The sequence below is a fragment of the Ahaetulla prasina genome, chromosome 1 (assembly GCF_028640845.1).
Source record: "Ahaetulla prasina isolate Xishuangbanna chromosome 1, ASM2864084v1, whole genome shotgun sequence".
NCBI classification, from domain to species: Eukaryota; Metazoa; Chordata; class Lepidosauria; order Squamata; family Colubridae; genus Ahaetulla; species Ahaetulla prasina.
Genome location: NC_080539.1, coordinates 66,189,531 through 66,305,654, shown reverse-complemented (window position 1 = coordinate 66,305,654; position 116,124 = coordinate 66,189,531). Strand labels below are relative to the sequence as shown.

Below are 116,124 nucleotides of genomic sequence, written 5' to 3'. Positions count from 1 at the left end.
GATTTGCAAAAGAGAATTGGTAAATGCTTCCTCCTGCCCTTGATTCTCTTCTAAAATAGTTCTTCATAAAATAAGTAAACAGAAAGATAGGATGAGGCACAGACACCCTATTCACCGACCCATTAACACTATATGAGAGAGAGCGAGAGAGCAGGGCTGTTGTAACGCATGGGCCTGATGGGCACTTGCCTGTGGGCCCCACGAGCATAGGGCCCCCATACTAATCTGTGTATGTTAACTCTCCAATGCACCTTGTATCATATAAATACAGCAACATGTTTATTAGATTTTACTGCATTTTTAAATTAATACTAACATGCAAATATGTGTTTAATTTTATCGACCATTTACATTTTTATCCCTGTAAGTAGTTGTTGCCTGGGGCCCATAATGCTGTTAAGAGGGGAGAGAGAGAGAAAAAAAGGGAGAGAGAGAGAGAGAGAGAGAGAGAGAGAGAAGAGGGGGGAAAAGGGAGGAGCATTTGTTTTATTTATTTATTTATTTATTAGTTTGTTATTCCACCTTTTGCTACCCTGCCTTGCAATTTCTAAACTTCTATTATTTACTTAAAAGGAATCCTGTACTGCTGCTTCATTCTCAGGATGCCTGAAAACATAGAACTGTTACAATCTGAAGCTTTCTTTTTGAAGAGGCATTATGAATCACAATCACACTTACCTAACACCCACTACAAAAGGATCAGTAAGTGTCAGGGCAGTTTAGTTGGCAAGAGTTGTGCAAAGGCTTAGGTTTCATCAGCCTCTGCTAGATTTATCCTGTTGACAGAGTGTGCCAGTTTCTACTCCAATTTTCTTGTTTAACCTTCACAAGGACATAGCAAGCAGCATTAGACATATATACACAGAGATGCATACTCACATGGGTATAAACACACAGATACATGCAGTTACACATAGTACAGAAGAGTGCAATTCAAGTCACACAGAGCACACAAGGATAATAATTCACAGTGTGGAAATGTAGAAATTTTTTTTTGGTTAGCCAGTTTTAGATTGTTTTGTTATTATGCTGCTACATCCCATTTTTTCTGAACAAGACAAAGAGCAATATATAAGAGCATAAATGTAATATTTTTCTTACAATGAATGTGTATTAAAACAGAATTGAAAATTTCAAACAGGGTTCTCAATTATTTGTTCCATTCCTATAGATTAATTTTGAATTGGCCTTTTAACTTTGAAATGGTACCTTGGACGATTTTGAGACAGTCAATATCTCTCACTCCAACCTATTTCAGAGGACTGTTACGAGGATAAAATAGAAAATCCCTCAAGATTACCTTGAGCCTTCAGTGGAAAGCAGATATAAAGGGAATAATAAAATGAATAATAATCAGGAGGAGGAAGGCTTGAAGAATAGGAAGAGAAACAAAATCATACCACACCTCATGCTGCTAATAGTAGCAGACAGCCCTTAATACTTGAAAGATCAAATAATGCTTGAAATATCAAATAAGCATATTGATAAGAATTCTTGGGCCTCAAATAAGCAATTTTTAACATTTTATATATTAAGGGAAAATACAATTTTTTAAATTGCATCCAAGAAATGCAATTTTTGAGGCACTTCTCTGTGAAAAAGTTACATTATTCAGAGCATTGAAACAGAGGTTCCAAGTCCATGTTCAAAATTTATGTACATGCAGTTTGTATATGCATAAAATATGTTAGGTGAGACTCTCATTTGGGGAAAAACAAATACTTTTTAAGGGGACAGATGACAAATGACTTGGGAGAGCTTTTCTGGAGATTGTGGAAATCATCTTGATATCAGAATAGTCCATATTGGGCTAGATAGAAAATGAGTCTGATTCTGTAGAGTTGACTTAGGAACCATGTTCTCTATTCTCCAAAGACATTCAGGCTATCCAAACTGAAATTTGAGACAACAAATTTGCAGGCAGTCTTAAATCTTGCCATGCCATTTGATACACAACTTCATGGAATGAAAATATCTACAATGGGAAGTTTTAAGAAGGAGATCTTAACTATTTCCATAGCATCCAATCCAGAGAACCCTGTAAAAATCCTGCTTAGTAGTTTTTAGAAAAGTGTTTGCATGTGTGTGGGTGAATATCAGGGGTGGGTACTACTTGCTTCCGCTACCAGTTCGCAATGGGAACGCATGCACATGCTTCTGCACAGGTGCAGATTGTCCATGATGATGCCTGGCCAGGTGGGCGGAGCCTCCCGCCGCCATTACTATCGGTTTGCAAGAACCAGACAGAACCGGGAGCAACCAGTTCAACAATATCAACACAGTTGAGCGTGTCCAAAGGTATTTTACGAGAAGAGTTCTCCACTCCTCCAAAATCAATAAAATACCTTATTCCACCAGACTTGATATCCTGGGTCTAGAAAACTTAGAACTTCGTCGCCTTCGGCAGGACCTGGGTTTAGCTCATAAAATCATCCGTTGTAATGTCCTTCCTGTCAATGACTTCTTTAGTTTCAATAACAATATCACAAGAACTACCAACAGATTTAAACTCAATGTCAACTGCTCCAGTTTAGATTGCAGAAAACACGATTTCTGTAACAGAATTATATATGCTTGGAATGCATTACCTGACTCTGTGGTTTCTTCTCATAACCCCAAAAGCTTTACTCAAAATCTATCCATGGTTGACCTCACCACTTTCCTAAGAGGACTCTAAGGGGCGTGCATAAGAGCACAAACGTGCCTACCGTTCCTGTCCTATTGTTTCTTCCCCTATATATATATATGTTTATAGTACCTTGTTTCTCCTCATATATATGTTTATATATTATATAATCCTTTATGCAATGCTTGTATATATTGTTACGACAAATAAATAAATAAATAAATAAATAAAATAAAAACCTTCCACTGGTGCATATATGAGGATAGAATTTCCAAATCAAGTCCTTTTTGGAGGTATAAATCCTCTTCAAAGCCAATCAGAATAAATCAATAAATGCAGACAATGATGGGAATTCAAGGGCAAGAGTCTAGAAAGGACAACTTTAAATGTAAAAATAACATGAGGAAAAGGGAATATTTTGTAAGATTTGATCCTTGGTCTCTTCAGTAAAGAGGTTTGACATTATGCAATCCAGCTTTGTTCCATTTTAGTTTGAGGAAGTTTTAATTAATGCACATACTCTACCTCTTTGAAAGGCTGGGTCTGCCTGCTTTGGATAAAAAACACCTTGGAATCATTTTTTCTCGCAATGCTAAGATAAAGCAAACCCACACAGATACCAAAAATTGCAAATCTACAAATGTACAGGGTCTTATGCTTCCTGATATTTCTAACCCTCCATAACCTGAGAAAAAGATTGAAACTTGTTTACATGTAGTTTGGAGATATTTAGTTTATGGCCTATGTTTTGTGTGGGCGATGCAACAAAGAGTTTTCTCTTGATTGTCTCTGAACCCTTCCCACCCTTCTGCCAAATTTCTTTATGAGCAATTGTTGTCCTGTCTTCATTCGTAGGCATGATAATTAAGTTGAGCAGTTAGCTTAAAGCCTCCTGCGTGTATGCATAAGAGAGAGAGAGAATAAAGAAATATTTTCCCTATTCAGAAATGCCAGTAGGATCTGCTTGGATGCTATTTTTAAGACCGAGATGAAAAATCAAATGTTGGAATCTGGATGAACACTGTATGGGTCTTATTAGTATTAGGGGCCAGATACAAAAGTGATCCCTCAAGTGTGGCTGACAGAGACGACCAAGAACAGAACGACAAATTCAGCAATCCCTGTAGGGCTGACTAAGCAGCTACCAGAGAAGGAGGCAGCTATAAATAGATTGGAACAATCCTTTCCCACCTGTTGCCGAACTTAGAGCTGCTCTTGGTTTAGAATCTGTATAGACAGAGAAGAAAAATATGTTTTCCACACCTGAAACAGTTGTGTAGGCAAGAACATTTTTAACCATTAGCCAGATATGGTATCTGCAAGCATGCTCTCCCCAAGGTCAAGCTGGAGAATATGTTCAGTGGCATCCAGTTTTCTTCATCAGTCTCTTCCCTTTAAAAAAATGTAATTGCAAGGGCTGCAAACTACAAGATAAGCTGGAAAACGGTAAGAATTTGGGAGGAGATAAATTTTTAATTCCTTTCTACCTCTTTCTTTTCTATTATTGAAGAAAACTATACAGATATATCAAATATTCCCTTGTAGAGTAAAGTGAAGGCAGAACTATGGTGCCATTTTTAATATTAAAAAAGAAAAAAATCAAAAGGGAGAAACAACTCAGTAGATCAGAAGATCTGCCTTCCATGGAAGATTTCTGTTGCAATGTGTCCCGAGGTACTCAGTTATTGTCCAAAACATGGGATTGCCTGGTCACCTTAATGTCATTAATTTTTTTATCTTGTAATCTTAAGTAAAATGTCACTATCATGATGGAAAAATATATTCATTTAAAGAAATTATACTTAAAGTAAGTATTCCTGAGAATACCATGGATAGTCAGATAAATAGAATTTAATTGGACTCAAATTATCATATTTTGGACACATTATGTGAAGATCTAGCTCCTTTAAAAATGCTACAGAAGGGAAGAGAAGAAGAGAATGATCAATAGCAGGGTGGATGGAGTCAGTTACTGTGGCATTGTGCACTTTTGGAAAATCTGAAAAAACTGAGTTGGGGAGGATTGTCCCGAAGAAAATCCATCTATGTGGTCACTAAATGTTAATACCAACTTGCACCTAATTAATCAATTCAAAATCAGGATGTTGAATTATATTGCATTATCTTAGGATCCTATTTAGGATCCCACTTTCTTGAACCATGGTTCTGGTCAGATGTAAAAAAAAGGTAGGGCTCCCATACCCTGAACTGATAGAAAATATAAACATTGTGGCTACTTATTTCTGATTTAGATCTCAGCACAGTGAATTTCATGTTGTCCAAGCTTCATGATTTAAACAAGGCATATATGACCTCTGTGGCCAAGAAAGCTATTGTACAGGTAAAGCTGTACAGAAAAAATGCTTTATGAAATCTTTATTTTGTGTCCTTGCCAACTGTTAGCTCCTGGCTGAGGAAGTGACACCCCATAAACTTTCATAAATGTATTGAAACATGATGAGAAGCCAAAGAACAGCCTCATTGTGTGTCAAGTTCCATGCTATAATACTGTCTATATGTCCATATTAAAGCAGTTAAATTTGCAAAGTGTTCCTGTTTATTGTGAAAATCAAATACACCTTTTGGCTAACAATAAAGCGGAAGACTTTCACTCCTGAACATTTTGGAAACAACAGTTAATAAAATGAACCAAATTGGGTTTTTTAGTTCTAGAATAAGAACAAGCATAAAATGATACTGAATGTTACTCATTCTTTGGAAAGTGGCTTTAATGTGTGGTAACTTTAGAGCTGTGCATATGTTTTATCCCAAATAAAGAAATGTATATTCCTATTTTAATTTAGATTTCATAAGTTAAAAATAAATCCACATTTTAAAAAAAAAGATCTTCATTCAAATCAATGTTGCTAGTTTGAACTTGGTGTTGCATAATACTGCTCCTTGGCAACTGGAGAAAACTTGAAGGAACTGCTTTAAGAAGTCAGTGATAAATTGGCTCTGAAAGTAACAGATATCTCCAATTTGATCTGAATTTCTACAATACCAGGAAATAATGATTGAGTTATAGTTAAAGTGCTTTGCTTACAATTTTTGTATAAATTTTGAGATTTGGTGGCAACCATAGGAATTTTATTGCTTTGCCTTATTCTGAAAATGAGCGTTTTTCAAACTCTACTTCATTTCAAAGATTGCATAGCATATACATAGATCCATCCCAAATGAGTTTAAAATTGCCAAAATCAGCATCTAAGATCAGTTTTATGGGGGAAGGTTAAGAGAAAGAAATCGGGAAAGCCTAACTGATTATGATACTTGCTTTTTACTTCCATTATAAATAATCTTTGAACCAGTTTATTTAGGGTTGTTTTTCTGAATGTCCAAAGGGAGGACATGAATGCATGTAAAATAATTTTTAAAAGGTGTGATTTCTGTATGTACAGCATTCTCAAGGAATTATCAAAAGATAAAATTTTCACATTTTTTAAAAAAAATCTCAAAAGATATTCTTAAAGAATAACAGAATAACAGAGTTGGAAGGTACCTTGGAGGTCTTCTAGTCCAACCCCCTGCTCAGGTAGAAAACCTATACCATTTCAGAGAAATGACTGTCCAATCTCTTCTTAAAAACTTACAGGTTGGAGCATTCACATTCTGGAGGCAAGTTGTTCCACTGATTAACTGTCAGGAAATTTCTCCTTAGTTCTAGATTATTTCTTTCCTTGATTAGTTTCCATCCATTGCTTCTTGTCCTGCCTTCAGGTGCTTTGGAGAATGGCTTGACTTCATGGAGAATAGAAGTATGTCTGCAGATTTCACATCTGTTGGACCCCAAATGGTAAAGTTATACATTCATCTCAGATCAAAATATGAAAGGTAGATGACCCCTTAATCATTAAAACCTGTTATTTTAAATCAAACCTAGACCAGCCATAACCTATTGGGCCATTGTTTACCTAAACAGAATGATCACAGGCAGGCAAAATAACAATTTCTTGTCAGCTTCCCCATTTCTGTGGAAAATTGGCAGTGAGCACTGGAAATTTTCCCTTCCCTTCCCTTCCCTTCTTTTCCCAGCCCAACCCGCAGAAGCCCAACAGCTTCTGCTATATGGAGGAGGGAGCAAGGAATTCATGGCTGGCTAGTTTAGGGCAAATACAGAAGGACTGTGCTTCTATGGGATGGATACACCATTTCTCTACTGACTCTTCCTGCAAGCTTCCCACCAGCAAAAACTTTGCTAGGAGGAAGGTGGCAAAGAGCTTCAGCAATCATATCAGTGCCTTCCAGGTTCCCTACAACTTGTGGGAAGCTCTGGGAATGTTGAAAATGAAGGAACAAATATGATCACATGACTGTAGGTGACTATGGCAGCACAGCAGTAGCACTGAACAGCAGGGAAAAAATGAAACAGCAAAAGAAGGTCCCAAATTTCAGTTCCTCTGGAGTAAAGGGTCATGGCATTCTGTAACTTAGCTGTCTGAAGTACCTTTGCTCGCAAAATTTTGTTCTAAAATCCAGTATTTCACCCAATTGAAGGTCACAAAGTATCAAAAAGAGAGTTTTAGTAGTGTATAGATCAGGGGTGTCAAACTCAATTTCATTGAGGGCTGCATCAGGGTTGTGTTTGACTTTGGGGGGCCAGGGTGGGTGTGGCCAGTTCAACGGCATTCGTGTTGGGGCGCCAGTGGTGGCCTGAGTACTCTGCCAGCAAAAATGGACTCCTGAGCTCTTTTTTTTGGCTGCAATGGCATCCTGCAACCCTCTGCCAACGAAAACGGAACTCAGGAGGGCTGCTTGCAGACCTCCTGAGCTTCGTTTTCATTGGCAGAGGCACCATGGGCCAATCCTTTGCTGTTTCTAGGGCAGCTCCATAGGCCAGATCTAAGCACCCTGTGGGCCAGATTCGGCCCCCGAGCCTTGAGTTTGACACCCCTGATATAGATGAATAATTTTCCTTGTCTGTAAAAGGGTACCCTAGATCATGTTGAAAACTGGTAGGCTAATTCTCCACAGGGTAGGCAAAACACACATTTTTCATTCCATTTTCAAATGCTGAAGATGTCAAACCATAGGCCCATTAAAAATAAAAGAAATTCCTAATTGCTTCCCAAATGAGTAGGCTGCAAAAGCTCATACTTTTCAGCTTTAAAATGCTAGCTATCCACAGGATGTGTGGATATTATATTGAAAAGGATAATTTTGAAAGATACATTAGTAATGGGAGTAATATAAAAAGAAAAAGATTGCAAATGTATTTTTAATCTAGAACATGAAAGAAAAAGAGAGAAAAGCCAATACCAACATTTTTTCCCCTTGTCTTTTGAGTTCTCAGTGAAATTCAGGAGTGGGTTAACCGTGCAAACTGGCAAAACAACAACAACCACCCCACACAAAAAACCAAAACCCAAAACCCATTTTATTACAATTGCAGAAGCAGTCTGGAGAATTTGGTATAAAATTTATTTCACAAATTTTTCAGTGAGTTCTGTAGTTTTCCTCTAAATTTTCCTTAGTTACTACTGTTTTCTCTGGTGGTTATTTCTTTCTTTTCTTCTTTCTGATCTTCTTCCATTGTTTATTCATCATTGTGCTGCCAAAATTGTCTTTTGCCTCATTGTACTGGGCTTATGCTGCCCTGACTTATATTGACTTCTTATCAACTCCTTCATCCAGCAAACATCTCTTTCTTCCCTGATATTCTATATCTCAGAACATGTCTGTTGATGAACATTCCTTATTTAGATCCATTAGTTTCCTTTTTCTATTCCCATCAACAATGCAATACTTTCTTGCTTTCCTGCTTCTCCTCTTATTTCTGGAACTGGGTAGCAAAACATATCCACAGTAGTACTTCTCTTATTTCCATGCCACAATTCTTCATTAGATTTGGAGATATGAATTTGTGGTAGATTTTTCTATACTTTTTTTTAAAGAATAGAATAGAATATTCTTTATTGGTCAAGTCTGATAGGACACACAAGGAATTTGTCTGCCGAGCATAAGCTCTCTCTGTATCTACAAGTAAAAAAGTGATAAATCATAAATCATAAGATACAACCAACAAAGTGAGAGTCATAAGATACCAATAGGAGTAGGTAATAGGAAAGATGAGAAGGATAATACTTCAGGCAAAAAGAGGCAGCACACAATTTAAAAGGACTCTGAAGAAATTGAGAAACACCGTCAGAAGGACAAACAGTTTTTGCAATAGTACTCTCGTGTTTTACTTCTTACATCCCTAATAAAAAACTAACAGGCAGGGACTGTCAAGAAGCTCACATGGCAGTGACAACCAGTAAAAAGATCCCCACTTGCAAAAGAGAACCTATGAGTAACCAAGGAGGAATGATATATAGAGCAAGAAAAAGTGTGAACGACGGCAAGGAATGAGTGAGTAATCAAGAAATACAAGCAAGGGAGCAAGAGACAGAACAGTGATGAAAAAATACAAGCCAGAAGTGAGAACAAGAGAGTCAGAGAAAGCACAAGGAACAGATTGAGTAAGCTAGATAGTGAGAGAATGACTGGGAGATAATTTACAGTTTATCTGCACAGTGAATGGAAGCTTCCCAGGAAGGTGGAGGAGGCAGAGGAACCCACCTCACCTGTAATTTTGTGTGTGTGTTTAAAACAGGGGTGTCTAACTTTAGCAATTTTAAGACTTGTGAACTCTGTTCCCAGAATTCCCTAGTCAGCATGGAGTTCTGGGGAATTCTGGGAGTTTAGGTCCACAAATCTTAATGTTGACAAGGTTGGACCCCTCTGATTTAAAGTTGCCTCCTCTCCTAGCCTCACTTCACTTGACAAAGAGTGATTAGTGAGCATGTCTTTGCTGGCAGGAAACACCTCAATCACCACACTTTATTTACCTGGCACTAAACTGTCAGGACAGCTTCATTTGCTGGTCTTGTTACCAAGGCAGAATAGAGATATGCTTTGATAATGGGGCAAATTATAGTGGCATACCTTTGTGTATCCTCCAGGCTGGAAGAAAACCTATTAAATAGACTTCTTGGATGTGCATTTAGTTGGAAAAGAAAAGGGGAATATCAGAATGATGAATTAAATAAATCTGCATATTTGAGTGGCTTCTTGGAATAATGTAATGAAAGGGTAGATAACCTGCAGACCTAAGCTCTTCCCAGTTCATTAGAAAATATTCAATTACGCTGGTAGGAAATGAGAGGAATAGGCTCATTAAGCTTCCAGTAGGAGTAACACATTTTTTAATATTAATTGTAAAAAATATACTAATTCCTTACTTTCCAAAAATTAATATTATGGCTCTTTCATTTCTGATTACATCATCATTGCCACACTATTGGAAAAAATGATCAAATGTTATATATAATTTAACTTCTCTTAAGCATATACGGCGCTCCCTGAAGATCTGAAGTTCCGGCGGCCAGCTGGCTTTTCGATCTGCTGGCTGGCCGGTCTGTCGATCTGCGGGCCCGTGGGCTTGCCGGCTCGCGGGGGATGGACGGCGGCGCTCGCTTCGGGGGGGTGTGGTCCGGCGCCCCCCGGTGGTGGACGGCCGGCCTTGCCGGCCCCGCTGGCTTGCGGGCCTGCCGGCCTGTTGGTTTTCGGCGTGGATGATTCGGGAGGCATGACTGGGCAGCGGCCGGCGGTGGCCATCTTGGGGGGTGCGGAACGGCGCTCCCTGAAGATTTGGCAGCCAGCTGGCTTTTCGATCTGCTGGCTGGCCGGACTGCTGACTTGCGGGCCTGTGGGCTTGCCGGCTTGCGGGAAAGGGACGGTGGCGCTCATTTTCGGGGGGGTGCGGTTTGGCGCTCCCCGGAGATGGACAGCCGGCCTTGCCGGCCCTGCTGACTTGCGGGCCTGCCGGCCTGTTGGTTTCCGGCCTGTCGGCCTCCTGGATTGCCGGATTGCCAGATTGTCGTTCTGCCGCAAGTTACCATCGGCGGCTGGAATTTTTCCGCTAGATTTAAGACCTAATACCATCGACCTGGTCATGAGCCTGGACATCGGCTCTGTCTTGAGCCTGGACATCGGCTTAGACATTGGCCCCAACATCGGCAGGGCTTGACGGCTTGGATGTTTTTTTCCGGCTCTCGGCGTTCACCTCACCGCGAAGGACATCAGCGGGAGTATCATTTGACTGTGAACGACTTTGGACGGCCTCTTACCATCCTAGGCTTTAAAGGCCTAGTTTTATGGCTGATTTTAAGTTAACGATAATGGCCGCTATTTCTGTCATCAGCGGCATTGCAGACATGATTGTTAACTGTCTGACGTAGTTAACTTTAAACATGGTCGTTCCTTATGGTGTTCGCCTGGCAGTGGTGTACCGGTCCGCTAATTCCATCAGCGGACTTCGGACAGTTTGATCCCCGTTTTACATCTTATACGGACAGGGGGTCGGTTTTACTACACCTGTAGTGAACTGCTGGCTCGGGATACCCTTTTCTTCCGTTGTTACCTGAACTTACTATGAGTTACTCGGCGCTTGAGCTCTTACGGCTGCGAGGTTCCCCCGCCTCGCAGGAGTGGCCCTCTGTTTTATTGAGGGCCTACCTTAATGAAGGGTCTTGGGACCCAGAGAGGTGGCATGCCTCGAAGAAGAATCTCTGGGGTTTTTTTAATAGGTTTTTTAATAAGGGGCTTTTAAAGGGGGGGAAGGGATTGAGGGGTAGGGGGAGTGACCCGTCGGGGAGGGTATGTCCAGTCCCAACGCGGGCTCACGACACTATTTCAGTTGGTCCGAAGACAGGGGGGGAGGGGATTGTACAGAGCGGAGAACATTATTCCATCTGTACGGTGAGTGGGAGGGGCAGATATGGCGGAGGCAGGGGGCCGTATCGCTCTTCGGGAGCACGTGTTCGATGTTTAAAAGCGATCACATGCTCCGGCCCCCCAGTCTTCACTCGTTCCCCGGATGGTCAAGACCCTCAGAGCTTGGGTCTTCGGCTGATGCTTTGCAATGCCCGGTCCGTGGTTAACAAGGCTCCCCTGATTTGTGACCTTATTCAGAGGGAGTCCGCGGACCTTATGGGCATTACGGAGACCTGGTTGGGCACAGAAGGGGGTGTACCCCTGGTCGAACTGTGCCCTCCGGGTTTCCATGCATTCCATCAGCCGAGGACCCAAGGTAGGGGTGGGGGGGTGGCGGTTGTGATTAAAGAAAGTCTGGAACCGAGGGAGTCCACTGTTCCTCAGATAGCTGGCTGTGAATCCCTCCTTGTGAAGTGGGGCCACCGGAATCAGCTGGGGCTGTTGATCACGTACCTGGCTCCTTGCTACGTGACTACAGCCCTACCTGAACTGCTAGAGGTGCTTGCTGGCGTGGCGGTTGAGATCCCCAGACTATTGGTCTTGGGGGATTTCAACCTGCCATCTGCCGGCTTGTCGTCGACGGTGGTTCAGGAGTTCCAGGCCTCCATGACGGCCTTGGACCTGATTCAAGTAACTGATGGCCCTACACACATTGGGGGAGGCGCGCTAGACTTGATTTTTATCTCTGGTCAGTGGGTAAATGATCTGGATTTAGGAGATTTAGTGAAAGAACCGGTGTCATGGTCAGATCATTTTCTTCTTCGCCTAGACTTTCAGACCGCCGCTCACCACCGCAGGGAGACGGAGCCAATGCGTTGGTTCCGTCCCAGGCGCCTTCTGGACCCGGAGAGGTTCCTGACGGAGCTTGGGCCGCTTCCTGAGGATCTTACCCACGGCACGACTGAAGAACTGGTTGCGGCCTGGGAACGGGCCGCGGCTGGGGCTTTGGACCGTGTCGCGCCTTTGCGGCCTCTGACCCGGTGCAGATCTCAATTGGCTCCCTGGTTTTCCGAGGAGCTGAGAGAGATGAAACGCCGGAGAAGACGCCTGGAGAGTATTTGGAGGTCTAGCCGTTCCGAGGCTGATCGGACACTAGTGAGGTCCTTTACTAGGACCTACCTAGTGGCAATGAGGGAGGCGAAGCGTTCCTATGTTTCCACCCTCATTGCATCGGCAGATAACCGCCCGGCCGCCCTGTTTCGGGTGACCCGTTCCCTCCTCCATCAAGAGGGACGGGATGACCCCTTACAGGGCCGAGCTGAGGAGTTTAACGGTTATCTATACGATAAAATCGTTCAGCTTCGGGATAGTTTGGACCAAGATTGCGATGATCCAGCTGAGACGACAGAGACACGTCTTGTTGAGGTTATCTGGGATGAGTTTGATTCTGTGGCTCCCGAGGACATGGACAGGTTGCTGGGGAGGTTACATGCAACTACATGTTTACTGGACCCGTGCCCTTCCTGGTTAGTGCTGGCTGCTCAGGAAGTGACACGAGGCTGGCTCCAGGGGATTATAAATGCTTCTTTGATGGAAGGGGTTTTCCCCGCCGCCTTGAAGGAGGCGGTGGTGAGACCTCTCCTCAAGAAGCCTTCCCTGGACCCAGCTATTTTGGGTAATTATCATCCAGTCTCCAACCTTCGCTTTGTGGCAAAGGTTGTAGAGAGTGTGGTTGCATGGCAGCTCCCCCGGCACCTGGAGGAAACTGTCTATCTGGACCCGTTCCAGTCCGGCTTCCGACCCGGTTATAGCACGGAGACGGCTTTGGTCACGTTGGTGGATGACCTCTGGAGGGCCAGGGACAGGGGTTGCTCCTCTGCCTTGGTCCTATTAGATCTCTCAGCGGCTTTCGATACCATCGACCATGGTATCCTGCTGCGCCGGTTGGAGGGATTGGGAGTGGGGGGCACCGTTTATCGGTGGTTCTCCTCCTATCTCTCTGACCGGTCGCAGACGGTGTTGACAGGGGGACAGAGGTCGTCCTCGAGGCGCCTCACTTGTGGGGTGCCTCAGGGGTCGATTCTCTCGCCTACCCTGTTCAACATCTATATGAAGCCGCTGGGTGAGGTCATCAGTGGTTTCGGGGTGAGTTATCATCTGTACGCTGATGATACTCAGCTGTACTTCTCCACCCCGGACCACCCCAACGGCGGTCAAGTGCTGTCCCGGTGCCTGGAAGCTGTACGGGTCTGGATGGGGAGAAACAGACTCAAGCTCAATCCTCCAAGACGGAGTGGCTGTGGATGCCGGCATCCCGGTACAGTCAGCTGCATCCGCAGCTGACTGTTGAAGCAGTTAGTGGCCCCAAAGGAGGTGGTTCGCAACTTGGGCGTCCTCCTGGATGGATGGCTGTCTTTGATGAACACCTGGCGGCCGTCGCCAGGAGGGCCTTTACCAGGTTCGCCTGGTTCGCCAGTTGCGTCCTTCCTTGATCGGGATGCCTTATGCACGGTCACCACGCCTGGTTACGTCTAGGCTGGATTATTGCAATGCTCTCTACATGGGGCTGCCCTTGAGGTGCACCCGGAGGCTGCAGTTAGTCCAGAATGTGGCTGCGCTGAGTAGTAACGGAGCCGCCAGGCTCCCACGTGACATCGCTGCTCCGTAGCTTGCACTGGCTTCCTGTGGTCTTTCGGGTGCGCTTCAAGATTTTGGTAACTATCTTTAAAGCGCTCCATGGCTTAGGACCCGGGTACTTACGAGACCGCCTGCTGTTACCCTTTGCCTCCCACCGACCCGTACGCTCGCACAGAGAGGGTCTCCTCAGGGTGCCGTCCGCCAAACAGTGTCGGGTGGCGGCCCCCAGGAGTAGGGCCTTCTCTGTGGGGGCAGTGACGCTCTGGAACGAACTTCCCCCCAGCCTGCGTCAAGTGCCTGATCTTCGGACCTTCCGTCGTGAGCTCAAAACATATTTATTCATTAAAGCGGGACTGGCATAATTGGTGATGTATTTTAATTGGGTTTTTTAATATTTTTAACTTCTTAATTTAAATTTTAATAATCAGCCTTTAAAATTTGCTCTTTTTAATTGTTGTTTTAAATTGTATACATCTTTGTTTTTATTTTGGCTGTACACCGCCCTGAGTCCTTCGGGAGAAGGGCGGTATAAAAATTTAATTAATAAATAAATAATTAATAATTAATAATTAATAAATAAAGCACTCAAAGCAGAGAGATACAGATGCTATAATATCTCATCACTGCATGTACTAGGTTTTACAGAACTTCCATTTCCCCCTCTTGAGGGAAGGGAAAATTCTCTGTTTTATATTCTGTGTGGTGTTTTTAGTTTCATTGACCAGAGTGACTGTTTTGGTCCTACTGGAACTTATCACATGCTATTCTAACTAAAAATACTATACTGGATAAACAGTATAAAAATAAAGAATTATTTCATATTCCAAAATGGCACTTATATTTTTGCAAATAAATAAATAAATAAATAAATGTTGAAACTATTTATTTTATGAAATTTATAGGCTGTCCCAATTTGTTACAACTCTACTATCTGTAGTCCACATGAACATATGTAATATTAACAGAAACAGGGTTACCAGCATTCCGGGTTGTAAGCCAAGTCAACTCACTGAGTTGAATGTGACTCCTGGTGACTTCATGAACTCATCCACGCAATTTTCTTGACAAAACAACAGGGGTACTTTTTCCATTGCCTTCTTGTAAATGTCCAAATTCCTTTGCTGTTTCCACAGCAAACAGCTGATATATTTGATAGCAAATTTTAAAAAAATCAATTGCAAAGAATAACAGAATAATAGAATTGGAAGGGACCTTGGAGGTCTTCTAGTCAAACCTGCTGCTCAGGCAGGAAACCCTGTACCATTTCAGACAAATGGCTGTCCAATCTCTTCTTAAAAACCTCTAGAATTGGAACACCCACAACTTGTGGAGGCAAATCATTCCACTGTTTAATTGTTCTGTTCTTTGAAATGTGAACTTAAGGAACCATAGTGTGGCATCCACACAGAAAGAAAGGGCACCAGTGTGACATTAATTCATACAATTTACTGTATAGGCTGCCTGAGCCATGACGAAGCATCAAGATGCAAGTCCAGCCCCTCTTCCTCATGCACCATGATGTTGTGTGCATGCACCAAAGGGGCTGTTGTGACCCAGGCTTCCTGAGTCATTAAAACACACAAATAGTCCCAAAAACCTCTTTTATTGCAACAGCTGTGAATTACATTCATTCACAGATTAGTCCCAATCAGTTGCAAAAAGTCCTTCGGGAGAAGTCCTTCGGGAGAATCACCAACCTTTCTCTCCCTTGACATGCTGCGAAAGACCTAATTGGCAAAGCCACACAGAGTCCAGAATCAAACAGAGATGCCGACTTGGGACAGAATTAACAACGTTGCTTCCTGCAAAAGGCCCATGCGCCTTTGTTTCTCTTTTAAGTCTTATGGGAGGGGCCAATCATCTCCAGGCCTTACTCCTGAGTTCTCCCTTTTGTTTTAGCTGTTCTTGCCTTCTGGCAGCTCTGCGCATGCGTGCACTAGGAACAGACTCTCTGATGTCCGACTCTGGAGGCTCTGGAGTCTGCAGAACTCCCAGATGGCTCTGGCCCTCTCTCTGCCTCCGACACAGAGCCCTCGTCCGAGCCTTCCCCATACTCCAGGACTGGCCCATGTTCCTCCCCAGTCTCCTCACTGTCCCACTCTGCTGCCAGTTCTGCAGGCTGCTGGTGGACCACAACTGGGGCTGACCTTGCAGTGCAATGTACTGTACAGCTTTTTTCTTCCTAAGAAAAGCAGTGAATGTTTTTGCATGCCTCTGAAGCTACAGTAAGTTCCACCCTGATGGCACGATTTTATTAGGTAAGATTTGAACATTTGCCTATACAACAGATCACACAAACATAGTCTAAAACACAAAGATTTAATTGTAAAAAAAAGAAATCCCTCCATTGCAAGGTTTCTTAAAGTAGATTTAAAAACAAAAAACAAATATATATTTAAAATAATTACCAAGTTATATTTATAGTTGATTTATTAAGTCATGTTCATAATCATATATATGTGGAGAAGACCTGTGGTGAAATTTACAAAAATATGCATAACTATAAAACAAAATTTTAAAATACTTTTACAGATTTTTTTTAGAAAACAGGTTAGTAACAAATGAGTGTGCTTATATACAGAAATTCTTCTTGAAAAAAATAAATCTACGGCTTTCATGTTTCACAACATAGACTATTTTCTGTTTTAAAGGAACCTTTCCAGGCTGATGCTCTCTAAATTTGTTTGATTTTATCCTGTTTTGGGATTACTGGAATTGAATAATCTACATGTCCAGATGTCCAATCCATCTGGTGTATGCTACATTGGGAAAGGATGCTTTAAATAATGATACCTGATTTAGTATCCCATCGAACAACTTCATCAACGTTACTAATGCAATGGGATTCTACTCTTTCTGCAATTCTACACTGTGAATCAAATCAAATTGAATGGAATATATAAGAAAGATTTGGTTTATTGTGCTTTCATCTCTTCAAATCCATATCTTAGAGCTGCTATAATTGTGTGACATTTTTTTTCTAAACAAGATGAAGCCTGAAACATGGAAGCAGTGATTATACAATGACTGAGGTTACTTCTGAAAAAACAGAGTTTTAAAGAAATTATTAATTACAAGTATTAAATTGATACTCTTGTATATCGGCTACTAAATTTTTATTCCCTTATATATTAATGATGGCACTGCAGAATAATACAAAACAAAGATGCATAGCTAATTAGAATACATGGATATACAGTCAAAAACTAGGTGATATATAACCTAGTTTTGCAGTATGTGTGGATTGGCCAAAGATGGCCAAAATCTCCTTTGGGGTTACTATTCCAATACATGGTTCATCCCAGTTATTTATACTATTATCATCTGCTTACTTCACTTACAGACAGAACTCAGTGCTTTTAGTAATAGATAGCATATCTATCTATCTATCTATCTATCTATCTATCTATCTATCTATCTATCTATCTATCTATCTATCTATCATCTCTATCATCTATCTTTGTCCAAGAAAGAGTTATGTGCACTATTGAATTGTGCTTCCAGATTTTTAATAGATATTGCTGCTTTTCAATTAAGCTTTTTGTAGTCCAGCAGAAGCTAATACTAGAAAGTGACCATGAGCATTAGTGTGGCTATGGACATCTCCTTGGTGTTAACTAGACTTCCAGAAACTCTTAATTTTTTACAGTTGTTCTTAATGTGTAAATAATGGACGGCAAGGAACAACCACTCTTTGTTGTCTAATAAAATAGTTGTTTGCAACTGGCTATGCCTTCTATGGCATCCTTTTGTTAAATAGGCATACCCACTTCCTATGGCAGTCTTTTTTCTTAGTTTAACAACAAACTTTCATAAAAATATAAGTGATAAAGGAGACTCCTACACCAGATGTTTTCATCGACTGCTTTCCCTTGTCATTCCCTAAACTATGTAGACTTTACTCCTTTATTAGAGTTATCTAAAATTAGGTTGTGTAGGAGATGACTGGCATTTTACTTGCTTTCTGTGGCTCACAACACTATTGATCTTTGCATATTTTAAATAGATACTCTTATTTTCTAAGCTGTGGGCTCTACAGCTTAGAATGCAATACAGATATATTTTAGAGCCTCACAGTGTTCAGCTGTCAAATTCTACGCAATAACTTGTCTTCTTGGATATAGATAGTAAAAGGAATGTAGGTTCCATAGGACAACATGTAGATATCCTGAGTCTGGGTTCTGACTTCTTCCAATCTTACTAATTTCACTTAGGCCTTCTGGAGTCCTTGACCCACAATGTAGAGTTCAGGATAAGAAGATGACTTGCCTATTCCTTTTCCCTCAGAGAAATACCTGCTTTTCCAAGAGTCTCCTTCCTTTAAAAGGCCATTTTCCATGCTGCGAAAGAAAAAAAAGCCTAATGAAATTTAATATTTCAAATAAAATAACAAGAGAAGGTATGTTAATCTAGGAAAGGAAGAAAATTATCAGTTCATTTTTAATTCCAATTTCTTTGAAGAAAACAATCAATAAAATTATCCCTGGAAGACAAGAATTCCCAGCGCAAACGTTTTGCTTTCCAAATATCATATTACAGTGACCTGCATAAAACATGCACACATTAAACACATATTCATAGAATGGATTTTTAAAATACAAAGTATTGTTTTTATGTAAAAAGCAGGAAAGTCTGAAAAGCACTGAAATTACCATTGTGTTAGAATTATTATTAATTGGCCAGCATAACATACCCATTGGTTTATGTTCCCAAATATTTAGAGACTTCTATGCATATGCAGTGTAGTAGATCAGGTGTTGGATTAGGTCTGGGAAGATCCAAGTTCAAGTTTATTTACAATCATGAAAGCTTATTGGTTGATTTTTGATCAATCAAACTTTCATCCCAGCCCATTTCATAGGGTTGTTGTGGAAAAAAATGGTAAGAGAAATGGCTATGTATGAACTTCTGGAGGAAACATGTGATCTACATTAACAGATTTTTTTTTCAAGCATTCTACCATAATTGGGAAGTTGAGATTATCAAGATGTTGAATTTTACATCTGTCATTCAATTTTCCTGAATTTTGGTAGAACCATAGGATACATAACAACATCCTACTTAAAACTGGCATACACGCTACCAACGAAGGAGAATACTTGCAGCTCAAGGTTAAAATGAGGAGTCCTTGGTGCTCTCTAAACTTGGTTGTTTTCTTGCAGACACATCTAGCATATATGTTTCTGTTAAAACTTTTTAGGGGCAATAAAAAAGGGAATTTATCACAATATCTTCAGTAAAAACTACAATGAGTTATGATGGTTGATGGAGAAAAATAAACCAAATCCATAGTTGAGTATTACCTTTATTAGAACCATAAAATTACAAAAGAATGTACTTCATTAAGGTGTACCACTTCATCCTCTTAACCACAACATGAACATACTCCAGGAACCACATTTTTATGCCAGTCCTTATGTTGTTGCTTTCCTCTCATCCTCAATACATACTTGAGGCAGCCTAAAATTGTCTCAAACATTCCATTTTAGAGTAACACATATCCTCTTCTTACACAACTTTCTGTCAATGCAACCAAACATGCTTTAACTATAATGAGATTATTAATACATTCAAGAGAAGGATTAGTCCAATTCCTGTTAACCACCTTAATTGCCGTGGACATGTCCCTTCCAGCTTTTGGGATCCATCTTCCATGTCTGTTTTGACAGGGGTACAGGATAGATCAGACATTAAAACAAAGCACCAAGTTTGGCCAGCTGCATTGCTGTTACCATTGGTTACATGATAGGCTTTTCCGGCCTGTACCATAAAAGATTCTTATGTGGCCATACTTTTAATTGTTTTTATTACTTTGATGGTGTGGGGGTGGGGAGGGGAGGGAGTGGTACTCTTGTTCCTACTCCATTCAATTCCCAAATGAGGATAGCCTTCAAATTAAATGGCTGTGGAATATTTTTTCCCCTTCAAGGGATAAACTAGGCAGAGAAACTATATGGAAAAAGCCAGCCACAGTTTCAAAACCTACATAGCCAGTTATCCAAAATGTAACCATAAAAAAGAAAAATTAGAGGGCTGATGGACAAAACCTGATGAAAAACCTGTAGAACCTGAATGGCTGCATCACAATATAAAATTCAGAGATAAATAATAATTTAGATACAAAACTCATGTCCTCCAATCAGAATTGCTTCTAGCATTTCCTCTTCCTGCAATTATGTATTATCACAATTACCCAATGTTTCTTTCTATGAATATACACTTCCTAAAAAATTGTCTTAAGTCCTTATCAACAAGGTAGGTTAATTTTATTAGGGAAAGTCTAATATTTTATACTATTTATACAGTAAAATGCCTATGTATGTTGATTCTAACATATAGTAAAATAAATCATAATAATATAGTTTGGACTATTGTAAAATATTGATAGGAAACTTTAAAAAATTGAATTATGTCAGAACAGTTTCTTAAACTCTAAAAATAAAGAGAAACTTAGTATGGACATATATCTATCTCCATGTTTTGTACATAAATTAAAATTTTATGCATTTTATTTACATCAATCTGTTTTATAATATGAGTGATTTTTACTGAGAGATTTAACCTTAAAATAATATTTTGTAATAACATAAGAGAGTTTTCCAGCATACTTTTATGATTTGTGATTTGGAAGCCTATTTCTGGAGTTTAAAGAATGGTTTCTTGAGAATTTGTAAGCAACATTGGCAGTAATTTACTATGTTTGGATATGATGCCTTAACATTAAGTGAAATATTTGATTAGCATCCCTTTTTAGCTCCCAGCCGAACCATTATACAAATGGAAGATTTTAATCTGGTATTCATTAGCTAAAATAAAAGCTTTCCCCACTCATTATACATGCTCAAATACTATATGGTTTTGTTTTTCATATTGTGTCTGATTTTAAGTAATGACCAAATGAAGAATAAAGTAATCTACCTCTTCTTTCCATACCATTACAGAGGTTTGCTAGCTCCCCTAGCTTCAAAGTCTGACAGTCTCTATTCCCTTGTTATTCAGGGAAAGGAAACTGTTAATGAACATTACTGTACTGTACAGTTCTAATTTGGGGCCATTGACACATTTCTTTGTTATACTGCAGAATCTGATGAGAGTATAAATGTTCCATAGAAAACTGCTACCCAGCTTGTTGATGTAATAATCTGTCAAACATTTTTTTCCTATTTATTTGCTTACAAGTTGTCAAGCTGAATCAAAGCTTGAAGATAGCTGATTAAAAACAAAACAAAACCCTAAGGCCTCTGTCCTCTTTCAAAAAAATAATAATAAATGGCCATAATAAAAGAAGCAGTAACTATAGGCTGGCCAAGTAGTCTTTCCCTAAGAGTTTAACTGGTTGTCACAGGATGAGCAGAGCCTCAATTATTAAAAATAATTTGTGCCTGTTTTGTCACATTCATTAACGTGATTGGCAAATAAAATGCATACAAACATATAATGTACAGGTTGGAAGAGGCTACTATACATCATTTAGTACAGCATTTCTCAATATCAGCAACTTTAAGGTATACAGACTTGAAATACCAGAATTTCCCAGCCAGTATCCTGGGGAATTTGGGGAATTGAAGTCCACACATCTTAAAGTTCTTGAGGTTGAGAAACACTGATCTAGTCCAGCCTTTTAATTCAGGATTTACTAAAATATCCACTACTTCACCTCCTGTTTGAAAGCCTCCAATTAAGAAAGAGGCCACCACAATTATTGATAGACTCTTCCATTGTCCAGCAATGATGGTTAGGAAATTCCTACTGTTGTTGAGCATAAATATATCTTTCTTTTATTTCAATCTGCTAGTCTTTATTTTCTCAGTTGCAACAGAGAATAATTTTGCTCTCTTCTGCAGGGGACAAACTTTAAGATATTCTGGGACAACTATCATATCCTCTTAGCTTTCTCCTTTGTAAGCTAGAGCTGCCCAAGTCCTTAACTATTCTGGTCATCATATTCTAAGTGTGGCCTAACCCCACGAAGAAAAACAGAACAGTTACCTGTCATAATCTGCATTTAATGCTTCTGCTGGTGTAGCCAAGAACTGTGCTGGTCTTTTTAGCAGCTGCATTACACTGTTTGCTCAATTTCAATTGGAAGTCTATTAGTATTCTTACATTTTTAAACATTGGAACATACTCTTCACATGAAGAGATTCCAGAACAATCCGCAATAATGATTGCTGATGAGTAAGGAAACAATAGGAAAACTCATCACACTGTATCAGCCATGCTAAAACAGTAACACTACCAAGAGGAATTTAGACTGTCAAATACTGTATATGTAAAACACCTAGGCCAGTAGAGAAAGCTTGACTAAAAGAAGAACATTCTCAAGTATTAAGCAAAATTTGTCCATCTTTGTTCACTTCTTTATTATATCAGCACACTACCTTTTCTTCAACAGGTTTCTTCAAGAGATTAGCTTCAGCATAACTTTGTGAAATGTAATTACCAGAAAAGGACTATAGCCAGCTAGTTAGTTTCAGAGATGAGAACATTTAAAATCCTTTCTCACAATAAGAAACCCGATAAGGAAGCAGCCTGGCTGATGCTAATGTTAGCCTGCCTGTGTTCTCAGACTATGTCAGAAATTAGGGCAGGATGATTATGTACTACTAAAACCAATGTGCAGATGTGCCACAAGGAAATGTGCCCCTTTTCTACAAGCCTTTACTCATGGAAATAATGGCTTGTCAGAAAAGAGCTATGGATTATAAACCATGCTGATCCTGACAATCAGGCTATACATCTAAAGGCAGTGAAAAGGTTTTGAAATTAAGGCTTCTTACCTCACTTGATTAAGCACAGAGTCGCTCTCTGCTGTAACAAAAACTGGCTGTGGAAGCTGGAATTCAGGCCTGTGATCAGAGAAGCTCCGTCTGAGGCAAGGCTGAGGACTAGCGGCACTGTTGATCATCCTCTGTTGACCCACAAGTTGCCTGAGCTGCATGCTATTTCTCCTTAGAGATGTTGAGGCTTCAGGGTGGGCCATAGCCCCTCCCATTGGGTTGATGTTTGATGACACCACTGGCTTGGCTTCAAATAAAGAAGAAGTAGCTGGGCAAAATATTGAGTGAGCATTGCTAACAAACTTTGGGGAGGCAGAATGTGGCTCGTCCTTGGAGTCCATATTGTTTTGTAAACATCTATGAAACTGAGATGGGGAAATAGGTGGAGTAGTTCCAAAAGGAGGTAAGTTTGCTTCTTGATCATGGGATGGTAGGCTGGACACCTTTTGATTCTGGGAACTTTGTTGTTTGCGTATTACTGGAGGATTAGAGAGATTTTGCTGGGGTGGTGGGGAAATCACTTTCCTCTGTACTGGGGGACTTGCTGACCTGGACTGAGTTGAGGGACTAGGTTGCTGATGTAGAATGGGAGAAGAAACTTGATGAATAGCTCTGTGATACAGTGGTGGACTTGGAAACCTCTTCTGATTAGGAGGTGAGGAAGGTGGTATTCTTACTGATGATACCCGGCTGATAAAACCTGGGGTTTTCTCATTTTTCTTTAATAAATCAGGAGAACTTTGCTTTTCAGGTAAAGGAGCTTCACTGTTAATCATGTTTCCTGGATTGCTCCCATTTGGTTCTGATGCTTCTTTAGGATTTGGAAGAGGTATTATTTTACAAGACTGTTTGTATAGATCGGCAACTTTTTCCATTTCATCATCCCTTTTGCGGCATTCAGACATATGAGTTGCACTCAACTCCAAGAGATATTTATTTGGTATAGTATCTACCTCATTATTTGGTGCTTTGTTGACAGCTGGGGAATTGCTGAGATTCTTATTTGGTAACAAATCAAGTGAATAGATAGAAAGTTTCTTCCGTGGAGAAATCTGAGTAATTTTCTTGGTGATGCACTGTTCATTTGCTCTGGTAGTCTTATCAACCACTTCCAAATAGTTTTCTTCCATCTTTATATCTCCTGAACATTCAGTTGATTCAAATAACATTTCCATTAACATTTCAGGTGGTGGAGGAGGTAGGTTTTCCATATCAATCTCACCAGAATCCTCATTTGTATCAAGGCTACTTGCAAATTCCATTGAACTATTGTCACTAAGAGTACAGTGTCTAGTTCTGAAGTTTTTGCAACTGGTATCTTCTAATGGTGAAACTTGATGTTTGTGATTTAAGGGCACAAATCCTTTGGGAAGTGGAAGGTTGGGAGAAATGCTTTGAAGTCCAAACTTTCTGACACATTTTATTGGGCCCAATGTTCTTAAGTTTGATTGTTTCACCAAACTTTCAGATGGGCTAAATGTTTCAATTAATTTTTTCACAGATTTACATGGTGGAGTGTTCAGTTTGGAGGTCCCAGAATAATTTTCTTTTCTAGATATCAGATCTTCTGAAGACGTGCCAGTTGCGGTCGATTTTTTACATTTTACATTTTCATTGTATCCACATGAAGAATCAGGCAGTATATTGAAATTTTTAGCAAGAGATGCTTTCAGTTTGTTAGTGGAAGTTCTGTGAGCAAGAGGCTCAAAATATTCTGAGTCAGGCAATTCTTTTGGATTCAATAGTTCCAATGTATCAATGACTTCCTCTTTTCCATTTAATTGATAAAATAATTTTAACCTTTTGTCAAGATCTTTTTGAGTCCTTTGAAGTTCCAAAAGAGTTGGGTCCTCAGCATTACTTTTGAGAGACACCTCAGACCTAGTCCGTTTCTGTTTATTCCGTGTCTTCTGGCCCCCAGAGGCTGTACTAGGTCTCAGAGATTCTTTTCCATTTTCATCTTCCATCCATGCCCTTTGCCGACATTTAGCTGGAACAAATTTTATCTTTTCACTAATGGCATCTTTCATTTTGAGAATTATCTCATTATCTGTGCTATCTATTTGTTTGGTGGAAGGCTTCTGTCTATTCTTTCGTGCTGCAGGAAAAGATATAGATCTTTTAGATAAAGCATTTTTTTCTTTTTCAAACAGACTTATAGAGTCACATTCTTCCTCAGATAAACTGTTGGCACTATTGTCTTCATTTGCGGAAGAAATGCTATCCAATTCACTCTGTTTGAAGCTATTGCTTTCATGGGTTATATCAGAGTGCTCAGAGTTAAAGGTTTTCAAGATATTTTGATGTTGGAGAAAAGTGGATCTACTTTTTGATACTACCTCAGATGATGATATTGAACTCCTTATCTGTGGAGCACAGCGTTGAGACATGCTTATACCATTCCTGGAGTTGCATGGACTTTTGTGAATGGCCTCACGATTTGTTTCCATTCCATGCCGATCAATAATATTCAAATCTTTCACCGATTCACTGTCAATGCCTATTCCACTGTCTTCAGAATAAAGAGTCATATCATCAAGGTAATGATTGGAAGATCCAACTGCAGATTCTTCAAGGTTCTTTATTATATTGACCAAGTGTTCATCAAGATGTTGCTTTGCTTTCATTTTTTCTTCTAAGCAGGTACTTGCAGACTGCAAAAAGCTGAAAGACTCCTGCAGGACATCAGAGGCTAAAGAGGCCACAGTTCCATTTAACAACTGCATTTTGTTGACAGTGTATTGCAGTAATTGCTGCAGAAGATCTGGCTGCTCTTTTGGATTTTCTTTGCCAGCTGGCCAAACCAGGTTCCCTCCCACTTCTTTCAGCAGGTCTTTTCCATCTTCAATAATTTCTTCTAAAAGGCGGTTGATTCCGTCAAACCGAAAAAGCAAAAAGTTCACCAACTGTTGCACAATTAATTGCGTTTCAGTAACCTGATCTGTCATGCATAAGATAGCCTCATATTTGGCAATATTAGGATTGAGATATGCATATGCATTTTGATGGGCCTTAACAAGAGCGTCTGGGAAATCTACCTTTTTTTCAGGCTGACATACAGAAGGATTGGATTTCTCTTTAATTTTGCAAGGCCGCCCTGATTTTCCCTGCCTGTTCCTTTGCTTCTTCCCATTTTTGTGTTTTTGATTTTTGTTGCTTTCACTTCTCTCTCCCATGGTAGCATCAGCCTTTTCTGATTCAGAACTTTTTTGCTTTTTAATCATAATTGCTTCTGCCATATGTTTGCCTTTGTTTAACTTCATCGATTCAGAAGCGGCTATCTCAGTCTTTGAGACGATCTTTTCAATTTCTTTCTCTTCCTGGTCCAGCTCAGACAGCAAAGGATCCTCAGATGAGGAATAGAAATTAACATCCTTCTCTTCACTTGATAAATTTTTGAAGAAGTGATCTTTAACTTGAGCCTCCTCCTCTCTTATTCCTTCAATATCACAAGAAGCGGAGTCTTTGATCAGCAAAGGAAATGAAAAACCTTCACCTTCTCGGTCAACTAATGTAATTCTTTTATCCATCAACTTTGTTTCAGGATTCTTAACAATATCACTACGTGAAGGAGTACAACCCATTGTGTTCTGCCTTCCTAAGCTTCTTCACTACTGAAAGATAGTCAATAGATGAAGCAAAGATGAAAAAAGAATGAAAACTTACAAGTTTAGCCGATGTTGGGAGCTGGCATTTTTTGAGGAAAGCTTCATCTTGAAGAACCACTGCTTTGCAGATTGCCTAGTTGTTAAGAAACCTTCAGTCCCAGCTTGGTCAGTGTATTCTCTCTCTTTTAACAATTTCCCGTATGAAAAATATCTGTCGCATTTTCGACTGAGCTAGGGGATTAAGAGGGCTTATGTATCTTGCTTCTGCCTTAACAGATGTCAACCAGAAAGAAGGATTTAAGCTAATTAGGATAAGAAGCCCACAGCTAGTTTATTGTACTTGTAACAGGACAATTCTTGTTACACACTGCATTTTACAAATTGGCTTTTGGTCCACTGCAATGGGTTCTCGTTGTATTTCATTTTTAAACTTTCTTTGGGCTCTGAAATTCCAAAGACAGATGCAGTTGTAAGTCAGTTCCAAGAACACTGTCTGCAAGGCAAAATACTACCGCATGGTCACCTAAAAGGACTGAACGTGACCTTGGATGACTAATGCCAATTAGGAAGAAACACAATCTACAAAGCCAAAGAAAACAGCATTAAAAAGCTTATTAATCCGTTCAGTCTTATCCGATCTCAAGATCAGCATGAGCAAGCATTCATTTCCTCGAGGACTTTCTCCAAGAATGCGTTGAATAGTTTTAGCTCTCCTCCCTTTTAACTTTCCAAAATGATAAAGCTGTTTTGCATAATTCTATTTTTCAGAATTAAATAATGATCCCAATTCAGCATGCACTTTTCCCCCCAGCTCTGCTTTGATTTCTTCAAGTGCAAGAGCACCTGCAGCAGTTCATGGGAGGCTATGAATTATTCACCAGAGTGATGTCTCTCAGCATCAAAAGAGTGCTCAGTAATCTTCTCTTGCCCAAAGGCTGGATTAACACAACCAGGTGCAGTTGATTAGTCTAATGAAAATGCCCTTTATATGATCTTGGAGGGGTTCCCAATCACTTTACAGCCAGTGCAAACAAGAGATGTTGTCAGTCTGAATACAGATCAGATTCTTGATCAAGAACGAGCTAGTGAAATACCTCACAGTCATGGTAGATCTATTCTAATGTAAATACTTTGATTATTATGGATAATCTTTATTTTTCCAGGGTCTTGATTGATTTACAGTTCTTACTTCACAGATCTGCTGTAGATTACATTAAACCCAGGGGTGGGTTCTACTTATCTTTACTACTGGTTCACAACGGGGCAGCGTGCATGTGCTCGCTTCACTCGTGCAGAAGTTTCTGCGCATGCGTAGAAGCTTCCTGATGACGTCCGGGTTGACAGGTGGAGCCTCCCGCTGGTTTTACTACCAGGGGCAAGCAACCACCGATTAAACCTCAGAAAGAGTTCAATACTGGGGATTTAATATTATTTCTAGAGCAATAAGCTTGAGCCAATCATGAAATGGAGAAAATAAAAGGAGAAGTTTGTCTCCCCTGTTGTAATGCTAGAACTCAGGTCATTGAATGAAACTCAGCATTGGAACATGTGGGTCATTGATAATGAATTTCTTCACATGCTTTATAATCTATGTCATGTGTAGTGTTAGCAAGAGACAGAGATAACTATGTACTTGGAAAGCTTTAAAAGAAGATATAAACATAATTGATGGAGTATTGTAGTATTAGTGACTATGTTAGCTATTTTTTCACGCCATTTCCTTGTTAAGAGATAAAAGTTGCAACAGGCTTCTGAGTCAGTCAATATACATCTTATTGTTACATTAATATTGCAAGAGATATGGTTTATCAAAGATACCCAAGAAATTGAAATGTATTTGAATATTAATAACATTTTCATGTTTCATAAGATGAATCCATCTGCATCTAAAACAACATTCTAAGTTCTCCACAATATACTGTTCTGAAATGGTATTCTACTTTCTTGAGATCACCACTAGAGATTTTGAAATACAATTTATTTTCTACTGATCTGTCTGTTCCTTGCTTGCTAAGATAATGAAAAATGCTAATAGAACTATTCCACTACCACTTTACAGGTACTTGAGTCTTACCTGCAGTGGAAACTGAAATTTGATGAAATTCAAGTATCTTGAATGGTCTATGGGAAAGAATATAATGAAGTGTGCTGAAAATAGTTGGATCCTCTTTCTGCATGTCAGTAATTGTCTGCAACACTAATTATATCACTTAGGTACTTAGGATTGGAAGACTTGGCAGTGCAAGGAAACAACAGCCAATGACTTAATAGCTGCTCATTAACATCTCAATCAACCAATAAGCCACACCCTATCAGGCACCACATAAATACGGTACCACACATGGAATAGTCCAAAGCACACATTCCCATAGAGAGAAGTTCCCTGAGGATGGGCTCCAATACAAATTCAAAAGCTCAGGAGATTAAACCTCTGGTCCCAGTTACTGACCTAGATTGGATCCTGCAATATAGTCTTTAACTACACAGAAATGAAGAAAACATACTAAAGTTAAGTTTATGTCACTGCACCGCGTACACTGAAATTAAATGCCATTTTCAGTGTACATTATAACTATAAAAATAAAACACAAACACTCATCCTTCACATTCTATACAACTGAATTGAACAGTGGGGATAGAGAATTAACTGATATAGAAAATTTCTGTCCCCAGCAATCGAAAACTAAAAGGGTTATCAGTGCATGTAACATAGATGTCTGTATGGGTAAGACTATCAACCATGCTATCAAGCAAAACCAAGCATTTAACAGTGAGTGCCGTACCATGTGCACTAAACCAACAGGTGGCAAGAAAGTAGGGGCAGTCAACACAGGTTATGTAGACAGTAAACACAAGATCAATCCAAATGGACTCAAATGTCTATACACCAATGCACAGAGTATGAGGAATAAACAGGGTGAATTAGAAATCCAAGTAAATGAGGGTAGATATGATATTGTTGCCATTACGGAAACTTGGTGGGATGAAACTGACAAATGGAACATACAGCTAGAGGGATATAAATTATTTAAAAGAAATAGACCAAATAAAAGAGGAGGTGGAGTTGCACTATATATAAGAAATAACTACATCTCTACAGAAATAGAGCACAACAATGATGAAAATCATCTTGAATGTATTTGGGTCAATATAAAAGGGTGAAAACGATATTGCCATAGGTCTATACTATAGGCCACCCAACCAAACAGAGGAAGTAGATGAACTTTTGCTAGTCAGCTAACTAAGGTATGTAGGAAGCACATCACAGTAGTAAGGGGGATTTTAAATACCCTGACGTCAACTGGGAAAGAAACACAGCAGCATGTGGAAGATCCAACAGCTTACTAACAAACTGACCAGACAACTTTGTTTACCAAAAAATAGAGAAGGCGACAAGGGATCAGCCATATTGGACTTAATTCTCACTAACAGAGATGAAATGATAGAAGGTGTTGAAGCTACAGGAACCTTGGGGCAAGTGACCACGCAATATTGGAAATCTATATTATGCAAATACAAGTAGTAGAACAAAGTCAAACTAGAGTCTTGGACTTTAAGAGAGCTAATTTCAATAAACTTAGAGAGAGCTTGAGAAGGATTCAATGGATGAGAATCCTCAGGGGGAAAACAACTCAAGAAGCTTGGGAAATTTTGAAAAGTGAGATTATAAAAGCACAGTCTAACACAATACCAATGAAGAAGAAAAATAGTAGATCTCAAAAGAAACCAGCATGGATGCATAAAGAACTATCTGACAAATTGAAAGACAAAAAGGACAAATATAAAAAGTGGAAAGAGGGCAAATAACTAAGGCAGAATATCAGCAACAGCCCGAGCCTGTAAAGATGAAGTGAGGAAAGCTAAGGCTCACAATGAACAAAGGCTAGCGACAAAAGTAAAAATAACAAACAACGCTTCTACCAACATGTTAAAAACAAGAAAAAAGTCAAGGAAACAATTGGCCCATTGCTGGGAGAAAGTGGCAAGAAGATGACAAGCAACAGGGAGAAAGCAGATCTACTTAACTCATTTTTTGCATCTGTCTTTACACAAAAGGAAAAACAATCCAACCTATCAAAACAGCACTACAAAAACAGATTAGAAACACAAGTTAAAATAGGGAAGAAAATGGTAAGTGAACACCTGTCTACCCTAGACGAGTTCAAATCACCAGGACCGGATGGATTACACCCCAAGGTTCTGAAGGAACTGGCAGACGTGATCTCAGAACCACTGAACTATATCTTTCAAAGATCCTGGAGCACAGGGAGCTGCCAGAGGACTGGAAAAGAGCTGATGTAGTTCCCATCTTCAAAAAGGAAAAAACAGATCCAGGAAACTACAGACCTATCAGTCTGACCTCAATACCGGGAAAGATTCTGGAAAAGATAATCAAGCAACGAATCACCGAACACCTAGAAGCAAACAAAGTAATAACCAAAAGCCAACATGCGTTTGTCAAAACAGATCATGCCAGACTAATCTTATCGCATGCTTTGACAAAAGGACAAAATTAGTAGACCAGAGGAATGCTGTTGATATAATTTACTTGGACTTCAGTAAAGCATTTGATAAAGTAGACCATAACCTACTACTAGATAAAGTAGAAAAATGTGGGTTAGACAGCACCACCACCAGATGGATTCGTAACTGGCTGACCAACCGCACTCAACGTGTAGTCCTCAACGGAACTACATCCACATGGAGGGAAGTATGCAGCGGAGTACCCCAAGGCTCTGTTTTAGGCCCAGTACTCTTCAACATCTTCATCAATGACTTGGACGAGGGGATAGATGGGGAACTCATCAAATTTGCAGATGACACCAAGCTGGCAGGAATAGCCAACACTCCAGAAGATAGGCTCAAGTTACAGAAAGATCTTGACAGACTTGAACATTGGGCGCTATCTAACAAAATGAAATTCAACAGTGAAAAAAGTAAGGTTCTACATTTAGGCCAAAAAAACAAAATGCACCAGTACCGTATATGTGGTACCTTGCTCAATAGTAGTACCTGTGAGAGGGATCTTGGAGTCCTAGTGGATAACCATTTAGATATGAGCCAGCAGTGTGCAGCAGCTGTTAAAAAAGCCAACACAGTTCTGGGCTGCATAAACAGAGGGATAGAATCAAGATCACGTGAAGTGTTAGTACCAAGATCACGTGAAGTGTTAGTACTTTATAATGCCTTGGTAAGGCCACACTTGGAATATTGCATCCAGTTTTGGTCGCCACGATGTAAAAAAGATGTTGAGACTCTAGAAAGAGTGCAGAGAAGAGCAACAAAGATGATTAGGGGACTGGAGGATAAAACATATGAAGAACGGTTGCAGGAACTGGGTATGTCTAGTTTAATAAAAAGAAGGACTAGGGGAGATATGATAGCAGTGTTCCAATATCTCAGGGGTTGCCACAAAGAAGAGGGAGTCGGGCTGTTCTCCAAAGCACCTGAGGGTAGAACAAGAAGCAATGGGTGGAAACTGATCAAAGAAAGAAGCACCTTAGAACTAAGGAGAAATTTCCTGACAGTTAGAACAATTAATAAGTGGAACGACTTGCCTTCAGAAGTTGTGAATGCTCCAACACTGGAAATTTTTAAGAAAATGTTGGATAACCATCTGACTGAGATGGTGTAGGGTTTCCTGCCTGGGCAGGGGGTTGGACTAGAAGGCCTCCAAGGTCCCTTCCAACTCTGATGTTATGTTATGTTATGAATTGAAAACCCGATATTGCATTAGTATTCCACTATACAGTAGAATTCAATATACTTACTGCCCTGGGATAGAAGCTGTTTTTCAGCCTATTTGACCTTGTTTTTATTATCCTGTACTGTCTACCAGATGGTAAAAGTCCCAAAAAAGGATGCCCAGGATGAAATGGATCTTTAAGAATATTTTGAATTTTCAAAAAAATGCTTAATTGTGAAGCAGTTTTTCAATCTGCAGCTGACTTTAGTACACAACACACACAAGAGTTCACATAACTTATCAACTACAAGCTCACACACAAAAGCTGGTGCCCCTGCAGAATATTAGCATTAATGTTTTAAGTATTAATTAAGTTTCCTCCTTATTTCTTATGTATCTGGACCTTCTATTCCTGACTGACCTGTAACGTGAAATTTAAAGAAGTTGGAAGGGAAGGAAAATGTAGCAATATCTTGAATGCTAATTTTGATGTGTTTTAAAGTTATATAAACTGTATTTTGTGATTTTTCATTAGCAGCAGAGAAACCAAAAGCAGAACTACATATGTGCCAAGGGAATTTACCAGCATCCAAGCTGAGTATGTAATGCATAGTACATCAGAATATATAATTTATTACTCTTGGTTCTGTTAGCATTAACAGAATCAACATGTACAAAGCAAAAGGAAGTGTAATATACTTTACTGTAGACCACAAACAACTCTGAATGAAACGCTGTAATGGTTGCTTGGTTAGAAATCTATTCCTGATTTTGACCCCGATTTTAAGGAGATCTAACCCTAACTCTAACCCCAATTTCATTTTCAATGGCAATATTTTACTGTGGACTACAACTACCTCCCCCCCCCCAAAGCTGCAACTGTCGCTTTCTTGAGAAAACAACTCAGAATCTACCCCTGCTATGGCAACTGACTCGTATTTATGACAGTTGCAGTGTCCCAAGGTCAAGTGATCACCTTTTGCGACCTTCTGACAAGCAAAGTCAATGGGGAAGCTAGATTCATTTAAGAACCGGATTACTAACTTAACAACTGCAATGGTTTACTTAACAGCTGTGGTAAGGAAGGTTGTAAAATGGGGCAAAACTCACTTAACAAATGTCTCGCTAAGCAATGGAAATTTTGGTCTCAGTTGTGGTCATAATTCCCCAGATGCTCTGTGCCAAGTGAAATATAGAATCTATGTAGCATACAGGTGTTTTTACATGGATTGGTTGACAGCATATAACAACGTTTCATGGGATAAACACTATCAAATTGTGCTTTGAATACAAAGATCAGTTTTGAAGAGTAACAGCTTTCTCTCTCTTTTTTAAAAAAAAATAATTTTTATTAAACTGTCTTTAAAAACAACACAAAAACAATGAGACATGTATAAAAACAAGACATGTCAAGACAACATATTAAACATTACATAACATTAGTGGTAATTTTACAGCATTTTGTATCAACTTACGTATTTTGCTTTTGTAGTTCTCTATTCTATCATTTCTATTTACTATTCAATAGTAGGATGATTGCGGAGTAACAGCTTTCTCATATACCCAAGAGTTTTTATTTAATATGGACAAACTAGATAGGACCAGCACCAAACTAGGAGCATGTCTGATTGCAATAGGGATTTGGAAAAGTCCTATCTTGCCTCTATCTTATTTGATGAAATTATAAGAAATGATGTGTTGGTACACTATAAGACACAAGTGACTCCATATAGTGAATGTGGTGGTACATGTTGCTAAAGTCACGAAACTAAACATAGAGAAAAATTACCTCATGCTTAGTTTCAAAATAGACAGGCCTGCTCTTGTTTTAGAATCCAGTAAGACATGTATTTCCAGAATTAGCGGTTAGGGTTGGGCCCAGCCCTTGTTTTTCCTGCAAACTACGCTGTCATAGAAGGCAATGCCTGCTCTAACTAGCTATGCAAGTTGCCAACCTGATTGTGCCTTCTTTCTTCACTTTAATGACAAGTGATAAAAATCCTGGCTGCAGAGCCAGCAAGAAAAAACTGGGGTTAATGCTTCCTACTCAAAAAGTAGGTGGTAAAATTAAATAATATTTGAGAATATCAGAGAAACCCACATTATTATTAATGACCTTTTTTCAATTCTTTGAATTCAAGTTGCTCAGAAGGACTCAGAATTTGATCCTGCCAATTAAAAGTCTCACTTTAGCAAATATTTGGGGGAACTTCCTTGGTCCCTGATACTTTGTTAGGTAGGTTTAGATCTATCAAAAGCAGTTAAATTCAATAATGATTTGCTATACTATGGCCTTTCCTTGCTAGCACTATAGTATCTACCCTTGACCTTCATAAGATGCTGATTGAATTTAAAACAGATATTATGGCACCTATATATTAAAATTGACAAATTTGACAAAGGACACTCAATGGCAGACCTTAAAATGACTATTTTGGAAAAATGGACTAAATGCACCATAGAAGGAAAAGTTGCTGAACTCAAATACATCAAAAGGTTTCAAGCAATCTCATTGGTCTCAACCAACACAATGGGTGTTCAATATATTAGACTTGTTAATTAAAAGGGTAATGATCTGTCTAAAAACCTCCCCAAAGCTTATGCCTTTAGTAAAATTTGTTTAAAAAGACTCCTGATCTTTTTTTTTTTTTTTTGGTCACCTGGACTAACAGAATTCTTTACCCTAGCACAGGGGTGTCCAAACTTGGTCCCTTTAAGACTTTTGGACTTCAACTCCCAGAGTCCCTCAGCCAGCAAAGCTGGCTGAGGAACTCTGGGAGTTGAAGTCCAAAAGTCTTAAAGGGACCAAGTTTGGACACCCCTGCCCTAGCACAAATGGGGTGCTACATATAAGTAAGTCTTCAATTTATGACTGCTCATTTAACAACCATTTGCAATCATAATGGTCTCAGAATGGGTGCTATATGGTTCACAAAGCACTTCCAGTTCTTGTAAAACATTACGCTGCCCGCTCTCCTGTCACATGATTGCATTTTGGGCACTTGGAAATCTATTCACAATAATGACTGATTGCCAAGTGCCCTGACACCATATAATTTCCATTTGCAATCTTCTCCACCCATCTCCCCAGAGAGTCAAAGGAGAAACCACCCAGTAAGATTCTAAGCAGAGGGGATGTTGATTTGAGGTCCGTTTTCCCCAGATCACTGAAGGAACTCCTCTCTTCCCCATGCAGGGAGGGGAAATCCTCCCATGTACTGGAGGAAGGGACTTCAAATCTGGTAAAAAATACTACCAAACTCCATCATTCTCAGCCTTTTAGAATGTTGGCAGTTGCTAGCGTTTTAACAAACACCATCTTCTCTGCCCCTCCAGAGGGGGAAAATGCTAGCCAATGCTAGTCTTCTGAATTTTCTAGAACAATGGAATTTGCTAGTGTTTTTGCCAGTTTTGAAGTGTGTACCTCCAGTGTGCTGAGATTTTCCAATGACAAAGGCCATCGTTTTCATGATCGTTCCCACTGATGGGATGGAGAAACGGTCCAGGCTCTGGTCCCTTTCCCCACACAGACCCAGAGGTGGGCTTCTGCCGGTTCAGACTGGTTCGGGTGAACCGGTAGTTGCAACCTGTGGGAAGGTCAGCCCACCCACCCCGGCGCTATCCCAACCTTTTTCACTGTGTTTTTGAAGCCGTGCACATGCACGGAAGGCCGGACACATGCTCACATTTTCGGTGCTGGGCAAACCAGTTGCAGCCCACTACTGCACCCATCACACCTGGAAGGCTGGCATCCTCTCCCTAGTGTTCCACTTAATGATCAAATGGTTGCTTAACAACTTGAACTGGGAGAGCCAGGATGGTGGTTGTAGTGTCTTACTTAACAATAGGGGCCGGAATAGCTCAGGCTGTTAGAGCCTGTTATTAGAACACAGTAGCCTGCAATTACTGCAGGTTCAAGCCCGGCCCAAGGTTGACTCAGCCTTCCATCCTTTATAAGGTAGGTAAAATGAGGACCCAGATTGTTGGGGGGGCAATAAGTTGACTTTGTAAAAATATACAAATAGAATGAGACTATTGCCTTATACATTGTAAGCCGCCCTGAGTCTTCGGAGAAGGGCGGGATATAAATGTAAAAAAAAAAAAAAAAACACAAAAAAAACCACAATTGTGTCACTCAATGTCTAAAATTCCAGGCTCAGTTGTGGTTTAAGTGGAGGACTACCTGGACAATTAGTCTGTACCATTATGCTTTTACAAAGTCCCTTATATTTCCAATGGTGATCAAAATAGATAAATTCAGGTGCTTCTGTGGCTATGAGGTTATCACTCTTTTTAATTTGATCAATCATCAGAAACCTATTAGGTTGCAAATTTTTCATTAATAGTTGTAAATTACTCACTACTTCCGGTTATTGTTTCAGGATTTTTATATAATTTTATCCTTTAAAATTATATCCTTAGATAATCATCCTACATTTCTTTTTATGATTAGTCTTTGACCATAATTAATTACATAATCAAGAATCAGAAATGCAGAGAAATTTTTAGTTTTTAGTTTTAGTTCCTAATAGGTTACCTAGAAGTCAGAAAGACCAAGAACTGGCTGCAGTGTAGCTTCTTTCTTTATAACTAATTGAATTATTAATTAATAATACAATAATTCAATTATTGAATTATTATAACTAATTCAACTGGTTGTTTGTTGTGTGATTCCAAGAATATAAAATTTAGTTACTCCAATAGAAAAATCCTACATTAGAAGAATTTCATGCCACTTGAAGCTGAAACTTTATTCTTTAAAGGTATACTCCCTCCAACTAGGAGATATTGTTCAAGTTGGCTTTAGTGATTTTTCTTCTTTAACATAGCACACCACATAATTATCTCCATGTTTCTCAATATATAATGTTCCCCTGCTTTTACTTTCCACTTACTAGAGAAATTAGATAATTTGCCTAAAGGTTCAAAGGTAACAGAGTTTTAAATGCAGATACCAGCTGCTTCCTTTTCATTCCAAAATGAAAAGCAAGAGATACCTGGAAAATTTGCCCAATTAAATATAGTGTTTTAAATCAGCAAGAAAAGACAAGAAGCTATAAACAAAACAAGGGCATTTGGCTCCTTCCTCTTTTGCACATACACTTGAACATAGATATTGGCTACTAAATGCTGCATTTTTTTAAAAACTAAAACCTTCACAGGGTTGTGTAGTGGGCCATAAAGGGTGCTTTGCAGGATGCATTGACAGTACACCCATGACATTTGTGCATGTCAAAATGTGTCATTCATTAAACCTTTGAAAGGAGCAATGAACAGAATTGGGTAGGTGTCATGAAGCAGCATGGAAGAGCAGCTGAATCCTGATGGATCAATTTCCTGCTTTAGAAATGTATTCTGCTATATAATCTTAGATTTTTTCCCCTACAATTTTACATATAATCATATTTAAATTTTAAATACTAATTTTTGTAAATTTGGATGTTATTGCATTTTACATAATTTTAGAGTCTACTGTGTAACTTTATATATTTATAAATGTAACTGGTCTTAAATTTTATTTACTAAGATTTATAAATAGTCAAAGAACACATTGCTTATACTAATCTAAGACTGTCATAAACTGGCTCTCAGCTGACAGTCAGCTGACTGGCTGAGTTACATTATATTCCTCTGCTCTGCTGGAATAGGAAACTATTCAAGGGGGAAAAGGATATTCTTTTGCTCTTCTTTAAATGTGCTTGCTTGAGGCCACAATCATTTATTTTATTTTTTTGTTTTTAAAGTTTTTTATTTTAAACACATTTGAAACGAAAGACAAAGCATACAGCATTTATATACATATCACTGTTTATCAGCTATTCAAGGCAGTCCTTTCCTATTATTTATATATATTTTAATTCTATCTTATTCTACTTTTATTTATCTACCGTTCTTTATTTCATCTACAATTTAGAGGCCACAATTATTTAATTCCATCTTAGTACAGTATAAGGATAAGAATAGTTTTATTCCATCTAAAAATAAGAATACTGTAGTTTAATTCCAACAGAAAAGCCAGTACAAATTTATAACCTATTAGCACAATGCTATGCAAGTTTATTCAAAACTCCAATCTGAAGGGTTTACTTTGCCTCCTTAGTATATGTATACTTTGCAGCACTGTAAAATGCCTATTTTGATATTATACGAAGCAATAAGATGAAGTTACTTTTGTGAAAGAGAACATGTTACTGTTCTATTATCATTTAATGATAGCGTAAGTTCCTAAAAAAAGGACAAAAATAAGTGTTGAGGATGCAATAATCAAAGTACATAGATATAGTTACAAAAACAAAGTGCTTTTGGGTCGCCTATCCTATGTATATATATGCCTTTACGAGCCTACGCTCTGCAATGTTTACGACGCTGCGAAAATCTTCCCCCTCCATCAGCGTTCGAAACTAGACACAAATTGCTTGAGACCCGATGAAGCCGCTCGAGTCGCTTTCCCGTCGAGATGTGCACATGCGCATCGTCCTTCTTCGCCTTTATAAAACTGAAGAGCGAATGAGGGCCATCGAATGTGGGCGTGGCTTCAGGTGCTTTCACCCCCGAGAGCTAAACCACGCAAGACGCGCATCGGACGGCGAAGGCCGGCGGAGGAGGGATTCTGGATATGCAAAAGAGCTCAGATAAGGGGCGGAGTTAACGATGCGGATTGGCCAGGCCGGACAACAGCGTGCTGGAGTGAAGGTTAGCGACGGGGAGAACCTTGTTGCAGATACATGGGGGTGGGCGGGCCGGGCCGTAGGAAGCTTAGCGGGACTACCTGATCTTCCGTCTCCGACGCCTGTGAGGTGGGCGGGGCCCAGATTGGTGGGCGGGGCCCCAGATTGGTGGGCGGGAACTTTCCCCTTCGGTTCTCGTGAGCTTCGGGAACCGCAGTTGCGGAGGGGACGGCAGGTGAGGGCAGCCGGGGGGGGGGCGGGCGGGGGACTGCTGCTGCTGCTGCTGCTTTCTTCCTGCGGGTTATCTGGAAAGACTTCGGGGCAGAGCGCGCCGAAGGGTTTGGTCCCCATTCCCCAAATCGGAGGCGTGGCGTGGGGTGGGTGTAGACGGGTGGTGGTGGTGGTGGTGGAGGCAGAATTACGCATTGGGGGACGGGGGGTGTCGAGGATATGCCCAGCTTTGTGGTGTGAGGGGTGGGCGGGTGGAGGAAAGAGGTGTGATGTCACGTGGGACCACCTAACGTCTGAAAGGAAACCTGCCGTTCGGATGCACGTGCACCGGGTGGCGCCATGGGTAGCCGGTTTGCGTGCGCTGCTCACCGCTGATTTCGGCAGCGCGTCTTGAGGTTTTGTGGCAAGGTGGGGGCGAGAGATGGAACGGTGGCGATGTTTGCGGGCGGAACCGGGAGCCGAAGTCGAGACAGCTGGAATGGCACCCAGGATGCGTTTCTGAATGTATAAAAGGGTTACGCAACAGAGGTTTTTAGGAAGGGAGGGGTGGGACCGCTGTGGAAGTCTGAAGGAGCCCATTTCCCACGATCAGCTGCATCTTTATCAAACCCGTAGTACAAATAGCCTCTTTTTTTTCTTTCTTTTTACTAAGGCCCAAGACTTTTAAGTCAGATTTGATTTTCTCGCCCCCTGGTCTGCCAAGAAGGAACAATTTCACTAATCCAGCTTTTAATAGGTGCCATGCTTTTAAAGTGGGGGCATTTAAGGTAAAACTGCAGGCTAAAGATAGATTGACATTGAAGTTACCTATTTGCTACTGATTAATTGAAATAGGATTTAATTTGAACTTACAGAAGTATTGCCCTATGTGTAAAGCAGCCAGATAGAACAGCAGTCCTAGTAACTTTTTTTTCCTATTTAGATGGATAGATAGGTAGATAGATAGATAGATAGATAGATTTTTTTGCGGAACTAGCCTGGCTACTTCTTTGACATATCAAACTTTTTGTGACATAATTTCTGTTTAATAATTTTCTGTCAATATCCCTCTATTAAATGAACAGATAGTATAACATTATTTTATCATGTTTATGTCTGAACACTCAGAAATACTGTCATTTATTGGTAGAACAGGAAACGGCCCTTTAATTTATGAAGATTAAGAAATGTCTTCCATGTCAAATTAGAAATGTTTCTGTGGTTAGGTTTTATTAGTTAGATATTATATTTATATCCAGTTGCAACAAAAAACCCTTCTGATTTCTGTGCAGTTATCACAATATAGAATATTCATTTTATAGGCTTTGCATCTTGCTGAAACTTTTTAACAGAACTGTTGGTTGTAGTTTATGAAGCTTGTGCTATATTTAGTAGCAGGATAAGACCTAATGGTGTTTAATGCTATTTGCAGCCTAAACTATGCACAACTAAAACGTAGAGTTTTTCTGCAGTAGACTTTGAATTCTTTAGCATATTCATTAAATGAAATCAAGTAGATGTAGGGATCGCACATTTAAGATGTGGAATCTGTTGTACCATCCTCTAAGGAGTGAATCAACTAAGTGAAAGATATTCAGTGAAGAATCTGAGCCTAGTTACTGTGGCTTGGCTTCCTTCAGATAACCTACATGCAGCTGGTGAACTGAAAATTCAAAACTTGTTTTGAAGGAAGGTGTGACTCATAGCCAAGTCCATCAAAGATGTATTTGCCTTTTCTTTTGTTACAAAGCTCTTAGTAAGTATTATTGGAGAATTGTTTTGCTAATAAATAATACTTAATATATTCACAATTTACAAAACACAAGACCTGTAACTTTAAATATTTCTGTAAGTCACCCAGAGTCATTGATGAGTAGACAGCCCTATTAATTAAAGTATAAATAATATCTAATTTACAATTTAAAATAATATAAATTATTTTATATTCTTACACGTATTTTATAATAAAGATTAAAATAGTAGATTTAACCAGTTCAAATATTCTGGAGAGTGTCCACTATAAAAGTGGATTGAAAAATGGCCACCAAAGAGAGCTTTATCATTCCTGAATTTATCTGGAAAGAATTAATTACTCTAATGAATTCCAATATACTCAGAATTACACATGAGAATGAGAATACTCTTTCACAATTTACAGGATTACATTTTGAAATGTAAGAAGTAAACTGAAAATAAACAACAATAAGATCATGTCCTGAAGTTATGTATAATTCAGAGAAAAGTAATTTTCAGAGTCAATAATTTGCCAAATATACATTCTAGTCAGCTCTGAAAGTTGAGTGCTAAGACTTTATGGTAGAATATCTGCAATATGCTACATCATATACATGATACCTGATTTAATTACATAGCTCACAATATCCAGCTACTGGTTTTTGGCCAAGTTTAAAAACACTAGAAACCTGGCACTCAGACAAAGCAGCCACCAACTGCTTTGGCTCATAGAAGTAAACAACACACACACACACACACACACACAAACACACCACATTCCAAAGAGACCGTCAAAAAGCCAAAAATGAAAGAAAGAAACCAAAACACCATCGCACCAGCACTCAACACCCGGATGAATACCAAGATTAATACAAGAATAGCAATTTTTATTGTTTTGTTTGTTTACAATATCCTAATCAAGAGACTAACAAACTAACTAATCAGATTAACAAACTAATAGTAAACAGCCTAATCAAAAAACCACCAAGAACACTGACAGGGCAAGCCACTAGTATATAAAAAGAGAACAAACCCTACACCAGTGGTTCCCAACGTGGGCCGCATGAGTAGGAGTTCACTTTTTGAATAGTAAGAATTGTATGTCACGGGGGGGGGGGGGGGGAGGAATCGGATTTTAGAGATGTTTAGGTAGGGCACGGCCAAAAAAAGGTTGGGAACCACTGCCGTACACCTTTGTAGCACTGATGTTATCTTGTTTGGTAATGAAACATCTGGCAGAAAACAGCTAAGCTCAGAGAGCACCCAGATATATCCTGAAGTAAAAAATTACATTATAATATGCTCTATCAGAGAAATGACTGGATTCATAAACATATGAAATAAATAAAATTGGATAGAATCCTGAAAAAATTCCTTCAAAATAGTAGTGGAATTGGAATCTATAAAAACAATAGGTCAGAAATGATGGTTGCTGTCTTATTTTATATATCGTTTTGCCCATCTATTTCGTAAAATAACAGACATCCCCAAGTATACAAAAGCATAAAAAGTGAATCGACAGGTTGTAATTATGTTTAAGGAATATTAAAACTTTTTTGTATTTCAGTAACTTTTGCTTTATGTATTGTTCCAGTGCACTAAAATTGACTCGTTGTCTTTAGAGGTCCGCAGAATATAATTCTCAGATAATTTACAGTTATTGACCCAGATGTACCTAAGCTACTGGATTGCAATGAATCAAGCTAATTAGAACTGTCCTCTATAAATGTAGAAAAACAGCGCTTTTCAGAAGTTTCCTAATATATTTTTCTATATTTAACTTCGAATAATCAGTAGATCATGGGATAGCAGTTCTAAAACAGAACTTATTCTAAGACACCTGGAAAGAAAAGAGAGTGTTTTTTCTGGTTCACCTAATTGATTTTTATATATCTTCTTTTCATAAAATACAAAAATAATAGTGAAACAAATTGATATGAATTTAGAGATATTTCTGCGAAATCTAAGAAACAAGTGAAGGGTTTTACTTAAGTCCATACAAATGATAACAGACGACTGCACTATAGATTGCTGTTAAGAAAACATTTCATTTGAAAAAAAAATGGATTCTGAGTCTTACATTCCCTCTCTCCCATTTTTCGTGAGTATTTACATAAACTTCACTTCAGAGTTTTGCTTTACTTTAGTAGCCCTGATTTATCAACCTCTTGTTCAGTGACCAGTCAAAGCTAAAACAGTGCTGACAAAGGAGACCTGAATTCTGGCCATCACAGCACCCTTGTGGTCACATGATTGTAATCTAGGTGCTTGGCAACTAGCTTGCACTTATGATTGGTGCAGTATTCAATGGTCACACAATCAATTTTCCCTGCTGGCTTCCTACATGGAAGGTCAATGAGGAACCTGGCAGGAAAGATAGTGCTTGCAGCATTCGCTGCCTAGCAGCAGCCAACCCTAACTCCATTATGCTACACTTCATGGGCCACTCATATGCCATCCCTCTGTCCAGCAGCCACTCTTGTTCCTGTGCTGGTCACTTCACCTGGCAACAACAGGCCCCACCTACATACTTGCCTGCTGGCCTGCTTGTAAGTCACCTGGAACTCACTTGATAACATGCTTAATGACAGTAATGAGGAGTACCCAGATTTCTGTTGCAAAATGATGCAGTACATGTGACCTCATGCTTTATGAGAATTTCTGATCCCCATTGATGTTAATCAAGGATTAGTTATAAACCATAGAAGTATTCATGTTTTATGAATTATACGGTGAAATAACCTGGCAATTTTGAAGCTAATAGCAGCTGAATAGTAATATGAGGTCAAAGTAGTATATGAATAATGATATGTTTCCTTTAGTGCATTTTTTGGGGTGGGGAGGTCTTCAAATTAGTGTGAATCCTGGCAATGTCTGGATGAGCTCCTGCAATTTTCTTGGCAAGATTTTCAGAAGAGATTTGCCTTCTTCCCTTGGGTGAGAGGAAGTGAGTGGTCCAAGGCCACCCAGTGACTGGAAGCATGGTGACTCAGTGGCTTAAAGACACTGGAGAAAGTCTGTGATCTGGCAGCTCAAGTCCTAGAACTGTATGACGGGGTGAGCTCCTGCACATGCCTTGGCTTCTGCCAATCTAGCAGTTTGAGAGCACGCTACATGCAAGTAGATAAATAGGTACCACTTCAGTGGGAAAAATAATGGCAATTCATATGGAAGTATGAATGCAGTCGATGCTAGATCTGTGCGAGTGCAATGTCCGAATGCGAGGCGACATTGGTAGAGGGAAAAAGCCCTGGATGCTGCTGCTGAATGCCGTTAGCCATTCTGAGTGCATTCCTGTGGTACACTTTTAGATCGCGTGTGAGCGTGAACCAAATGGACTTAGCAGTCTTTGGCAGGTAAACAACTACTCTGTATTAACACTGTATGTAGTCTCCTAGCTAATGTACCATCATCTTAAGCTAAATAAATCCTGTGACTTTGTGCCTAAGGCAGGATTAGAAGTGATAGTCTCCTGGCTTCTAGCCTGATGTCTTAACCATTCCACAAAACTGACCCTCATGCATTTAATAGTATAATTATTTTTCTTGTCTCATGAATGAGAAACACTCCTCTTCTATTTTGACTTGGTGAAATCTATGCAAGTCTGAAGTTAATCATATTTATAGCTTTTCTTATCTTGAGTGCTATATATCGGCTCACACCTTAATTTCCCACAGAATAGTTGATGTATGTTTACAAAGAATCCTGTTATGAATTCAAGTGATCAACAATTTATATTTACATACGGATAATAGTCATCCTGCAATCCTTCATTCTATTTAAAACCATCCCTTACATATTAATCTATAATACTAGATTACAGATTTTTCTTTAATCTGTATTATAGATTATTATTCTAAATTATATACTACTATAAAGAACACAAAATGCTGTTCAATGATAAACCTTTTATATTCTTTTTAAATGCTTCATTGCATTAAAAACAATGAACAAATAGGTTTTTATTTCTATAACTTCACATTTGGGAAAAGTATTTTATTACCTACCTTACTTAGAAGTGACCTTAAAGTTATTTCTGTTGAAAAGTAAATATTTAATTAAAGATTAAAGATGCAATGCTGTTACTTGTTAGCAAGCCTTTGTGAGACAGAAAAAGTAATATCTGTTGAGAAACCTTTCCCACATTTTGCTCCAGTTCTCTAGAAATAGTTCCTAAATTTCAGATTAATTAGAACAAATGTTGTCTTAAAAGATTTGACAGAACTATTAAAAGAAATAGAATATGTAAACAAAAAAATTAAGATTTTCCAAGAATGTATATTTAATCACATGTGTCATAACTTTATGTCTGTAGCAAGTAGGTTCTTGGCCTTATACTACATGATTTTCAAGCAATGTGAGGATCAAATTTTATCTAGAAAATTGCAAGAAAATATTTTTGGGATTTAAGACCATATGCAATATTATATTTCAATTTAGATAAGGAGACCTGCTAACCCTATACCCTATCATGATGGCGAACCTATGGCATGCATGCCATATCAGTGGGCACGCCGGCTCAGCTGCAGTGGGCATGCGCATGCCAGCCAGTTGATTTTCAGGCCTTCTGGGCCCACCAGAAGTAGGGAAACAGGCTGTTTCCTGCCTCTTGCTGTTTCCTGCCTTCCTGCCTCCGGAGGGCCTGGGAATAGGTGGGAAAGGCCCTTTTTCTTTCTCACCTGGCTCCAGATCCTCTCTATGCATCTAGGGAGGGTGAAAATAGCCTTCCCCAGGCCCTCTAGAAGTCCAAAACGGCCCATTTCCCAACTTCTGGTTGGACAGGAAGTGACGTTTTTTGCTGTCCCCAGCCTCCAGAGACTCCTAGAGAGGCTGTGGTGGCTGGGTACAGCAGAAAACATCACTTCCTGTCCATCCGGAAGTTGGGAAACGGGCCATTTCGGCGTCCGGAGGGCCTTTGACGGGGTTGGGAAGGCTGTTTTCGCCCTCCCCAGATGCATAGAGAGGACCTGGAGCCAGGTGAGAAAGAAAAACGGGACTACCGGGCCATTGCGTATCAGGAGCAGGGGGGGAGGGTGGTTGGCACGCATGCACAGGGTGGGGTGCATAGAATTATGGGCATGCGCATGCGTGAACTTTATCCCCACCCACCCCATCCTGGCACGCAATGGCAAAAAGGTTAGCCATCACTGCCCTATACCATATGTCAATTAATAATGCCTTGCCAAGCCTTTCGTTCTGCCTTAGTTTCATCTCAAACTTGTTATAAAATTCTAATATTTAGGAATGATTGAAGGTGCAATAACCTATGAATGCGCATGATGTTCAAAATATTTTGACTCACTTAATTATTAGTATATTTTAGTAAGTAATAGAAATACAAATTACACGAGCAAATAATATTTTGGGTCTTTCGTCAATTGATGAAATATTGTTGAAAAAATCTTTTTTAGCCAAAGGTGGCTTTCTAAAAGATGACCATAGAGGAACTTCCTGACCCTTCTGAAGAAGAAGTTTCATTGAGTATAAGACACCAGTATTTTATCTCTGGCTCCGAAGATTCAATTACACATTCAGTCTCTGCTGCACCAATGCCTTCAGAATATGGTAAGACTATTTATAGAAGGAGATAACTTTGCAGAGCTGTTTTCAGAATATTGAATGAGTGGAGATTGATTCCAAAGGGATGCTCGGAACTTAAAATAAACTAATCAACATTATCTGGGCAATATTTTTTTTAAAATGCGCTGTATGCTAGATGTAGTGAATTATCTTTCTCAGAATGGAATGGAATGGAATAGAATAAAATTTTTTATTGGCCAAGTGTGATTGGACACACAAGAAATTTGTCTTGGTGCATATGCTCTCAGTGTACATAAAAGAAAAGATACGTTCATCAAGAATCATAAGGTACCACACTTAATGATAGCCAGGGTACAAATAAGCAATCAGGAAACAATATCAATATAAATCATAAGGATACAAGCAACAAAGTTACAGTCATACAGTCATAGGTGGAAGGAGATGGGTGATGGGAACGATGAGAAGATTAATAGTAGTGCAGATTTAGTAAATAGTTTTACAGTGTTGAGGGAATTATTTGTTTAGCAGAGTGATGGTGTTTGGGAAAAAACTGTTCTTGTGTCTAGTTGTTCTGATGTGCAGTGCTTTATCGCATTGTTTTAAGGGTAGGAGTTGAAACAGTTTATATCCAGGATGTGAGGGGTCTGTAAATATTTTCACAGCCCTCTTTTTGACTCATGCAGTATACAGGTCCTCAATGAAACAGTGCACAACACACATATTGGAAAATTATTTGGTTTCCAGCAGAAAAAAGTAGTTTGGTATGAAATATATAAAATTATTTTCCTACCAGGGCATCAAGAGCAATTTTGAGTGCTATGAGAAATTTTTTTGCAAGTGTCATGGAAGCTGTTGTACAATATTTTATATGCTAGTCATGTGAAAAACTGATATTGTGTAATATATTAGAACTTCTTTCCTCTTTGGGCATCTTTTCTTGGTGCAAGACTAGAAACAAGCAGGTGAATGAATAGCCACTTACAAACTAACCTCTCACAAAAACAAATTATCTCAGATTTGCATATATTGTAATTAATTAAATCATATTGCAATTAAATAAGGCAGCTCAATAAATAAAATGTATAATTTAATACAAAGCTAAATAAAACGTTAATGAATAACAAATAACATATTTGTTAAACTGAACTAAATTTAAAAATGAAATTGAGAAATTAGGACAGAACAAAATTAATTGTAGCCACTCGCTTAATAATTTTAAGAATAGGAGTGACTAAAATATAGTTTTAGGGAAGACCAATTTATGTACAGTTTTAGACTACGTTGGAAGCGCCTGTTTCTGATTATTAGCTTACTCAAAAGTTCAAATAAGATTTTCTCTATTTTGGCTATTAAATTTAGATGCTTAGCTTTATAATAAATTGTCAAATGGTTATCCTGGTAAGTGGCTCATGTGGTATTTAAGACTTTGGATATATGAAATAAAATAAATTTGAAAGTAAAATTGTTATTATCTACACAGAGTAAAAGTGAAACAGATAATTAGTTAATTGACTAATTAAAAAGGGAAGGTGCCAAATCACAACCTTATTTCGCATCTCTGTTTGTTTAGAGAGGATAACATGAGGATTAGGCCTTCCCTAAAATATAAGGCAAGGACAAGATATAGACGGTGAAGGAAAAAATTCCTGTGATAAAATTTATTTATTTTTATTTATTTATTTATTATTTACATTTTTATACCGCCCTTCTCCAAAGACTCAGGGCGGTGTACAGCAGATAAAACAACAATAAACCAGAAAAATTTTAAAATACAGTACCAAATTTAAAAATCTAATTTAAACGCCATATGTTAAAAATAGTTAAATAAAAATTACAGAAAGATAAAAAAAAACCTGTTAAAAGCCCACTAAAAAACCCACAATATTTAAAATCAATCAGGCCAGCCCCGCTTGGTGAAAAAAGAAGGTCTTGAGCTCACGCTTAAAGGTCCGAAGATCAGGGAGAAGACGGAGTCCCACCGGCAGCTCGTTCCACAAGGCTGGGGACCCCAAAGAGAACGCTCTTCCCCTGGGGGCCGCCAGCTGACATTGGTTGGCCGACGGCACCCTAAGGAGGCCCTCCCTGCGAGAGCGCATTGGACGCACCGGACGATGGGAGGTAACTGGCGGCAGCAGGCGGTCCCGTACTTAAAATTAAGTATAAATTGTATTGAATGCCAACATTCACAAAGAAAGCAAATAATTTGCCCCTCCTGATCTTTGTATATTTATTAAATAAATGATTTAAAATAAAAGCTTTATCAACAATAGAATACATGAATACCTACTACAGGTTTTGCTTGCTGTTCTGAAAATACATTATGCCAAGATCTCTAATTTTATTAAAAGAAATTGCACATATATCTCAGCCACAATCTGTATCAAAGTAATTGTTCTTAATTAATGGCAATTGTCTACTCCCACTTTAAAAAAATCTTACATGTCTTGTATGCATGCTTTTAAGCTCCATATGCTTAAGTTTCCATCCAGTGGGCATATGATTAGTCAATTTTTATTATAAAAGATTTTACAAAAATTGGCACTACAAATCCAGGTTTATTTTGTATAATTTGCCATATAATTAGTATCTGAACCTTAGCAGAAGGTAAAGTGGTAAGAACAGCTAATAATTTGTTATCTGTAACAGGATACCAAGTGAGTGTAGACTAAATTTCAGAAGAAACTTTTATTTGTCCTGTTCTGGGAAACAATTGTTACAGTTCTGATACAGTTCAGAACTCAGTTTGGTTTTTTTAAGTTCAAATGCAGTCCATAACTAATTCTGAAATAGCTTCATATTTTATTTTATTTTTTTAAAAAAACCAGTTACCCATCTTGTCTAGCTGACAAGCTTGTCTTTTTATATGAGGTTCTTTTTTGGGCCATGAATTCCAAAACAACCCAGAATGTTTTTGGTGTCAGAGAGGACTAAATATGGTCTAATATTTTTATCAGTGTTCTGAAAGCTTCCAGTATTAATAGTCTACTTTAAAAATATTAGAGATTCAGATGTTTAAAGTCATTCAGTACTGGTTTAGCTAATTGGTCATTGCAGGGACATTTTATTTATTTTAAAATTTATATAGCCCTCAACCTGCAGAAATGTGACTTTGACTCTGCTGTTGCAGTCTTTATTTCAATATTTATGGGCTTAATATATAGAATGCCAAGACAGCTAGTTCCATAGATGCTTCCCATTAATAGATTCTTGTTTAAAAATGAAAAAACAAACAAACAAACAAGTGCTTTGTCCAAAAAAACAAGCCATTGAATCCAAGAGTGAAGGAATCTAAAATGCTCTTCTAAAATCTCGTCTCCTATTTTTCTTTCTGCATAGTTAAAATTGTTTGAAGAGAGTCGTTTATCCTACTTCAGATAAATGACATCTCAGGTACAGTTATTGTTCTTTGGTTTAAAACACTCATCACATTTATCCTCTTTAGAGGAAAAATGTTTACAATAGTAATTTGGTCAAAAGTGTTTTCCTACTGCACAGTAACTTACCAGTATTTTTCTATTTTGCACTCTGAAGTATATGTCATCCACCTAAAGAATTCCACTCCAGTCTCTGCAAACACTAATGATTCTTTAGGGATTTTTTTTGAATCTCAATGAACTCTAATGATATTTTTTAATATCAATAAAACTGTAACAGGCATTTCCAGGAAAATTCTAGTGCATGCATTTAATCTTATACTCCTAAATGTTTTTTTTTGTATATTTAATTTGTATTAAGAATTTTACTTGGCAATTGAAAAATCTAATGCAAAGTAAAATAGAAAATAAATGGTGCAAAGGAGAAGAAAAAAACATAGAAAATAAAAATATAGCAATGAAAGAGAAAAGCCATATATAAAGAAATGACTTCCAATCTTCATCATAATAAATACAATCTATTTTTGTAACTATTCAATCCCTCCTAGTTTACAAACAATGATCTCTTGATCCAATATCCCATCTCTTATCTATAGAGAAGTCCATAAAACATAATCTTTTTAGTCATGTCAGCAGAAAATTCAATAAGAATGACCAGAAATAATAACTTATTTTATTTTAACCTTGATCAAATAAACCAAGTTTATATTCATTGCTTTTAATTTTAATTAACAATTAAATCTTGTTTTAACGATTAACAATCTTAATCTTTAATCCTTTGAAATGCCGTAGAATTTACTCTTTTTATTTTTCTCTTTTTCCCTTCTGATGAGATTCTTCAAAACTTTTAAGAAGCTTCTTTTGTAAATCCAATATAAAAGAATTATCCAAGTCACTTAATGGTTTATTATTTGTATTTCTCTTTTGATTTTTAAATATCAACCCATTACTTACGTATATGCAGCAAAACATCCTTTTCATGTCATTCTCATAGCCTGTCGTTTGAATATCTACTTTAAGTGACATCTCATCAAATAAAATACATTACTTTTTAACAGTATTTCTGGGTTAAAGAAGGAAGATTTTCTATAGCAAAATATGAAAAGGTAGTACCCTGAGACTGCCACATTTAAATAAATAATAAAATTGTAAATGAAACATGAAAATTGTAAAAAAAAAAACCTATGTGGAATATTCAATCTCATCAAATTAGAGAATAATAATAATAATAATAATAATAATAATAATAATAATAATAATAATAATAATAATTATTATTATTATTTATTCGATTTTTATACCGCCCTTCTCCCGAAGGACTCAGGGCGGTGTACAGCCAAAAGTAAAAACAGGCAATACAATATACAATTAAAATACAAATTAAAAAACTTATTTTATAATTGGCCTAAAAAACTTTAAAATATATAAAACTAAAACCCCTTAAAATTAATAATAGAAAATTTAAAATCAATAAAATTTAAAATCAATAAAATTTAAGCCAGCCCCGTGCGAATGAAAAGATGTGTCTTCAGTTCGCGGCGGAAGGTCCGAAGGTCAGGTATTTGGCGTAAACCCGGGGGAAGCTCGTTCCAGAGTGTGGGAGCCCCCACAGAGAAGGACCTTCCCCTGGGGGCTGCCAGCCGACATTGCTTGGCGGACGGCACCCTGAGAAGTCCCTCTCTGTGAGAGCGTACGGGTCGGTGGGAGGCATGCGGTAACAGCAGGCGGTCCCGTAAGTACCCAGGCCCTAAGCCCTTATTGATTACATAGTATCCCTTATTGATTACATAGTAAAATATTTTTACATCTTGGATTGTCCAGATGCTTTACGTTTGAACACTGTATGTTTAGCTAGCATCTTCAGGGCACTAGGTGATGGAAGGTTTGTTAAGTTGTATGAAACTTGATTAAAAGTGTTTTTAAAATCTTTCTGAATATTTTTAGCAACTAAATCTTTCTTTCGTTTTTTCATTCCTGTAGAGTTCTCTTTTTTCGATCCAAATGATGCAGCATGCCAGGAAATCCTTTTCAATCCCAAAACTTCTGTATCTGAATTATTTGCTATCTTAAGACAGTGGGTTCCCCAAGTTCAGCAAAACATTGGTGTGATAGGAAATGAGGTGAGACATTTATGGATTTCCTGGATTTATCTATACATTTTTATGTTATGCCCTCATTTAATATATGGGAATATTTGTTTATTTTTTTAATAATTCAATGCAGTCTTTACATCTGCATCCTTATTAGTTAGAAATTTAAGTAACTTTTCATGATCTTCTAAGAGCAAAATCCTTCGTAAAAAGTGCATTAAGTGCTATATATCTTTTGGGGTTTACATGATTTTGGCAAGTTTTTTTATTTAAGTAACTCTGTAGTACTAAGTGAACTGGTGAAATGCAAATTGGTAATCACATGATCCCAGATATTTATGTCATCGTTGCTGTGAAATGTATCAGCTAATTCCTTTGGCAGTAAAAATAATTTACTAGGTATCACTATGAGAGTGATATATAATTTACCTTCCAGGAAATAGGAGTTGCTACATCAGAATCATAAATGATATATTTTTTCAAAAAACAGATCATTAAGAGAGGCTGTAACGTGAATGACAGAGATGGCTTGACTGACATGACTCTCTTGCACTACACTTGCAAGTCAGGAGCTCATGGAATTGGTAAGAAAAGGAATTGGAAATTTTCTGTGGCTAGTTTTTCCAGCAGGAATAATAGTTGTCTTTCCAAACTTTCTCCAGGTATATTGCTTATGCTAATATACAGAGGAATGACGCGTCATTCCTCTTCAAATCATCTAGCTGTAATATTCTAATATATTAGAAATTCCATATTTTTCTGTGTCCAAAATTCTACCAATTTGAACAGTTTGGAACTTCTGCAGCAGTTTCTCCCACCTTCGGTAAATTCTATTCACAAGCCACATACCTTCCTGAGTACCCCAAAAATCACTTTACTGAATTTCTGAACCCTCCCTCCCAACAGTGAAAGTGATGCCTCTTGGTAACATCACAACATCACTTCCTATAAATTTTTGTATAGATGATAAGTTAAGTTTATTTTATTTATTTATTTATTTTTGTCACACAGTATATATAAGCATAAGCATGAAATAACTATACAATATATAAGTATATATATATATATATGTAATAACTATATTAATTGGATATAACGAAAGGAAACAATAGGACAGGAACGGTAGGCACGCTTGTGACCTCAAATAGCGCTTTAAAACTCGTGGGGTGGCCATATTTACTATATGTAATCACAGAATTTGTATGCTCCCTTTCTTTCCAAATTTTCTAAATGGAATTGCTAAACAGTTGCTAAACTGAAATAATTGTATTACCTTTTCTATTTTCCCATTGTTCTGTAGCCTTGTAACCTCCAATACAGCAACAATTTAAAATTATTGGGGTAGAAACAAACAGAAACTTTATATTTTATCATTTGAAAATCCTAGGAAATAACAGAATTACATGTTAGTACATGGTACAGATATAATGTAAAATAATTTAACAGTTGAATTAAATAGTTTTAGTCCTAATTGCTATGTATAAATAAAACAATGGTATTATTCCACTGAAGTCATAGCGTAAGTATAATTTCATTAATATTTTAGTCAGATTTCTTTTAGCATTACTGTATTAATTATGGCACTCACTCTACCATTGGTCCATTAGCTCTCTGTAATCATGATCTAGAATAGTAGATAGCAGTTTTCATCAACTCCAGTGATTGGCTATAGATATTTAGAATCAAGGAAGCTACTGCCCTGGACATCCAGAGAAAAAGGCTACATACAAAATACTAGGAAACTTTCCTGAGTTTTTTCTTCATTGTTAATGTAGTTATAGTCTAACTAACCTTCAAACTCTGGTAAGGAAACATATTATAAGGCCTGGCTATATGGAAACTTGCCAATGTTTTTGGACATAGTCTTCTGTTTATTTAGTATGTTGTGAAAATCTAGCAAGAACCCACTAAACTACATATAAGCTATGTTTTCAATCTATTTGCTTTGCAGGGGATGTGAAAACAGCAGCAAAATTTGCTTCTCAACTTATTGAGTTGGGTGCAGATATCAGTTTGAGGAGTCGCTGGACAAATATGAATGCTCTCCACTATGCTTCCTATTTTGATGTTCCAGAACTCATTACTATCATTTTGAAAAATGCAAAACCAAAAGGTAAATCTCATCAGATGTAATACCAATAAATAAAATGTTCCTTTCCCTCATCAGTAAGACTATTTCCAAATTGATGTTTCCCTGAATATGAGGACTATTTAAAAACTTGGACAAAGATACATACTGTAATGTGATAATAATGTTGTCTAAAGACTCCAAATAATCACACCTCAGTTAATTACTCATTTTAGCTGCAGTGTTTATTAATTGTCTGTCTGTCTGTCTGTCTCTCTTTCTTGTCTTCATGATTTCCATCTATGCTATTATTGGCAGTTGGAGGGTGCAGAAAGGGAAAGGGAAATGTTTTGCCCCTACACTGTTTAGACAGACAGCCACGTCACTGATATTTACCATCATTGTGTCCATCTGAACATACTAATGTTACTACATATCTATAATGATCTTTTAATAGTGATGTAATTTAACTCTAAGATATACAGTATATCCTACAATAAATATGGAAAGTAATATTAGAAATTACCTATAAATTGGATACACATTTTCCATACTGAAGTTTTGAATTTCTGTTTACTCTGTCAGTTCCTAAAATTCCATATCAATTACAACTATTTTAGTGGAAACTTTGAATTGCCATATACTTGATTTTTTTGGTGTTATACATATATATTATTTATTTTATTTATTTATTTATTTTATTTATTGTTTATATTTATATACCGCCCTATCTCCCAAAGGACTCAGGGTGGTTTACAGGCATTTAAAAGCAATAAATACAATTCTAAAAACAATTAAAAAACTTATTCAAAAGCCTAATAATTAAAAATATAAAAAATTAAAACCCAAGTTAAAACCCACAAACTAAAAACTAACTCAGTCCTGCGCAGTTAAATAGGTATGTTTTAAGCTCGCGGCGGAAGGTCCGAAGGTCCGGAAGCTGACGAAGTCCTGGGGGCAGTTCATTCCAGAGGGTGGGAGCCCCCACAGAGAAGGCCCTTCCCCTGGGCGTCGCCAGACGACATTGCCTCGCTGACGGCACCCTGAGGAGTCCTCTCTGTGAGAGCGCACGGGTCGGTGAGAGGTATTCGGTAGCAGTAGGCGGTCCCGTAGATAACCCGGCCCTATGCCATGGAGCGCTTTAAAGGTGGTCACCAAAACCTTGAAGCGCACCCGGAAGGCCACAGGTAGCCAGTGCAGTCTGCGCAGGATGGGTGTTATACGGGAGCCACGAGGGGCTCCCTCTATCACCCGCGCAGCCGCATTCTGGACTAACTGCAGCCTCCGGATGCCCTTCAAGGGGAGCCCCATGTAGAGAGCATTGCAGTAATCCAGGCGAGACGTCACGAGTGCGTGGGTGACTGTGCACAGGGCATCCCGGTCCAGAAAGGGGCGCACCAGGCGAACCTGGTAAAACGCTCTCCTGGAGACGGCCGTCAAATGATCTTCCAAAGACAGCCGTTCGTCCAGGAGGACGCCTAAGTTGCGCACCCTCTCCATCGGGGCCAATGACTCGCCACCGATGGTCAGCCGCGGATTTAGCTGACTGTACCGGGATGCCGGCATCCACAGCCACTCTGTCTTGGAGGGATTGAGCTTGAGCCTGTTTCTCCCCATCCAGACCCGTACAGCCTCCAGACACCGGGACAGCACTTCGATAGCTTCGTTGGGGTGGTCCGGTGTGGAAAGGTACAGCTGGGTGTCATCCGCATACAGCTGATACCTCACACCGAAACCACTGATGATCTCACCCAGCGGCTTCATGTAGATGTTAAACAGAAGGGGCGAGAGGATCGACCCCTGCGGCACCCCACAAGTGAGGCGCCTCGGGGTCGACCTCTGCCCCCCTGTCAACACCGACTGCGACCGGTCGGAGAGATAGGAGGAGAACCACCGATAAACGGTGCCTCCCACTCCCAATCCCTCCAGCCGGCGCAGCAGGATACCATGGTCGATGGTATCGAAAGCCGCTGAGAGGTCTAATAGGACCAGGGCAGAGGAACAACCCCTATCCCTGGCCCTCCAGAGATCATCCACCAACGCGACCAAAGCCGTCTCTGTGCTGTAACCGGGCCGGAAACCGGACTGGAACGGGTCTAGATAGACGGTTTCATCCAGGTGCAGGGAAACTGATATGCCACCATACTCTCTACAACCTTCGCGCGGCGGGTTGGAGACCGGACGATAATTACCTAAAACAGCCGGATCCAGGGAAGGCTTCTTAAGGAGGGGTCTCACCACCGCCTCTTTCAAGGTGGCCGGAAAGACGCCCTCCACCAAAGAAGCGATCGTAATCGCCTGGAGCCAGCCTCGTGTCACCTCCTGAGTGGCCAGCACCAGCCAGGAGGGGCACGGGTCCAGTAAACACGTGGTGGCATTCAGTCTACCCAACAACCTGTCCATGTCCTCGGGAGCCACAGGGTCAAACTCATCCCAGACAATGTCACCAAGACCACCCTCGGACGCCTCACCTGAGTCACCGCAATCTTGGTCCAACCCGTCCCGAAGCTGAACGATTTTATCGTATAGATTATTACATTATAGGTCATGAAGTCAATCATTAGCAACTGGGCTAAAATGGTATTTGTTTCAGAAATTATGCCTCTGAACATTCATTAGTTAGAAAAGATGGAAAATAATATGTGGCCTTCCTCTGATGTAGATTCTTCAGAGAGAATTTGAGATGGAGCTAATTATTATGTGTGATATATTATTGTTTTGAAAATTATATCCATCTTTGTTTTCTTCATAACAAATGACAACTCATCTCCCCTTCCTCAAGATGTCCATTTATATGCTTATGCTCTATGGAGTTGTCATAGAGGTGATGTAGAACATGCTGATATCACATACTTTTATTTTATTTATTTATTTAAAACATTTTCTTTAAGAAGCCCAATCATCCTCCAGACCCGTTTTTATTTTCATAATGATTTTGAGTTTGTGGAAAATAGGAGTTAATGACTGCTTTCTGATCATCTTATGAGGTTTCATGTCAATTTTGTTTTTTTTAATCATTTAACATTATGAAAAATTAATATAGTCATAATTTTTAACTTTGGGTTTTAGCTTGATGCAGTGTGAATTAGAACAGATGGAACAGGCTACTCCTTTCTGCTTTTTGATTTCTGTTTCTTTTGTTCCCAAATGTGTTTTTCTCCTTCAAAATTTCTCAGAATTTCTAGTATACTGATAAATCCAGGTTCTTCTTTTCAGTAGTGCAATGATTTATATTACCAGTTTCTTGTAGCACATTTATTTTTTTTAGTGATGTGGATGATAAGGAGTAAGCGCTTCACTTCTCCAGCAGATCATTAGAACTTCTTTCTCTCTCCTCAAACATATCAGTTGACAGTATAAGATTAGCTATATTGTAAGAGGCAGAGAGTGTGAACAAGTTACATGATGGTAATCACACAAAGCAGTATATTCCCTGTGAGTCCAGGTTCGTGGTTTTCGATAAGATTAATTTGTTTTTTTTATAAAGCCTTCATGTTTACTTAGAAGGGAGCATTGGTTCATAGAGGATGGCTTTGAGCAAGTTCTTAACTGATGTCACCACTTTGAAACAACATAATACATAAAGTTGATACATAAAGTTAACAGCCATGTGGGCTTTCCAGTAATAGGTAGTGTTTTCTCTGATGCTAAAGTATTTGCTGCACCTTATTCCACTTATTTTTCTTTTGTCTAAAGAAAAGGAGACATATTTATGTAACACTGAAAGAGAGGTTTACTTGTTTGGTTTCTAAAAGATTTAACGAAGGAAAATAAAATCTGGAAGAAATTTCAACAATCTGTTTTATTTGGCTCCTGGCATTCATTTGAATTAATCCAAATGTTTTATCTATAAATAGAATGCAGTTAAGCTTGTGGAGTAGCATTTCTCTTTTCTAATCAAACCATTGAAGAGCATTTGTTGGAACTCAGGTTGATCCAGAAAGCTAGAGTTCTTATATAGGTAGTCCTCAACTGACAGCCATTCATTTAGTGACTGTTCAAAATTACAACAAAAAGTTACTTATGGACATTTTTTTTAAATTCAAGTTTTTTTATTTTTAAATGTATATAAGTATTAAATACATGAACACTGTGGTTTCTGGGTGTTAATTTTGATATCAAATAATAAAATTGTCAATTTTGATCACCATGCATTAATCATACTCACATCTTTCTAGTAACATTATACATAATACAGTCATCTTTCAATTTCTTATCCTTTCATCTACCTGCTGATTTTAACATGTTATGTAACAATATTGTAGTATTTCTCCCTTTCTAATTTCTACCTCTTATTTCATATCTTGATAACACCAATCTTATATTAATAAGTATTCTATTTCTGTCTTTCATCTCTTATCCATTTTAATCATTAATTACATTAATCATACTCATATCATTATCATAACATAAATATGCAATTAAAGTGGTTAAAATTGTAATATTTGCTGCACCTTGTATTTAATCCCTCATCATTTAATTGTTTAATATTATATTACTAAATGCTAATAACCATGGTAACCTTAATAATATTTTTTAAGGTATATAATACAATCATCTTTCAGCTTCTGATCCTTCCCTCTACATACTAATTTTAAAATATTATATAGTAGTATAAATATTTTCCCTCTTTCTAATTCCTACCTCTATTCTAAATCTTGATAACACATATCTTATATTGGTGAATATTCTATTTTTACCTGTCATCTCTCATTTGTTTTAGTATTTCAATTCTTAATGATTTTTTGGCATGCTTTCCATACTCCTCCTTTAATGCTTTGTGTCTTCCTATATCGTTCTTTCTAAGTGTTCCCTCATCTACCGCTGCCTCTCACTGCCAGATCTTCACTGTGCCTATGAGTGTCTCTGTTCTCACTTCCAGGGTGTCTTTCTGCTTATCCAATTCTCTTTTCAAGTCTATAAATATATTGTCAGCTTGATCTGTTTCATCCATTCTGAAATCTCTTCCTTCTCCTTATCTTTTGGGTTCATTTGTTGTTTTGTCTGTTCTTTCGCTTCCTCTGTTTTTTTCTATTCTCTCCTCTGTTTCCTGGGTTTCCTGTTCATTTTTCATTGTTATTTGCTGAACATTTTCTAGTCTCACATCTATATTATGCATAAAATCCTTTATCTCCCTGTGGTTCCTTGTTATAGTTTCATAGATACTTCGAAACATCGATGACATTTCTTTTTGAAATATGCTTGTTATTTCCTGTTGAGGCATTTTATCTTATTTTAGTAACTCCAAAAGTTACTCACAAATCTATCAAAGTCCCACATTCTTAATTGTCTGTAACATCAAAAAGCCACTCTTAAAACGATTCACTCAGTCCCAGAGTCATTCCTTGGAGTATGTGATATTTATAATTTTTTATAGTCTTCACTAGTCAGTTTACTCCTTCCGGATTTTCCCTTGTTTTCATCAGCCACCTAACTAGCTCTTTGATTCCAATAATAGTTCCAAGTATTTATGAACCATTCTACCTAGCAATCTTCAAAAGTCTCAAAATTTTTTTCCTCCTTAGTCATGAAACAAATAGGTATCAGACAGTGTACAGCAAAAAAAAAAAAAAAAAAGTAAAAAAAAAGAATATAGTCTCCAGGTATGTTTATCTCCACTCAGTATAGATTATTCCAAGGACACCCCAGCCTCGTAAAAATATAGTGTATTTCTTTTCTTTCACCAGTAGATGGCATCATCACCTAAGATTTTAATGTAGCACCCAACCTGACAGCGTTAATTTCTTCAAATAAAATTCTTTCACTTTTTCCTCAATATTGAGACTGATGTTTCCACCATTTTAAAATGTCTTTTCAAAATGTTGCCAATAAAATGTTCAAATCCAATCCTTCTATATTTTAAAAATTATATCCTCTCTTAGGTTTCATTTTCTTTCGAATCTGTAATCTTTCTCTAAGTAATTATTAGCCGCTTTAAACATTTTGGAGAGTTATCTTTTTGGAGTTTCTTTTCTTTGGGGTTAATCTTTATTAAAGAAGTTGACGATCTCACCCAGCTCCAGTCCACGATTCAAACACTACTACAGCACATTTCTTTCTTTGGTTGTTCCAGCTTTCCAATGGTCATAATGGCTACCTCTCTTTCCTCATTGTTGGATAGAAGAGTGAGCCTTGGATCAAGTAAGAGAGTTGCCACTCTCCACAATCTGCAAGGCATCCCTCCTTTCTTCGTCACCCCTAAGAGATGATTTTAGCCCTTTAAGCCCCCCTCCCACGAGAGTTCAGCCTAGGTTTGCGGAGCCCCACTCCGTATGACTGTGTCACAGCGACGCCAAACTGAAACTCACTTATGGCCATTTTTTTAATGCAACTGTTGCAGCATCCCCACGGTCATGCAATCAAAATTCAGACATGTGGCAACTGGCATGTATTTATGACAGTTACAGTGTCCCAGAGCCATGTGATCCACCTTTGGCAACCCTCTGACAAAGTCAGCAGGGAAGCCAGGGGTGCTATTCAGCAGGTTCTGACAGGTTCTGGAGAACCGGTAGCGGAAATTTTGAGTAGTTCGGAGAACTGGCAAATACCACCTCTGGCTGCCCCCAGAGTGAGATGAGAATGAAGATTTTGCAATGTCCTTTCCCCAGGAGTGGGGAGGGAATGGGGATTTTTCAGTATCCTTCCCCTGGAGTGGGTGGGAAGGGAGATTTTGCAGTATCCTTCCCCTGCCACTCCTACAAGCCACACCCACCAAGCCACACCATGCCCACCAAGCCACCCACAGAACTAGTGGTAAAAAAAGTTGAATTCCACCACTGGGGGAAGCCAGATTCATTTAACAACCAAATTACTAACTTAACAACGGCACTGATTCACTTACCAACTGTGACGAGAAAGGTTGTGAAATTGGGCAAAACTAACTTAACAACTGCCTTGCTTATCAATGGAAATTTTGGGCTTAGTTGGGGTTGTAGGTCAAGAACTACCTCTAGCTTCCTTACAAATTTACAAGTTTTAACTGTGCAGAATGTCTGATAAATGTCATCAGAATAAAGTTTATTCAGATGCATTTTTAAAAAATGCTTTCATAATGGCATATAGCTTGGAAGGCAGGTTGCAGATGTGAGAGTTGACATTTGAAAATATAGAGAAATAATCCTTGGATTCCTTTGCCATATTCTTGTTGTTTTGCAGTCTTAAATATTGTCAACAAAATCTGGAAGTTGGATAGTAGCAGAAGCAAACTAAATTGCTCACCCATATTAGAAGTTTAATCATTTATAATACTGCAGTTGCTGCCTTGTGCAGATTCACCCTTAAATATTACCTTCTTTCAGTTCAAATGTATGTTTAGTTTTACCCATGAGGTGTTAAACTAGCTTTGCTCCCGTTTATTTTTGTTCATTCTGTTTTTAAATAGAGAGGATACATGTACAACTGAAAACTTCCTTTATATACTTTATGTTTAATTTCCAGAGTTAAACTGTCCAAACAGTCAGGAAGGAATTTGTATCTGCCTTTTAAAAAATTGTGAATTTAAACGGTCAGTTTATGTATCCACAGATAACACTTTGTGTGGATTGACCGATGTGAATATGAAATATAAATATGCACACAGACAACTGGAAAAAGATTTCAAATACTTCTGCCTAGTTTTCAGGAGATCTGACAAATGATCTGACACTTTGAGGAAGAATGGTTTGCTTATGTCAATGCACTTTGTAAAAAAATCCCTTTCTAATGCTCTGTATAGACTTAATAGGTAGAAATAATAAAAATTCTGATCATTCCCAGGGCAACGTTGAGTCTCGTGTAGACCAGTCTTTTAAAATATATGTACATAAGTATAAAGTGATGAACAAATCATTAACACTAAAAATGAGAAAGCAAGCCACACCAAACAAAATAAAAGAATTTGATAGGATATATTTTTAATATTTTAGGAGAGGGATTGTTTTAAGAAATGTTAAATGTCCATATACAATATTTCCATCCCCCATGAATCTGTATAAACCCAAGTAATGTAAAAAAAGCTATTTTGAAATAATTAAAAAGGAGGAACTATATGGTAAATAAAGCAATCAAAATAAAATATTGGAAAATATGATTATTAGAAATCAATATAATTGTCAATTAACCTCTATTTTTAAGTGTGCGACTTCCATACTAGTGCTGTAGTTATAATAAATATTGATTCTTTAAACCATTTGACAAAGTTTTCGATTTTCTGATTGCCAGCCAGTTGGGAATATGCTGAATGGGATAACAATTAAATGGATGGATATATTTGTCAAGTACAAGCATAGAAGTCATGTTGATGAAATTTAAGGCCTATTTACTGCCATACATGGAGACATGGCATGGATAATAGGTTTTGAATTCCAAGAAAGCAGTTTCCAATTGAGATGGAAGTTTTCTAAAGGAAGTACAGTTTGGCAATAAAAGCAACTATCCTGAGATGTAGTGAGCTCCTTCCATTGGTTGTGTTTTGGTAGAGGCTAGATTTCCATTTGTGATGGATGCTTGAATTTGGATTTCTGTATAGGGTAAGGAATTGACTTGATTTTGTGATTTATTCGATTTCTTGTCTGATGTGTTAATTTTTCAGCCTCTTCGCACTTATTACCTGGCCTAATTAAACATAATGTGGGAATGATGACACTCACTCTGTCAAGGACCTTGGAGTACTCATATCAAATGGTCTAAGTGCCAAAGCCCATTTTAACAACATCGCCAAAAGGCATTAAGGGTTGTAAACCTAATCTTGCATAGCTTCTTCTCCAGTAATATTACATTATTAACCAGAGCATGCGAAACATTTGCTAGATCAATTCTCGAATACAGCTCATTTGTCTGGAATCCACACTGCATATCGGACATTAAAACAATTGAACATATCCAGAAATATTTCGCAAGAAGTGTCCTCCACTCCTCCACTTGGAACAAAATACTTTATGCCACCAGACTTGAAATTTTGGGCTTAGAAAATTTAGAACGATGTCACCTTCTGTATGACCTAAGCATAGCTCATAAAATCATCTGCTACAATGTCCTATCTGTCAATGTCCTATCTTCAGCTCCAACCACAACAATACACGAGCACACAATAGATACAAACTTAAAGTGAACCGTGACAAACTCGATTGCAGAAAATATGGTTTTAGCAACAGTGGTCAATGCCTGGAATGCACTACCTGACTCTGTGGTTTCATCCCAAATCCCCCAAAATTTTAACCTTAGACTGGCTACTGTTGACCTCACCCCATTCCTGAGAGATCTGTAAGAGCACCAGCGTGCCTACCATCCCTGTCCTAACGTTCCCATTAATTGTATTCATTGTATATATTCGATTCATGTTTATACTTATTTGTCTAGTACATACTCGACAAATAAAGTACATACTTGACAAATAAATAAAAAATAAAAACCGGACCAATAAATAGTTCTCAGGCATTTTTAAGGATCAATTCTTTCTCTGCTTTTAAAAAAATAGCAGTGGGAGGGGAGATGGAGTTTAACAGGGCTTCCTTCCTTCAAAGGTTCTGCTAAAATTTCCCCTTCAACTTGACCTTTCTTTTGCCATTTTTCTTGCTCTCACTTGTTATTATTGCTGCTGTTGAATTCTCATATCCCACCTTCTCTTGTCCCAGTGTTTCTCTGGTGCGCTGCTTAGAGTCTCCAAGCAGTGGTTTAATCTTATCTGATTGGCCAGAGACTGAAATTAAATTTGCATAAACACTCCTCCATCCTCCTTTGGAGCTCCAGTTTGTTAACTCAGTCGGCCAAGAGAGACTTAATTCTTTCGAGCTCCACTGCTTGGACTTTCTAATTGAGTTTTACCAGATATTTCTTCAAAGTAATCCATACTTGAGATTCTGCGGCTTCAAGGTGCTCCCCGGCATTGCATTGATCAGCTGAGTGGCGCTAATTGAAGCTGTGGCTTTTCGCACCCAGGGAGCCTGCAGATCATCGGCTTTATCAAAGACTTCTACTCATGAGTTTTTGTAGCCGGTTAGGCGCACTGGGAGCTGTAATGTCAGCTCCATGCCGTTTTTCTGCTGTTTTCAAGCGCGAAGGGGGCTGTGGTGTCGGCTCCGCGCTTCTGCCTTAAGCCTGCAATTATTTCAGGGGAATTTCTAACTCGATAATACAGCCCCCCACCTTTGGCCTGCTCTTCGTCGGCGGTTAATTTGAGGCTTGAATCTGGTGCGTGACTCCAATGCCTCTCCAATTTTGCCTAGTCCTATTCGATTCTTTTTCTGGTACAAAAGAAGTCGGGAGGCAGCAGGGCCATACTCGATTTAAAGAAGCTCAACCTGCATGTAAAATAAAAGCGCTTCAAAATGAAAATACAATTGGGTTGGTTTAGTGGGTGATTGACTGTTTGACCTCTCTATCTTGATTTTGAATTCTATTGGCTATATTTAATGTTGACTTAGTCATTGTGCTTGCCCATAGTATGTCATTAAGGATAAAAACAGCATTGATATCTGCCCATATATCCACATATCAACTTGGTTCTTAATTGTAGATGTTGATGCCACTTGCAGTGACTTTGATTTTGGAACTGCCTTGCATATTGCTGCCTTCAACTTATGTACTGGAGCTGCAAAGTGTCTACTGGAACATGGCGCTAACCCTGCTTTTAAGGTGAGATGTTGATTTTACCAAATATTTGTTTTATCTGACTGAATCTCAATTACAATGATCGTTTATAAATGCTTTGCAGTTTAGTTTTATATGGGAAACATAAAAAATGCATAGGAAAATATATGTAAATTATATTGGTACTTCTGTTTATCTTTAGATCTTTTTGTAAATTATTTGAAACTTGTTGATCCTGGCAATGGAAGTTTAAGATTAGTTGTGTTTGATGATGGTGTATTTAGTTATTTAATAGTTGTCAGTGTGTTAATAGCTCTGTTTTGATTTGGATCAATACTGTGTCTAAATTCACTCCCTTGTTTTGGTGGTTATTGTTTCACAGAATGACAAAGGGCAGACACCAGCTGATGTGGTTCCTGATCCAGTAGATATGCCATTGGAAATGGCTGATGCAGCAGCCAGCGCTAAAGAAATCAAACAGATGCTTTTAGATGCGGTACCTCTGGTTTGCAACCTTTCCAATATAATGCTTCCAAATTATGATAATATCACTGGAAAAGACATGCTTGAATCACTTGGTCTAAAACTGGGAGATCGAGTTGTCATTGCAGGACAGAAGGTATGTTTAATAAGCAAATTGTGAAAAAAAAATTAACTGGATTGAAAACGTTTCTGGGTTTATATGTAGAGCTGTTAATCACAATGAGCTAAATGATTCTCCTGGTATTTCTGTCACATCATTATTATTATTATTATTATTATTATTATTATTATTATTATTATTATTATTATTATTATTATTATTATTATTATTATTATTTTGATTTTGATTTTTATACCGCCCTTCTCCCGAAGGACTCAGGGCGGTGTACAGGCAAAGTAAAAACAGGCAATACAATGTACAATTTAAAATGCAAATTAAAAAACTTATTTCATAATTAGCCTAAAAACAAATATTACATCAGCTAGTAACATTTTTTTAAGGAGATCTGTAACTGGCTCCCTTGGATACAGTATGCAAAAATTGTATCATCCTTGCCCATGTAAGGAATATGCACTTGTTCTCTGTCTTGAACTAGCAAACATACCTTGTTTCCCCGAAAATAAGACCCTGTCTTATATTTTTTTGAACCCTGAAATAAGCGCTAGGCTTTATTGCATTGCACTCAAAAGCCCGATTGGGCTTATTATCGGGGGATGTCTTATTTTGGGGGAAACAGGGTAGTACCAGGTTGATTGCCAGTTTCATAAAAGAGTGCTATACTTTGCACTTTAAAATAAATGTTCCAAACTTTTATCAAGCCATATCTTGCTTCTATTAACTTTATCCATTTTAATTTTTAATAAGTATAAATTCTGCTTCATTATGGCAAATGTAAATAATGTCTTCATCAAAAGAATTGATGCAGATATACTTTGGAAAGCAAACAGCTTTGAACAGAAAATCAGTATCTGGAACTTCATAGAACTGTCATTTTTCTGATGTGTTAGAAGATTAGATATCTCATAGCTAGCCTAGTTGCTATTTCTAGACATTGCTCAAAGCAAATTAATTATTAGCTTTTAATAAAGTGTAAAGCGTAAAGCACAATGGTTTCAATAAAAGTTTTGAAACAAGCTAAATTTTTAAGTAGAACTGAATTAAAACTCTTTTTTTATCAATAAGGTAATAGGAAGTTTTGGTTAAATGTTATATTATAATTTAGCATGTTTGATAGTAGTGCAATTTTATTTAGTGACCAACAAATAATTTGAAATTGGTAGTTTGCATGTTAAAATTTGGTATAAATATGCTGTATTAAGCAGATATATTTATCTGAGCCAAAGTTAGCATTTTGAGAATTTTAACATTTGCTTCAAACATAAAAAAAAATATTTTGACAATGGCTTGCTCTCCAAGCTTGTTTCAATTTAGTTTCTGAATGTTTCGTTATCAGACTAGGTAAGTTCATCATTAGGATTTTCTTGTCCTATTCTTCCAATTTATAAATGTCTTGCGTGCCAGTATGGTCAGTTGGTGGTTCCTTTGTAGCTATATTTAAATTCTGAATAGCTGATTGGTTCTCTTGTTGATTGGTTGTTCGAATGGTCTGGTTTCTTATGTATTCATATGCTGGATCTAGATCAATATGCTTGTTAATTGCTCCTTTGATAGAATACCAGGCATCAATAAATTTATGTATGTGATGGATGTTGGCATGGTCAATGATTTTTGTTCCTTCCCAATCGAACAGGTGTTGTTTATTATCAATGTAGTTTGAGATCAGATACTATCTATCTTACTATCTTACTATCTATCTATCTATCTATCTATCTATCTATCTATCTATCTATCTATCTATCTATCTATCTATCTATCTAACTATCTATCTATCTACAGAGAGAGATTTTATATATATATATATATGTATGTATGTATGTATGAATGAATGATATTTTTAGATATTGTATTCATTTAGTTTTAGGGTCGTAAAATTGGAATAGTTTAATGTTTGTTCTGAAGAACATGTATGTTAACTTTCAAAATCATTTTTTCAAGGTGATTGAAAAACATTTGCAACACATTTAAATAATAAAATTAAAGTTTGAAACAGTAATTAAACCGCACAAAAAGCTATAATAATAAAATGCATGATATAAACACTAAGACAATTAAAAACAGCACAGCAAAATGTTTGCATTTGTTATACCTGTTTAATATTAAAAGATCAATTCATTAAAATGTCAGAGAGTAAAAATATATTTCTTGGTTGCTGAGAAGACAATATTGGCTTCATGCCTAGGGAAGGTAACCCAGAGTTGGGCAAGAACCACTGAAAAAGCCAGTTCGTGAAAAGCCACTTACCAACCCTCTGTATTTATTTATTTAGTCTGCTTCTATCCTGAATTTCTGTCTGTAAAACTAAATATGATAATTAAGATATAAATAGGACACAAGCTGGAAGAGACATTATTTCAATTACTGTAATTGCAAGTTCTGAAAGGCTTTTCTAAGTGAAGAGCTTTCTAGAATTAAAAATGAAATTGAGAGTCAGTGAAGATTGTATACAATTGGCATGCTATGTTCATTATACTTAAATCCAGTCAGCACTCTCACTGCAGTAATTAACTGAAATTTCTGAACTGTCTTCAAGGATAGTCACATGTATGAATGCATTCAAATAATCAAACTGACAAATCACCAGGACATAGACAAATTACCAGCAAGCTCTGTCCAAGTAGGTTTGTAATGGTGCTCAATCTCAAGTAATAAGAAATTTCGTTCCACTGAGGATAATTGCGCCTCTAGTTCAAAGTTAGATTTTGTGGCAAATACATTTTTTCTCCTCAAAGTTTCTAACAGAACATCAGCTTGTTCTGAACCAGATTCCAGAAGATTCTGAATCATTTGGAAAGGCTCTAATGGCCATCATTGAGAGGACTTAGTAATGGAGGAGAAGAGATTGCTTCTTCATCATTGCCATTAAAAGCATGATGGATATTGGATCAAATATTAGTTTTCTGCCATCTGTGTTCTAGTTGTCTTCCACATCTTTCATAGTCTTCAGCTGGAATGTGTAGTATGCCTAAATGGGGTGCTGTATAAGGGTAGAGGATATCCAGAAGTGATCATGTGAACTACCCAGGTCGGGTTAGCCAAAGGGTAAACTAAGGTTTTAAAAAGAGCATCCATCACTATTCTACCCTTTTCTAGAATCCATCATAAACCATTATTTTTGGATAATTTGGATAATTCTAATTAGTACTTTGGATAATTCTAATTAGTACTTCAGCTCTGCAGAGAGGAAGTTACTGCAAGTATAAATTAGAAATTTTCTCACTGTGACAAGGAACAGATTTAAATCCCTCTGGTTAGACCATTGTTCTGTCCAGTACATCCGAGTATATATTACCTGGGTTAAACAAAGATAAGTTGGGCAGAACCATGTTTATTATGGCTATCACAAAATCTTGAGGAGCTGCAATTATGGCTGTCCTGGATAATGAATTCCTCCAGAACTGTTATTCTGGAAGACCTTAAGATCAAGTCCAAAACCATCTCTATCAGCTTAGTACTGAGTAGCAAGGTAAGTGGTTCTCTGGCACAATTCCTGTACGATCCTTAATGCACAATATTCAGTCAAATACTTTAGATTGGCACTGCATAGGCAGCATGTCTGAAACAAGAATATTCCTTTTCCTTTAATTGCTCCCTCTTCTCATCTGTGATCTGTTTTGGAGCTGCAATAAAGTAAGGCTATCCCATACATGTGCACAACAGCTGTCTGATCCAAGTTAAAATGGTACAAACCAGATTGAACCTTATTCATAATTAAATTACCAATGAGAGAGATCTTATTCACCGATCCACCATTTAATAATTGCACCTGCACTGCAAGCTGGAGGATGGGGCAGTATGGTTACAATACTTTGTCTGAATGGGGAGAACCAGCATACCTGTAAAAAATTCAGGTGTTCAATTCCTTTCTTTGGTTGTTATTTCCAAGAGCTACACTTCCCTGAACCCATAATAGCCCTTCGTTGGGGTCTTCCTCCCTTCTATGGCATTAGGAGAAGACTTATCTCAGATTCATAAAACTAAGCAGCAGAGAAGGTAATAAAAGTGGCATTTTACCACATTCTGATTCAAAGAGGCTTTCTGCACATTGCACTCTCAGTTCTGCAGAAGTCAATCGACCACCTGCTTTGGGCCTGGCAAAGATACTTTACCTGCTGTTTCAGAGGCCTTCACAGTCTGGTAATTACTGTACAGCCTTCAGGAGGATGGAACTTTATTCACTCGGGCTTTAAAATGAAAGATGGAAGTTGCTTTTGGAATAGCTGCTGATTGAAGGAAATGGAGCATGGAGAGATTCCCACTTGAAGGTTTTTCTTACGAAAATTAGCAGCACTTGCAGGCAAGGCAAAAGGAAGTGGTGCTTTCATTTTAAATTTCAGAATTGGGAGAAGAGCAGCACAGGCACAACTCTTTTGCCTTGTTACACCTCTTTTTCCCTTTACAGCATTTTGATACAAGTTTTAAACATAATGGATGTAGGTAAGTTTTAAAATCAAAAAGACAATGCAAGCAGGGTGTAGAAGGAATAGAAACAAAGATACAGGGAACAACTTGGTGACCATGCCATAATTCCCTCAACACTGTCAAATTAGTTACTAAGTCTGCATTACTGTTAATCTTCTCATCGTCTATCAGCCATCTTCTACCTCTTATGACTGTATGACTGCAACCTTGTTGCTGGTATCCTTAAAATTTATATTGACTGTTTCCCTATGACAGTCATTAAGTGTTGTACCTTATGATGCTTGACGAATGTATCTTTTCTTTTATGTACACTGAGAGCCTATGCACCAAGACAAATTCCTTGTGTGTCCAATCATACTTGGGCAATAAAGATTTCTATTCTATTCTATTCTATTCTATTCTATTCTATTCTATTCTATTCTATTCTATTCTATTCTATTCTATTCTATTCTATGCCGTGGACTAATAGTAAAAAAAGCAGAGAAGGAAATTAAAGAATAGAGGGACAAGAAGGAAGAAAATATGGTGGCACACCTGTCCTTTTCTAAATCCCAAATTGGCCATGTGTAAAACAAGGGAATATAAGAAGAGACTTTTGTTCTTAGAGGTGTAATAGAATAAAATGTCATAGTATAGTTGTATAAAATGTAAAAGACAAAAATAAAAAAATCCCGTAATATTTTCTAATCTCTGCTTAAGAACTGCTGAAAATAAAGTAAAATAAATAAAATACCATCCCTCCGGGTGATGGTTTCATTGACAAGACACACTTCCTTTCAAGAAGTTTCTCCTGTTCAAAAGGAAATCTAGTCTATCAATGTGATGTGTGGAAGAGCTCATATATAATACTTTATATAAGATTGGGACTGCTCCTCTGCCTATATAGCCTTCAGTGAAGGAGCCTTTAGTTCCTGTGTTGGAGTGAAGAACAATGGAGAATAACACAGCTTTTTCTTTGAATAATTTCTTTGAAAGTTTCAGCTTTTTCTTTGAATAATTTCAAAGAATAATTTCAGAACATAATATTCTGTTATTACTTTCAGCTGTTGTCACTTCAGCTTTCAACCTAGTTGAAAATATTTTTTTTTTTCCAGATTGGCATATTACGATTTTGTGGCATGACAGAATTCGCCAGTGGGCAGTGGGCTGGTATAGAATTGGATGAACCTGATGGCAAAAACAATGGTACTGTTGGAAAAGTGCAGTACTTCAAGTGTGCCCCAAAACATGGTATTGCTTTTAATTTTTAAACTTCTTATTTCTCTCATATTAAGCCATTTTTTCATTTGTCTAATATTATTTGAGTCTGTTATTGAAAATTATCCAACTAAGTACTTAAGTAGTTATCGATATTTGCTTATTCTGCGTGCCAGTGTTGTAATTCAGATTTATATTTCTTATTCCTATTTCCAATACTGCTATGTACTTTGGTTACCTGTGATATACCCGAATTTATGTAGGTTATCTAAAATTGACATTTAATTAATTGTTGTATTTGCCTATACCTTGCCTTGGGAAGTGGCAAGCAACCCAAGAACTGGTGTGGCTCAGAGACTTCTTGGTACGCTGTGGCTCTGGGACTGCAACAGTCCCCTTAGCTGTAGCACAGCACCAAGTTGCAACCGCTCCCAACAACCACCAGCAAGTGGTGCAACAGTTTGCAGTGCCTGGCAAGGGCCAGCAAATATTCCTTTGCCCAACAGCCACCTTTCCCAGTTCCCCACACTGAGCTTTCACTGTGCTGCCTTTGCTGTCTCTTTTCGGACCTGCAATCACCATGCCATCCCAGCTGCTCCAGCTTCTCCAGCAAATGCTTCCTAAACATACCCTCCACCCCCAAACCCAGTCCTGCAGTGTAGTGCAAATTAGAATCCCAGCCAATGGGGAAGGTTGGAAGTGGTTTCCCCCAATGGGAAGGTACCAGGCTTTGATTTAGAGTTGGCTCATACTTCCTACATGTGGCTCCCAGCCTTACAACAGCTGAATGCAAAAGATGAAAGGTTGGTGTGGGGAACTGGGAGAGAAGGCAGCTGGGTGAATGAGTTTGCTGGGGCTTCCCGGGTGTTTCAGCTTTGTACCATATTGTTGGGCTGGGCTGGGCAGTTGCAGCCCAGAAGTACAACATGGCAAGCAGCCCCAGAGCTGTGTATTTCTGGAGCTGCTTGCAATCCCACTAAGCAGGGCACAGGGCAGCCAGAAGGTCAGAGATGGGGGACATAGGCAAGTGGGGAGAATTGGAGGCAATCTCTTATCTTATTGAGGCACATGGCTAGAAGGAACCAAGCCCAGAATGGCTTCACTTGAGGTGAATCCTTGGCTAAGAACCACTGTGGTTTGTTTAACAATGTTAACGAGAAGTGTTGGGATTGCCATCACTAACTGATGGAGTCATGTGTTGTCTTGCTTTACTACCATGTTGTTTAGAGATAGAAATTCCAATCTCAATTGTGGTCATAAATCAAAGACTACTTGCAATGTTTTGTTCGATTGCCTCTTGCCTTATATTGCTTTCAAGTTTTCTTTATACATGAAAGCTTCTAGTTTCTTTGACTGTACTGTACAAGCCTCTTTAAAAAAGATCCTGATAAGTACCTTATCGTGTATCTTTTCTGCCAGGTATCTTTGCACCACTCTCTAAAATAAGTAAAATTTCTGGACACAAAAAAAGTACAAAAGCTGTCTCACGACCGTCATCTATAATCAAATCCAAGAAAATTGATGTAACCCACATAACCTCTAAAGTGAATTCTGGTAAGCATGGAGACATTTTACTTGGAAGTAAAAGAACACTTCAGAAAGTGTAACAATTTACAGACTAAAATAAAAATTCATGGCCTTTGTTTTCAGAGACTTAAGCAATAAAAGGTATTATAATATTAGGTTGACAAAGATTAATTAGGAACAAACCCAGCATGCATTGATATTCAGGACTAGTGTGTGTTTTCTCCTATTTTAATTACTTGGTTTTCTTGGCATATTTAACAGACATTGCCCATCTGTAGCTGTTTTAGGATTTAGATAAGAGTCTTTCCCAGCCCTAAAGCTCAAAACTTTTAATGCAAAATATGTGCTCAGTGCACTGGGCAAGTTCTGTGATTTTTTCTTTGTGTTTTGGATTCTTTTTCCTGAATTTCTTTTAGGAATTTTCATTTTCCTTTAAAAATTTAAAGCATGTTATTAATATTCAATCATGTATATTTTAGAGGCTAAATGAAATATTGCTAAGCATTGTTGTTTTGTTTGCATGGAAGGTTGTATACTTCAGGCGATATTCTTTTGGCAAATAATTGCTTATGTTGTACAATGCTTTTAAATTCCTGTTTAAAAAATAGGCTTCTGTATTTCAAATGTGTTTTGTACTAGCTTATACAAATGAGAGGTTACAATTGATACAATGTGAAAGAGTTTAGCTTAAAATCTCCTATAGTTTATTTAAAAGGAGATCCATCTATTTACATACTATTAAAACACTTGTTCCCTTAATCTTTAACTGGGCAATATAGTGCATCATAGGGCAACAGTTTTTGGACCAAGGTACCTCAAATGGGTAACTCACAAAAATCCAGGATGAGTTCCTTAGAATTGAAATTTGGTGAATTTTATAAAACATAAAGCATTTATAACATAATAAAAGTATCTTAAAAAATCTTCTGTGATCAACTCATGATTAACAGATTAACAGAGTTGGAAGGGACCTTATAGGTCATCTAGTCTAGGGGTCTCCAACCTGGTCAACTTTAAGACTGGTGGACTTCAACTCCCAGAATTCTGGGAGTTGAAGTCCACAAGTCTTAAAGTTGACCACGTTGGAGATCCCTGATCTAGTCCAACCCCCCCACTCAAGCAGGAGACTCTACCCCATTTCTGACAAATGGCAGTTCAATCTTTTCTTGAAAGTCTCAAGAGATGAAGCTCCCACAACTTCTGAAGGCAAGCTGTTCCATTGATTGATTGGTTGATTGTTCTCACTGTCAGAAAGTTCCTCCTCATTTCTAGGTTGAATCTCTCCTTGGTCAGTTTCCATCCACTATTCCTTGTCTGGCCTTCAGGTACTTTGGAAAACAACTTGACCCCTCCTCTCTGTGTTTGACTGAACTCTACAGTACAGTTCAACATGAGCTTTTTTAAGGCAGATATTTTTCTGAATCTCTCTTTGAAGTTTTAAGAACTTTTCAAGTATATTAGAAGCTCTGCCATTTGTGAAGGCATTGAGGAATCTGTTAAGGCAGTATATCTGAAATGTTTACCAATGGTCATGGATTGTCTAGTTGCTACTGTATCTCTGAGATCTCTTCAACTGAAGATTGAAGAAGGCATGTTGATATATTATTGATTTTAATGGCTTGTGAATGTAAGAAAGGGCTTCATGCACCTATAGCTGAGTTTACCACTGAGTCTTTCAATATTCCATTATCCTTTAGAGAGAAATAGAGGATTTGTATAAATATCTGTTTACATGTTTAATTGTTTTATATATATAAAGATGTTTGGATATGTTACTTAGACTGGTGGTTTCATAGGTTTGGTTTGACTTACAGGCTTATCAAGAAAAGATGGTACTTCCAATTCCACGTTTGTAGGCAGTGAAGAAGTAACGAAAACTGAATCAGGTAAACAAGGTAATATGTCTTCCAGATATTTTTGGCTGTTATATTTGGTCTAGATAAGGGAAATCTATAATGATACTGCATTAGTAATTTTAGATAGTTCTTCATACCTTGAAAATTTTGTTTGCTTATGCCAGGATATATAATTCTTTTTCAGTGGCACTTATTTATATATAGGACTATTTGGCTGGAAGGCTAATGAGATAAAACATAGAATCATAATTCATCATTATTTGACCCATAAACTGCTTTTGAATCAAATGGATTCTAATGCATATGGAGGAAGAGAGTTCAGAGGTCAGTAATGTGTTGGACCTTAATTGGTCCACTGGAGGGTTATTTTGTCCCAACCAGCTGCTGGGCTTTATACTCCCGTGCCTATTTCTGTTTAGCTGTGGAGAGAACAGCTAAAGCAAAACTGATTTATTTTTAGCTTATTTGGTGAAGGGAATATTGACTTTGTAGAAGACCAAATTTCACTTTTCCCATTGGTAAGCTCTTAGGAAAAATGTGCTGGAAAAGTGGCCAATGGCTTTAGGGAGTCCTCCCCCCTGGGTAGTTCCTTAGCCCTCACCAAGCTATACTTTCTAAGTTATGTAGGTGCTATTAATCCAAACTCTCCCAGAAGTTGGGAAGAGCATGTGTATTTTCATTGGTTCCTAGAATTAGTTCCTAGAATTCCTAGATGGTGGCTGCTCTATTTGCCCACAGGGAGAGGAAAGATGGGAGGTGATGATGGAAATGGAGCTGTGTTTGGGCAGTCTGCACATGTGCAGAGATGAATGTAAAGTTTCAAGGCAAAGCAGATTGCCTATTGCTTAGTGCTGAGTCTACCTTCTGATACTTTGATTGAGAGGCTGCAAGTCATGTCTAGTGGCCTTTGCCCATTCTTTTCATTCTGTGATTCAAATACTGGGCCAAAGCTGAGTTGGCCTCTGACCAGACAGCTTGCTGCAGATTACAGCTGCTGTACCCAGCCACAGCAGCAATTGCTGTCTACATGTGAGGGCAGTAATTTTATTGACTTTATTCCTGAGGCAGGGCAAAAGAGAAACAACAGTTTTCAAAATGGAATACTTTAGTTTTGCCTCAGAAAAGTGCAAGAGGAAAGGAGATCAATGGAGCTGTGAATAAGATTATTATTTGATAGTATAAATAACAATCTTAAATGCACAGATAATTATAGTCACGGTGTTCATAAATAAGTATATGCTATGGATCTCAAGCACTGGTGGGTTTCAAAAATTTTTACTACCGGTTTTCTGGGTGTGGCTTGGTGGCTGCGGCATGGCTTGGTGGGTATGGCAGGGGAAGGATACTGCAAAATCCCCATTTCCTCCCGATCAGCTGGGACTTGGGAGGCAGAGAATAGATGGGGGTGGGGCCAGGGGTGAAATGTAAAATTTGTTACTACCGGTTCTGTGGACGTGGCTTGGTGGTGAGGGTGACTGGATGGGCATGGCCAACTTTTTTTTTTTTACTTTTAAAAGCATTTATTCTACAACCTCTTTGGCCAAAGAGGTTGTAAAAAAATGCTCTTAAAAGCCTCTGATGATCAGGCAACTCAGCTGGGATCACCAGAACCTTTTAAAAGCATTTTTTCTGAATATTTAAAAAAGGAGGAAACATGAGTTTTACATGGTTAACATATACACTTTGGCCATCACTGATGGAGTGCTAAACTTTATGTGTTTGTCAGATTTCTTCCTCATTGGGAGTCAGAAAGGGTTCAGACCCTCCGTATTTCATTATTTTAATGTTTCTGAAATTATAATATACCCTTTTAATAGCAAGACAGCAGCATTTATTGAGGTCTAATGGAATAGAATGGGGTGTGACTGGTAAAATGCCTGGTGATTTGAGCTTTCTCCATCCCTTTCATTGCACTGTAATTTTTCATCATGTTCTACATTGTTCATGAAATAGGACATTCTCTTGTAAAGATTGTGAACCTTGCTGAAGATCTCAGGATGTTTAGCAAAATACTAGTTCAGTGTTCTAATATTACGTAGATTGTGATTAAGGGTACATACTGCAAGGGTACATGTTATAAGGAGCTGCAGCTACTTGAAAGCTCTTTGTGATGTTTTCCATATTTGGTAATTGTACATCCTAAAGACCACATTCTGTTTGTAACTAAAAGAAAAACTTGCATTATCTCCAGATCTATGGATGAATTACCTCAGGCCTAATCATCAAAATCTTTAGTGTCAGGTGAAAAGTGCCAGAAGAGGAAGTTATAAAAAGAAGAGACAGATAGACATAAATCTTGATAAGGAGCTTGTACACCAACATTTCACAAATTGAAATGAAAGTGATTTACCTTCCAATCTTACTTTATAGACAGGATTTTAATATTAATATGATGCATAACAGCATGCTGTAGGCGCTAGTTCATGCACTTCATAATTCATCCACAAAATGTCATTCTCCCTGTTTCTCATCAAAGATTTAATAGACTAGCTATCAAAAGCAAAGAACCGAGATTTTTTATTACTTAAGGCTGCATTATTTTTACATTTATGCTCTAGGCTTAACAAGTATTACATACTAGTAACATAGACTTGAAAAACTAAGTGGTGTCCATCATGATCAGTTAGTTTTATGCTTACAAGGAATGAAAAATGTGACAAATAGACACTTCTTTCATGTGTTTATGTGTTTTCTAGCTGAATAACTTTGTTTTATTATTTTTAGCAAATTACCTTGGATTCAGTAGCTCATCATCCTCAACTGTATCGTTAGATAGCAAGGTGAATTGTCCCAAGAAAAGCAATTCCACAAGTAATAAGAAGAAGGAAAACATAAAAGACCACCCAAATTCATCCAAATCTATGGCTGGTATAATTTCTGCTCAATTATTTGTTGTAATAGACCATTATAAGGATAGAAATATGGGAAGGTTACATATATAAAGCTCTAATGCAGCTATTACATTCTGTAATACTTGAGATCTTCCTGATAAGTTTTGTTATTCCTAAGAAGTGTGAGTGAAGTGGCAAGCGAATATTTGGTAAGTGCAGTTAACCTCAAATCACCAGCCAAGTTATGGGCCTTATGCAAACTCTGTGTAAATTTCATTTATCTGGTTTATACTTAAAGGGAAAAAAGCAATTTTCCCAAATTTTCTTACGTTCTCCAAATATCAGAGAATGGTCCAGTTGTGGTCTCTCTGCATGCATAGGTAACTTGGCTTAATTTTCAAAGCAGCTATCTTAGCTTTTCACAGAATGCAGCTGCTTTGTTGCTTTGAGGACATATGCTTCTGGCTGCTTTATGCAAGCCTGAGAAATAACTATATCTTATCTAAAAATCATTAGGACATCTGTGGAAGAAAATAGATTATCACAAATGGAGCAGGAGCTAAGAATTTCTTCGGCCGAAATTGTTTAGATTTCACATATTTGAAGTGAATTGTAAAGTAATATGATATAAGCCTCTCATATAGTACCAATCTTAATTTCCTATATGTGTAGGTAATTGTCTTTGCTAAATTTAAAAATCATACAGATAAAATATATTAGCTCTTATACTATAACTCTGTTTAATTCTATTATAGCATAACTCATTGCGATGATCCTGTATGTAAATAATGAGTTCATAGGTATTTTCTTATTTAATGTAATTTGTATTTCTCTTGCATGAACCCAATTATACAGAAGGAAATAATACTTTTCTATCTGGAAAGCAAAATGCATTTGATGAAGGGGAAATTCAGATTGGAGAACGAGTTCTGGTGGTCGGACAAAGAACTGGAATAGTTAGATTTTATGGGACAACCAAGTTTGCACCTGGTAACTTTACTGTTTATCATGTTTGCTTTTCAGTTGCCATTAAAATATGTAATGTGACTTCCATAAAAAAGCAATATAGAATATTAATTAAATATTTACAGTTAATAAAATAATGAAGATTTACAGTAAAAAACAATAGCGATCACACTAAAAATCAGTAGTAACAATTAGTTTTATTAATTAGCTAATTGTGTTATAAATTAAGCTACTGGTTAAAATTCAATAAATTATTAATTGGTAACTTCTGAAGAAAATACTATGCTACAAATGCATTAGTATAGAATCAACTTTTGTTTTCCTGTTGGAAATGGTAAAGGAATTTCTCAAGCATTTAAATTGTGTCCAGAAATATATCAGAATGGAACACAGTAGAGATACATTGGAGAGGACCTAACTGATTAATATGGTGTCATATTATAATTTATAAGATTTTCAAAATAGTTTTTCATGTACATTATACATTGAAGTAATTTAATATGTGCATTTCTGGAATATGAATAGTTGGCCAGATTGTCTTATTGGAAAGTCCTGATCCTCTTGGGGAAAAAAAGTAAGGTGATGACAATCCTACTGGCCAACCTATATATACTAATAAGGTATTTTGTATGCAGTATTTTAGTCACAGGCATCTTGTCTAGTAAGTTAAAAAATCATTTTAATTTTGCGTTGAGTGTAAATTACTGGCTTTATAGATAGTAGAACATTTAGCTCCCTACTTATTTTATTTTGAAAAATCCCATGAAATGTTAAGTTAAAATGCTATCAGTCATCATGGTTGATAAATTGTTGTCATCTGGAATTCTGACTTTTATCTTGGTTAGCTGTTTATTGTTATCTCTTTTTTATGTTGTTTTGGATAGTTCCTCTTCGGATTTTAATTAGGCCTTGGATGTTTTCACTTATTTTATATTCTGCATAAGCTGCTATTTGATTACATTAAGGAAGAAATGAACGAATAAATAAATTGACTTCTATCTTTTTAATAGAAGAAAGAGCATATTGAAAATGGTAGATAGGGTAAAGAGTCTGTTCGTTATCTGAGTCTATTCTCTACCTACTTTACCAGAGTAGAGACATTATTTCACTTGATAGGTTGCATGTTGGAAAAATTAGTAGAAAAAAAATGACTGTCTACCAAAAAGGCTGAAGAAGTCAAGTTGCTAGTCAGCAACAATAATTGAGCAAGTCTTCTCTTTTTTCAAAAGGTTGTACTCTGTAATATTTCACTCCAGCTGAGAGAATTTAAAGCACAGTTTCCTAAAACTTATTTAAATACCTAGTTACTGATAAACTTGTAGATGTCACTGTTGCCACTGAAGCACTGATTGTTCCTCTAAATTGAAAAGTCTGATTTTAAAGCTTTATTGTTCTTCCCTAGATTGAATTGCAGTATTCAACAATTGATATCCTACTTTCCTCTCTTTATTCCATCAGTTTCTTGTTATATGTAGTGGAGTTAAATGCTAAAATACAAGCGGAAACAAATTTTGAGAGAACACTATTGTCTGGATAGTTTACTGAAGCTGATGTATTTATTTGAAACAGTTTTCCCCCTCCTTTGGTTCTGCAGATTCAAAATGCAAGGAGCATTTCTTTTCAAATGTAACTTTTTAATGAACAATAATACCCCGTTCAGAAAAAAAAGGTGCCGTACTTTTCGGAGTATAAGACGTACTTCCCCCCCACACACAAAAGAGGGTGGAAATGTTGGTGCGTCTTATACACCGAATACAGCCATTTCTGGCCTCCCAGAACCCTACCCCGCTTGTCCCGTTTCTGTGAAAAACAGGCATGTTTTTCACAAAACCAGGGCGCACAGAGGGTTTGGGAGGCCTGCAGAGTGCTCCTGGGGGTTTGGGAGGCCAAAAACTGGGTCATTTTTTGCAAAAAGGGCCTGTTTTTCTAAAAAATGGGGGCATTTCTGCCCTTCCCAGCCTCCAGGAGCACTCTGCAGGCCTTCCAAACCGTCTGTGTGCCCCATTTTTGCAAAAAAAAAATGGCCCAGTTTTCACAAAAACGGGACGCACAGAGGGTTTGGGAGTCCTCCAAAGCGCTCCTGGGGATTGGGGAGGGCAGAAACCTTTTTTTCTTGTTTACTTCTTTGAAATCTTGGGGCATCTTATACTCTGGTGCATCTTATAGTCCAAAAAATACGGTATTTCTTGTTGCAGGGCTTTGGTTTGGCATAGAACTGGATAAACCTCGTGGCAAGAATGATGGTTCAGTTGCAGGAATACAGTACTTCAGATGCCCCCCCAGATATGGTGTTTTTGCACCACCATCTAGAGTACAAAAGTAAGTGCCATAGACTGTGGTTTTTTCAGCATCAAATATTTTTATTGTATTACTTTCATTCAGAAACCTTTTCCAGTTGGAGAGAAGCCTAGATCAGTGTCACTCTTGCCAAACTGTAGGTCCTTGGTACTCTCTGAGTTTGGTGGACTCTGAATTTGGTAGTCTCTGAGCTTGGTGGTTTCTTGCAGAGGTTTCATTACCAAACTAGGTAACATCATCAGTGCAATATTCTTACCTATCCAATTTTTATTATCCTTATTCTTATATAAGCTTGGCCAAAGAAACTAATAAGTCTTCAAGACTAATGTGAGACAGTCAATAAAGCTGAGTTGTATTTTGAATTTTTTAAAATAAAAGTAGTTGCATTTGATATCAGTATATGCAATCTCATAATTGAAAGAAAGATTTCTGAAATCTTCCTTTAACCTCTAGTTCCATAAAGCAGAATTAAATTATTCAGGAGACAGGTTGGAAACAGATCCATCTATGTGGGCATTCAGAGCTGACACTGCTTTGGGGGCACTTTGGTTATTATTAGCTAAATTGTGATGTACCCTAGCAAACAGTATTCAGTGTTGTGAATGAGAGGGACTTTGAGGTGGCATGGAGAGTAGAAGAGAAAATATCATGGTGGGAAAATAAGGGGAAATATTGGCAAATGAAACTAAAGCGTGGTTAGGTTGAGGAGTATCTTGCAGAATGTGCAGTGGAAAATTGAAATTAACACTGACATAGACAGCATAAAAGAATGACGTGGATTCAGCAGAAACAAATAGATTCTTTACAGAGAAAAAAGAAAACAAAGAAGTGCCAATTAAAAAGTCTGTGTTGGCTGCTAGCTAGACAAGAAGTGGAATTGGAACCATTCCACTGGTGTCAGAAATGTTGTGTCTAAGTTACATATTTTCCACATCTTGGAATTGAGACCTAACTGTGGTTGCTGTTTGAGGATTCATAGCTACTTGAATCTCATAAGAGGTGAGAAACAGAATTCTGGTACGGGGCTCCTAAAAGCTGATTTACAGAATACATACTTTGTTGCTGCATAAGCTGCTGCAGAGTTTTTGATCCCTGAAATGCTTTATTCATTTAGGGAATGGATAGATATTTATTCCGTCCCTCTTGCACCTGGAGAATGAGAATAATGGGGACAGTGTGAATCATGGGGAAAACTATTTATCTGTTCTAAAGACCCATTTCCAGTTGGGCCTTCTATTACCAGTTTTTCTGCAGTGATGTTCCAGCACTTCTTTCTTGATTATGTTAGATCAATTTTCTTCAACTAGTAAAAGAATCTTGATTCAGGATTATGAGTACTATAGGGCAAATCCATCTTCAGGGCATTATAGATAGTCCTTGACTTACAACAGTTTGTTTAGTGACCATTCAAAATTATAACGGCACTGAAAAATGTGACTTACAATAATTTTTCACAGTTACGAACTTTGCAGCGTCCCCATGATCATGTGATACATTTTTTTTTGACAACTGGCTCATATTTATGTCTGTTGTCATGTGTCAAGATCATGTGATCACCTTTTGCAGCCTTCTGACAAACAAAGTCATTGGGGAAGCCAGTTTTACTTTTACTAGGTTATCAACTGCAGTGATTCACTTAACAGCTATGGCAAGAAAGGTCATAAAATGGGGCAAAACTAATTTGATAAATGTCTCACTTAACAACAAAATTTTTGGGCTCAATTATAGTCATAAGTCAAGGACTACCTGTAGTTTTGGGAAGACTGTATATTCTGATTTCAGAAAAATCAATCTGTAGTATTTTGTTATATGCTGACAGATATTTACCAGTGATAGAGTAAAGAAAGAATTACACTGCTTTTATTTTTCTTTTGTTATCTTGAGTGAGAAAAAAATAATACAAAATTTCATTTGTAGGTTAACAGGATCACTAGAATCTCTCACAGATACTTCAAGTAAAATGAATCATTCTTTCCCTGGTAAGAATACAACATGACTCTGTTTTGTTTTCAATTACCTATGCAAATTACAGAAATTGTAGTTTCTTGAGCATGATATATTTATTGTAGATGATGTAAAGTGAGAAAGAATTGGGAAATACAAGTGTTACGTCCTTTTTCTTTTTTTTTGTTTTCAATGCATTTCTGGATTTAATTATGGCTTTTTAAAAAGAATGGATTTTTTGTGAGATTCCAGAGATCTGTTGATTATATTCCTAGATTCCAGAGAACTACGACATATATCTTTGTGAAATGCAGTTAAAAGCTTATCTTACATATTTTTGTATAAAATCCAAAGTGTGTGGTTTTATTATTCATTTTCTAATATTAATATTAGATTCTTAGTAATCTAATTCTGAGGTATCTATTGAAGATCAATCCATAAGAGATTGTTTAAAGTTTCATGTTAGAAAAAACAATTATATTTTCAACACAGATTGAATCATTAGGGATAGCAAATTAGAAATTAACTACTTACGTTATTTTGTGCTGTGTTTTTAATGTGTGTATATCAATATATTCATAAATATTCCCTGTAACTAGGTTGGTTGTTAGGCACAGTGGCTGGGAATGTTGGAAGTGGAAGGGGCCACATGCTTTCAAAACCAATACCTAACTTAATGCCGAAATACAAATTGAATCATCTGTGAAAGCTGGCTGTCTACTTTCCATTTTAATACACTGAGCAATTGAGACTTCACTTCTGCAAATTAGCTCCATTTTTGAACTGCTCTCATTTTCCCTTTAGCATTCAGTTGGAATCTGCCTTCTTGCATCTCAAATTCATGAATCCATGCCTTATACTTGGCACCTGAATGGAGAATAATTCTTTTGCTTTGACATATTTTCAACTATTTTAAAGAATGCTATCATATCTTGCTTCAGTCTTCTCAAGATTAAGTTATAGTTTCTTAATTTCTATCCCTACATCATCTTCATTGTTCTTCTCTGAATTTTTCTATGAATCCTTTTTAGAGTTCTCAGAATTAGACAGACTGCTTAAGCTGGAGTTTGACTAACACACAACATTGTGGCACATGATAGCTCTTTCCAGTTTGTGCGGCACTTCAATTGATACCTTTCTCTATCTTGATATGATTCATTGATAAGTGCACTTTTGAGCCAATTGTGTTGTCATATAACTGTGATGCTAACCAGTCCACAATTGACCAATTATGGCCAACGTTAATCAAAATATCACCGGAGAGGGGATTTTATTAAAATCTTTGCTGAAATTACATCTATATAATTACAAAGTTCTGTCTCCTCCCAGGCTTCAGTGTCAGACTGGCCAGATTGTAGTTCCCTAGTTCCTCTTTTTCTCCTTTTGGTAGATGGAGATTTAGTTCTCTTCTAGTTAACTGACGCTTTACCAGTTCCCCAGTACCACTTACAGATAAAAACTTGACTACATTGTTTCATTACCCCAGAGGATGCAGCTAATCTGGAGATTTAAACATATTAATGGAGAATAGATATTCCATGACCATGTTTTCGTCATGTTGAAGCTTCCTCTCCATAGAATGATAAAAAAAGATTCAGAGTAGATTTCCTTTGCTATTTGTTAGATTTTGCTGTGTTTATCAAGCAGTTAGCATACTACTTTTCCCCTCATTATTTTGAGTTTATCTTAATAAACCATTTTGATTTCTTTAGTATCTTTTGACAACCTCAATTTATTCTGAGCTTTAGCTTCTTCAACATCCTGTCTACTGCTACAGCTATTTATCCATTAGCTTCTTGTGACCCATCCTGCTTTCCGTTCTCAGTATACTTTCTTTGTTTACAGAGTTTCATTTGGCTTTTTGTGTAGCCTTCCTCATTGGCTTTTTCTGCTGACCTCCATTTTTTCTCATCATCCAAAATACCTGAAGATTCATAGTTACAAGACCACCATAGAAATGTATTGCATGTTCAATTAAAAGCTTATTCTGCTTTTTTTTCATTCAGGTTTCCAACGAAGTTTTAGTACAACCTCTGCAGCTTCACAAAAAGAAATAAACAGGAGAAATTTCTTTGTCAAGTAAGTGACTTTATAGAAGAAAGAACAGAATTTATATATTCCTAATTTTCTGAGGTTAGATGAGTTAAAATTCCCTTTTATCTGAGGAGGCATGAATCTTCATGATTAAGGAATCATGATTTTGGTGTATGCATGCAAATCCCATATCTATTTCTGAATGTCTGTAAGAAGAACCAAAGCCAGTGATGTTCTGCATAACTATGAATTGTGATGCAGCAGTGGTTGATAGTAGTTAAAAACAGGGAATAATCTATTCTGAAGTGAATAACTCAAGATGATAAAAAATCTAGGTCTATATGAAAAATCATTGCCACATTCCTGTCAGCTCATGCCAGACTAAATGGCTAACATTTTTTAAACTCTTGCCTCTCTCATCTTCCGTACTTTGTGTTGCTTTTTATTGAAACCTTGCTTAGACTGCACTGGAAGTAACATTAAATACTTACTTGATTTTAACATCCTTGTTTTTAAAATGTAGTGAGCATATTTGTCACATGACAAACTGATAGCTATGGGATTGCAACAGGAGAGCAATCTATTTTTTTCTTCTTATACAGAATTTTGGCATATTTAGCTCTTTCACAGCTAATATGAGCATTGAGAGGAAAGGGTTATACTTGTAAAATCTTGTTGACTTTCAGTTTAATGTGAATGAAGAAGATTATTTAAATTTTGTCTTCTTGCATAACACTGATAGAATAGAAATATAGTAAACTGATCAAAGAATAAGTCAAATGTATACATGTTTGCTTTGGAAATTGAATTAGAGTCAATTAGTAGAAAGAGATCTTTGGGCTTAATTTGATACATTGGAGGCCAATTCCATTTTGCTGTGCAATGTTGTATTTTTTATTTTACTTTTTAAAAAAAAATTCAATTAGAAATAAATGTTGTTGCCTCTTTTTCTCTGTCCAGATCAAAAAATCCTTCTTTGCGTCGTAGTTGGAGCAACACTACTACTACAAGCACAGACGCTCCAGTTAAATTACACGAAGGCTCTCAGGTCCTCCTGACCAGCTCCAGTGAGATGGGCACAATTCGCTACATTGGGCCCACCAATTTTGCTCCAGGCATTTGGCTTGGCTTGGAACTTCGGAGTGCCAAGGGCAAGAATGATGGCTCTGTGGGTGAAAAGCGATATTTCACTTGCAAGCCAAAATATGGAGTCTTGGTGCGTCCAAGTCGAGTAACTTATCGTGGGATTAATGGAGTGAAACTTGTTGATGACATCTGTTGAAGAACATCGTTTCAGTTAAGATGAGGATCTCACAAAAACAGATGAGGAAAACTTTTACCTGCATGGAACCCTATCTTTACTTAACATCCTAAAGCTTCGTGGCTCTAAGATGTTCACAGTTTGGAAGTGTGCAGTGACTGAAGAATGAGATCTTAGTAACTTTCACTATAAAACATTTCTTGCTTGAATACTTCTTGTATTAGAAACATCTTGGATTTGAGCTGCTCTGTTACTCCAATAATAACCATTATTCAAACTAACTTCATTTTGACAGGCTTTGTCTCTTCAAAATGAGCTTTTCAACCTATATGTTAGTGAAGCTATAATGCATCAAGAGATCATACAGCTTGTTCAATAACTGTTTAAACTGCTTTCTCTAGAAAAAAACAATAAGGAAGAAAAGCAACAGAGAAAGAACTGAACTCTGGGAAGCTGTTAGCTTTAGACAGTTCCCTGAAAGCACAAAATGATCTGTTTAAAAAAAACTGAAAAGCAGAATTTGCTTGTTTGACATGACATGAAAGCTAAAAAATGGATATTTTCAGGTTTCCAGCAAAAGCACTTTTAAATTGTATGTGTGCATGGGGACGCTTAAAAAAAATGCCAGAAGCACTTTAAAAAAAAAGCCTTTGGGACATTTGGGTGCACTTTTATTTCCCCTGAAGTATTTTCTATGATCCTTTGGATAATCCATTTGGTAAGTTGAGGCCTGTAGCATTGTACCAGTTGTATGTGTCCCAAGCACTATATCCAGAAGAGGCTAGGAGATCAATAAGTGTTAAGATCTTGAAGAAATAGATGCTTGTATATACAACTCCTCCTGCTTCAGAAAACATGCACCTTCTTGCTATGGCAGGTGGGAAGAAAGTCACTTGGTGTGTGTTATCATTCTCACCTTCAATTCTCCAGGATGATTTGATCATGATTGCCTTTTGAGAACTGAAATTGCAAAAACTTTGTGGATGGTTTGCTGTCTTTTCACGTGTTTCTTTGACTATTGCAGGCGCTAGGCTGTTTCACAGCCAATACATCAAGCCAGAGGAGAATTCAGCTGAACAGATGTTGAGTACTTAGCCTGCAGGCCAACAGAAGCCAACATGGATGCCAAAAAATTATGTGCAAATCTATAGTTTGCTACCTGCATCCAAAATACATTTTTAAAAAGTATTATATATATAAATGAAAAGCCAAAGAAACCAGCAAATGATTTATTTCTTCTTAATGAAGCATCTTGTCAAACTGCACTTAAAACCGCAACAATTTAAAGCATCATTAAGGACTTTGGCAAGATTTATTTACTCTGTATAAACCATTTAATGATAAAATGATATTTTCAGCTTTCCTAGAAGAAATTTTCCTGATCTATATTTCTCATGATCCAGCAATACTGTTACTCTCGTTAATGAATACTTTTGACTAAGGAGACTAGTTACATGATATGACTATAAGCTTATTTTTAGTTGTAAGATCATGCAAAAAGTAGTTAATGAATTTAAGGCTGAAGTTGCACCTTGATGCTTGATACTTCCTAATCCAACATTAGCTTTCTTGATAGTTAAATTTTATTTTGTTATTTATATTGATAGAAAGGGTTGTTACTAAGCATGGTTGTGCAAAACCTTTGAAAGAGGTGTTTAATGTACATGGGAGTGTGTGCAAAGCTCCTCTCTTCTAATCAGCTAAATCCTTTTCAAAGCTCATGGAGTTCATATGCTTTTTGAGGTTCAAGAGTGTGGAACAAGTTACTATATTAATCATAAAGCCTAGGAAAGAAGCAGCTGCCTTATGATTCCAAAAGCGATGCCGCCACCAGTAATACAAAATAAAGCAGATGTTTAAAAATTCCATTTATGTCTGTAAAACCTGAAATCTCAAAGAAACTCAAGAGCAACAATGTAATCACTGATATGCTCCTTGATACTCATTAGGCAATTCACCCCACTTGAATTCAAAGATTCTTTTAGTCAAGCACAATAAATGGCAATCTAACATGCCACAAAACACCAGCCTCATACATTATCTGTATTTCCAACAGTGCCTTTGGGCTCCATAGAGATCCAGCATAGTTCAGGGCTTCATTTACCTTCAGGTAAAGTCTTCATCGTGACCAGTCCCATGGTCGCATCTGTTTTATAATATGCCCAAAACATGCTCTCAAAGTTCCACGTTCCAAAGTTCTCGCTGAGCATCTCCTCTATGAAAAAACCTTGTTAATGATTTAATTGGTCCATAGATACCTTGATGTTGAACATAAAAGTATTATACATTCCTTGTATACTGTATCTTTTGCATTATATTTCTCTTTCACCCTCTTCGTATTTGACTAATGAAGCCTCCAGGGAAATGCTTAATATAATTAAAGAGTAAAAATGTATTGATACTTTTTGGTGAAACAGTTCTGTGATCAATTATTAGTGTATTTTTGCAGTATTTACAGATTTACAAATCATTGTCATTTTTACATTTATATCCCTCAATTATTATCGTTACTCTGGTGATTGTAATAATAGTTTGCTTCAATCACATTATTCAGTTTCACAGAATGTTAATGAGTGCAATTTTTTACATAATAACAAACCCTGCTGAGTTTAGTGTAACTTATTCCCAGTTTAGTATAGGATTGCACCATATATTTTTAGACAAACTTACTACACAAAAATGTCAACATAATTGCTATGCAAGTATAAATACCTTGTACTGGAGATGAACACTTTGGGACAATAATTTGAAAAAAAGTACTTCAGACTTTAACGAGCAACTGCAACTTTTTTTTCAGACTTGCGCAGAACCCTGAAAAAGTTAACTTGCATTAATGAAAAGGCTTGAGCTTGTGCCAGACCTTAAGCATTTTTTCCAAATTATTTTCAAAGCATATAAACAGCCCTGGTATGTATACTCAATGGAATGCAGCAGCTAGTTTGTGGTTTCTTCAGATAAAATTATCAGAAACCATGGCTTTATAATATAATATATTAATTTCTTTGGCTTATAACTTGGCTCAACTCTGAAGTGGTAACTTTGTTATTACTAGTTTGATCCAAATTAGAATAAGTATAGTTTCTTATTTGCCAACTAATATCAAATCAGTGTGGGTGTACTAGGAAGCTAAATTAAATTAATAAAGTGCATGCTAAAAACTGAAATAGTGAATTATAACCACAAAGTTAAATGTTGCCACTATGATACTTCTGAAAATAATTGCTAAGCCATGCAGAAAGAATTTCAGAAGACTAACAATGCCCGCAGATTTCCATTGGGTTTACCCCTGATAATTCAATCCAGGATTGAAGATTTCATAATTCAGTTTGATTGATATATAATTTTAGAAAAATAGAGCCTGTTACATCAGAAATACTCAAACTGGAGTTTTGTGGAATCCCTTAGATATTTTGAGTGTTCCTTGAAGCCATGTATTGTTATTATTTTTTGCTTGCTTGCTTTCAACTCACTCTTGACTCCTGGCAACTACAGTTGCAAGTACATGCAATCTAGGCTAGTGGTTCTCAATCTTTTCTTCAGCATGGATCCCCTTTAAATACCTTTTGTAGCCACAGACCATGGCCATGGAACCCCAAAACTTAATATTTAAATCATAACATTTCTTCAAGCATTCGCGGATTCCCTGTGATGACATCATGGTCTACAGAAAACACCCCCCCCCCATGATACTGTAGACCACAAGTTGAGAACCACTGGTCTAGGCAATATTTTTGGAAGTGTTTTAACATTACTTCCAAGGCTTAGAGAAAGTGAATGGTCCAAGTCTGTCCAGTCAACTTCCATGCTTAAATCAGGATAAAGTCTCAGGTTTCCCTGCTCCTAGTCCAGCATCTTAACTTCTAGAGCAAACTCTTTAATCATAAGTAGTGTGGGGCTGCTTTAGATGTTAATGTTTTATACTGTATCAGCAATAATTCCAACTGTTGAAAGTAAGTATAAAATTGAAACATATAAGACTAAGCTGCCTTTGGGGCATTGTGTGGAAATATACTGTATAAATGAATGAATGACATTAAAATGTAATTTTACTTTCTAGATTGTAATTACTTTTGATGCCAAACAGAATATTTGTAAAGTAAGGTAGTAAAACATTGATAATTCAGGTCACTGATTGTAATACATAAAAGTACACTTTGATCAAAACATTTCAGCAACTGTCAAAAATATAACTGATCACATTTCAACCAAAAAACTTTTTTTTACTCTGGTGTGATATTTGGCTAAACCCGTGATCACTTTTTCCCTTTGGAGAGTTAGTGTTTTCTTAAAATCATCATTCAAATAAGCACCCACAATGCCTTTGTGACTTCAATTTTGTTGGAATCATGTTAAGCGTAAGTGCAGCTTAGAAGGGAAAATGGATCTACTATGACGGCCAAATATAATCACCAAGAAATAATACTGTAATGAAAGAGTGGCAGTGGTTTTGTCTGTCCATTATTCTAGTAAGCCTAAATAACAACTTTTCTTTAGAGTAAAACCAATTCATCATGATGTGATGTTACTGGATGTAAGGTTTTGCACGTTTTTTTACGTAGTATATTTAGAACAGTTGTCCTATCCTATTTAAATGGTTTTGTTTCTTCTGATTCTTGGAGAGTGCCTGGACAACTGGCAAGTTTTTTCAAAAGTGATTTGCCATTGCCTCCTTAGAAAACAACTGGCCCAAAGTCACCTTTTGTGCCTAAGATGGAACTAGAACTCGCAGTCTCCCAGTTTCTAACTAGATTCCTTCACCACTATACCAAACTGGCTCTCATTTAAAATGAATAGCTCCCCTCTAACCAGGACAGATTGTAACCTCTGGCCCTCATAGCCTGAATTATTGCTAATTTAGTTCAATCACTTTAGCATTTCTTAAGTTAATAGCACGCTTTCTATTCAAATTTTCATTCCTTGTTAGAATTATTGTTAAGTATTTAATCTTTGCCTGACTTTTATATACTGACCAAATGTATTTCATATTCCAGTAACAGTAATTTTTGAGTTGTGAAGATAATACACCATTGAACACATGCCTTTCTTTACAGTCATTTTATTTTCATGCCTTTAGGTTCACTACACTAGATTACAATACAAATACAATAGAAAATATGTAATGACCATATATTAGTATTTGATTTTTGAGAAGGATCCCTGAAATGCATAGGCCCTTGTTTTATGAGTAATGTTGCACAAGCTTCTGTACAAACATGAATCACATTCCTAATGACAAAACTTTAATACAGACAAAGAGAGGCACAGAGGGTTGAGACATCCAGGTGTAACTGCAAAAGGCCTTTAAAATGGTAGTACTTATTCGAAGTTTGGGCATAGCTTGATGGCTTCACTTACAGAAGCAGATTTCTGAAAGGAAATTCTTAAATAACAGCAGCTATTGTGCACTGCAGAATGAGCCCAGCAAAACTCCATTCCCCTGGCCTAAATTTGTAGATTCAGAACGAAAGGAAATAAATACATTTACTGTAAGTTCTGTTGTGTGTTGTGGCACTTCTATGCATGTCCACTTCAATAGTACATCCCATGAAAAACAGGCTAATTTTTGCAATATGCTTTCTATCTGACTTCTCATGCATCTAATACCAGAGAAGAGATGGAATGTAAAAGTTATACCTACAGCAGTGTCATTCCAGACAAAATGGAGGAAAAAAAATGTTCTGTTTGAATGTACCATACTTTTTTGAAGCATCCCTTGAACCTATGTTAGAATTCCACTCCCTTTCCCACAAAGAGTGTACTCTTCCTGAATTTCAGAACCTGAAAAAGGGCTGTACAAATGTGGTATAGCTGTGGATCTAGAAGCATGCCTTCTATTAGTCTTACCCACAAACATGACCCCATTCTACCTTATTTAACCTGTTGTTCTCCTAATACGTTGTTCAAAGCTAATAAACCTACAAATGAATGGAAGCTACAGTTCAAGGCTGGCCTTTCTAGTGTGATACTGGGATTCCACTGAGCCAGACACTTCTCACGGTGCTCACCAAGTTTCTGTACACCTATATATATATATATATATATATATATTAAAGTTGCTATATTGCAAAACAAAGGTAATTCCAATTCTATCTTAATTTTACTCAGGGCTCACATGGAATAAAAATTAGAAGGTTGACTGGCTGTATTAGATAAATCAGTAATTTATCTGTAATTCATTTTATCCTGCTCATATAGGATAGTTCTGAAAGAAGGATCCTTCCGATGGTGTTCTAGTACCACTTAATTAAGTTTATTACTCAAGGCAAAGAAATTGACAATGTTTTAGAGGCAGCCATTAAGACAGATGTTGAAGGAGAATAGGAGAACTGATTCATACCATACATACAGTAGATTAGGAACCCTACCGGCCTTATTGCCATGCGCTCAAAAGCCCGATTGGGCTTCTTATCAGGGGATGTCTTATTTTGGGGGAAACGGTAGTTTCCTTGCCTCTGCTTCATTGATTTTCCTATAACTCTATACTTTTCTCCCAACTGTAATTATGGGGGAACTACTCTCTCTCTCTCTCTGGTGCTTCTCTTCTGCTGCAGTGCAACTATAGTGTGTGTATAAACATCAAGATTTTGCAGCAACAGTATTCATTTTTTGCTCATTGCTTTTCCCTGTAAGACTTCAAGATAGGGAAGCATGAAGGTATGTTTTCCATATAGCTTTGGAGCTCATGCCTCGGAAAGAGATTTGCATCACTGATCAGTTAAAAGGCAAATTATGTGATATATTCCTTCAGCTCTTCCCTAAACTTGCCACTCTGACCATATAAGTTATATACTTCTATATATGACCAGAAGTTATATACTTCTGCCCAGGTGGGAGTTATTCTTGGGGAACACACTATAGATCAGCATAATTCCCATGCATTTGTGATGGCCTGACAGCTTCAGTTGTGGTCTGTTTGCTGTCCCTGGCATAGCATTTGATGCTATTCTGTAGTGTAATTTAAATACTTGATGATGCAATTGTGCTAGATCCTTAACAGGCTTGTCCTTGATAAATAACTGCTGTGGAAAGACTCAAGAGTCTCTTCATAAATTAGGTTTGTAAGTTTTGAAAGCATCAAGATAACAATTTCTTTAGAGCAGGGGTCTTCAACCTTGGCAACTTTAAGACTTGTGGACTTCAACTCCCAGAATACCTCAGCCAGCTGGCTGAGGAATTCTGGGAGTTGAAATCCACAAGTCTTAAAATTGTCAAGGTTGGAGACCCCTGCTTTAGAGCGGGGTATCAAACTCACATCGTCACAGAGGCGTCAAGTGATGTATCGGGACTTTTCCACCCTTCACTAAAATGGGCGTAGGCACGGCCAGTGTGTAATGCATCCAACCTGGGCTGGAAGTTTGACAGCCCTGCTTTAGAAAATTATATGGCTTACCATCTTATACACAATAATCTTAAGCAACCACAACTCAGTACAATGATTTTCAAGGGTGCAAAATTACACACCACTGAGGACCTTTTTGCTGAGAAGGTAAGAATGGCTACTGGTTTGTGGAGCTTTCTATGAATTCTGGCATATACTAAAACTATAATTAACATTCCAGAGAAATTCTTGGCCAGTGCTGTCCTTGGCTAATGGAAGAGGCAAAACAAGGGTAAAGCACACACACACAGAGCTATATAATGTACACAAATAAGCTATGACATGAGGTGTGGTATAGTCACTGCAACATCACAACCTGCTTCAGTATCGTATTCTGTATTTTACAGAATCCAGAACTCTGCTTTTAACTATCCTGAGCTGAATCAAACAGGAACCACAGTGATAAGATTAGCATAAAACAAATTTCTATTTTAAATTGTACATTGTATTGTTATTTTTTACTGCTGCCTGTACACCGCCCTGAGTCCTTCGGGAGAAGGGCGGTATAAAAATCAAATAAATAATAATAATAAATAATAATAATAATCTGGTACATTCTGTCCCATCTTCACAAGAGAGCAAACTGCTTCTTAAACAATAGGTGTGTGAGAAAATAGGTAACGGTTTTGCCACCATAACTGCTTATATATAAGCATCTTATTTGAAAGTAAGGTACTTGCTAGAATTCTTCTGTTGCATCCTTAAATTTCCTTGTAACTTAATGTACTACTGGATTTGAAAAACATGTTCCTTGGATTAACTGTTTCTTGCCCTAACTTTCAGGAGAGAAGCTTCATACATATTCCAGTAAATTTCTTTCTTTCAGAAGATACTGTTATGTAGAAGCAATTACTATATGGTAAAATCTCTTGTCCAGTTTCTCACCCTTAGTATGAGAAACCCTTAATGCAGTTAAGGGGCCCCTGGCTGTTCCCCTATTGTGAAGGCAGGATGGAACGTAACTGTTGATTGGTTTGGTAATTGCTGGTCTTATCAGTATAAGGAACAATTCTCACAAAGAACGTGATTTTTGCTATATGCAAGTAGAAATGTCAAGCAGGAAACCCATATACTTACTAATTTAAGCTCCCTGACTCAACTACAGAACATGGGGCTGCCTATGTAAAAACGATAATGAGTGGTTGTTCAGAGCAGAGAGAAAGCCAGCCTCACTTCATATTTTTAAGGTTCTTGGTTATTTCCTGGCAGGACCATGATATTCTGCCACTGGGATGGGTTAATAAATGTTCTATTTGCCAAATTTACAGAGCAATTTTTATTGACTGTTATTACAGCAAGCCAAGAGCCACTGACAGTCAATAACATTTGCTTTCATTGAGGAAGATCACTCATCTTCATTTGGATATAAGGCCTAATGAAATTAATGATCTTATGCAATGCAAATTGCACAGAACTATAGCTGTGTTTATTAGGATCTTAAAACAAAGACAGGAGGCACAAATTGGTCTTCAGTTAGCTTTGCAGTGATGCAAAGGTTGGGTCAGCATAGGATACTACTAGTACCACATAATATACTACTTTTTTCACTTAAGCTAGAAAATTGGTTGAAAGTTGCACACCTGAGTAGCAACTTTGGCTCAATGTGTTAGTTTACCTGCTTGGAACAATGCTAATATCTTCATTTGTATCAATATTCTCATACCACAGGCATCACCATCTCTTTAATTTTTTCACCCAGTAGGTATTATTGTATAGATACAATTTTGGCAACTAATCATAAAGTAAAATATTTTAATAAACCTTTTCAATTCAAGTCAACTTAATGGTTGTTTTTAATAAGCTGTGAAGCATGTTGGATTGTGGCTCTATGGCATGCTGAATTTTAATATAATTGTTGTTTTAAGTCCTAATTTATCAGTATATGTATATATTATATATCAGTGGTGGCGAACCTTTCACTCACCGAGTACCGAACAGGAACGCACTTTGTGCGCATGTGCTATCTGTGCTGATGCACAGCTCCTTTATGCAATGCACACGCAAATGCACCATCTGTGCATGCCCATGGATTTCATGCGTGCCCTTGTGCTGCGTGTGATGCACACTATCTGTGCCTGCACATGGCTTTTGTGCGTGTCCCCATGCGCTGTGCACACAACCACACCATATGCAAATGTGTGTGGCTTTCATGTGGCTCCCCATGCGCTGTGCACGCAATTGCACCATCTGTGCATGTTTGCAGTTTTCACACCCACAATGCACCTACATGAATGCCATTTACGCATGCATGTACCCTTGCGTGCATGTGCAAATGCGCACACATGCACAGGAGAGCTCTGAAGACCAGCTGAGTTCCCTGAATTGCATGCAAGCACACCAGAGGCCCAAACACCAGGTGAGTTGGGTGACAGTTCATGTGCCTGGAAAGATGGCTCTGCGTGCCACCTCGGGCATATGTGCCACCTTGGGCACGCATGCCATAGGTTCGCCATCACGGTTATATATGCTTTGAAAAATGGGCAGTGAGGATTTTCTAACATCCCTTTCTCCTAAATTCTTATTCTATAAAAGCCTTTGGCTTGTTTCCTAAACTACTATGCAGATTATAATAATTAGTATCTTCACACTGGAAGAATTGATATTCATACCAAAGGACTCTCTTCCTCTGATTGCCAAGCTTTGCCCTCAGCAATGATATAATGACAGTGACATAATGAGAGTTTCAGTAGTATGCAATCTGGCCTTTACTATCTTGATAATCCTTTGCTCATCTGCCACATTTTGGCAGATCCATCAATGACATGAATACATGCTGAAAGATAAGTGTTAGATTTAAGTGCTCAACAGTTGCCAACCAACGATCACAATAGATGGGAAAAGGAGAGCGTTTCTACTACCTTGCCAAGATATCCATTTCATTTGGTCATATTCTTTGACTTTCTGCAATTTCCACCTCAGAATAAAAGGAGTGACATTGACACATTTAGCTATTCTGTTGCTAGGTCTCCATAGTTTTGCATGCATGTGGTAGCTACGATACTGTTTGAGTATGAGCTCTTTCAGAGTCCATGTTATGTGACTTTGCCTTTGACAGGGCGACAATTCCCTACCTTCTCTGAAATCATGAGGACATCCAAAATATTGTTTGGCAGTATAGAAAATCCCTAAACATTAAACACTTGGCCAGCGAGTTTTGAAATGGCATATAAACAACTAAGAGGAAGCAGCACACAGGAAAGGCCATAGCAAACAACCATGCAAGTGATATTATGCAATTGAGGGCAGGGCCTTGCTTGTAATAGTGACTATCATCTCAGAGAATTATGTGTGTTTAAAGGTGTGATTGTGTAGGTGTGTATATAAAGGAGCACTGATAAATTGAAACTTATTAAGAGATTTAAAAAAAAAAAAAGCTTCAGGGGTGATGGCACTTCAGAGCAGATTGGCACATAACAGAAGGGAATTTTGTTCTGTCGTCGTGCTCGCTGTATGGTTGACACTGAAGTTTGTGCCAAAGCTCACGAGTCACATGAGAAGAAAGTCAAGAAGATTAGAGGTCGACTGAGCTGGTTCCTAAGGTGAAGGTCCTCGTAACTGCTGGCACAGAGGTGGGGCTGAGGTTTCCAAGGGAAGGCCTTGCTGTTGGTATCCATAGTTAACATTGCCACAAGGAAAATGGCGAAGCCTGAAGAGAGGCACTTCCTTAACACTGGCTGTAAGTGAAGATGGTTCTAGAAGAAGGGAAGAGCTTGGCAGCCTTCCAGCCATTATGCTGGGCCCCAAAGTACAGCTGCCTTCATGTCTTGAATCTTCCTGCTCTATTGCCTCTTTTTCCAGCTGAGAAGTCTTTTTGACAACTGGCTTCTCTGAAAACCAAGAGCCATATGTTGGGTTCCAGAGGTTGGTAGGCTTATTTCTGGATCCCCGGGTTTTGTGGAGCTCTGTTGCAGGAATTGATTGAGTGTATGCCATGTTGACATGTCCCCCTTCTAGGGAAGTCTGGATGTTGGCCTGGGTAATTGGCTCAACAGCAGCTGCGTTCATGAGAGCTTTGCCTGCTGGAATGACAAAAGGGAGAGAGGACGGGGAAGGCAGGAGCTGCTCAGCACCCTTTTTATCTCGCTGCGGCAACACTAACAGAGGAGGAATTGCTTCAGGATCTTCAGGACGCACAGGAACCTTTTCTTCTTCTTCAATGCATGGACCATACTCCACGGGCAGAACCGTATTGATGACATCAGGATCCTATAGGGAAGGAGACACAGTAGTTCAATGTATTTATCTTCTAGTTATGACTAAAACACTAGTGGAATAATATATTTTTGTTCATAAAAAGAGATATTCTCTCCCTCATCTTCCTGACAATATTAAAATTCACAATTACACAATAAATCTGTAGGCAGAAGATAAAACTGATAAACTATTCTTTCATATGAGCAAAAAAATGTATGGATTCCATGTCTTCTGTGTGGAAGTCACATTTATGAGTGGATTCCTTAAGGCAGCAGCACCTTTTTCTTATGCTCAAGAAACTAGTTAAGTTGTTTTAAGAAGAGCAGAGAAGGTCTGCTCTTCTCTTAAGAAGATGCATGATCCAAAGAACTTTTTTCAAATAATTTCTGAAATCTCATTGTGGTTTATCAACCCCACCGCTAAACAGCGTATTGTATTTAATGGAATATTGAAACGATAGGAACTGATTAAAACAAAACACAACTTTTTTCAGATATACAGTATTAGGATTGGGTGGAAGAAATATTTAAGAGACAGACTCTTCCCTGTACTTCTGAACTGCAGCGCCATGAGGACCACCAACTACATCTAAAAGAAAGTAAGACTGTCTTTGAAACATATCCTGGGGATATAACTACTCTAATTATGTTGGGTTATGTTTTTTAAAAAACCATTACCCATTTTGGGTGTATTAAACATGTAAGAGAAAATGATGTGGGATGTGTGAAAATGATGTATATGCGAACCTAGAGTATATTCCTAGAATGTACCTTTTTCTAGTACAATGACTTCAAATTGTGCCTGCACTAGCAGCCAAAAAACAATACACTAGTTTGCGGGGAACCAAATGCAATTAACTCCAGGTGTGCTGAAGACTTACAGGTCTGTGCAAATATGGTCTATTTAAGAAAGACAATAAAGGCCATAGGTAAGCATCTATCAAAGCTAACCATCCCTTTTAGATATGGATGGCCTATTTTTTATGTGGTTGTGAGATGCTTGAACTATTCTTTCAATCATTGTTTGCTTTCCCCACTTGCCTTGCTAAGTGAGGGCTGCGAGCCCAGAAACTTGAGAAAAAGACATTATCAGTATACTATATTCGCTAGGCTTGGCGTGTTTCCCTTTTGTCTTTTCCTGCACCATGTTACACACGGTGATGGAGCCTGAGCGAAATGGTTACCTGGGTGCAATATTCAATCCTCTCCAGAACAATGGCAAAGTCTGGCCTGTCTTCAGGCTGGTGTTGCCAGCATTGGGTCATTATTCGATACCTACAACAGTAGAAGAAGAAAATGAAGTGCACAAGAAAATGGCGCTAAACAACAGTGGCACTAAAAGGACATTCAGTTTGTCACAGCATAAGAAGAAACATATCGCAATGACATTTTTTATATTACCATTCAAAAAGGAATTTTTGATCCTTGTCAACTAGCATCATGGCTGCAATTTGAATGATAACAATAGAACGGCATTCAGCCATTGCTTGGCTAAAACTGGGCTAAAACTAGATGCTTAATCTAGACTAAGCTATATTTTGGGATATTGCCCAAATAACACACATCTCTCTCTCTCCCCCTTCTCTCTCTCTCCCTTCTCTCTCCCTCCCTCCCTCCCTCTCTGTGTCTCTCTCTCTCTCTGTGTGTGTGTCTTTGAGTCACAGTTGACTCCTGGCAATTGCCTGGGTTAGTCTCTGACAATTTCTAGCAAGATTTTCAGAAATAGCTTGCTGTTGCCATTTTCTTAGAAAGTGAATGGGCCAGTGGTAGTTTCTACTGGTTTGCCCTGGTTCAAGCGAACTGGTAGTGATGGCGGTGGAAGGCTCCACCCACCTGCCCAGACATCATCACAGATGCTCTGCTCATGTGCAGAAGGTTCTGCACATGTGCAAAAGTGCTGCGCAGAAATGAAGCGAGCACACATGTGCACTCACAGTTCTGAACCGGTAGTGAAGGTAAGTGGAACCCACTACTGGAATGGGCCAAGATCATCCACCTAGCTTTGTGCCTAAGATTGGACTAGAACTCACGATCTCTTGGTTTCTAGACTGATGCTTAATCACTACACAAACTAGGTCTCTAACATCTATCTATATAAGAAAGAAATGTGGAATCTTTGATTAGCAATTTCTTAGAAGCATGAACTTATTTATACTATGCTATCTACACAGTTACCTGTAATTAAATAAATTCAATCTACATTTACGAGAAAAGGCATTTAATTAATACTAGAGAAAAAGAACTTCGAATACAGAGTATCTATTGATTAGGATGGACTATGATGGCTGGGACTATTCATCAAAAATGGGCTTCTCTCTTGAATCAAGCAAGAACAGCCGTCCTACGTTCTAATGAATAATGAATCTGTTATTCCAGATGCTGATTCTGAGAAAAAATAGCATATTATGTTTGGGGGAACTCAAGTGATGCAGAATTACCACAAATTTCTAGACAATAAGAAACTCCCTAAAAAGCTTATTTTCAATGCTGTCTGAAAGTTTTTTGCTTAGTACCAAGGAAAGGAGTTCTCTATATCAAGGGTCTGGGAGTTGAAGTCTACAAGTCTTAAAGTTGCCAAGGTTGGAGACCCCTGCTTTACATCCCAGCCCTTTGCTTTTAACATTACTTGTTTTATCAGACAGATGCCCTGCATATGCCTGACTGACTATATATACACATAGCTGGAAAAAAAATCAGAAACTAAAGCTATTTAATCTTTGGCATGCGCTTATGGAGCATGAAAGTTTTCATACACAGGCCCAGGGCAGTTTTTGGGTGGATCCATCCTTCCTCCACTTGTGACAAATTCCAGGACCTCCTGGTTACTTTTGCTGGGATAGGGCATATATCCAAGCGAGAATATTTCCCATAGCAACACTCCAAATGACCTGGACATAGAAAAGCAAGAAATAAAAATCATAGGTTTATTTGCAGAAATCTGAGCAAAATTATCTAAACAAGTAGGAAAATTCTTGCAAAGTCCTTCAGGTTGCATGCTTTCTAACTATTCTCTGTCGGTGGCTTTGGATCTACTCGTTTCTATAGCGTGTCAGGAACTGCAACACCTGTTTGACAAGCTACATTATTTGGCAGAAGAAAAAGGCATGCTTAAAGAACTTTTCGGCTTCTGACGGACAAAAAAAAAAAGCAGGCAGTGATATTTTAAACCCCCGAGCAGCTGTTGGCTTGCCAAATGGAAAGAAAATTCTGAGCAAGCCTACCAGGTATCTGTTTTTGATGTAAATATCCCTTCCATGAAGGCTTCAGGTGGCATCCATTTGACAGGCAGCATTGCACACCCTCCTTTTCTGTAGTAGCTGGCTCTGCAGTCGAGGCAAGAATATTAACAAGAGTTAAGTATTGGCTCCTTCAGCAGTTGATTGAAGTGGGTGGCTCTGAGAGCTCTGCTGATGGCAGCCGTGAGACTTTTTTTCTTTCTGAAACAATAGGGCAATTTCTCCCTTTTATAAGAAAAAAGGGGAATATCCATCTTTTACTTTTCTAAACCATGGAAATGGCATTGATTTGTTACATATAATTACATCCTTAAATCTGCTTGAAGCAATAGTTCCATTCTTCGACGGCAACAGTTTGAGTATGAGGAACCAAATGGCGACTATAAATTGCAATGTGGGATCAGGTGATAATTTCAGGGATGTACCTGCTTTCAGAAGGCCAGGGGGGGTATTTCTGTCATGTGCGGGTTCAATGCTTTCTCTCACAGGGCAAATTGAGACTTTGGGAGTAGAGGTAGACCTTAATCAAGAATATGGAGGAGATAACCAGGGAGAAGTCAAATCATCAGTTAGGAGTCCCTGCATGCCCCCAAAAGAGATCTAAGTCCAGCCCACCTTGACTGCTTTCTTAATTTTGCTCATTTCCCTTGACTGTTAGTAGCTCAGATTCTTGTAAAGAATTTAAGCTTGCAATAAATCTTTACACTCATTGGAACTGCCCTAATCTCCTGATATCCCTGGTGTTTGACAGAATAGTAAGTGGAGAAGGAGGGTTGGAATCTTTATTCTTGAAGGTAAACTATAAAACACAATTCTTAGAATTTGGCCAAGAAATCTATAAAATGTAGAATGTGCATGGGCAGTGTAGATGCGCAAACGCAGTGTGCACCACGCACCAAATGCAAGGTGTGTGTGTGCAGGGCATGCCAAAAGGAGGCATGGGGCAGTGGTGAAATGTAAAATTTGTTATTACCGGTTCTGTGGGCGTGGCTTAGTGGGGGGGAATTTGACTGGGTGGGTGTGGCCAAATTTTTTTTTTAAACTTTTAAAAGAATTTTTTCTACAACCTCTTTGGCCTTTTAAAAAATGGTTTTAAAAGCTTCTGACAATTCTAGCTGAGCCACATGATCATCAGAGGCTTTTTTTTAACTTTTAAAAGCATTTTTTTCAGCTGAAGAAAAAATACTTTTAAAAGTAAAAAAACCACAACCCTCTGATGATTGCGTGGCTCAGCTGGGCATGGTGGGGGCAGGGATTTTTGCTACCGGTTCTCTGAACCACCCGTCACCATCGCTACTAGATCAGGCAATCTGGTCCGAACCGGGAACATTTCACTCCTGGCATGGAGTAAGCAGAATAGCGTGCACGGGGCTAGGGGGATGATCAGCTGTGGTGCGCAATCTTTTTTTTTACTTTTAAAAGCATTTTTTTTACAGCCTATTCGGCCGATTTAGAATGCTTTTAAAAGATTAATAAAGGCTCTGATGATCGCGCAGCTCAGCTGTGATTGTCAGAGCCTTTTCTTTAACCTTTTAAAAGCATTTTTTAAAAGAAGCGGCAAGCAGGGAAGCGGGTGACCGGGCATTGGTTGGGGGAGGGGAGGGATTTTTGCTACTGGTTCTCCGAACCATCCACCACCATTGCTACTGGATCAGCCGATCCAGTCCGAATTGGGAGCATTTCACCCCTGGTTTTAATTCAGTTTACATTCAGAAGAATCAAAGCAAATCTAGTTTTCTTTCTGGCTTCACCCACTCCAACATACGGTGCCATTCAAGGCTGGCCAAAGCTGTGTCCCCTTAACATGAATGCTTTAGCCTGGATCTGGGTTCTCCTATCCTTCCTTAATTTTTTCTTTATTTTCACAGGACAGTAGATCTGATTATGACTCTTGCCATCTTGCACTTGTCTTTTGGGGATCCTTTGACAAAACTGCCCTTGTTTTGGCCTCATCTGACAAAGGATAGGCAGAAATGAGGTTATCTCATTTGCAGCTTGGGCTGATTTGAGCCATGGGGTTTTTTGCAGGTATTATAAGTGATATGACTTTATAAACCAGCCTCCTGAAGCTGGAATTCTCCAACTGCATTGGGGCTATGGGTTTTTCCATTTCGAGCCACCACTGCCAAAAATAATAATAGGAATTGTAGATTAATTTTAGTTGCTTGACATAAAATATGCCCATAAGCCTCAGAGCCTCGGTGGCACAGTGGTTAGAGTGCAGTACTGCAGGCTATTTCTGCTGACTACCGGCTGCCTGCAATTTGGCAGTTCAAATCCCACCAGGCTCAAGGTTGCCTCAGCCTTCCATCCTTTGGAGGTGGGTAAAATGAGGACCCAGGTTGTTGGGGGCAATATGCTGACTCTATAAAAACCGCTTAGAGAGGGCTGTAAAGCACTATAAAGCGGTATATAAGTCTAAGTGCTATTGCTATTGTCCTGGAATGAATAATCCAAACAATTCACTTCTTTTATGTCTTGCACATTTACTACAAAGAATGCATTCTCAAAGGGAAGCTTGCAAAATGACAAGAAAATCCCCTTATTCAACCCTGCTTATAAATAGTCCAAGCTTTTGGTTTGTTGCCAGAATCAATAATGTACAGATATATGTGGTGAAGTAATTCTCCAGGATGACATTAGAGGGCACTGTGAGGACAATAACAGTACATTATCAATAAAATCTATTATAGTAGATTATTAAAGTCTTCCTATTTAACAACTGCAGAATCATTAATCCTGGTGCCCTGGAGAAATTCCAGAATCAGTAATTACATTTGCCTGACCCTTCTTCCCGACTTTTATATGCGATAAACAGAGACAGTAGCCCAAGGGTGTGTATGGGTCTGGTCAACACAAAAAGGGATAAAGCTTCAGGATAAGGTCCTGCTGCTCAGTATGAGGAAAGTAGAGAAAACAAGGCTGGAGAGGATTCTGTTTCAACACAATACCGAAAGTGGCTGATAAAATAACAATAAAAGTAAGCCAAGGAAATTCCACAGAATGAACATAGAATTTTAGTGAAGACAGCATACATATCCTCCTGAGTACTGCAAAATATAAATGTCTGAAAAAGACCAATGCACACAATGAAATAAATCTTGTGGAAGCCTACAGTCACTCATTCACGAGAGAGGGGGGGGGGGGAGGGAGTGGGGGAGGGAGGGAGATTATATAGAGAAATGTTATATATTTCCTTATAGAAGTTATAATAAGAAATAATAACCAATATTTCTCACCTGTATATGTCCCTGGCCATCCCAAAATCTCCAATTTTAGCTATTCTTCCAGGACCTTTACAAGTAAGGAGGCAATTTCGAGCAGCAATGTCTCTAGAGGAAAAACAATTGGCTGTTTTTAAAAAAATGATTAATAAAATTAAATTTGTGTGGTAACCCAGACAGACCAGCTGTTAATTACTGGAAAGCTAAAGATAAAGCTACTATTGTTAAAATAATTGCGCACACACATTCTCCAAATAGGAAAGCCAAAATAAAAAACCCAGAAGTAGAAAACTTCAAACTTGCTTTGAAAAAGAATAATTTCTGTATAGGATATTTTGAGCTCCTGAAGGAAAGGCAGAATATAAATCTGTTCAAGAAAATTTAAAAAATAAATAATGCCTCAGTTCCTTCTTCTTTTTTATGTTCAAAGCAGCAGACCTCTAGAGGGTGGTAGTACACAACCATTGTTGTCAGTGGCTTGTGTGCTAACCTGATGCAAGTCAGCCACAGACCACACACACACATATGCGCACACATAGAGAGAATGGTCCTTCTGCAATAATAGCTTCTCCTACTGACCTGTGAATGAAGTGATTTTCTTCCAAATACTGACAACCACAAGCAATATCACGAGCTACGTGGAGCAAATCCAGCATGGTTAATGAGGAGGGATGGGTCTAAAAGGAAGAATCAAAGAATTATTTCAGGAATATGAATTTAAACAATCAAAAAGGGCTGACAAGGAATTTTTTAAAAATAGGCAATCACAGAATCTGTTAGAATTAGGGTTGCTAACAGTATAAAGCTAAGTGTATACCTTTTTTTTCAAAAAATAATAATAATAATCACAGTTTAGGTTACATTATTGCAATTTTAACCCCTATTCCTAAGGTCTTGGTCCCTGCATTTCACAGAGACTATCTTCTTGTTTTCTGGGCATTCCATTTTCTCTACTTTCTTTGTTGGTAATAAACAATTCTATGCAAAGTAAGCATGAATAAAAGGACAACTTTTCTAACCAACAGAAGCTTGATTGAACAATCTTTGAAGTCACATAGAATAGAATAGAATAGAATAGAATAGAATAGAATAGAATAGAATAGAATAGAATAGAATAGAATAGAATAGAATTTTTTATTGGCCAAGTGTGATTGGACACACAAGGAATTTGTCTTGGTACATATGCTCTCAATGTACATAAAAGAAAAGATACGTTTATCAAGAATCATAAGGTACAACACTTAACAATAGTCATAGGGTACAACTAAGCAATCAGGAAACAATCAATATTAATATAAATTGTAAGGATATAAGCAACAAAGTTACAGTCATATAGTCATAAGTGGAAGGAGATGGGTGATGGAACAATGAGAATATTAATAGTAGGCAGACTTAGTAAATAGTTTGACAGTGTTTAGAGAAATATTTGTTTAGCAGAGAGATGGCATTAGGGGAAAAAACTGTTCTTGTGTCTAGTTGTTCTGGTGTGCAGTGCTCTATAGCATTGTATTGAGGGTAGGAGTTGAAACAGTTTATGTCCAGGATGCGAGGGGTCTGTAAATATTTTCACAGCCCTCTTTTTGATTTGTGCAGTATACAGGTCCTCAATGGAAGGCAGGTTGGTAGCAATTGTTTTTTCTGCAGTTCTAATTATCCTCTGAAGTCTGTGTCTATCTTGTTGGGTTGCAGAACCAAACTAGACAATTATAGAGGTGCAGATGACAGACTCAATAATTCCTCTGTAGAACTGGATCAGCAGCTCCTTGGGCAGTTTGAGCTTTCTGAGTTGGTGTAGAAAGAACATTCTTTGTTGTGCTTTTTGATGTCAGTTTTCATGTTAGCTGTCCATTTTAGATCTTGCGATATGGTAGAACCTAGAAATTTAAAGATCTCTACTGTTGATACTGAATCAAAAGTTGGAATTAAGATTGCTGGGAGAAATATCAATAACCTCAGATATGCAGATGATACCACTCTAATGGCAGAAAGCGAAGAGGAACTAAAAAGCCTCTTGATGCAGGTGAAGGAGAGTGGAAAAGTTGGCTTGAAACTCAACATTAAAAAAACTAAGATCATGGCATCTGGCCCTCTCAATTCCTGGCAGATAGATGGGCAAGAAATGAAGGTAGTGACAGGTTTTATTTTCCTGGGTTCCAAAATCACTGCAGATGGGGACTGCAGCCAAGAAATTAAAAGACGCTTGCTCCTGGGGAGGAAAGCTATGGCAAATCTAGACAGCGTACTAAAAAGCAGAGATATCACCCTGTCAACAAAAGTGCGTATAGTCAAGGCTATGGATTTCCCAGTTGCAATGTATGGCTGTGAAAGTTGGATGATAAGAAAGGCTGAGCACCAAAGAATTGAGGCCTTTGAACTCTGATGCTGGAGAAGACTCCTGCAAGTCCCTTGGACTGCAAAGCGAACAAACAAGTCAGTTCTAGAGGAGATCAACCCTGACTGCTCTTTAGAAGGTCAGATCCTGAAGATGAAACTCAAATACTTTGGCCACCTAATAAGAAGGAAGGACTCACTGGAGAAGAGCCTAATGCTGGGAAAGATTGAGGGCAAAAGAAGAATGGAACGACAGAGAATGAGGTGGCTGGATGGAGTCACTGAAGCAGTAGGCGTGAGCTTAAATGGACTCCAGAGGATGGTAGAGGATAGGAAGGCCTGGAAGAACATTGTCCATGGGATCGCGATGGGTCGGACATGACTTCACAACTAACAACAACAAAAACAACAACAACAACAACAACAACTGTTAATACTGTGTTGTCTAGTATTGTAAGGGGTGGAAGAATGGAAGGGTTTCTTCTAAAGTCTACCACCATTTCTATGTTTTGAGTGTGTTCAGTTCCAGATTGTTCTGGTCGCACCACAAGGCTAGTCGTTCAACCTCCTATCTGTATGAGGATTCATCATTGTCTTGAATGAGACCGATCACTGTTGTGTCATCTACAAACTTCTAACAGATGGATCGTTAGAGATGCAGTCATTGGTATACAGAGAGAAGAGAAGTGGGGAGAGCACACAAGCCTTGAGAGGAGGCTGTGCTAATTGTACAGATATCTGATGTGATTCTGCTTAGCTTCACCTTCTGCTTCCTGTTTCTTAGGAAGCTTGTGATCCACTTACAAGTCTGTTCAGGTACCTGTAGCTGGCTTAGCTTAGTTAGAAGGGTGTCTGGAGTGATGGTATTGAATGCTGAACTAAAGTCTACAAAGAGGACTCTTGTGTAGGTCTTTGGAATTTCAAAATGTTGTAGAATGTAGTGCAGACCATATTAACAGCATCATCTGTTGATCTATTTGATCAGTATGCAAATTGCAAGGGTCTAACAAATGGATCCGTGATGGTTTTCAAGTGGGACAGCACTAGCCTTTCAAAGGTTTTCATGACTACAGATGTTAGAGCAACTGGTCTGTAGTCATTCAGTTCGTTGATGGTTGGCTTCTTCGGCACTGGGATGATAGCAGAGCGTTTGAACTTCCAATGGTATTGCATTTCCAATGTTAATTTCTAGTGCTCAAATTAGCTTCCTTCCCACCCCCCTTTTTACTGCAGAAGCTAAATTCCTGAAGAGGAAGCATGAAACTATATAACAAAAAGAACAGTTCTCAAGTATTTTCCCCAAATTTCAAGAACCCAGGAAATTATTTGACAGAATGGGCATGTATTCTGTTTTGAAAGACAAATTTCCTCCAAATCAGATCCTGTACAGATATAGACCAATAGAGACCACCAGGAAACTTATTTCAGGCATGATACGCAGCATTTCTAGATTTTAATAGTCCAAAGGACACAGGAGATTATAGACAAAAAATATTTTTCATTGGACAGAATATATATATATAAATATAATTTTTTTCAACTGATTTCCTAAATGCTCATTATTTTCAAAATAGAAACATGATGTCTCTATGTTCTTTCGCAAAATATTTGCATTTGCAAATCCAGCATTGAGTAAAATAATGACTAGGTAGGTGTTCTTTTTAGGAAATCTGAAAAACCACATGCAGGAAAATAGTGCAATAAAACAATCTCCGCCAGTCTGATAGAACTGAGAATGAATGAGAAAGTGAAGGGTCAAATCATGTACAGGTAAGTATTTCAGATTGTAGAAAATTGTCAGACAAGCACATCCACGTTCATGTTCACTGAATGCTCCAGATCAGGGGTCTCCAACCTTGGCAACTTTAAGCCTGGTGGACTTCAACTCCCAGAATGCCCCAGCCAGCAAAGCTGGCTGGGGCATTCTGGGAGTTGAATTCCACCAGGCTTAAAGTTGCCAAGGTTGGAGACCCGTGCTCCAGATTGTTGATTCTCATCCTAAATGGCCAATACACCGGAGTGTGAAATGCTCCAGTTCATTTATTTATTCATTAAATTTATATGCTGCCCATCTCCCTCTGCAAAGCTACTCCTATTCACTTCCCTACTTCTGCTAAAAAGAAAATAGCTTAGAACACAATCTCCATAGGAGCTAAAGGAGTTGGCTTTAAAAGCAAGCCTCATCCCCAATTAAAGGTAAGAATTTGTAGAAAACCAAAGAACGAGCCTAGGAAAAAGTCAATCACACAGAGAGTTCTGATTCAACAAGTAGTAAATGTCTACTTAGCATTACACTAGGGATATACATGTGCTTTTAAGATGTTTGTACTGTCTATTGCAGTATATCTATTACTGTTCTGAAAATTCAGTGCTCTATGTTTGATATATGTTGGGGGAAGTCACTTATATTAAAAACAAAACTATCCCAATTTGTTATCTGCTCCAATTCTGTATTATCCTTTTTCCCTTTTCAAAACACTTTCTCTGTTTTGAACATACCTATATTTTTTTTCTCCTTTGCTGCTGATCGCTTTACCAATGACTACTTAAAGCAGCAAAAAAATATTTTTTTTGCATTTTCTTTTTTTTTTTACTGTTTAAAAAGATAAGGTAACTTTATTACCTTATTGTTCACAAATTCTCCAAAAAGAGATGCTTTGGATTTTCATCTTCTGTATGGCCACATCAAGAACTAGACATCTGAAAGGCTTTAATCCAGCTGTTATAAACACCATTAGTATTTTAAAAGAACTTCAGTTCTTTCTCGGTAGCAGGTTGAGTGCCATCTGACCTGCCCCCTCCTAATTTGCCACTATATTGTCAATCATTTTATATTTTCTATTACTGCAGTTTTCTTGGTTAAAGGTATAGGAGAGGTTCACCATGGCTTTTACCTGTGCAGTATGATTTGATCCCTTTCCATTGTCACTAAAGTGGTAGCATATAGCAATAGCACTTAAACTTATATACCGCTTCATAGTGCTTTTACAGCCCTCTCTAAGCAGTTTTACAGAGTCAGCATATTGCCCCCAACAATCTGGGCTCTCATTTTACCCACCTCGGAAGAATGGAAAGTTGCGTCAACCTTGAGCTGTGAACTGCCAGACTGCAGCTAGCAGTTAGCTGAAGTAGCCTGCAGTACTGCACTCTAACCACTGTGCCACCTTGGCTCATCTACCTCCTGCATCTTTCTATATGCTACTGTCCAGTATAGGTACCTGCTTGCTTTAAATGGGCAGATGGGATGACCTTGATGCTCTGGGTGACCTTGCTGAGAAATATACATTTGACATACCCTCCCAATATTCTTTGCTCATCTCTCCCAGGAACACCCCTTTCCCTTGCCATGCTGAGACAGCCCAGCTGTCCTTTGGGGGCTGGGGATGATGGAAAATAGACTATATACGTTTTAGGTAAAATTTTATGCAAAGCTTTTGTCACAGTTTGGTTTAATGGAAAAAGAAAACCTCTTGTACTGTCTTTTATTTAATGCCTATTGAAGTAGAAGCTCTTTCTCCACCAAGGGCGATTTAACAGAGTAATTTGTTTGAGATGTGAAGCGTTTGCACCCATTTTGTAGAGAGAGGCAGAGTGCAGGGGAAATTCATTTTCTAGTTCTTGGCTGCTCTTCAGCCAGATGAAAGAATGAGGCAGCCGGCTAGAAAGGATGCAGCTGCCATTTGCAAGAACAGGTTGGGAAGAGTTAAAGTAACACCTTCCCTTGTTAGGTCAAACTTCGTAAAAGGCGACTGCAAAACAAATTGGTTCCATTGTTCAGCATAGTCACTGCTCTGAGCACCAAGCTGTATGACACAACGGAGGGAAATTAATGCTTTTCTTCCCCAAACTTCTCCCAATTGCTTTTCTAATGCACAAAAAGCTTTTAACTGCTTAGGAGATAGTTTTATGTTTCTAGCTTCTGCTCATTTCAGTTCCGAGAATATGAACAGTCTTGTATTTCTACCTCTATTAGCATCATATTCTTGCAGCAATAAGATCTTACCATTAAAAACGTTCTGAATTAAATTGAAATGGACTTGGAGGAGCTGAAAGAAAAATAGTAAGTCTAGCTAAAAAAACAAAACAAAAACCAAATAGAGCATGGTTTGAATAAGTTTTCAATTTAACATAAGAGTAAGCAGCATTCAGCTTCTTTTGTAGCCATGAGAGCTATTAAAAATGGTGCCTTCCGCATTTAGAAGGCAAATCTTTGTTTAAAGGGAAATTATACATTCTTTATAATAAAGGGTAGTGCAGTGGGTAAGGCATCATGCTGTAAACGAGGAGACTGTAAGTTCTAGTCCTGCCTTGGTACAAAATCATTTGGATGACCATGGGCCCGTCACTTTCTCTTAGCCCTAGGAAGGATGCAATGGCAAACCACTTCTGAAAACCTTTTCCATGAAGTTTCTCCAGGTAGAATAGAATAGATTTTTTTATTGGCCAAGTGTGATTGGCCACACAAGGAATTTGTCTTGGTGCATATGCTCTCAGTGTACATAAAAGTAAAGATACCTTCATCAAGGTACAACACTTACAACACTTAATGATAGTCATAGGCTACAAATAAGCAATTCTCCAGATAGTTTTCGAAAATTGGACATAATTAAATAGAAGGAAAAATAGGCTTAATTTTTTTATTTTATTTTTTTAAAAAGCTCCCAATCTCCTAAAAGTAAAACTATGCCAATGGTCATATATCAACATTCGAAGCTTTACATAAGAGCATCTTAACCTGCACCTTTTCTTAACATTGCATAATTTGACCTATGTTCAGAGGCTTCTAGCATTGACGTGGACACCTATATACCATGTTCTTTTCCAAATGTGCTATAATCCTTTTGGTTATCATTTTATCTCCTGTCATATCCACCTATTAACTTATGTTCAGTATTGACTCTACACCTTTAAAGTATTTTCTGAAACATCTCCATCTTTTTGAACTAGATCTTATCCATCATCTGTTAACCTTTTCCCAGAGATGTATTTAAAATCTGCTTTAGCATCTTTCTGAAGTTATTGTATGAGCAGTTTGGTTTTACTTTGGTTCATGTGGAAGTATGTCTCTTTTAGAGATTTGATTTGTGCCAAAAAGTTTCCCAGTGCCTAAGATATCTCAGCCTCTCTGCCTGGTATTATCATTCCAATGGTCTGACCTCTGATTAGTAATGTAGACATAAAGTTGAGATTGGTGAAACTTTAAAAAATGTAAATAGAAGATTTAGATATTAAAAATAGATTAGATGAGAAACTTTAAATATATGTTATTGATTTAGAGGCAGAGGAAGATGATAATGCAAGAAAGAAATTGTCTATGTGATCTCTGGGCAGTTTTAAGAAAATGATTTTAGATGGTCTGACCTCTGATTAGTAATGTAGATATAAAGTTGATTGGTGAAACTTCAAAAAATGTAAATTGAAGATTTATTAAGGAACTTAGGGGGAATTAACGGTGGGGGACTAGACTTCACTCAAATACTCTTCTGAATGCGTTGAATTTGACCTTTTTTCTATCAGATTTTGTGCAAATGAATAATTGAATTTAGGAAGAAAAAGGAAGATTTATTGTATTAGATTATAATATGTGAAATTTAATATTTTTAAAAATGTACCTGACCAATAATTTGTTCAAAATGATTTTTTTATTATTATGTTTATAAAAAATAAAAAATAAAAATTGGCAAAAAAACACAAAAAAAACCCAACAGGGGTGAAATGCTCCCGGTTCAGACTGGATGTGGCGATCTGGTAGCGATCGTGGTCGGTGGTTCAGTGATCTGGTAGTGATGGCAGAGCGAAGCTCCGCCAGCCCGCCCAGGTGTCATTTATGTGTGTTTTTACCTTCTGCGCATGCACAGAAGGTCTGCGCACAGTGTGTGCACTTCCGAACCAGTAAGGAAGGTAGATAGATTTCACCCCTGACTTCAATCATAATAATGGAAGTATATCATCTTGATTTTATTTCAGCAATGCTGTTTGTTATGCATGAGAAATAATCCTATGTACCTTGAATGTTCAAGGTACATAGGTTTATTTCTTTGGAATCACCAGTGGTAGTCCACTCCAAGTAGTCTTTCATCTTACTTGGCAAACATGGAAACAATCCCTAATTGAGACAACTGATATAATAACCTTCACTAACCTACTGCCCTCCAGATAATTACTTCCCACAATTCCCTTTGTCAATGCTGAATTTGCCCCCCATGCTGGCTAAATCTGGAACCTATAGAATTCTTGTAGAGTTGCACAAGTAAAGACTAGTCCCTGAAGTTATACAATGTTGCCCTTTTAGAGGAGTAATAGTGCCCTCTCTTTTAGTGCAGGCTACTCTTTGAATCAGTAGCAGAGTTAGAGTTGGTTCACTTTAAGTGTGAAATGTTGCTCCTAAATAATATGCTAAAACAACTTTCCTTCAGAGTAATTGCTGGTGAATTGTACACTTAATCAATCTATTGTTCAGTTCCCTAATCAGCAACATAAGACCTGCTCAATTTAATCTGTCAAAGTACTAAAAATCCTTGTAATGCACTGCAGCTTTTAAAAGCAAATATTGGAACATTAGCAAAAAGAACTAGGCTATATTTAAGTTAGGTAAAACTTTCAAGGTGAAGCTGGAAGCTGAGACTACACTAAACTATTATTTTTCTCTTACCGGCTTTGGCCGTGTCTCCCTCAGGAAAGATTTCAAGTCTCCTCCAGCCATAAGCTCCAGCAAAATAAAGCGAGGCAGAGCCTGTAAGCTCACTCCAATGCAGCGTACAATATTCTGGTGATTGAACTTGCTGCAAGGAAGATTGAGGGAAAAAAACTTTTAATGCAAAAAGACACAGATTGAACCTTGCAATTCATCTAACCAAGCATTTATTATTATTTTTAGCTCTCTTGCTCTCCTGGAGCATTGGACTTCATTTGGCCACAGTGGACATTATAAAATTGCAGATCGATATTTGTGTTAAGCTAGATCAATGTAGACTGGTGGTCAAAAGAAATCTGCTGTTGGATTGGACTATAGAAGAATATTGCGAGTCAAAAAAATAGTAATTAGGTCAGTGAATTTTTATACGGAAAATAATAATAAAATAAAACAACCCTTTTCTCCCCCTCTCCAAAAAAGAAAAAAAAAATGAACAGCTTAACAGTTTATCTATAATTTTCAGCTACTTTGTTCCTTTTTCCCCTCCTCAGATTTTGGGGCAATAGTGAATAAAGTTAGTCTTATGATACTTTGGTAGTAACAACAAAATTATTACTATCCCTGAAAACCAATATATGCAAACATGTTATTCCTTACTAGTCTGTGAATTTCAAGTATTCTCATAATTTTAAGAGACTCTTTAACAAACCAGAAAATACGAGATTTTAAGATAACCCCAGTGTTATGTTTAGGAGATAATCCTAAATGTATCTGTCTTCTGTGGTGATTTTAAACTAATCCTATCTCTTATGAATGATAGTCCTGATAGAGGAATGTTTTATAGGCAGATTGTAATGTTTAAGGAAAATAAGGGAAATACAATTACTTTGGATAATTTTATTGCATTATATATGATTCATCTGTATAAAAGCTGGAGAGTAAAATTGACCAGCGCTTTTAAGACTGGTAGTTGTGTATTTGAGGTAGAAAAGCAGGTGACCAATTTGGATGAACACACCTTATTATAAGAGCTTCCATCAGGAAATCCAGCTCATCTTGCTCTGAGCAAACCTCTGGCAATGTCTAGTCAAGAAAGAAGAGAGAGGAAGTGAAATTTCTTTCATGTGGAAAGATACCACCTTTCCAAAGACTATTCTAAGCCATTTAAAAGATACTTAAATCTTTAGAAACTCCCTATTAGAAATCCTCTACAGAAACTCCATATAGAAACTCAACTATTTAGCTTTCTGGGTGGAATGATGAGAAATGTAGTTCAACACTATCTGGAAACTCCAAGTTGAGAAAGATGGTATATTATCAGGAAAAAATATTTGGATTTAATATGTATGTCTCAGACAATAACTGCAAACATTTTCTTCTATCACTCAAGTACTTTGAGAAAACTTCAGTTTTCTGTTAGCACATCAATAACAACATAGGGTGGTGAACTGTGACAGGATAAGGATGTTGAATAGGAAAAGTCTGAGCCAAAGGGATGTTTCTATAGGTGCTAGATTAAATGTTCATAATTTCCAACTAGCATGGACAATAGCCACTGATATAGAAGTTATGAGAGTCACAATAACAATACAACTGGAGAACTCTCGAGAAGGGAATACATTCAAAAGTATTTCTGCTTGGGATAAGTAATATTCTTAATATCTCCAAGTGTCTGTAATCAGGAATACATTCACCCTTTTTCCCTCAGAGAAACTAGAAAATGAACTCAACTCTTTCCTTGATGTAATATGTCCCAGGAGGCAGATTTGTCTCACCAAACTTACTTTTACAGCCACTTGAAGAGGAGTGGGGTCAGTGGGGATCCCAATCACCTGGCCTTCATACACTTCCCCAAAAGCTCCATGGCCTAGACCCCTGACAAGACCAGAAAAGGGAAGATTGGTTTTAACATAACCCAAAGGCACAATTCCTATAATATATATTCTTAAATATAGTATATACGAGAATGTTCAAATGGAAAAGTCTTGGTGTTTTATTAATTGCATTGGACTATTATGTAAATAGTGAGAGATTTCTTAATGCAGTCTTACTATTGGATGTAGGAGCTACTCAAGGGAGAGATAAAAAAAAAGAGCTACTGTACGAGATATTTTTAAAAAGGAACCAATTTCACTATACCCACATAGTCATACCACTGCCAGTCTTTCTTCTGTCATTTGTAGTACCAGCAGCTGCTATATATAAAAGAACAATAATTTTTGACGAAGAAAGCACGAGTCATGTAACTCTTACCCAAGTACAAAATATATAGGTTTTCATTTTTCAGGTTCAAAATGGATGAGACTCAGTCACGGTTTTCTATGCTAGAATGGATTTCATTCACATGCCTAAAAGGGAGTTCAATTTTTAAATATTCTATGAAGAAAAAGCATCATTGCAGGTTGAAAAAATCCAAGCACAGCAGGATGTCAACTACCTTAGAATCTTTTCCCCTGAAATGCTAGATCTTGTTATTCTTTCAAGTTATAGAGATCTTGAAAGATTAAGAACCCATATTCTGAATCCTGAAATAAGCAGGAACCAAGACAGCACATATATTTAAACACAGGAGAACTGCCTGTTTCCCAGTTATCTGAAATAATTGCCGTTTTTACATTATCTGTAAAAGAAGCCCCATGGATAATATATTACTGTATAGTATATTATTCTAAAATTTAGAAATTAGCAAATCAGGGTAATAAAAGCTGCATTACAAATGCAAGTGATACGAGTTGGCATGCAAGCCAAGGCTGGTTAGAAGGCACTTTTGGAAATGCCTAAAAATATCGTGAAACTGTGAGTGCCAATTTATTGGCTCTCACATAGTCAATAATTACATTCCAGTTCTAGTTCATTATTTTTTACTGCCTCCATTGAATTAGGTGGGAAACGGAGTACTAGAATCCCACAGTTTCCGAAAGAGGTAGGTGTGCTTGCTTTTTGCAACCTAAGAAAAACAAACCAGCAAGCAATGTCAACCACCAGACCCCCAAATCTTGTGACATCTAAAACCTGATTCTTTTTATTATAATATGTACATTGTGATTGCTTCACGACAATCTGTCTCTTTAGTAGTGCCATCCAGGAGCCATTTCAACAATACAATAAATAAGTAGAATGCAGCTGATCTTATTATTGTTGGCACCAATGGAAACGCCACCCCACTTCCATATACAGGGTTAGTTTTCAGGAAGCAAGCAGCTCATTGGAAGCATTAAAATCTTTCTTTGCATTGTAGACAATGCCTATGTTGATCATTACTTTGCTTATTTTAGAATTTAAAAAAGGAAACAGGACATCTGCATCCTACATGTAGGAGCCCTGGTGGCACAGTGGTTAAGTGCATTATTGCAGGCAAACTTCACTCAAAGTCGAGAATTCAATCCTGACAGAACTCAAGGTAGATACAACCTTCCATCCTTTTGTGGGCAGCAAAATGGTTGGGGGCAATCTGCAAATAATGCTTTTTCATGTGAGGGTGCTGTAAAGCACTATGGGGTGGTGTGCAGTGGTGGGATTCAGCCAGTTCGCACCACTTCGGGAGAACCGGTTGTTAACATTCTGAGCAGTTTGATGAACTGGTTGTTGGAAGAAATCATTAGAGCAGAGAACCGGTTGTTAAATTATTTGAATCCCACCACTGGTGGTGTGTAAGCCTAAATGCTATTGCTGTTGCTACATGTTTAACCTAAGTTTGAACCTCACCAGCTTCAAGAAGATCTTGAAAAGAAGATGGAACCAGATAGGAGGGACTTTATAGGATAATAGCTAAAAGGGCAAAGAGATGTCTCAAAGTGTCATCTTCTGTTCAGCCTTGATCCTTAATATGGCATTCATATTAAGGGTCAAGGGGAAGATACGGAAGAAGTTTGGATCAGATGGAAACTGTATTATGCAGTCATTTCA

General features: G+C 37.9%; 3 protein-coding genes across 11 annotated transcripts in view; 1 reads left to right on the top strand and 2 right to left on the bottom strand.

Annotated features, from left to right (window-relative positions):
• Window positions 1–3,924: 3,924 nt before the first annotated feature.
• Window positions 3,925–87,626, top strand: CLIP4 (CAP-Gly domain containing linker protein family member 4). 9 transcript variants are annotated; one of them, XM_058160487.1, is made up of 17 exons: window positions 3,925–4,072; window positions 46,058–46,211; window positions 48,087–48,305; window positions 51,542–51,681; window positions 52,142–52,235; window positions 53,603–53,764; window positions 64,212–64,330; window positions 64,668–64,904; window positions 70,403–70,538; window positions 71,925–72,059; window positions 73,847–73,927; window positions 76,613–76,756; window positions 77,575–77,709; window positions 79,881–80,004; window positions 81,901–81,962; window positions 83,934–84,006; window positions 84,922–87,626. In XM_058160487.1, the coding sequence occupies exons 2-17, from the start codon at window positions 46,079–46,081 to the stop codon at window positions 85,241–85,243; spliced, it is 2,316 nt and encodes a 771-aa protein (XP_058016470.1). In that variant the 5' UTR covers window positions 3,925–4,072; window positions 46,058–46,078; the 3' UTR covers window positions 85,244–87,626. The 9 variants fall into 9 exon arrangements, with proteins under 9 accessions (XP_058016470.1, XP_058015613.1, XP_058014768.1 ...); XM_058159630.1 differs by lacking the exon at window positions 3,925–4,072 and adding an exon at window positions 38,606–38,727; XM_058158785.1 differs by lacking the exon at window positions 3,925–4,072 and adding an exon at window positions 38,871–38,937.
• Window positions 22,737–26,490, bottom strand: PCARE (photoreceptor cilium actin regulator). The gene is made up of 2 exons (XM_058196393.1): window positions 24,892–26,490; window positions 22,737–24,858 (listed from the first exon to the last, which is right to left on the bottom strand). Exons 1-2 carry the CDS (start codon window positions 26,322–26,324, stop codon window positions 22,737–22,739), a joined length of 3,555 nt encoding a protein of 1,184 aa, XP_058052376.1. The 5' UTR covers window positions 26,325–26,490.
• An 8,508-nt stretch (window positions 87,627–96,134) lies between the features above and the next one.
• The window catches only part of ALK (ALK receptor tyrosine kinase), a 173,473-nt gene continuing 153,483 nt past the window's right edge, over window positions 96,135–116,124 (bottom strand). The window contains exons 17-25 of the mRNA XM_058170106.1: window positions 114,003–114,093; window positions 113,237–113,301; window positions 112,237–112,366; window positions 103,833–103,930; window positions 103,269–103,361; window positions 100,015–100,116; window positions 99,547–99,681; window positions 97,978–98,068; window positions 96,135–96,806 (exon numbers count right to left, since the gene is read on the bottom strand). Coding sequence (XP_058026089.1) covers window positions 96,135–96,806; window positions 97,978–98,068; window positions 99,547–99,681; window positions 100,015–100,116; window positions 103,269–103,361; window positions 103,833–103,930; window positions 112,237–112,366; window positions 113,237–113,301; window positions 114,003–114,093 — 1,477 coding nt within the window. The remainder of the gene's footprint in view (window positions 96,807–97,977; window positions 98,069–99,546; window positions 99,682–100,014; window positions 100,117–103,268; window positions 103,362–103,832; window positions 103,931–112,236; window positions 112,367–113,236; window positions 113,302–114,002; window positions 114,094–116,124) is intronic.

What these genes read in the sequence shown, in the direction of transcription:
- CLIP4 (XM_058160487.1), top strand. Translation starts at nt 46,079, where the DNA reads ATGACCATAGAGGAACTTCCTGACCCTTCTGAAGAAGAAGTTTCATTG. An exon ending in CAAGTGTGCCCCAAAACATG is followed by an intron (nt 70,539 to 71,924) that starts GTATTGCTTTTA and finishes CTTTTCTGCCAG; the next exon opens with GTATCTTTGCACCACTCTCT. An exon ending in GACAACCAAGTTTGCACCTG is followed by an intron (nt 77,710 to 79,880) that starts GTAACTTTACTG and finishes TTCTTGTTGCAG; the next exon opens with GGCTTTGGTTTGGCATAGAA.
- PCARE (XM_058196393.1), bottom strand. Translation starts at nt 26,324, where the DNA reads ATGGGTTGTACTCCTTCACGTAGTGATATTGTTAAGAATCCTGAAACA. An exon ending in GAATGTGACTCTATAAGTCT is followed by an intron (nt 24,859 to 24,891) that starts GTTTGAAAAAGA and finishes TTTATCTAAAAG; the next exon opens with ATCTATATCTTTTCCTGCAG.